The sequence below is a fragment of the Solanum stenotomum genome, chromosome 9, assembly GCF_019186545.1.
Source record: "Solanum stenotomum isolate F172 chromosome 9, ASM1918654v1, whole genome shotgun sequence".
In the NCBI taxonomy this organism is placed as follows: domain Eukaryota; kingdom Viridiplantae; phylum Streptophyta; class Magnoliopsida; order Solanales; family Solanaceae; genus Solanum; species Solanum stenotomum.
The window spans coordinates 11,251,103-11,395,281 of NC_064290.1; the positions used below are offsets into that span (position 1 = coordinate 11,251,103).

Below are 144,179 nucleotides of genomic sequence, written 5' to 3' on the forward strand. Positions count from 1 at the left end.
ACGAAATGCATGTATCATATTAGAAAATATAAACATTTGATAAAGTTGAACCTAAAATATTGCTAGTAAGTAGTAACTTTCTTTTCGAAAGTTATGATAAAAAATAGTCTAACTAATACTCACGAACAAAATATCATTTATAAGTTTTTTTTTTCAAGATAATATGTATATTTAACTCAATTATAACTAATTAATTATATTATATGATTTTTTATGTAACTATATCAAACGATTGACTAAAGATAGTTATTTCTGCTTACTTTCAAAAGTAGGAGGTCTATACATGAAATGAAGTACGATAATATGATGGATTTAACTTAATTTAATATTGTTGATACATAAGATTCAACCGTTCAACTTTTTTCAAGATAATATCTATATTTAATTTGCATAATTTTTATTTTTTTTTAAATTTTATACTCAATCAAATATCTTCACATAAATTAAAAGGAAAAAATAATTAATTTAATATACTTCCTCTATCTCAATTTATGTGATTTACTTTCTTTTTTAGTCAGTCCAAAAAAGAATGACACATTTTTATATTAAGTAGCAATTTAACTATAAAATATATATATATTACCTTTAATTGAATGATTTACAGCCACACAAATTTCTATCATTCATTTTGGATTATAAATTTTAAAAGTCTTCATTTTTTCTTAAACTCCGTGCTAAGTCAAACTACCTCACATAAAATGGGACGAAGGGAGTATGATTTTAATTTTAAATTCGTCTCAGAATAGAATAATTGCAACTCAATTGATGACCGACGGAAGGAAGTGTGATTAGGGAAAGTATGTGGTGTAATGTTAATTTAAGGAGGTAGTCAGAGGACAATTAGTGCAAAAGTTGTTGCTTTTGTAAAGCAAATCCGCTGTGTTCATGTGGTGCTAATGCTTTGACAAGAAAACATCGTAGAAAGATGAATAATACTTTTATAAACTATTGATAAAAAAATAATAATTTTAAGAACAAAGGAGAACTTTGATTGAAGTGAGAATTAACGTGAGAGAGCCTTCAAATTTAATGGAGTTAAATTGGAAATGGATGACTATTTAATTGATAATTTTTCGGTCTCAGAATATTTATCAAATTTATTACTTGCTCTTCTGTCTCTAATTATCTGTCCACTTTTTCTTTTATAGTTGTCCCTAATTACTTGTCCATTTTGACAAATCAAGAAAGAACAATTTTTTTTACCTATTATACCCTCAATTAAATGACTAATTACTTTGAAAACATAGAACTTTTCATCCACTTCATAATTAATAGGGATAAAATGATAAACTCATTATGTCATTAATTGATTTCTTAATAAATGTGTCAATTCAAAAGTGGACAAATAATTAGGAACAGAGGGAGTACTAATTATTAATATAACAAATATTTCTAAGAACAAAGAATTTGATTAAAGTGAGAACTGATGAGTAACGTGAGAGAGCCTCGAATTTAATGGAGTAAAATTGAAAATTTGGTTTCAACTTAATCGAACTTTCTTCCGTCTCAAAATACTTGTTATTTTTGTTTAAAATATTTATCTCAATATATTTGCCATTTTAGAAATTCAAGATTCATCTTTATTACTAATAATAACTACTCCATTTGTTTATTTTTAGTTGTTTTGTTGCATTTTTTGAGAGTCAATTTAATTAATTTTTAAAATTAAATTAGATTAGATTAATTTGATATTTTGAAATAAGAATTTAAGATACTAAAAAACTATACAAAAAGTATTATAAATTGTATTTATATCAATATGATGAAAAATACATCTCAAAAAATATTAATCAAAGTTCATAGTGTAGACTCTCAAAAACAAATTGTGACAACTAAAAATGACTGAAAAAAAAAGTATTTTTCTAAGATAACAAACACCATAATTATGAAAAAATAAATATTCAATAAATTAAATTATGTTTTAAAAATATAAATAAAATAGAATAATCAAAATTCGTTCTAGTTAATATTAATTATCTTTAAGACATGTTACAACAGAATACAACAAGTACTTTGAAACAAAGTAAAACTTGTAGACTTACGGGTGAAGCTAAGATGTTCTGAATTTTATAATAAATATTTTAAGTGATAAAAAATGATTTCAAATTTAATATTCCAATATATTTAATGATTTTCTTTAACATAAATATTCCCTTTGTCCGACAATAGTTATTTATTATTAACTAGACATACATCTTAAGAGACAATAAATAATACGATAATAATACTACATTACCGATTGAATATATTAAATTTAATGTTTTGAGAAATATATTAAATACAAGGGTAAAATAGATACAAAAAGAATAAATTATTTTTTAATTTTTCAAATTAGACAAATATTGTTGGAAAATTATTTTTAGTATAGTAGACAAGTAAAGATGGACGAAGAGAGTACTACATTATTTGAAAGGAAAAAAATTACTTCATCCGTCCTTATTTATGTCGTCCTTACTAAAAAGAGATGTTTTTTAATACTTGTCATTTCACAAAATCAATACATAAATAATATTATTCATCTTATTTTACCTTTGACAGTTATTAGCCTTAAAAGTATGAACTTGATCAACATAATAAAATTAAATGATTATTCCTGTTCATTAATCAATTTAATTAATTTATGTTCATTTATTGAAAATTTAATCTTAAAAAAATTTATAAAACGTAATAAATTTACATAGTTTCTTAAAAGACGTAAATCTAAAAGGGAAAAAAGATAAATATACCTCAAAACTATTGTAAATGGTATGCATATACCATTCATCATACTTTTGGGACATTGATGCCCCTACCGTCTAAAAACTAGAGCATATATGTCTTTCACTCTAACGTAAGACTAAATAGGGACACGTGGCACAATCACATCCATCGATAAATGTCGAATCGGTGAACAAGATTATGAACGTGTATGTCTGTTAGTATAAAGGGTATATATACTCTAATTTTTGGATGACAGAGACACCAATATCACAAAAGTATGACGAAAAATATTTACATACTATTTACGATAGTTGAAAGATATATTATTTTACGAAGGACGCATTAATTAGACAAACTCGCATACAGACCAGTAATTCCGCCGCCCTGCTCGTAGAATTAAAGCAAGGGAAGAAGCTACTGACAGGGCCGTACCTGAATTTATTTTGAGCAAATAAGTTGGTTGCACATGGCCGTTCATTATGTCATTTGCACACACCTCTATTGTCTGTTGTAGGAATTACTTCCTCCGTCACTAATTACATGTTCATTTTTTAATTGACTTATCTATTAAGAAAATAATATTTTTTTCGTTTCATAAAAAATAATTTAATTTGACTTGACATGGAGTTTAAGAAAATAAGGAAGATTTTTTAATCTTGTGGTCCTAAATTAAAGTTATGTCAAATGTACAAAACTGTCATTTAATCTTATAGCCTTAAACATGCCACGTGAAAAAATTGAAATTGAAAAACAGAAGAAGTAATTAACATAGTGAGTTTATTATTTTATCCCTATTAATTATAAAGTTGATGAATTAAAAATTTAAGATCTTCAAGAAATTTTACATTTTTTAAAGTAATTAATTGAGGATATAATAGTTTTAAAAATTATCTTTTTTTATTTGTCAAAATTGACAAATAATTAGGAACAACTAAAAATGAAAAAATTGACAAATAATTAGAGACAGGTGGAGTAATTAATAAGCGCAACTCCGCACCGTTTAAATTTGTCATTTTAGGTGCTGGATCTAGAAGGAGAAGCTTCTCTATCTTTGAATTGTTCGCTCCCTATCCGAAAAAATCAATAATTGACTAGTCTCTTATTTATTTTTATTTTTATTAATAATTGAACATTTCAATTTTATTAATTATGATTGAATGAAATCACTATTTTTTGTTCAAATCTTATGTATTTATGAAGTTTATTAAATTATGTATAAATATTTAATTGTGAACTTGATGAATACTTCTTTTATTTCAATATAAAGAAATTTTTTACACTTGTTTTGTTGTTTAAAATGAATAATTTTTTCAAATGTTTTTTTCAAAATTATTGAGTTTTCATTTATTATTTCTAATTTTAAGGAAAAAAATGATTAAAAGAAAAGCAAATGAATGATATTATTAAATTATCTTTAATTAATACTTTTAATTAATTTTTTGAAAGAGAAAGTTACATAAAAATGGTAAGTTTCGTGACAAATTTAAAATTCATAAATTTAGAAAATGATTTTACATGTGTTTAGGATATTTCATGCTATTCAACGTGTGCTATTTCACTCACCATTAATGTTGAAAGTGACATGACTTAAGTTGTTAGTCATTGATTAGTAGCTTAACTAAACAACATAATTTAAAAATTGGTTATATCTATTTTTAAGTTATTTTTAGTTTTTAAGAGTGTTTGACAAAATTAAAAAAATAACTTAAAATAAGTTTAAAATGACTTTAAAAAATTAAAAATCAAAATAGGACTCCTCTACTTTTTATTTTTAGGAAATTTATGCGGTTATCCAAACTTATTCTATTTAATTAGTCATCATAGTTATAGTTTGTTATAATTACCACTCACGACTGACATTAGCCATTAATTACGTGATCTGGATTCAAGTTTGTATAATTCGTAACTAACAATTTTTTGTTTGATTTATATTTGTATACGATGGTTTGTATTTGTGTATGACGATAATTTCCTTTGGGTTTTCAGTTTTATCATCATATACATTCTATTTTTTTTTTGTATAACTTTTTAAAGTTTCTATAAACGTGTAGTTTCCGAATTTTATATAATATAATTTGTATAACTGTTTAAAGTTTGTATATTTATGTTTGTATCAATTCGTTATTTCGAGTTTGATCATATTTGTATAATTTCAGACTTTGTATTACTCAATTATACAAAAACACGTGAATTATACAAATGTACTCGCGAATTATACAAACGAGATGTGAATTATACAAATTATTGCCTTTTCTCGCTCGTCTCTCTCCTCCCTCTCCCAATATCGCTCGTCAGATATACAAATACATGTGTATACCAGTTACATATATATAATTATTTTGACATATATACATATACAATTCACATCTCTCCACTCTCCGCCCTCTCTCGCTCGCCTCTCTCCTCCCTCTTCCATTCTCGCTCGCTACTCTCATCTCTATAACATGTAGCTACGAATCGTAATTATCAAACTATAGTTATGGAGCATAATTAAGCTACTTTTGAGTGGCTATATGTGAAACTTCCCTTTCATTTTTTGACTTAAATATAATTTAAGTTTGACTTTTTTTTTTTTTTTTGAGAAAAGGGTCAAATGCCCCCTCAAGTTTTAGTCATATTTTCAACTACACACTTAACCTTTGCGGGGGTCTTATTAACCCCTTGAACTTTTTTTTTTATATTAGTTCACCTCAGACGCTGATGTGTCCACATACGTGAACTCACCTCCGTGAGGCGCGTAAGAACATAATAAAATGTCCATGTGGAGTCCAAATAAGCCTCCCAACGGTAACTTTACTCTTTATTTAACCATACATTTATTTTTTATTCTTTCCCAAAATGTCTTGAACAAAAGCTCTCTTCTTTGTTCTTCATCCACCATTTTCAAAGTTTGAATTTAGTTGTTGTATCTTCTCCAACTAAGATTGAATTTAGGGTTTGCAATTTTCTCAAATTTCATATTGAACAATCGAAATCTTTCTCAATTCAACAGCTTGATTTTTTTTTTCACTTTGTGTTATTAGGGTTAGTAATGTCAAACACAAAATTGAATAAGCTATGTATGGAAGAATCAGACCCAATGTTCAAAACCATAGTACGATGCAAACATGGAAGTTTGTTGCATATGCAGACTTCTTGGTTGAAGTCGAATTTCGGAAGACGATTTTGGTCTTCCCCTTACTATGGTGTATGTGACTTTTCTTCAGTTGTTTGATTTTGTTGGGTTTAACTGTTGTGAATGTTAATAACGTTAATATATTATTTTTATTTTTTCAGTCGAACAATTGTAATTTTTTTTCGATGGAGAGACAGAGAAGAAATTGATCCAAGATCTCAATTTATCCTCCCAAAATTGGTGAACAAAATCAAAGAGTTGGAAGATGAAGTTTGGAGGAGACATATTCAAATCAATGAGCAACAAGTTCTGATTGATAATTTGACAGTAGAGAAGAGGTTCAAACGAAGAAAGTTGAAATGGTGTATGTTTGATAGGAAGGTCATTTTGTGTATTTTGATTTGTGTTGTTGCCTTGTTCATCATCAACCTATTTCAAAGTAGGGTTCATTCAAGTATTGAACTAATTAAATTGCCATAACGTATGTGAGTAGTGAGTAGTGAACGGAGTTGAAACTCTTTTTTGGTTGTCATATGTAATATGAGAAAATTTGTATATCAATATCATGAATCTTTTCGGATAAAGTAGTTGATATAGTAGTGTCTATATTACAACAAATAAGAGAGACATTGAATAAACATAACACCATTTGTAAAATAGAAGGCCTTTAATAGACATAATCGATTGTAAAACAGGCCTCACATTAGGTCAAACTACAATCAAAAACCAAAAACCAAAAACATAATTTGATGTTCAATACTAAAACATCATCATTCAAAATGGGAAATGTTTTCATGCCTACTTAAAACAGTACTGCAATATTATTACTTCCAAGATTGGATTGTTTGAACTACTTCCTCTTGATATTTTTCTTTGTTCCTCTCTCATTTCTTGAAGTTTTCTTGTTGAGATTGTTGTTTTTCCATTCCATTTCAATTTAGGTGCAGTACTTAGTTTGTAATCAATATCACCAGTAATATCAACAGATTTTGTCACCTTTGTTGTACCAGTAGAGAAGATCTTACAACTTGACATCCCAAGCTGTATTCAAATTATGAAATAATTAGTGAGTGAGTTTGTAGTTAAACATAAAAAAATAGTATAATTAAATCAATAGAAAACACTTACATTAAGAGCTTTGAATCCATTTTCTAGCTTGAAACACACCCATTCCAATGACTGCTTGCCTTTTGTATGAGGTTGTGCTTCCCCTACCCTTTTTTATTCCTTTGTTACTATTAGTTAATTGGTAATCAGCATGTGTAGAAGATCCAACATGGTAATTAGCAGGTGATGGACATGTAGGAGGTGCACTAGCTGCTGCAGGTAGTCTTCCTCTTGCACTCTTTGCAGGTGTTGCAGATGTATTAGGTGTTGTAGGTGCAATAGGTGGCCTTCCTCTTGCACCTTTTGTAGGTGATGCAGATGCACTAGGTGCTACATGTGGTCTTTCTTTTGACCTCTTTGCAGGTCCTGGAGATGCACTAGGTGCTATAGTTGGTCTTCATCTTGACCTCTTTGCAGGTCCTGGAGATGCACTAGGTGCTGCAGGTGGTCTTCATCTTGACCTCTTTGTAGAATGCTCACCTTCTGTTTGTGCTTTCTATAAATATAGTTAAAAATAATTGTAGTTATTACATATGAGATCTCTATCACATACCAAATTAAAGTTAAAGATGTTACCTTTGGTCTTCCTAAACCTGAAGTTTTTCCCCTTCCCTTGTTTGTATTTGATGGTTCTTCCCTTGTTGATGACTCAACCCTTTGTGGACATCCTCTCTTGTTGTGGCCTCTAACATTACAGTTACTACATATCATGGCAAGTCCTGTTCTAGGTAGCTTTCCAGATTTTTTACTCTCACCAGCTTCCTTCTTTCTAAGTTTACCTGGTTTGCCAGACATGCCTTTTATTTCTGGTGGTGCAACTGTGGGGTTAGTAGATACATGCCACATCTTCATGTTTGTGATAGGTTGAAGGACATTGGCATAAGTCCTCAAGTAAGTTGCCTTACTATAGCAGTTGTCAATATAGTCAAGGGGTTCACATTTCTTAAAGTAAATGGCAGCCACAACATGTGCACATGGTATGCCTTTTAACTGCCATACCCTACAACTGCAAGTCCACCTACCAAGATCCACACTGTGTTGATATGGTCCTTCTCTCACTTCAAACCCATCATCTCCATTAAATTCAATATTACAATTCATTGACCTATCAATATTCTCCTGTAGTACCTTCAAAGACATTGGAGAAAAATCACACATCTAAGTATTTGTGAACTCTCTTAACTTGGCTATTTTTGTCATCATTTTTACTCTTATCTCTTCAAGCATAGTAATAATTGTCTTGTGTCTAGCTGCCAAGATCCCTGCATTAAAGCACTCAGACATATTGTTGTCTACAGAATCACATTTTACTTGAGTATTAAAGTAAACCTTACACCAGTACTCTATGTTATAGTACATAAGATCATCCATCATTTTTTCTGGGCCAAGCAACTTCATCTTGGCAACATTTTTCCTCAATTGAGATTCAAATGTACTCTTTGTAATAGACCAAAACTGTTGTCTTCTTTGGAGACCTCTCCAGTCCTTAGTCCAGTTAGCTAAGATGTGTCTAGCACACATTCTATGTTCAACAACAGGTAAAATAGTTAGAATTGCTCCTATTAATCCATGTAATAGATCTAGATATGTTATAATAACAAATACATGAAAATTGATAAAGACAAATTCAAAATAAAATAGTACACATACCTTTTGCATATCTGTAATCAGGGTGAGATCTTCACCATCTCTTAGTCCTAGATCTTCCTTCAACAGTTTGATAAACCATGTCTATGTCTCTTTCTTTTCATACTCAACTACTGCCCAAGAAAGTGGCAACATCTGGTTATTACCATCTTTGGCCACAACAACTAACAATTGTCCTCTACAAACTCCTTTAAGAAAACAACCATCTAAACCTATGCACTTTCTACAATTTTGGAATGCCTTCTTCAATGGATAAAAACATATTTAAAAGCTTTGAAATACTGGCCTACCAAGAGCATCAGGTTCACCAAGTTTAACAACACAAATGCTCCCTGGATTGGTCCTCAACAGTTCATCATTATAGTCAAGAATTTTGCCAACTTCCACAATATGATCACCCATGATATCTTTCAACACTTTAGCTCTTGCCCTCCTAACAGTAGTCTTGCCAACAGGAATTTTAAATTTTTTCCTTATCAACTCTTGCAACTTGAAAACTCTTATATTTGGCTGCTCATTAATCCTTTTTTTAAAGTGTGTAGATATGAACTTTGCATTACACAAATAATTTCTAGTTGTGTTGTTATAACTATGCTTTGGATTGTAAGTCTTTATCATGAAATCATTTGTTGTTTTGTCAAGACATGCAAATTAAAGCCATGGACAACCTTCCTTGCACCTACATCTAGCTCTTTTTGGCTCATTCACACACTTCTCTATTTGAACTCTTTTCTGGACAACATATTTACTAATTGCTCTTCTAAATTCATTCACATCTGCAAAAACCATACCCAACTGACATACAACTTTCTTGGCAGTAGGATCATGTATAATTTTCTAATTATTTGGCCTCTTCCTTCTTGATAAATTTACAGTTCTTGGTAAATTTACTCTTTCAGATTCAACACATTCATCACTAAATTCATCTTCATCTATTTCAAAACTTCCATCATCAGAACTTGCAAAATAAGGCTCATCACCTTCTAATCTTCCTTCAATACTTATTTTACTTGTTTAAGTTTCATCAAAACCTAAATCTACTCCAGCTTCACCTATTGGTACCTCTTCAGTATCAACTGGTACTCTCTGTTTTCTTTTTCTTCTTTGAAAATATCTCTTTTCAGTCCTCAACTCCCTAACCTCTTCATGTACATCACTATAATAGTCCTTATCACAATCTCCTACCAATCCACATTCAGACTCAACACTATCTTTAGTTGAGTAATCGGAACCCTCTTCTTCTAAGAAATCAGATTCAACGGGGCCTGAAACTAGATCATCAACATCTTCAGTATTAGGATTTGCAGCAGTGACAAGAGTTGTAGTGGAAGGAGATCTAGGAGCAACAGTTGTAGTGGGTGGAGTTTTTAGTGGAAGGAGATCCATGAGCAACAGTTGTAGTGGGAAGAGTTGTAGTGGAATGAGTTGTTGTAGTGGAATGAGTTGTAGTAGTGGAAGGAGATCTAGGAGCAGAGTTGTAGTGAGAGGAGTTGGGGTAGAAGCATATCTAGTATCAAAGGTAGTAAAAGGGTCTTCACCTACCCCACTTTGTTCATTTACTTTATTAATAGTTGAACCAGATTCCTCTATATCCCCATGAGGAACATTTTCTAATAAAATAAGGGTGGGGTCCACAATTGCATCATCAATCAAGTTCTTTACATATATCTTCACAATATCTCCATCTTCCAAAGAACAGCTTAAGTCTAAAATATCCATATCATTATGAATATCTTCCAAAATGCCACTGTTAGGAGGTTTAATACTAAATGTGCAAGTTGTTGTGTATCCTAATTCTTTAATGTAGCCTCAAAATTCAAAATAGGACAGTTTATCCATATCAACATCCAAAAACTCTGTAATTTGCCCACCACTGTAAATTGGTTGTCCACTACTCAAATCTAATACTCCACCCTGATACCATCTTAAAGTAACCAAAGTAAATACACTCATCTCCTACCTGAACAGAGGTAACACTAGTAAGGAATGAGAAACTCTACTTTCTGAGGTTGTACTTGTAAACTACAAGACTGTATAAATTCACGAAAACAAGTAAATAACTATTTGGTTGCTTTAAAGATTCTGAAGTAGCAGAACTAGGGAGAAAAAGAAAAAACAGAAAATCCCTAATCGAACACTATTGTTTGAACTGAATAAGCTTCAATTAGAACTAACCCTAATCAACATTGAAAATCCCTAATAAACTATATACTGTGACACACATATCAAAATAGCATTTGAATGCCCAGTGCAACAAAACCTAATCAAACACTACCATCAAAACTAAAATCAAATATCAACATAACATTCAGTTGGTAAAGAATAACCTTCAATTAGAACTAACCTTAATAAATATTAAAAGGCCCTAATAAACTCCACACTACAACAAACCGGTCAAAATAACATTTGAATAGGCAGTAAAAATAAAACCCTAATCAAACACTACATCAAAATAGTATTCAGCTAGTAAAGATCTAACCTTTTCTCAGAAGAAATAGTAAGTAAGTTTTCCGAGCAACGTCAGTAATGGAAGATCGTAGAGAAAAGGAAGAAGAACTAGAGATTAGATTAGGAAGAAAATCGTAGAGATTAGATTAGGAAGAAGAATGAGGGTCAATTAGGTTCATTAAAGGTAAAGGTAAAGTTTTTGTGACACGTGTCAATTTGTGAATCGTGTCAAGTCATGGGGTCCACGAATATATCGTGGACAGCGTGTGTATACAAATATTTTTTATAAATCTGGTTTATGTGGACACATCATCGTCTGAGGGTGCACTAATATAAAAAAAAAAGTTTAGGGGGGTAATAGGACCCCCGCAAAAGTTAAGTGTGTAGTTGGAAATATGGCTAAAGCTTAAGGGGCATTTGACCCTTTGCTCTTTATTTTTTCTTAAAAGTTACTCCCTCCATTTCAAATTAATTGAATTATTTAGACATTTTTCTTCATTTTTCAAATTAACTTAATTGTTCCATCTTTAAGACTACTTTTAGAATATTTTCCCAATTTTATTTTCATTAGTTAGTATTGGAATTAGTTATTATAATTAATGTTTAGTTATTTAATCATAAATTTGACAATTAATAAGGGTAAAAATGGAAAGCTATGTTTAATTTATGTCTTAATCTTCTTTTCTTAAAGGACGTGAAACACCTCAACAATTCAATTAATTTGAAATGGAGGGAGTACTTTTTTAGCCAATTCAAACTAGGGGTGGGCATAAATACCGAAAAACTGAAAAATCAAATCGAATCGAACTAATTCTATTCTTCGATTTTTTGATTCGGTGTCGATGTTATTTTTTTGAATGTTCGATTATTCGATTCGGCGTTCGATTTAAGGGTCTCAGAACTTCGGTGCACTGAAGAACCGAATTTATATTTCAAAAAATAAGAAAAAATTAAAAATAAAATTATATACATATATAGGCATGCTCTTGACTAAACATAAAAAGTCAACTAACAATTAAATTATTCATGAACAAATCAAAGTAGCAACAAATGTACAAATCAATAGTTAACTTCAAATATTAGTTTTCACAAGGAACCAAAAGATATTTTTATCAATGTACGTTATGTAAAGGAATTTGTCTTCGTCCTTGTTTTTTTCAAGAAGTAGTTGGAGACACAATGTTCTTGATAAAGTTAAATATAGTCTTTTAGTTAGCACAATAAGTGTTTTATGGCGAGACACATCATTTCTTAACATACTTTTAAATTTTAAGTATCTTATACTTTGATTTTGTCCTCATTTTATTTTTCGTTAGGACCAAAAAATCATTTTAAAAACACCGAATTAAACCGAATCGAAGTAGAAAAATCGAACCGAACCGAATTAGTTTGATTTGGTGTACGGTGCACACTTTTGTAAAATCGAAGAACCGAATCGAAGTTTGATAAAAATCGAACTGAAGAACCGAACGTCCACCCCTAATTCAAACAGGCTCGTAGTGTGTTGGGTAATTTATACTCCCTCTATTTACTTTTACGTGTCACAGTTTGACTTGACACACCATAAAGAAAATAATTAATGATATATGTATTTACCAAACTAGCCCATATTAAATGAGGTCTTAGAAAATGATTTGAAAAATAAGTATTTAATGATGAGGGTAAAATATGATATGTCAAAAATGACAAGTAAAAATAAAAATATATTTTAGTAATAAATGACAAATAAAACTGAACGAAGGGAGTATTATTTTTTGGGGAAATTGTATGAAATAACAAACTATTTCATTCAATTAGCCATAATTTATTTTATTTGTAATTCGCAGCAAACATCTCATTTTTTTGCCATTTGGTTCGGTATACAATTAGCCATTTTCGGTATACAATTACCCATTTGGTATACAAATATATAAAATGTATTTGTGTTTGTATAAAGCGAGAGAAAGGTGTATATACAAATACAAATACATATATTTCCGTCCTATACACTTATAATTATACAAATATAGATCTTATTATACAAATTACAATGGAGAAAATGATCAAAATGATCCTTGATATACAGGGGTTGAACATTTTTGGTCCTTTATATATATCACATTATTGAAAAAGTCCTTAATGTATAGAAAAATATGTTCATTTTGATCTTTAGCCCTAAAACTAACTATACATGTGAAAATTTCTGTTAAACATAACGGTGGGTCCCATAAAAATTGACACCTCACAGATTCTTTCTCCCTCAATCTTCTTTCTTTCACCATTAGAGGTGATGCTCCATTTTCAGACCACCCATGACCCACCTGTCTTATAAAAAAATACATATTACACTTATTTCTAAATTTTTATCTAAAACAATAGTTTCTAGCAACGCCGATTCTTATACATACGAAGAAAAGAAACGAGTATATTAAAACAAATATGCCATAAGTAAATTAGATTTTTAAAAAAAAAACTACATTCCTTCTCCTAAGAGATCTCCATAAGCCAACCATTTTTCAAGTTTTAAACTAACTATTCCCTTTTGTCGAAAAAATCTATGCGAAGAATATAGATTATTAATTTATGCCCTTTTTAAGACTAAATTTTTTATGTATTTCTTTTTCGTTCTGATGTTAACAATAAAGGGTGAAAATAGGATGGATAAAGGTGGAAAATATAATCTTAAACTATGATTTGAAATTTGAATAGATTTCTGTGTGTCAATTTTTTTTTTGGTAAATTTGATTTAAAAGTGATCGAAGAAGAAGGTAATGGAGAGAAGAATAAATCAATTGAAAAATGCAGCAAAAGAAAGAAGATTGATGGAGAAGGGGTCTGCCATGTGGCAATTTGTGGAACCCACAGTTAAATTTAACAAAATATTCACTTGCCTAGTTAGTTTTATAAACATTAAGGACTAGTTAAATTTACCAAAATGATCCTCTTTTTATAAACATTAAGGACTATTTCAATAAGGTAATATATATAAAGGACCAAGAAAGTTCAAACCCTATACATCTAGGATCATTTTGGTCATTTTCTCAATTACAATATATAAATATATAAATGAATTTATACAAAACTGAACAATTTGTATAATTTGGATGTATCTATCGAATTATACAAATCAAAAGCTTCATAGCAAACATAAAATTTGTTATGGAGCGCAATTATGTAAACTATAGCTATAACATATAAATATGATATTTATGTTTGCTATATGTGAAAGTTGCTCTAATCTTTTTTTCTCTATTTATGATATTTGACTTACTTTGAAATTTTTAAGGATCAAAGCTGCTCAAAATACGTTTAAAATTATTCTCTGTATTCCTATTTACTTGTTAAATTTTTTTAATTTAATTTCTCTTTTTTACTTGTCATTTTTGATAAATCAAGAAAGAGACAAAATATTTTTTTCTATTATACTTTTAATTTATTAATATTGAGTTAATTATTTTTAAAAATATAGTGACTAAATATATTTAGGATCCTATCAATTAGTAGCGTTAAAATAGTAAACTTGTTATTTCTAGGCTGAACCCATCGGTAGCTCTTAAAGTTGGCACCAACTTTCACTTAGACACCTTAACTAAGTTTTGTTCATTTTAGACACCTCATGTCATGGTCCATTGTGACATTTTGACACTTTTTTTAATTATTAGTCAAATATATAAAGTGTTTGTAATACACTCACCGATGACGTGTCAAAATGACGAATTAAATAAAGACACGTGGCATATATATAAAAATAATTCTCAAATAATGATTTTTAGTACAAAAAAGAAGTGGCCAATGAGTGAATGACACGTGAAATTTTTTCCCAAAAGACTTTAAACATAAAAAAATCAAACCCCTCCCAGATCATCTTCTCCACTCCACCCACCCCGACCCTTGCGTTTTCTCCACTCTTCCCCCACCCACCCAACATCTTCTCCACCTCTACCCACCCTAACCCCAACCCCTTCCCCACCCACATGATCTTCTCGAGTAGAATAACAAACCCAGACATACCACTACTCAAATCTAATTTGAGATTATTCATGAATTCATGACTTTCCATTTTTCTTCTTCTTTATGAGAGCAGGGGTCTTCACATTGTTTTCTTTAAATTTTTATTATATCATTATATTATAAGTCCATGCATTCAAATTCATTTTTTTTTTGTCTGTAGCATTAACAAATTTATTTCTCCATAAAAGGAGTTTTAAGTTTTGGGAGATGATGGTTGAAAAATGAGGAAGAAAATGAAAAAAAAAAGAGATTAAATAAGCCTTTCACGCGCTGGTAATGAGTGTATTACACTCTCTATGACATGTCAGCAAAAAGTGTCAAAATGACATAGCGGGATATGACATAAGGTGTCTAAAATGAACAAAACTGAGTTGAGGTGTCTAAGTGAAAATTGATGGCAACTTAAGGGGGCATGGGTTCGCCCTTATATCTATCATTATTTTCATAATATACATGGGTGAATATTATTTTGGACTCAAAAGCATTTTCTCTAATTCACATTTGTACGGTTCCAGACATACTAGAATATATAAATATGTTTCAAATCATATATTTATATAAAAGAGAACCCTAGGCCCGCTTACGTGGCGCCACCACAAGCAATAATTTCTTTTTAAATTTATTTATTTCCAAAAATACCATTCCTTTTTCATGAAAAGATGTGACTTTTATGAAAAGTTGTCCTTTTTATGAACAATTGCGACTTTTATGAAAAATTGTGACTTTTATGAAAGGTTGTGACCTTCCTAAAGGGTTGTAACTTTTTCAAAGAGTTGTGACATTTCCGATAAGGCACAATAATCATTTGTTCACACTACCCTTTTTGTCTATAAATAAAGAAATTTCCTCTCATTTTAAAACAAAGAAAATTCTATACTTCTTTTTCATCTTTTGCACAATTAAATATTCGTGTATTTTGCTCCTGTTGAGTGTCTCATTGACACCATTGTTTTTGTGTCAATACACTTGTGAATAAAATCGTTCTATCCTGAAAGGATCTATTCCTTTAAACCTCGGGTACTAGAGGGAATAGTTTCTTTAAGGGGGCATTGTGCATTCAGTGGGCTCAATTTTTTCTTTTCCGTTTCATTCTATTGTTGTAGATCCTGGTATATTTTTTACAGTCATTAATTTATGCTTATGATATTAATTGTTGTTTTTGAGTACATGTTTTAAACTTTATTGGTTATGTTTTTGTAAAGTTATTGTTATAACTTATAAGTATTTGTTAGTACAGATAAAAATTATTTATTTATTAGAAAATTTAATATCTCATGTTGATGCTCATCTAATTTCCCAAAAATATCAAATAGGTGTGTAACTTAGCACACCGTGCCAAGTTTGGGCTTCTTATCCAACTATACACTGGCAACAAAAAAAAATTCAACAAACTTAATGTATTGATATTGTATAAATAATATATAATTGTACATATATATATATATATATATATATATATATATATATATATATATTTCTATTATATAGAAATGTGAAGTGGAGGACGACCAGTGGCAAAATTGTAAATATATGTTCATTTAAAGGGCAAATTGTTCAAGCATACCACAAGGTGGCCGTTCTTTTCATTCAAGATATTTTGTCCTTTTTTAATTACGTGGCTGCCTCATATCCACAAATTAGAAAAAACCTGTTACTCCTGACCAATGGCACTTCAGCAAATTTGACTTTATATAAGGGCAAAAAGGTAATTACGTCATGAGATTAAAGTGGACTCTGGAAGTATCGATTTCTCTCTAGAAGTATCAGTTTCTCTTTCTTCTCCCAAGAGAACAAATAAACAGACGCCAATAACTTGTAGAACTCGACGAATGACGACAAACAACAATTTTCTCTTCGTCTTCTCTTCATCCCTGTGACTCCAGGTATGCTTTCCATTCAAAATTTGCTCAAATTTATTTTTGTTTTCTTACGTCTTCCAATTTTATTCGTCAACCTTTGTTAATCGCTCTCTTTATTCTCTTTACAAACACAACTGCCTCAATAAAGATATTAGCAGACATTGGAGTTTGGGCATCACATTTTTCTACAGGAAAGAGTATTTAAGCTTCAATAGTATTCTTCCAATAATGTGAGTGAACCTATACAAAAATCATATGTAAATAGTCTTAACCTGTTAATGGAACAAATCTCAGAAGGAATATTCCCTGTCAAGTTATTTCCGCCAAGGCTTAAGGATGTAAGACCGGTCATGTGAACTGAATATATCATATCCTATTGTATATTATGCTCCGTGGAAGTGTTATTATGATACACTTATTTTTGTGTTTTACGAGATGAGTTAGCATGTTTATTCTCTCAAAATTTCTCCCCTTCTTTGCCCGACCCCTTTTTGAGGTGAGGGCAAAGGGGTGATAGAAACCATTTCTTCTGAGGGTAGATTAGATTAGCAATTTATCTCTTTCTGGTCTTGAGTAGCCTTTATGTTCTAGCAAAGTCTATGGTTTGCTATCAGCTATGATATACAGATAACATACCGGTTTAATGACTGCAGTTTGTGGTGGTGGGTATGGGGTTGGGAGGTAAGTGGTTGGGCTAGATAGATAAATCGTACGACATAAAATGATCTTTAGATTTTCTTGAATTTAGTCGTTAGTTTTCTCTCTCCACCCACTTACATTGTCGAGGGTGGCTCTTCCAACCCCAACCTATAATTGCTATTTATATAAGCATTCTGCATATGAATATACAAGCACAATGAATGCTTCTTTCTTCTCATGCTACAAATATGGGGAAGTTCATTGTTGGTGAAAAAGTTGTATATCAAGGAAGAGTTTAGCACTAATATTTTTCACTTTAGCTCGAAAAGAGTGTAGTGTTTTTTCTGGAAGTTTAGGCAAGGCGTTGGTTCTTAGTTTCTAATTCACATCGTCTGGTATCTTGACATAGGTTAGATAGCTGAATGAGTTGTAAGTTGTTTTCTTATTGCCTGATATAGGGCTTGAATCCAAGCGAACTTTTAAAAGAGTTGAGTTAATACTTGATAGTATGGTGAACTTACAGAAATGTCAATGACAACATACATTGTTAATGTATGCTATGGGAGAATAGAAATCAAATTCTTGGAGCATAAACCTGAAAGGATACTTAATAACCTGATTTCAGTATGAGCTTTAGAAATATGATCAACATGCTTCATAGTAAAGAAATAGTGATTCATCAAGGGTATAATTGTCATTCTGCTTTGATATTTAATTTATTTTTTATGTATAAAATATAATAGTTTACTTGTCTATTAAATCCCTTCCACGTGGCTGAATATTGAACACACAATTACAAAATATCTTGTATCTAGAAATTTCCATCATACCTTTAAATAATTCATCTTCTCTTCTCACAGATAGTTCATCTTCCTGGTATATCAAGTGTGTTTAGTCTTCTGACCTTCCAATTTTAGGTAAGTTCTACATCAATTTTTTGGTCCTTCTCTCATATATGTATCTTTTTCTTTTTTTTCTTACTCATATAGCTACTAAAATTTAAATGAGGAAACAACTTAACTATTTTTTCTTTTACTAATGAAGAGTAAAAAATTGACATACTACTTCAACATTTCTACCGCAACATATTATTATCCATCATTTGTAGATTACATCTCAGTCTGAAAATCTATGGAGACACCCTAACACACCAACACAGCAAGGAGATAACAACAATTATGCCCAAGTCTCAAACATGTAAGGTCGGCTATATGAATCCTCATTAACCACGTTAGAAAATAACAATATTATGGTGTGCTGAAAGCTATGTTGCATAGGCTCTTCACTTTGAATGTCGCACACATGTCGGAAGTGCGTTTTACCAACTAGTGTTAAAAAAAAATTAAAAAAAAATAGAGTGCATAATCAGAAAGTATAATTGTTATGTTGATTACAGAAAAACATGATGATACTGAAATAGCCAGAAACCATTGAAACAAGCTCTTTATAGACTAATGTCATTGAGACCTCATCATGTGAAGCAAGTATAAACTTTGTATTAGCATTCTAAATTATTAATAAACAACTAAAGTTTAAATGAGGAAACAACTTAACTAGTTTTTCTTTTAATAATGAAGAGTAAAAAATTGATATACTACTTCAACATTTTTGCCGCAACATATTATTATCCATCATTTGTAGACGACATTTCACTCTGAAAATCTATGGAGACACCCTAACACACCAATACAGCAGGGAGATAACAACAATTATGCCCAAGTCTCAAACATGTAAGGTCGGCTATATGAATCCTCATTAACCACATTAGAAAATAACAATATTACGATGTGTTGAAAGCTATGTTGCATAGGCTCTTCACTTTGAATGTCGCACACATGTCGGATTTTACAAAAATATACTACATTTGGAGAATTTGACATGCGCCCACCGACATTTTTAAAGAGTTCAATCAACATAGTTTGAAAGTACATTGTTGCAAAATGCGCACTTTCTTTTTTTCTTAATGTCATAGAAACCTTGCAACTTTGTTCTTTTGTTCCAATACATGGATTTCACAATAGTTCTTGTTTGCTATTCTCTAATTATCAATTATTTAGACTTAAATGAAACAAAAGAACTATGTGTTGTTTGTTACTATTCTAATTCCATATTCTCTACTGCATTACTATTTAAATCAGCCTTACATTTTTAGCATTTTTAAATTTTGTTTTTCCTATTATACATGTCTATTATATTAGATCTAATTTAATATATGGTTTGAAATTTTAACTTTACAGAATTTCCACCTGTGTTTCACTTTTCTCTCAGTGTGTGGTAAGTATTACTCAACTAATTCCTTATTTAAAATTATTACTATTATTTACCAGATAATTATTTTGTCTAATATTATTTTGATCCCAAAGATGTTAAGTAATATAAACCATAAAAATGTGCATGCTTTTCAAAAATCAAATGCGGATAGAAATGCTAGGAGACGTGAACTATACAGATTGATGCCACCTGAGAAAAAAGAGATTCTTCTAGCTCGCTGTCGAGCAAAGAGAGCTGAAATGAGAAAACATAACTTATCTAAAAGTTCAATGAATAATAATTTGGCGACTGAATCATCTTCTAATTCCACCATGGTTTCTGTTGCACAAAGTTCTAATCTTATGAGAGAACCCATGTTGCTCCTATCATAAATAGATAGTACTATGCCATCAAAAACTAATTATATCAAATGAAAAGAAGTATCAAATTGTCAATTTGGTAAAGCCATAAGATTTGAATATGAACCGCCTGCATTTTGTTGTAGCAATGGTTCTGTTCAATTAACTTCACATGAGATTCCAATAGAATTAAAAAACCTTTATTTGGAAAATACAGAGCTATCAAAACATTTTAGAACTTATATTAGAACGTACAATAATATATTTGCTTTCACATCTCTTGGGGTAACTTATGACAAAGAACTAGCAAAAAAAAATGGTATTTATACTTTTCGGGTTCAAGGTCAGATGTATCATTTCATCGATGACTTGATTCCTACCGATAAAAAAGGAAAAAATCTTCAATTATATTTCCTTGATAGTGAAAATGAATTAAGAAATCGAATGGCATGTTCAAATAAATTAAATGAGTATGTTGTGAGAACTCTAATGGAAATATTAAAAATTAATCCATACTCTATGTTTTTAAAATCTTTAGTAGATGTTCCACAACTATCTGATTTTTATATTGCACTTAAGTGTGATTCTGGCTTAGATCAGCGTATATATAACTTACCAATAGTATCAGAAGTTGCAGGAATATGGGTAGAACAAGATATTACTAATTCTATTCCTACACCACATATTCAAATATATACAAAAAGTGATACAAGTCAATTGGCAAATTATTATTACGGTTGTTATGATCCATTGCAATATCCATTGCTATTTCCATATGGTCAAGGTGGATGGCATTGTGGTATTAAGAAAATTAAGTGTTCTTCAAAAACGTCAACACAAGTATATTGCGAACAAGAACAACTACCAAGTATAAAAAATATGTGTTCAATAGATGGACTGCTTAACATGGAAGCCAAAGTTATGCTAAAAGAAAAGCACAAACAAGGCACTATTTCTTGTCGTGAATATTATTGGTACAAACTTCAAATAAGAGATGATGAAAATATAGTCTTACATGCTAGAAGATTATTCCAACAATATGTAGTAGATGAATGGATAAAAATTGAAAGCCAGCGATTAGACTTTGCTTCTTTTAATCACAATTTAATTAGAACTGATGTATTAGATGGAATTTTGGATGTTTTACGTAAGGGGGAAAGAGAAGCTTCACATATAGGAAAACAACGCATACTTCTACTTAGCTTTACTGGAGGTCCAAGAGATATGCGTAGACGATATATGGATGCTATTGCATTAGTGCAACGTTTTGGAAAACCTGATATATTTTTGACTATAACTTGTAATCCTTCTTGGCCTGAAATAGAAGAAAAACTTATATCAACTGATGAGGTACAAAATAGGCCTGATCTGGTTAGTAGAGTGTTTAGAGCAAAAGTAGAAGAATTAAAAAATGATATAATGAAAAGGCATATATTTGGTAAAGTTGCAGCATTTATGTATACAATAGAATTTCAAAAACGAGGACTTCCCCATGCTTATTTTCTTATTATACTAAATGATAATTACAAATTACTAACTCCAGAAGCATATGATCGATTTGTATGTGCTGAAATACCAGATGAAAATATATATCCCTATTTATACTCACTTGTTACACAACACATGATGCATGGTCCTTGTGGTAATTTGAATCCAACAAATTCTTGTATGAAGAAAAAAGGACGTTGTAAAAATAAGTATCCTAAAGAGTTTGTAGAACAAACAACTAAAGGAAAAAATTCATACCCAATTTATAGAAGGCGAAATATAGGAAAAAGTGTGAAAATTAGAGGACACTTTCTTGATAACTCATGGGTTGTTCCTTACAATCCATATTTACTTTGTAAATTCAACTGCCATATAAATGTAGAGATTTGTTCGGATATAAAAGTTGTTAAGTACATTTATAAATACATTTGTAAAGGACATGATAAAATAACATTTCATATACAGACTAATGATGTAAACCTAGAGATAGATGAAATAAAAGAATATCAATCTACTAGGTAGGTATCACCACCTGAAGCTGCATGGAGAATATTCGCTTTTCCTCTTAGCGAAATGAGTCCAAGTGTATATCATCTACAACTACATCTTGATGGACAACAACTTGTTTCCTTCAAAAGTACCGACAACATTAGTAAAATTGCAAGTAATCCCATGATAAGAAAAACAATGTTAACTGAATTTTTTTTAATGAATAAATCAAACAAAGAAGCTATAGACCTAAATTTACTATATCGTGAATTTCCAGAACATTTTGTATGGTCAACAACAAATAAAATGTGGACACGTCGTAAACGAGGTTATGTTATTGGACGTGTAGTGACATGCCATCCAATCGAAGGAGAAAGATACTATCTTAGACTTCTTTTAATGAACGTAAGAGGGCCAAAATCATATAAAGATCTGCGAACTGTAAATGGAGTACAATATAATTCATTTAGAGAAGCTGCAGAAAAAAGAGAACTATTACTTTGTGATAATAATTTGGTAGAATGCATGTCTGAAGCTGCAAGTTATCAAATGCCATCCAGTTTAAGACAATTATTTGCTATGTTATTGATTTATTATAATCCAACAAATCCTAGAGAATTATGGGAAAGATTTGAAAATTCAATGTCTGAAGATTTCAAAAAAAGTTCAAACTTAAATGTAAGAGAAATACGTTATAAAGTATTAAATTACTTTAATGATGTTCTTCATTCAATGGGTCGTGACATTAATGAATTTGAACTAATATCAGAATATATCAAACCTTCATCAATAGCAAGAGAAGCTAAAGAAGTTCATTACAAAAGAAATATCATTGTTAGTGAGGAAGATTTATTATTAAAAAATAAATTAAACACTGAACAGAGAATGGCTTACAATATTATTCTTGATAGAGTATTGTCAAATAAATTTGGGGCATTCTTTATTGATGGTCCTGGTGGAACTGGTAAAAGTTTTTTATATCGTGCTTTATTAGCTACAGTAAGACACAAGGGATTTATAGCTTTAGCAACTGCAAGTTCTGGTGTTGCAGCTTCACTTCTTCCCGGAGATCGAACTGCTCATTCTCGATTTAAAATTCCTATTGATGTCAATGAAAATTTTACTTGCAATATTAGTAAACAAAGTTCACTAACATCTTTAATACGAGATGCATGATTAATTGTGTTAGATGAAATTTCAATGGCAAAAAAGAAAATGGTTGAAGCATTTGACTTGCTTTTAAGAGATCTAATGGAAACAAATACGTTATTTGGTGGTAAAATAGTTATTTTTAGTGGTGATTTCAGACAAACTCTTCTTGTTGTTCGTAGTGGAGAAAAAGAAGATTTTATTCGTGAAAGTTTATTGTGTTCTGAAATTTGGAATCAACTTGAAAAATTACAGTTATCGAAGAATATGCGTGCAACTAAAGATCCTGAATTTTGTGAATATTTAATGAGAATTGGTGATGGAAAAGAAAAAACAAATGACCATGGAAAAATTGAAATTCCTCATTCCCTCATTATTCCTTTTACTTCTGAAAAAGAATCTCTAAATCTTCTCTTTAGAAATACTTATCTTGATTTATACACATGTTGTACAAAAACTTCGTTTATTACTTCTCGTGCTATTCTAACAACTAAAAATGATTTTGTTGATGAAATAAATGACATGTTGATCTCTCAATTTCCAAACACTGAAAAAGTGTATATTGCTATAGATGAAACTATTGATCCAAAGGATCAAAGTGAATATGAAGATTTCTTACACACTTTAAATCCTACTGGTTTACCTCCATACAAATTAACTTTGAAGAAAAATTGTCCAATTATGTTATTAAAAAATTTAAATCCTTCTGAAGGTTTATGCAATGGGACGCTGTTAATATGTAATGATTTTAAACCTCATGTTATTAGTGCAACAATATTTAGCGGTGATTTTAAAAATACACATGTATTTATTCCACGAATACCACTCATGACTTCAGAAGATGAAAATTGCCTCTTCCTTTTAAGAGAACACAATTTCCTGTACGATTATGTTTTGCCATGACTATAAATGAAGCTCAAGGACAGACATTAGATTTTGTTGGTATATATTTACGAGAACCTGTCTTCTCTCATGGACAATTGTATGTTGCTTTATCAAGAGCAACAAGTTCTCACAATGTTAAAGTATTAATTAGACCACCTATAATTGATGAAAATGATGATCATTCAACATATAATGTTGTCTATAATGAAATTATTGAAAAGGCCTTTTCTTGAACTTTGTGCTTTAATTTGCAATGGTAAATCTCATATATATTTTTTATTTTTTTGTTTATGTATATTATAATATTGCTTTCATTATACATTTACCTTTAACTTATCCTCTTATAATGTATTTTAATTGCAGATATTTCAACATGGCACAAAGATATACCATCAATATGATCACTCCCGATACTAAAGATTGGACCTGTAAAGTCCAAGTTGTTGATAAAAGTCGACCAAGGGACAACAAAGATAAAACCACAAAATACCAAGTCTTAGTTTTGCAAGATGAAGAGGTATTTATTTTTATTAATATATTATTGATTTTAAAAACCTAACTTTAATTGCATTAACTAAATAATCCATCATTTTATAATTTTACTTTAATAACATGAAAATAATAAGATAACTTTTAAATTTTACACAACTAATCAAACTTTCTACAAATTCTTTTATAGGAGAATCAAGTTCAAGCCACTATTTTCAGTACCGATATAACATATTTTGAAAAAGAATTTGCTCCTTTCAAGACTTACTTGGTATCTGTTGCACATGTGAAATTACCACCTCTTGGATACGAAAATCCACTTAACAAATTCATTTGGACACTCGATAAAAACACCATTGTTGAACCAGTTGAAGAGGTCAAGCCTCCAGAGGATCCATTACCACCACCAACATGACTAACTCTTACCACATTTTACACTTTTGAGTATCAATCCAAAGAATTTGAATTTGGTATTTATAAATTTATTTAATTATTATTATTCAAATAAAATCTAATTGTTAATATAATAGAATATTTCTCATGATCTAATTATTCTTTCTTTATTTTTGTTTAATGCAAGATGTACTTGCCATTGTCATTAATGGTAGTCCTTCAACAAAGACTGCAACTGGAAAACGAATTCAAGAGTTTATTGTCATGGACAAGCTGTAAGTATATATATATCTATAGAATATCGCTCTTGTCATTTATTTTCATATCTAATTACTTGTTTTCGGTCTNTCCTTTCCTGCATCTTTCTTTCTATCCATAGGTCGGCTTCGCGCAGATAGATCTTTGCCGGGGGAGATTGGTGCCCCTTGAGGTATGCCCTTCCGGTGGGTTGTTCCTTTATCTGTCTTTTCCATCCAGTGCCCGCACTGCGTCAGAAAATCTTCGTCTTCGATCTCTCTTCGCAACGCATTTTAAGGGCTAAGACTTTCTCTCGACATCTTTCTTTTATTTAAGTCATTGATCTCATATCTATAAGCAGGGGGGTCTGCGTTCACTATTAAGCCTACGCCCGTCCATTCCTTTCAAGCTTGATCCTTCCCTTAGACTCGTTACCTTGTTCGACTGAACTCGTTGGTTCCGCGTTGGTCGTAACCCGGTTCGAGAACCTTCTCTCATAGATTCCCTTCACCAAGTCATCGCCAGCAATCAGCTCTTATCCCTTGGTGTCAAAGGGCGAGTTCCTTTCTTGTCTTGCCCAAAAACTTTCTTTATTCTCATTGGAGAAAGACTCTCCCGCGGCAAGGTTTTACACATAGGGCCAGCTGCTTTCTTTATCTCGCTTGCCCTTAGTCCGTTTAGCGCCTTTCGGTTGGGGTCCGCCCTGGGGGTTAGGTTAGACCGCTTGGGTCTTTTTTCGTCTATCGAAGGCAGTCAACGTGTCAGCCATTCTTCCCCCATTAGACTTGTCAATCCTTTGCTCTTTTTCCTTCTCTCTTCCAGTTCTCCCCCTCTACTTTATTTGACAGAGGCGGAGAATACCACTTTATCAATAACAAGAAAAAAGTAGCAATTCCGTTTCAAATTGCTTAATAATAGAATTTTAAATGCAGAAAATAAAATATATATTGTTACTATTTGTATTTTTTTGGAATGCACAAAGAGATCTGTTTATAGTAGTAATATATATATATATATATATATATATATATATATATATCATGACCAAAATATTCAACCAACAAGCTGACAATGAGATTATATATAAGTGAGAAAAGATTCTCCAATTGATGACCGAATTGAATGGTATCTATAGAAAAATCACATATTGTCAAACATGTAAACGTTATATGTTTAGCATTTATTTACCTCCTCTTGGTTGTAAACCTGTTTGTGACCCGTACATGTAAACCTGCTTGTATACGAAATTTGCCGTGTGATGAATAAATTGTTTATGTCTTGTGAGTCTATGACGAATACACTGTCTGTATATTTGTTATTCATGCTTTAACAAGTTATTTTAGCGCATATTCTCAGACAAAGCTGGCCATGATGGCCTAATAGATTATGTTAGAAAAATATCAATGACTTCAAAGAATGTCCCTCAAACATATAGTTTTATGTCATCATCTACGTGAATACTTAAATATAACAAATATAATGAACCCCTAAACAAGGATAATGAGACAAAAGTATAATAAAAAGAAAGAAGCAGGAATAGAAGTACATTATTACTGCTCTTACACTAAAGAACATTAAGCTGACTATGAGATTATATATAAGTGAGAAAAGATTCTCCAATTGATCACCAAATTGAATGGTAACTATAGAAAAGTCACATATTGTCAAACATGTAAACTTTATATGTTTACCATTTATTTACCTCTTCTTGGTTGTAAACCTGCTTGTGACCCATACATGTATAGACCATCATACACCAACTCCATAATTGTTGAAAACTATATTAGTGCACCACTTGTGGTTTCTTTGGCCATATGTTTGAATTTTGATCTTCACCATTGTATCTCCAAAGTCATTTCATCAGTATGTCAGTAAATGCAGTCCATCATGCTCTCTGCTTAGTTAAGAAGTTTTTCAATTAACAAGATGATATTTTTTGCCTTCTTTAGTACCCTTCCATAAGTAGTCTCAACGTTGTGTGCTCCTCTGACTCCTTACCTTTTTCAGCAATCGTTAGCAATTCTGTATGCATAGCATATACATCATTAGCTTTCTGTTCTACCACCATTTTTGGTTCATCAGGATCACTTTGCGACTGAAGGCAATACTCAAGATTCCATAGCACTGAAACCATTGAAGGATGATCAGTTCTGTGATCAGACAAACAACTGACTGTTGTATTGATGAATTGCTTCAAACATTCTTTTATAATCTCATTTTTAATACATGCATCCATAAGTTTGTTGGTAATATTTTTCCTATGACAGTGTAAAGCCCAATCTGCTAGACTGACTAGTTCCTTTGGCAAAAGGTAATGACCATAGCCATCCTGCATCCAATAAAACTCTTGGACAAGATTTCACCATAGGACTTGTGCTCAACAAAGTACCAATTCCTCCACATAGTAACAATCACAAGCTCATTGCAGCCACATTCACAGCCAGCCTTAGCTTGTAATTTGGTATAAATGCAGCATTAAAAATGGGCACAATGATACCCAACGAAAATGAAATAGCCGACGCTACTGCTGCCTGGAAGGAATTTGGCAAATGTTCCTCCTTATCTTTTTCATGTTCTTGGTTCTGTCCTCAAGTTTCTTTGTCTATCTTCATTTGATTTTGTTGTATGTCTAATTGAGAGTACACTGAGACAAACTCTAGGCCATTCTTGGTATTTGTTACTAATAATCTGACTTGAATTTTATTATTTATAATGTTTTTACAATATCACATATCTTCTGTGACTTTATTTTAATATTTGAAAATATCCTTCAAATCATATGCAGGAAAAAACCAATAAAACTGACACTTTGGGAGGATTTCATTGATCATGAGGGAGTTAAACTTTTCAACCAACTTCATGATTACCCGATCATTCTTGCTAGGAGAATTGGGAAATCATCTTCAGGTAAAAGTGCAAATAAATTTATTTTTTTCTTTTTGAAAAATATATGACATGATGAAACTAAAATTACATATTCAAATGCACGTAGGAATGTCAAATAGATTTGTTGGTTTGACAAGCAAATTCAATACAACAATTGAAATCAATCCTCCATATCCACAGGCTGCCGAATTAAGGACGTGGTAATATACATTTTTATTTAATGCATCGAAATTCTAAAATATTTTGAGATATAAAACACATCTTTAATCTTATTACAATCACAAAGTTTTAAAATTTCACTTTTATTTCTTTTTTCCTAATCTTTCTTCAAGACATTTTCATAATTTTACTTGGTTATAGGATCAAAACAATTGAAACAAAGCTTGTTGCTTATAAGATGAAAAGTACAACTCCAATAGGCTCTATTATGTTGATTCCATTTGAGGATGAGGTTATATCTGTGGCTAACATCCAAGCACAACCTCCGGTAACAACAACAAGTATATTATTCTATTTTTTAAAATTTTTTTATTTTACAGTAAAAAAAAAATATTTGGTATATTGAATTTGAAGGGACAAGTATTTAATGTTGAGGCTGAATTGTCCCTTGCAAGTAAGGATCAACGCTTTAGTGTGTTGGCATGCTCAAATTGTAAGCAATTGATCACGAGATATAACGTCCGAAGGGAAATCTACTGCACAAGTTGTCACCAATCCACACACCTTATTCCTAGGTATATTTGCTCTTCTTCAAAATTAATAATAACTAATTAAAAAGATTTATTTTCTATTTTCAAAGAAATAAATGTCTTAACTAACCATTATTTTTTTAATTCTTTCATTGATTATCAAAACATATGTCAATTTGAAGTTACTATTAAGGACAACAACGGTTTTGCAACAGCTATTGTTTTGGATGAAATTGCAGAGAAAATGTTGCACCTCACTTCAGAAGAGATTTATGAAATTTGCTTCATCAAGGTACATATCACTATTTTATCACAAAATACTCACAAAGAACTTGTTGTGATTTTGTATTTTCATTGTTTCTTATTTCTACTCTTGAACACAAGGTTCAACTCTCCCTCAATATCTCCTATAAAGTCTGCCCATTGGCTTATAACAGTTAAGCGAAACTAATTATCAATTACTTATTTTAACATTACTAACCCAAAGAAATTCACGTACTATGTTATTCTCTAAAGGATCACTATGTAACCATAAATAAAGACGACAATTACATACAAAAGTTTTCACTTTAACCATTAAATTGGGAAGATATAACACAAAACAATAATGACATCAACTTTAGACATAAAAAAGAACAACTAGAAATTTGAGAAAAAAAGCAAAAGACATTGTAGATTGAGAGTGATTTTAATATAAAAACAAGTGAACTCACAGATGAATAAAACTTCCATCTTTTTACAAAAGAGTTTCATTAGCAATTATTACTTATGAGCTACTTGCATCCTACTTCTTGAACATATGACTTCCTTAACTTGAAAAGGATACTATAACTCTATAAGCTTAGAACTCTAGCATGAAAGAATTTGTAATAAAGATCTATTTTTATGTATCATGTAAGTTGTAAAAACTTTTATAGTAGGAACATGTGATTCTAGGTCATGCCTTAACTCTAAAAGAGGTTTTAACTTTACATACTTTGGGTGTATCTCTTACATTATGTCGTCAACGTCTCCTTCTGTAAAGTGTTCTTTGTACTCTTTTCAATCAAAATTTCATATCTTATGTTCGTGTTTCTTTTCTCTAGCACCTAACTTATACTTTTTCTTATCTGTTTATAGTCAACTTTCTTTATAAAAATAGGAAAAATGCATAAGTACCCCCCCAGCCTATGCCCGGAATTCCAAAGACACACCTAACCTTTACTAAGGTCCTATTACCCCCCCCCCCAAACTTATTTTATATGTAATATTCTACCCCTTTTTTGCCTACATGGCACTATCTGGTGGGCCCAGCGCATGTTGACAAAATTTTCAAGGATAGTGCCACGTAGGCTGAAAAGGGGTAGAATGTTATAGATAAATTAAGTTCGGGGGGGGGGGGTAATAGGACCTTAGTAAAGGTTAGGTGTGTCTCTGGGATTTTGGGTATAGGCTGGGGGGGTACTTGTGCATTTTCCCATAAAAATATTATCATTGTATATATTTTTTTGACTTTTATCCATCTCACATGGTTACCCATTGGCTGAGTGTTTTGTACATAAACTGTCATGCATATCTACCACAATAGGTGTGCCGTTTTAGAACTGTTGCATGTTAACTCCGATTGGTTGAAAGACCTTTAATATTGAATTTCAGTTCAGATGTAAATACATAAACATAGAGATATTGATTTTCCTTTAAAAACAACTTTAATATTAATTGTTGTTCATCATCTTTTTTTATGCTAAAAATATTCAATCTCTTTCTATTTGTCTGTTCACTTTATTTTCTTATTATTATACATATAAAATATAAAATATTAATGATTTTGTTATTATTAATCAAATTTTTTTCATCTTTTTCAGAAAGAAACATTATCGCTCCAAAATGTGGAAGATCAATTGAACGACAAGATATTCAACATTCAAATGAAAAGGCTATTTACAAAAAAAATGGATGCAACACAAAAATTATTCATTTTGTCTTACCTGGAGAAACAAGATGTAATTCATAAACCAATGACATCTACGACTGTCAATGTTACAGATGCGAAAAAGCGCACAATTGAACATCTTAGTTCAGGGAAAAAAGAATATCCAAGCATGGCAAATAAATATAATCCTTCCACCCACAAACATAGCATGGAAATGAAAAATCCTCCCATGAAAACGAATTAAAAGGTATTTAAATTATTTTGTACATCGTTTATAATTTCATCTTTGCAATTGACTAATATAAATAAGATTTACTTATCTTTGAATTTTTTTTCTTTGAATTCGATTTAGTCTCTAGACACATTATCTTTTATTATTTTGAATTGCAGTTGGAACACTTTTGTTGTGGTTCTCGAAACGGTCATTTTTTGCACTCTTTTGCTGCTGCCATTGAATGCCGTGTTTTGCAAGCTTCTGATGTTGCTATGTGGATGCCTTGTGTTCCTCTTCTTTTGTGGAAATTGAAAATATTATCTCCTGTGATAGCAGGTTAGTTAAAAGTTATCTTTTTACAACTACTTCTTTTACTTAAATGAAAATATATTCTTTCTGGTATTATAATGATTGTTATGCTGATGGCTTACATTAAAAATATGGGAACGCTTTTCGATTCTGCCTTTTTATCATTTTTACCTTCTGGCAGATAAAGTTTGTGTAATTGTTTCTTCACATGCAATTGCACAACCACTTTTTCATCACTGCTCAGGTATATAAATTTCCAACATATACCTAACATGCCCACACTGGTTGGAGGTGTAACCCTGTCCTAAGTCCCAACGTTAAAATTGTCAAAAGAATCTTACAAGACCTTGTTAACTTTGAATAAAAATACGGTTTGTCAAAAAATTAAAACATACAAACACCAGAGGTTTGTTCACTTCTTCACGCGATGAGAAAATGGTTACAAAATTTTAGTTACATTTCCAACTCCTCATGTTTCTACAATTTCTTGTCATAAATCTTCTTAAGAAATGGCCTTTGCACCGAAGGCCATGCTACTTTTAAGATGCTAATTTGTTTATTGCTTTTAAAAATGCCCAGTTTGCATTCACTGCGGTCAGAGCGAAGCAGCTGCTTCATGTTTATTATTTAATGTGCTTGCATATCAATAGGATTTTTGAAGAATCATTGGTTTGGAAAGTTCACACATGATGTGGTTCTTCAAAGGAAGGGGTGAATGTCACACAGTTATTCCTTCCAATGCTAGCTTTCAATTCTGTTTGCTTTCCTTTAACAAGAAATATGAACTCCCCATCAGTGCTTAGCAGTTGCTTCCTCACATTCCTATAGAATCTTTTTTGTTAGCTTGGAGCCTTGGACTATAAACATGTCAATGAGTCTGCTAGAAGCCTGCTTAATCAGAAATAAAATGTTGCAAGTCGAAGATCTTGAAAATTTTAAGCGACAGAGGTACCACCTGCCCCCCATCTCCGGGTTCAAAAAATCTTGCTATAACCTTTTGTTATAAAATTCCTATCCACACCAGGCCCCACCTGTGAAATTGCACTGGGTATGTTGTTGTTGAGAAGGAAAAAATATGTAAGTTTGTTGAAAGTTAAATGGCTTGGCCATACGATTTATAGTGCTTCTATTATTAGAGTTACATGGTTTGCTGCTGTGTTTAGTGCCTATTGTAAAGTTAGATTGTATTATTTATAGATCCTAGACTTGCTAACAGATATATCATGTGTTGTATAACTTAATGTGATTCTGTGCTGACATTTAATCCCTCATTTTGAATGTAACAGGTGATTTTGATCAAAGATGGTCCAGAAGATCGAAGCATGAAAAATGCATATATTTTTGTCTAATTTAAAATATTATGTAAATCTATGTAATTAGCACTCCCACATATGGAAATGTTAAACTATGTAAGTATCTCAGTTCAACAATCAGTAGTATGACATTTACATGAATATGTAATGAACAAATTTGGCAGCTATAATGTGTTTAAATTAGTAATTTTCTCATTGCAATATAATTTAAGTCCATTATAAATTATACGTTGCAACCATGCGGTTACTCCATCCATTACTGCCACTACTTTTCTAAATTTCATATGCTATTGTTTTAAATCGAATGTGCAGGGAAAGTAGCCACAATGTCTTTTCGCTAACATGTATTTGTATGTATGATTGGTATTAACAATTGAAGAGTATTTAATGAATACCTGTCTGTAGTAAAGTTGTTTGTGGAATGGGAGAAATTAGTTGTATTATTGCACTTTAAAGTTCATGTGTTTTATTCGGGATATGAAGATTGGTAAATCGAGGAACTTATCAGATGGGTTCCGAGTTATGTTTGTTATAACTATTGCAACGGGGATATATGCTGTGATCACTAGCTTAAAGCCTGCAATTTCGAAGTTATTGCCAAGTTTGTTGAGTTTAATTGAAATGGTGATTTTTTTGTTGTTACCAATCGTCGTCCCGTTGTTTGAGAGTATGAAAGAACATTGGCATAGAAAATGTTGGATAAGGAGAGATCCAAGGATATGTGATTTGAGTAAATTAGAGGAAGATATTAAAACACCAGAAGAGGTAATTCATTGTGGGGTTAAAGAGGATAAATATGGCCACATGTATATAGTACATATATATTGCTATGAAAATCAAAGTTAATTATAGCAAATTGTTTTAAATAGTACTTTTTTATTCATTTAATTTTTAAAGAATAACAACGAACTGTGCTTTACAAGTAGATTTTCTGTCGTGCATTTAATATCTATGTAATAATAATCGATCACCTTCTTATAATATATATATTCATAAACTTTGCACAAGGATACTAAATTATGAATGTTTGCCCAACTTAATATATATTGAACTAATTGTTGAAACTTGAAAGAAAAATAATAGTGTCTCTCGCTTATATATTATTCCATGTGAATTCTTTTATTGTGCAGACTAAGAAATATGATTCGTTTATTAAATAATGGACATTGTGTTTTTTGAAATTAAGGTTATTTAAAAATATTTTTCACTGCGTTCAATTTCAAATATATTTCATAGTAAATCAAACAGAAGTAAAATTATGATAACATTTTAAACGTTGGGCCCGTGCTTAGCACAGGCAACACTCATCTAGTATATATATATAAGAGAACCCCAGGCCCGTCTACGTGGCGCCATCACAAGCAATAATTTTCTTTTAAATTTATTTATTTTCAAAAATACCCTTTCTTTTTCATGAAAAGATGTAACTTTTATGAAAAATTGTGTTTTTTATGAACAGTTGCAACTTTTATGAAAAATTGTGACTTTTATGAAATGTTGTGACCTTTCTGAAGGGTTGTAACTTTTCCAAAGAGTTGTGACATTTTTCGATAAGGCATAATAATCATTTGTTCACACTACCCTTTTTGTCTATAAATAAAGAAATTTCCTCTCATTTTAAAACAACGAAAATTCTATACTTCTTTTTCTTCTTTTGCACAATTAAATATTCGTGTATTTTGCTCCTGTTGAGTGTCTCACTGACACCATTGTTTTTGTGTCAATACACTTGTGAATAGAATCGTTCTATCCTGGGAGGATTTATTCTTTTAAATCTCGGGTACTAAGAGGGAATAATTTTCTTAAGGGGACATTGTGCATTCAGTGGACTTAATTTTTTCCTTTCTGTTTCATTCTATTGTTATAGATCATGGTATATTTTTTACAGTCATTAATTTATGCTTATGATATTAATTGTTATTTTTGAGTACATGTTTTAAACTTTGTTGGTTATGTTTTTGTAAAGTTATAGTTATAACTTATAAGTATTTGTTAGTACAGATAAAGATTATTTATTTATTAGAAAATTTAATATCTCATGTTGATGTTCATCTAATTTTCCAAAAATATTAAATAGTAACACTTCTCGGAGGCAAAAGGATAAATTATAAAATTAAATTAAAGATGACTGATTGAAGGATAAATGATAAGATGTTATAATTATCATTTTTCTTTATATTATTAATGTTCGTTATTACGTAACCTTATATGTAAAATAACATAGTGTTTTAATTTAATGACCGATAGATTTTAAATATTATTTTATAAATTTTGTGATATCAAATTCTGGCGCTTCGTAATTTTACTAGTACAAATGAAATGAAAATCTGTTTAATTGCAGTTGTACAGTTTCGGCAATCACAAAACCCTAAACCCTCATTTCAAATTCTCCAAATTCTCTCTTCTTCTCAATTATCAATGCACTATCTACGATACCAGTTGATAATTGATTCAATTTCTCAGTGAATCATGATGGGTATTCGCAAATTTTGTAGACAAGTTCACACATTGTCTCGTGAATTTGGCCCTAGCGAGACGTTGAAGAGGAAGGTTGCTGAATTGAAGGTGAAGAAGAAACGGAAGGATCCTCGGAAGAATCAGTTATTTGTTCAGGTTCCTGATTCAAGATCATTCCTTGATACTGCTACTATGCCCATGATACTCACTGTTGTTGGGACCGCACTTTTCGCAAAGCTCCTTATGATGGTATGATGCTCCATTGCAGTTTATGTAAAGTCCTATTTTAGTATTTGGATGAAATTTGAATGATTTTAAAATTGGACAAACCCCTAATATATATATTCATTTGTTGGTTGTGATTTTGGTGGATTGTAATGGTAAGTAGAAGAGAAGCTTGGGGAAATTGATACTTGACATTTGACAAGGTTTAAATGTTGCTTCATAGGTGTACTACATGATGGTTTCATTAATATTCATAATCTTTATAGGAGAACTACTTTAGTGTTGTAATGTACCAAAGAAATGGTATCTCGATATAGAACTGCTTATAGACCGTAGAATATCTTCGTTTTTCTTGGTTTGAATAAATGGCACTTATTTCTATTTACATTCATTATAATGTTAAAGGAACTTAAGTTGAATCTTGTTGATATTGCGGAGGTTGATGGAATTTAGTTGACTTAATTCACAAACCCCAAAGTCTCCATCATAGGTACTTTTTAAATTTTTTTTTTTGGTAATTAGGATTTTATCAATCACCAAAGTAGATACTTACAAAGCTAAACCAGTCCTACTCAACTGGTTATCACAATATCTGCAGTCTGCTTACAAACTTAGAGAATTAAAACCTGGCTCGGGCAGTAGCTCTAACACAACAAACACAAGCAATTCTACGAGCAATATCCTCCATTGTAGTCTCTGTCTTCTCAAAAACTCTATTGTTCCTCTCCTTCCAGATGGCATGAATAAATTATGTGTATACTAGTTGTAGTAGTTGGGCCTGGTGGCTTTTCCCCTTAGTCTTCTGGATGATCCACTGTTGCATTGCATTCCAAGTAATGGTTGGAGGATGGCTGATAGTAGTCCATTGGAGTAATCTCCTCCATAAGGAGTTGGCAAATGCACACTCAAAAAATAAGTTGTCTCTTGTTTCATCTTCCTGCTTACACATAACACATTTAGGATTGCATTATCCATTTCAGCAACCTATCTGTTGTAAGGAGTCTGTTCTGGATTTGCAGCCATAAGATAAAAATGGCTTTAGGTCTTGCTAAATTGCAACATATGAGACCTCTCCAATCAACCTTTGGGTAGTCACCTAGCATTTGATTATAGGCTTGCCTTATCTTGCTTCTCTTGCCATCAATAGCATGATGTAGCAAATGTAGGTGATCCTTTGCTCCAAGAACTTTTCTAACCATCCAACAAGCTTGAGCAGGAACCTGAGAGCTTCTATATGTTGGCCTTTGACGTAATAACTGTGTATCCATTTGATCCAAAGTCTATCCTGCTTCTTCTCTATATCCCAACACATCTTTAGAACTGCTGCTTTGTTCCATACCTTTAAATTCACCAAGTTTAATCCTCCAGCCACCTTGGTGTACACATCTTCTCCCAAGAGACTGGGTCCTTCTTAGTTATGCTGTTGAGTCCAGACCATATAAAACTCCTATAGTAAGCTTGGATTGCTTTCATCGCCTTAGTTGGTATCACAAAAAGTTGTGTCCAGTATGCTTGAATCCCAAAAATCACTGTCTTAACTCTTAACAAGCTGAACTCTCCCTGCACAGGATAGTTTTTTAGCTGTCCGGGAAGATATTTTTGCTACTATTTGATCAGTAATGGCTTCCACTGAATAAGATTGAGTTTCTTAGTGAACAAAGGTATACCAAGGTATCGAAAAGGTAAGGCCCCATGACTGTATCCCAGAGTTTGTTGGATGTGAGACATTACAGTACCAAATACTCCTCCAAAATATATAGCACTTTTAGACAAGTCAGCTTTCAATCCGGAAGCTGCTGTGAACACAGTGAACTTGTCGTGGAGTAGTTGAACTGATATTTGGTCACCTCTTGCAAACATGAGGAGGCCATCTGCAAAGCTTAAATATGTGATCTTAAGCCTACTGCACATAGGGTGGTATTGAATATCTTGTGATTGGATAAGTCATTCAGGTTCCTACTTAGATATTCCATGACCATAGCAAACAAAAAGGGGGACATTGGATGCCCTTTTCTGTAGTCCTCGAGCTGCCTCAAAAGGTTTTGTTAGTTCCCCATTGATCAAGAAAGAATAGGAGACAGTAGTTACACATTGCATCACGCAGCCTATGAACTTGAGAGGAAACCCCAATGTTGACATTATTTGTTCTAAATATTTTCAATCAATAGTATCATAAGCTTTTTGGATCTCCACCTTTATCATACATCTGGGTGAGATATTCTTCCTGTTATAGGCCTTGACTAGTTCATGTGCAAGAATAATGTTATCTGCCACTTTTCTCCTGGGTACAAATCCAGCTTGCATTCTGAGATCACAGTTGCTATCACCTGGTAGATTCTATTTGCCAACACTTTTGCTATGAGTTTGTATAGGACTGTACAACATGATATGGGCCTAGACTCCCTTATATTGGAGGGATTGGGAACTTTTGGTAACAGTGTAACTGCAGTACAATTCACTGCTTTGTGTAACTTTCCAGTAAGAAAGAACTCCTTAACTGCTGCATAAACATCCTGTTTAATCACTGGCCAGGCTTTTTTGAACAACATAACATTGTAGCCATCAACTCCGGAGCCTTATCATCACCAATAGAACATAGTCTATCATAAATTTCCATCTCAGTAACCTCTACACACAAGGCCATTTGTTGAGAGTGATTCAGTGTTGGCCCCTGCTTCATAATACTCTTACTGACTGCCGTTGTGCTTACTTGAGCAGTTCCCATTAAAGACTTGTAAAATGTTATAATCTCATTTTGAATTGCATCCGGATCCACAATTTTTTCTCCATCCGCTGAAGTAAGCTCGACCATCTGTTTCTTGTGTTGTCTTTCTTTCAATATTGTTGTAAAATACTTAGTATTTGAGTCCCCCAATTTAATCCACATAGCTTTGGATTATTTTTTTTGGATGCTCTCCTCTATATTTCCCCATTTCTCTAGTTGGATCAAAAGATCCTTTTCTTCCAGTGCTATAGCATCGGTATACTGTGAAGAAAGTTTCAGCTGTGTGAGTTGTAATGTATTCCTGAGGTGATGGATCTTCTCTGTAACTCCTTTGTAATTTGTATTGTTCAACTGGGTAAGATGAGGTTCAACTCCTTCAACTTTTGGCAAACGCATCTAAGTTTGCTATTGGAACCTGTGAGAAATATAGGAAAATAATATTATTGAATTGTTGTTGTTGTGTCTACATTATTACATTGAGACCCTATTTATAGACACTAGAATACAATCCTTTATCAAGTAGGATACTATTTACTATTCCTATTTCTATTTGTATTCCTATTCCTATTCTAAATAGGATTGTACAAACCTATTCCTATTCTAATAGGATTGTACAAACCTATTCCTATTCTAATAGGATTGTATAAACCTATTTCTATTCTAATAGAATTGTATAAACCTATTCATGTTCTAACACTCCCCTCAAGCTAGTGCATACAATTCATATACCTAGCTTGTTACAACTGTAATTAATACGAGGACCGATGAGGGGCTTGGTGAGATATCTGCAAGTTGATCAGTCGACTTCACAAAATTGACAGTCAATCTCAATGTGTTTGTCTTCTCATTAAATACTACATTTGGTGCATAATGTCAGTCAATCTCAATGTGCTTAATCTTCTCATGAAATAATGAATTTGATGCATAATGCCGATAAAACACAGAGTGATAAAATTACAATGTTGAACTTCCCAAACCAAACTTGCAAAGACTGTTTCAGACATAGAAGTGCTCAAAATCTAGTATAAAGTATATGGATCAGGTTGGAATCAATAGATGAGTCAATATTAAACAAGAAAGTCACTGAAAAAATTGGTCGGAACATGCTCATATGCCGGAGTATTAGATTTGATGGTTGAAAGTGTTCACAATCTAAGAAATAAAATTATATGGGTTGGGTCGGAATGATGGCACGACCCAACTAGAAAATAGAAATTATATAGGAAATGTCGGATTGATGGCACGACCCTATTGAAGAAGAGAAATAATATGGTAGGGTCGGAATGATGGCACAACCCTACTGAAAAAGAGAAATTATATGGGTAGGGTCGGAATGATGACACAACCCTACACAAATCAAATTTGAGATGTCACCGGAAAGACGAATGGAACTACGGAAATCAAATCTGAGGAGTCACTGAAAAGACACACGGTGATATGCAACTCAGATATGAAAAAGTAGTTCAGAAAAATCCATGATACTACACAAATTAAATATGAAATGTAGTTCGGAGAGATGCACGATGCTATGCAAATCAGATATGCAAAAATAGTTAGTCACCGAAAGGATGGCATGGTGCTACACAAATTAAATATGAAAAAAAAGTAGTCACTGGAAAGATCGCACGGTGCTACAAAAATTAAATATGAAAAAGTAGTCACCGGAGTGATGGTACGGTGCTACACAAATCATATATGAAAAAGTAGTCACCGGAAAGATGACACGGTGCTACACAAATTGAATATGAAAAAGTAGTCACCAGAAAGATAGCACAGTGCTACACAAATACCGACGGATATGGGGTTGACACAAAACAATCCTAGAAAGTCGTCGGAAATTGACGCACGATAACTTGTTTGACTGAGCTTTCTTCCCTGAATATGGGGTTCATGTATATATCATTGATGTCACTTTTGTTAACATAATTATTGGCCAGACGAGCGGGATATATGAGTAATAGCCACCCGCCGGCTCCAGAAACTCTTTGATTTTCTACCAAGATCATAGAGGCTTTGATATCACGTGAGAAATATAGGAAAAAAATATTATTAAATTGTTGTTGTTGTGTCTACATTATTACATTGAGACCCTATTTATAGACACTAGAATACAATCCTTTACCAAGTAGGATACTATTTACTATTCCTATTTCTGTTTGTATTCCTATTCCTATTCTAAATAGGATTGTACAAACCTATTCCTATTCTAATAGAATTGTATAAACCTATTCCTATTCTAATAGAATTGTATAAACCTATTCATGTTCTAACAGAACCTACCAGTCCAGCTTCTTTGCACTATTGGAAGAAATGTCTCATGTTGTGTCCACACATTAAAGAACCTGAATGGAGCTTTAATGCTGAGTGTAGTCATTTTCATCTCCAGGACCATAGGTGTGATCTGAAATGTGTGGCAATCTGTAGTCCAGCACCAGTTGGCCATACTGTAGCATCCATTCATCATTCCCTATTGCCCTGTCCAGTCTACTAAATATTCTGGCTGATCCAAGTTGTCTGTTTGACCATGAATAAAATTCTCCTTTCCACATCACCTCATTTAATAATAGGTCTTGAACACATTCAGCAAAGTCCCTGGTTTCAACCCTTGTTACTGGGGCACCATACAATCTATCTTGACTTTGTAGAAGAGCGTTGAAGTCTCCCCATACAAGCCAAGGTTTATTGCATTGGTTGCTACTTTTAAAAGTTTATTCTACAGGTAGGGATGTGTTGGACTTGAGGTGAACACTAAGGTATTTTCAATTCTTCGGTGTAGTAAACTTGCTTGTATGTTTTACAATCTATAAATCAGCTGAGTAGCTTATAAGTTACAGTTGTGTTTGCATGCAGTATGATGACTCAAAGTCGCAAGATATGATTGAGCGAAAAATAAAGAATGCGCCTGCTGGTCAAGGAACAGTTAGGATGCTTACCCGCGAGGAATGGGAATCAGTTCAGGAAGTGCGACCAAGAACTCCATTTGAATCTAAACTAGCCCGTCCAAATGCAAAGCTTAGGACAGGGGAGCCTTTGAAGATGGTAAATGCATTACTTCTTTAACCTTTCATTCATCTGGTAATAGGTATTTTTCCTGCTAACATTCTAGAGAACAAACAAAGTGGGTTAGAAAGCTTCCTATAGTTGTAAGACATTCAAGCTACTAGTGGGAATGCTTTTTAGCAGAATATCAATAATGACTAAAATGATGTTGTAGAGTCTAGAGGTTTATTAGTATGGTCACATTGTTTGCCTGTTAGCCTAGAACTAGGCATGCCAACCTTAGTGCAAAATGAAGGTGTTAGATAGCTAGTAAAGTTTCTATACTAGTGATATTCTAGTTTTCGAATGGGTTAGATACAAGATCTTTTGCTTTTCACCTAAAGTAAGTGTGTATTGTATTAATTATTGTAAAGTAGTTAATACATATTTTCTCTCCTCTTAGTTCCTCACATGCTATCAGAATCTTCTATGATCTTAGTAGAATCTAAATTGCCCTCATTCCAATGGGCATCACTCTTATTTACCGTACCCGTTTCGTAATATCATGCCTAATATCAGTGATTGTTGTGATGGCACCGTGCCTATTCTTGGTGATCGTTATGTAGCATTGAGCGTGTTTCTGGAAACCTTTTCAGTGACACCTCACATTTTTTCCGTGGCTTTTTTGGTGGTTCTGCGCATCTTTCCAGCAACGCCACACGCCTTTTTGGTGACCATTCCTGCAGTTACCTGCATTTATTTTCTTCAGCAGTTATTCTGGCAGCACGAGTGTTTGTCCACTGTTCCTGCAACTACAATGATAATCTCCTAGCAGTCAGAACTAATCTTTTCCCATGACTTTTTGGGTGCTGTACAACAAATTTAATCCATCTCTTCTTTTCATTTGCTGCAGACCTATCATTTAAGTTATTGTTTCAAGAAAATGAAATCTAGCACTTTTTGGTATAAGCTAGTCCTTGGCCTTCAATATCAGAGATGCCTACACTAGTTGGAGCTCTATAGAAGTTAGAAAATCTATCAGGAAAATCTGGATCATGATTCATGACCCCAGCTTGTATTTTTTGGCCTTCAATATCAGAGATGCCTACACTAGTCGGAGCTCTATGGAAGTTAAAAAATCTATCAGGAAATCTGGATCATGATTCATGACTTTCAGCTTGTATTTTTTGGGTTATTTGGAATGGAAGAAACAATAGATTTTTCGATGGAGTTTTAACTCCAATTTGTAAGCTTAAGGCTAGTTGTTTGGTTAACCTTTTTAGTTGGCCCAACTTTTCCCCTGTAAATAACTTAGATCACTACCTGGATTTTGTCAGCTCCTTAGCTCTGCAAGTTTTTTGTTCTTACTGAGCTGACAGAACAANCCCCCCCCCCCCCCCCTCTTTTGTATCTTTACATCTACTGGATGCTTTAATGAAATCTCACTTCATAAAATATAAAAAATAAAATGAAATCTTGTGATTCATTGGAGTGTAATCCCATCATTGGAGTCAAGGGAAGGTAGAGTTTGCGCAAACCTTACCCCTACCTAAGAGGTAGTGAGGTTGCTTCCGATAGACCCTTGACTCAAGGAAAAACAGTCCAAAAAAGAAGTAATGGAAGTACAAATAGTAACAGAAATCAAAGGACAAGAAACTATAGGAGCAGTACTATGACTACTAACTAGTATGGACGGATATTGAGACGACACACTCTATTATAAGATTCTTGTTTCACTTTATGTTTTATTCCCATATTCGCCTCTATATTCCTGTTAATTGTATACCTTCCATTTATTATTTGCACTACCTTTTAGGATCCTATCAGTACTTCTCCTCCATCTCCTTCTGCAAACAGCTTACTCTTGACTAGTCATAGTCGTTACTGACGCAACATTTTCAATGGTTCATGCCTCTGCACCAAATCCTTCTTTTATCGTGGTATCTGCTTCCTCCCGATATTTCCTCGTGGCTTTCCATAGAGGGGTTCTCTCAATTTTACTCCAACCCATCTAGACCTTATCCTTGTTTGGCGTAACCCCATTATTCCTTTCTGTTGCCCTGTTATTTGCTTCTATCAGTGAATTTAGAGGTGAAGCCCTTTGTCACTGTTATTGTGAATGTGCACTTACACTGGTATTTATGACGAGATCAAAATCTGAAACTGTGTTAGTGCTTTTGTAAGGTCTCTTGCTAATTGTAATAGAGCTATCATAAGGTCTTTTGCATAGATAGATCCGAGGGATCCAGATAAAATTTTAACTAAATCCTCGAGTCCTCTTGTAGTTTATAGTTGGTACGAGGAGAGGTAGGCCGAAGATGTATTGGGGACAGGTGATTAGACAGAACATGACACAACTTCAGGTTACCAAAGACATGACCTTAGATAGGAGGGTGTGGAGGCAGTGGCGCATGCAAGAATTTTTCTAAGTGTCTCCATTAAAAGGACAAGAATGGCTCAAGAGGAAAATCAATGAAGCTTTTGCTTTAGACCTCCAAAAATTTGAGGCCCCATAAATAGTGAACTTTATGAAAAAATATTTTAGTGATAATCGAAATTAACTGAAACGATAATTGATAAAAATTCTCATATTTTCATAAAGAAGGATTGACCATCGACAAATTGTGTTAAAAATGGTTAAACATGTGTAAAAAATGTACTTTGTGCTATTCAACAAATAAGAAGCCTAAAAGTAATAACTTTGAAAAATATTAGTTCAAAATTGGGTGTCAACAATCATCCACACGTAGTATCATGCATTTAACATGAAATCAAGCACAAGTCAAGTTTGAACTTATTCAAAATTGAACTTCTTGGTATTTGACATCCCATTTCCTTTGAAAGTGGAAAAAAGAAAAATTGGAGTTCTTGGTATTTGCATCCCATTCCTTGGGTGCGAAGGGCATGACTTAGTGTCAACGAAGTGGTTGAGAACCATGAGGTCTCACGTTTAATTCCTAGTGGAGGCAAAAAAACACACCAGGTGGTTTCTTCACATCTGTCCAACCCTTGGTGGATAGAGTTACCCGTTGCTTGTGTTGGTGGGAGGTAGTAGGTACCTCGTGGAATTATTGAGGTGTGACCAAATAGGTCCGGACACTACAGTTATCAAAAAAAGAAATTGCCTTTTTTGTGAATTTTGTATTCTTATTCTCATGGACCGACATGAGGAAACTTTGTCTTGAGTTTTCTTTGTAAATTGAACTTGCCTTGTTCATTTCGATGCCCTAATTTTTTTTCCTTTTCCTTCTCTCCAGTTAAGAATGTCAATATTATGAAATACTAAATATTGCAAGAATAGGTACCTTGTAATAGGGGAAAGATTTGTAGTCCATGTAATTGTGTAATTAGGAGAAAATTCCACCGAAACTTAAAGGTAAGTTCTACAGAGTGGTAGTTAGACCGGCCTTGTTGTATGGAGCGGAGTGTTGGCCAGTTAAGAACGCACATGTTCATAAAATGCATGTTGCGGAGATGAGGATGTTGAGATGGATGTGTGGGCACACTAGGAGCGACAAGATTAGGAATGAGGTTATCCGGGAGAAGGTGGGAGTGGCCTCTGTGGTGGACAAGTTGAGGGAAGCGAGACTGAGATGGTTTGGACATGTGAAGAGACGGAGTGCAGACGCCCCAGTGAGGAGGTGCGAGGTAATGGTGGTAGAGGGTACGCCGAGGGGTAGAGGTAGACCCAAGAAGTATTGGGAAGAGGTGATTAGACAAGACTTGGCTATGCTTCACATCACCGAGGACATGACTCTAGATAGGAAGGAGTGGAGGTCGCGAATTAAGGTTGAAGGTTAGTAGGGTTAGCGGGTTGTCTTCCCTTGCGAGGGTTTGGGTTGTTAGCGTTTGGAGCAGTCTTAGCCTTTTGTTGTTTACTGCGTTTCACTCCCTATATCTTTCTTGTTATTGTCTCATTGGTTGACTATACACTATCTTTTGTATTGGCTGTTATGTTTGCATATATCTCTCCTGCCACTTAGATTTGATGTTCTTGAGCTGAGGGTCTCTTGGAAACAGCCTCTCTACCTCCACGAGGTAGTGGCAAGGTCTGCGTACTATTTACCCTCCCCAGACCCCACCTAGTGGGATTTCACTGGGTTGTTGTTGTTGTTGTTGTTGTAATTGTGTAATTAGGAACAGGAAATAGTTTCTTTTCCTTTTCTGTATTACTTGTAAATGCTTATTTAAATCTCAACATGCTTGAGGAATCAAGAAATTCATTCTCCTTTCCTTTACATGATGTCGGAGCTGAGGGTTCGGGTCCCCGGACTGTTAAAAAGTTATTCCCTATTTTGTTCCCAAAAAGAAAGAGAGTGAGAAAGAAAGGAAGTTGCAAATCTGGTTCATTGACAGGAGAGTACCTGACAAGTTTCAAGTCTCACGTCCCTCTTAGAAAGGCTTCCCAGTCTCCAGCAACCCCAACCCCAAAACCCTGGCACTGGAAGCCATGAGTTTGCGTCTTACGTGTGCCATCCATCATCTTCGGCAGAGTTTCATCCACAGGCTCATGGGCCTTTTTCCCGCAACCTTCCTGCCACGATCACTCTATCAAGGTCAACCAAGTCCCCTGCTTCATCTTCTCTTTCACTTTCTATTGGATTCGATTTTCATTCCCAAACCACTTTACTGTTGTTGACCCGACCTTGAGTTTTTTCTCCCATATGATGAATTGCGTCTTTCCTTTCTAACTTCTTATCCTCGCTGTTCAGATCTTCCTTCTAGTTTGTCATATTCACAATTTCCTAATATTGACACGTTTAATGTCTCCAACTCTCGCATAATATGTGATTGGAATGGTTTAAGTCCAGCTCTTCTCAATTTTAGGCGAGAAGTAGTAAAAATGATGAATATCTATGTTGGAAGTAGTCACACATCTAAAGACAACCAGCTATTAAGGCCATTAAAGTGATGAGGGCCAATGAGGAACTCGTAGCTATATATTTTTAAATGGGAAGTTTCAATGCCTGGTGAAATGTTACAAATTAGTTTCAAAGAAAATGTCTATCCAAATAGTGGATGAAGCCTGTAGAAAATGGTACTATGTGAGTACGACATAGTCTTGGAACTTTCTCTACTTTGGTTTTGGTGTCAGGATTCTGTTGGGTTAGGACCAGTGCATTCTTTTGGTATGTTTTATTTGGAAACCAGTTCCTGAGATCATGCAATATCATCGTGTCTTAAACGTCTTAGTTATCTTATAAAGTGGTAATGTACCATTTATGCTTATCTTCTTCTGATACCTTAACTATTACCCTCAATATTCTTCCTGGTTCAGCTGCATTACAAAATTTGAATGACTATGTTGTTTCATCTGATTGTTTATATGCAGGAAGATGTCAAGGATTGGACAATAGATGTTATAACTGACGCACTTACACGAGCTGAAGAATGTGCTAAACGAGGATCAAACTAAGCTTTTAAGTCGATAATAGTGGTAAGCTAGTTTAACAACAACTGCTTCTTATGTACCAGAAAGGCTCTACAACCTCAGTTGCCCATTACAACATACAATCCTTCTGCTATCAGAAGTGGAGAAATGCTGCCTTTACAATGAATTAGAGTGTGTGTGTATATATATATATATATATATATACACTTTAATTCACAAAAATAATATTTTCATTGAAATTAGAGACTGTATGGGATGGATTTTTCAATAAAAAAAGAGAGAATTTTTATGGTAAACTTTCTTCTTTAAAATGTGCTTGATAAACTCTTGAGTTATCGTTATCTCGATTTGTGCTTCAGCACGTGAGTCTTTAATTTGTACTAAAAAGATAGTGTTAAAAAGAATATGATCAATAGTTTGAAAAATAAGCAAGTCTTGAAAACTAACGTCTTTCATTTTTTTGAGTATTTGTCTTCACCTAATTAATTGAGTAATAATTTAGGCATTTTAGACTTCTAAATTAAGATTAACTAAAAATTAATGAGAGTTTCTTTCTTTTAAAAAGAAAAAGAAAAAAAATCAGTGTTTTTGGCCAAAAGCGATGTCACATAGCTTGTATATTGAAATAGTTCAATTGATTAATAGATTCAAAAATTATATTATAAGAAAAATATACTTCGCAGAAGTAGATGATAAACATTTTATTTTATTAAAATGACTTTAATATCCTTAAAGTATTTTTACACAAAAAAAAAGGATTAATAAGTAGTAAAAAAGTAGAGATAATTAAAGATTACTATGTCATAAGAAAAGTATTTCAAAGATTATAAAAATATTAAGGACATAATTATAAAAAGTTTGGTTAAATTGAAAATATTTTTATAAGTTGTAATTCATAAATTGGGGTCAATTTATGGCTTTCGACTAATTTTGACTTATAAATTTTATATGAAATTTTTTTAGAGTGACTAAAAATGATACTTTGCAAACACTTATAGCCATTTTTTCGATAAGAGTGGAGTTCCTTCGTGAACTATTATCGAAAAAATGGCTATAAGTGTTTGCAAAGTATCATTTTTAGTCACTCTAAAAAAATTTCATATAAAATTTAAATTCTAAAAAGAAAATAAAATAAAAGATAAAAAGATTTTTTTTAGTAGATGAATATAAAAATGTTGTGACCAATTATATATCATATGATGTGACATTAATTTTTCTAACGTGGATATGATGTGTAATTCATGTCAGAGCATGTGAGGAACACACAATATTAGAAATGCTTAAAATTCTTATTTTAAATGAATTCAAGTATCACCCATATCATTCCACTTGTTTTTTTAAAACGTATGTATTCAGTAATTGTAAATTTTATATATGTCATATATTATAGTAATATTTTCAACCTATAGCAATGGATTTAGACTTTCAAGTTATAACATTAAAAATTTCAGGTTCTAACAAATAATTTTTTTAAAAAAACTGTTTTCAATAATTGAAAAAAGTTGTTTAAATAAAATAAAGAGATAAAAGAAAAATGAAAAAAATATATTTTTTAATGAAAACAGGTAATAAACTGAAATTGTGGTGTTACTTTAATTTGAATTTATTATAGATAATTAACAAATAGCACGAATTAAGGGATTTAAACTAATTAAGATTATTTAGTATCCTTAATTCACTCAAATCAGTTAAAATCAAATAAAAATTCAGATTTTATCTTCTTCTTTTTTTCAATGTTCTCTCTCTTCAATTTGCAACAAAAAAAATTCAACGTTTCTCTCTTCAATTTTCAACAAAAAAAAAATCCCACATTCGAGTAATTGAAGTTTTTTTCATCTTTGAAAATTCTTGATTTTGTTGTGATGGACAACTAGGTATCAATTTTAATCAAACATGGTGAAAGATGGGATCCTTCGGGTTAGTATTTATTATTGTTTAACGTTTGTTTTAGAATGATAACGAAATGAAACAAAAATGATCAAACTGTCGATTAATTGAAGGTGGAGTCATATTTTGTTAACTGTTGATATCATATTATGTTTATGTCGTGAAATGTAAAAAAATTTAGTGTTTTTTTTTTGTTTATTTTGTATACGGTTGTTGTTTTGTGAAATTATAAATTTAATGTGATTTTATGAATAAATTTGATAGAATAAATTAAATGAAATTTGTATGAAAGTGTGCTAATTATTCTGTAAAAATAATTTAATTATAATGTTGATGAATTTATGAAAATTTATTTTATTTGATAATGAATTTGATAGTATAAGTCCAATGAATTATGTATGAAAAGTGTGTTAAGAAATATGTAAAAAAAAATTGAAATTCTTGACGAAGTGTATTACAAGTGTTTTAAATTGGTATTAAATGTGAAATTGTTGAGTTTATATTAGTTTTGTTATTTCTGTACAAAGTTGGGTGACAATAATTAATTATTTGGGACGAGAAATGTATATAGTTTGAATGAATAATCGTTTTGTATGAAATGTGTATTAAATGAGTATGAAAATGTATAAATTTGGTATGAATGATGATTGTTGTATGAAATGTATATTAAGTGAGTATTAAATGTGAAATATTATGTTTTGTATGAAATTTGTTTTGTAATGTACTGTCTGAATGATGTTTGTATGAAAAAATAATGACGAGTGTGTATAATTTTGTTGTTATTATAATGATTTTTATGGATGAAATTTGTATTGTCTTTGGAATGAAAAGTTAATATTATTTAACATATTTCTAATTGATTTGTATAATGTTAGACTAATTTTATTTTTTTTAATGAAACAAAGAATTATGTTAATTTTCAAATGAAATGAATTATATATAAAAGAGGGTTGTTGATGTGAAATTCAAAAGGTCCAAAGTTACTTGTAATAGATGGTGTCAAGTTGGCCACAACATGAAGTATGTTCAATTTATCCTGTGCAAAACTAATGATTGTTTATTTGTTTAGACTATATATAAGTTTTATTTTATTTTGTCGTTTAGATTAATGTTTTGTTTTGATATGAAACATAATTGGTTTGAAGTGCATTATAAACTTAGTGTTTAATATACCATTCATTCTTTATACACGGTTCATTCATTAATCATACAGATTGCATACTGTTAAAAATAAAATTTATTCCAGCTTAATACATAAGATAGTGTAAATATTAGTGATAATTATAAAAGGTAATTATGGTATCCTGAGTATTTAATTTAATATAAGTTTACATGAATATTAATTTGGTTTTCAACTGGTGTCCTACTATAAATAAATTTAAAACAAATTGCAGTTAGTGTTTCATTCCACACTAACTTCAGTTTGTGTCATACACATATTAATCAAAATTTCATACATGTTTTATCCAAACAACATGTATAAAAATTGATAAATTCATATAATCACACAATTTATACCATTTGTATATCAATATTATATCACAATCCATGCAATATCCAATAATAAAATATTAAACTCATAGGCATACACGTATTAATCAGATTTCATACACGTTTCATCCAAAAACATGTTTAGAATATAAAGTAAGCATAATGTGATTTTGTTTTAGAAAAAATCAGTAGTTTGACAAATCATATCATTTTCATACCAATTTAATAATTTATACCATAAACACAGTTAATAGACAATCACACACCAATGTTAAAATGCAATTCATACCATTTGTACACCATTATTATATCACAATTCATAAAATTTTCAAAATCAAAACATTAAAGCGTAGTCATACACATATTAATCAGATTTCATACAGGTTTCATCCAATAAATGTACAGTTTGAAAACACACTAATATTTTCAAAATAGTATCTTGAAATTGTAATAGGCAATCAGTAATTCATATGTAAACGGTATTAAAGTACTTAAACACAAAAAAATTGTCTAAAAGTTTAAAAAAAAACAACTTTTTGTTGTTCTTCTTGTTGATGGTTTTGAAGATGCTCCAACTTCTACATTTGTTTTTTTTTTTCTTTTTGATTTCAGTAACAAGATCAAAATCGAAATCAGAAGGGGTTTCAACAATTCTTCCCTTCCTCTTCTTCCCCTTTTGATTTGCTAGGGTGACCTTTTTTTTTCTTCATTTTTTCTCACTTTGTCGCTCCTTCAACTTAGATGAACCATCCGTCGCCGGATTTTCAACAATTTTAGGCGTGGGGTTGAGTTATATATTAAAATTTGAAACATGAACATCATCATTAGATGTTCCTTCACCCAATCTGGGACTCTTTTGAGGCGTTTCAATGGGTTTCTTAGAGATAATTTTGTTGGAAAAAAAATTTGACGAAAGATTGAATATTGGTGTAGTTGGCTGATGAGAAAAATGGGAGAGAAGAAGGTGAAAGTGGGGTGATAGCGTGTATAGTTGGATAGATGTGGGGGAAGGGTGGTGGATTGATTAATGGGAGGTTATGAGTATAACATTAAATAAGGAAGTATAATCAATGTAAAATCCCTATAATTGTGTAAGAGATAATTATGGAGTATTCTTTATTTAAATAATTTAATAATAATATAAAATTATAAAAAATTACTTATTTAATAAAGTAAAATTTAATTAATTTATAAATAATTAGTGATATGTTATAATCCGTAATTAAACTCTTATAAACAAGAATTTTTTAAAAGTAGATTTAAAACCTGTAATATTGACTTTTAAATATGTATATGAGGTGATTTTTCCAATCAAGAGGTCTCAAAATTGAGTTCTTTTAGGTAAGAAATCGTCTTTATTAGGAAGTGTTTTATCTCTAATTTAAAAAGCGAATCTAAATTTAATCGGACTGCGATATTACTATTGGTTGGGTTTCATTTTACTGGTAAGCAGATGAGAGATTCGGAGTAGTTGAGTACCATACTCTCTCCTTATGTAGCTAAGTTTACTCACACTTCCAGCCTCTACAGTCTACACAACCGTTGAGCAAATATCCTTTTCCACTCTTCTTTAGCTCTCCTCTCTCTCTCTCTCTTTCTGTTCCCTGTTTCTTTTTCTGCTGATGGAAAAACTCTACTGTCATCTCAGTTAACGACCAAGACTTCATTTTTATTAACTTTCTGTATTCGGGTGGCAAGCTATTCTGGATCTGTTCTTGACCCTTTTTGTTTAAGCTGATTTTAGTGGCTAGAAGGTATATATTCGAGGTAAACAAATCTGGGTCGACGTGTTCTTGAAGTTTCATCTCATGGTTTGACTGCTTTTTTTTTGCTCCAGTAAGTCATTTGGTGAGTACCCATATATCAGTTTCTTGGTATTTCCCACTGTGTCTTTTGGATTTTATAAGAGTTGTTGAATTTGTGGTGATTTCTGTTCTAATCTTTTGGATCTAATTTCTCTTCTGTTAGCTTGGATTTGCATGTTTGTGTTAATGTTCAATGAGATCTCCTTTGTGACTGTAAAGTGATTCGTTTAACTCAAATCTTTCTAAAAGAGTGTAAAGGGTGTCTTGCTTTCTTGATTTTGCTTCTGATGGGGATGTAGGGTACTGTTACTTGTTAATTAGCAGTATATGTCTTTCAGTGAGTCTTCAGTTTACAAATGGAGGATATGTTTACCAGATGTAGAAATTGAGGCTTCTGTGGCTTTGTTTGCAATAGTTTAGATTTTGATTCAGACTCTTGAATTAGTAGGACTGACGACCTTCGTTCCTTTGCTCTCTCTCCAGATCTTCGCAGGATGATAAAGAACCCCTTTTGAATTGTTTTTATATCTTTTTGTGCTTAGGAATGGGGATTTGATCTTCTCGTGTTCGTGGTTGTATGAACAAGATTGATGTTAAAGGTTGCGCTTTTGGGTTTTGAATTGGGTACTATTATATTTGACTTTGTTATCTTACAGTCTTACAATTGCAGATTCCAGTAGAATATTGAAAATCAACACAACATGTGAGTGTTCCCATTTGGGACTTCCTTTTGGACATGAATTTGTACCTCTTATCCCCAATTAACCCGTCTGTAAGCGGTTTTGGCTTGTTACTACAAAAATGCTTGAAAGAGAAGTTGCTGCAACCGTGCAAGCAAATTCATGCATTAATGTTAACATCACACACTGACATGACTGCTTTGTCGTTGAATTCAAAGCTCATTGGTGCCTATGCAAGTTGTGGGGATCTAGGTTCTGCTGAGCTTGTGTTCCAAAGAACAACAAACCTGAATATTTTTGCGTTCAATTGGATGATTTCAGCTTTAGCATTCCATGGCTACCCTGAGAAATCCATTGAATACTTCGCTCTTCTTCAACAATCAAGAACTATTCCAAACAAGTACACATTTGCTGTTGTGTTAAAAGTGTGTGTTGGTCTAATGGATCTGAACAAAGGAAAGGAAGTGCAAAGTATGATATATAGAATGGGATTTGAGTCAGAGCTATCGGTTGCCAATGCCTTGATTGATATGTATGGTAAATGTGGCAATACAGAATATGCTCGTTTAGTTTTTAAGGTAATGGTCGAGAGAGATATTGTATCCTGGACATCAATGATATATTCATATGCTAACGTGGGGAAAATTGAAGAATCCTTTATTTTGTTTGAAAAAATGAGGTTAGAAGGCATAAAGCCTAATGATTTTACATGGAATGTAATGATCGCTGGATATGCTAGGAGAGGAGACTGTGACACAGCTTTTATGTTACTCTCTAAAATGAGTGAAGAGGGGTTGACTCCAGATTTGGTTACCTGGAATGCAATGGTCTCAGGGTATGTTCAGAGCCACAGATCAACTGAAGCTCTAGCATTATTGCAGGATATGTTGGATGCTGGAGTGAAGCCTAATGAAGTCACGCTCACTGGGCTTCTTCCCGTCTGTGGGTTGATTGACTCCGCGTATACAGGGAAAGAAATTCATGGCTTAGCATATAGATTAGAGCTTTTTGCTAATGTCTTTGTTGCTAGTGCTCTCATTGACATGTACAGTAGATGTGGGAGTGTAGAAGATGCTTGGAATGTTTTCAGTTCTGTTCCTTTCAAGAATGTTGCATCATGGAATGCTATGATAGGTTGTTATGGGAAGCATGGCAGAGTAGAAAATGCAATCAAACTTTTTGAGAAGATGCAGTATGAAGGAGTGCTGCCAAATGAAGTAACCTTAACTTCTCTTCTTTCTGCATGTAGTCATGGTGGTTTAGTTGAGAAGGGTTTGAAGATCTTTTGGTCCATGGAGGAGTCTTATGGCATTAGAGCAAGGAAAGAGCATTATGCTTGTGTTATTGATCTTTTGTGTCGTGTCGGGAGGCTGGAGGAGGCTTACTATATAGTCAAAGATATGGCAATAGAAGTTACAGATTCAATTATTGGTGCTTTCTTCAGTGGCTGTAAGGTCTATGCAAGGAGAGATCTTGCTGAAAAGATGGCTAAGGATATATTGCAGATGGATCTGAAGAAGCCTGAAGGTCTTGTAGCCCTTTCAAACATTTATGCTGCTGAGGGAGCATGGGAGAATGTTGAGAATGTGAGGAACATGATGAAGCACAAGGGATTCAATAAGATGCCTGGTTCCAGTTGGTTGTAGAGGATAGGAATAGCATGATACACAGAAATAGATCTAGGAATGTGAAGCAACATTTGCTTTTAAACTATTAGATAATGGTAAGAACGTATAAGATATACTTGCTTTGCTTTTTGCAATAGTGTTGAAACTGATTAATCAAGGTCTCACTTCCTTTTCAAAAGAACCTAGGTTTTGGGAATGAGAAATGTCGTTTACATGATATAAATATACTTCTGCACTTACCTAAATGATCTGAGTTCTCTGCGTTGTGCCTTTACCCTTCACAAGTTGGAAATCTTGCTTATCTTGATGGTAGTTTCAGCTGCATTGAGTGCAAATCTGAGAATTCTTCATCCATGCCCAAATAAAATAGAGAACCTTTGTTTTTAAAAACAAGTGGATTGGTGCAGTCGTACTTGAATTTCTTCCTTATTTTGTGCTCCTTGGGTCATATTGCCTGAAAAAAGAAATTCTTTGAAAAGTGTACTCTTTCACTTTGAAGTGGCCTTTTAGTTTGGTCACCTTAAGTTATGATATTACACTATGAAGTCCAATTTTCGGGATTGAGTTTAGTTTGACCGATTGACTCTGTGAAGTCCACAACTCAATAAGTTAGTATTTTACTGGTTGTTAGGTTTGGTTGTTTCTTTGTTTCATTTTTCTCTCTTTCTTTTCTTGGATGCAATCTTGTCCTCAGAACTAGCTGTACATGTTATTGTAGTAGTTGTGGAATAAGCTTATACTGTTGAAGTATGTCTCATCTATAAGCTAAAAGCTAAGTTGTTAGAGAAGGCATACTTTTAATTATTTTATTATATCATATCTCAATACGCCCCCTTACGTGCAGGCCTGATTATTTTTCTTGTTCTTGGGCTAAATACGTGAAAATTCCTTACACTATGTTGAAATGTGTGACTATCTCACTGTTAGACTGAGCACATTTTTAATTATTTGATCATATTATATCTCAATAAATACACTTGAGCAGTTTATTTCAGTGTGTTACTAATTTCGGTTGGAGCCACAAACTGATTAGGACTCTTAAAAGCTAATTGGTGTTCGAAATACTTTTGTTGCAAAGTCCAATTCAACTGTCTAACCTTTTATTGTTTTCTCTCAACCTTGTCCTAGTATCTGTTTTGGGAGCTGGATTATTCATATGTTTTTCACCCTTGACCAGCGAGTCTTGTTACCCCAGTCCCCAAGAGGTTCGACTTTTTTATACTGATAAAAAAAATAATGTCAAACAACTTTCTTGTCTTCTCTTTCCAAGATAATGCTATTCTGGAATGGACACAAGGATTGTTATAATAGTAGTTTTGGTTGAACTGTGTTGTTTCCTAGAAAGGATGTGGGAGGCTGAAGAGAGTTTGATTGGATTACTTTCTCTAGGTGATGTATTAATACTTACAAACAGTTACATTAAAATACTTGCATCCAGTTGCTTAGTACAAGTTAAATGAAAGTAAAGCTATTGTACTTCCTCCTCTCTGTATTGAAAAATCTGAATTGGAGGACTTGGATTCCTCTGTCACTTCCTTAAAAATGAGGGTTACAATCTGTACATTCCCCTTTTACTTCCACTCGTGCACCTCCTCCTTTCACCCCCCATCAAACATTCCTCCACTTGCCTTGTGAACCTGTCCGTGTGTAGATTAAATATGTTTAACATGGAATGTAAAGTAGCACTAAGTTGATTTCTACACAATGTTATGGCCTGTAATATTGGTTATCATAGTTTCTTAAATTTATGCACAAGTAAGGGCCTTGCATATTTGCATTTGCCTACTTTTAAAGCCTTCTGATGATATGATTCTACTGTTGTTTTTATATTCACCTACTTGAGAGTAACTATAGCTGATCTTTTACATAGGGAATTCAGCTATTTTTTCTGAGTAATACTGGTGGAGGCTGCAGGATAGCTGAAATATACTGACTGAAGCTAGACATAGTTGATAGTGCTAAAGAAAAAATACACTACTTTTCACGGCCTGTGCCTGCAAAAGGATTCTGCTGAAATTACATATCTGCATGCATCTTTATCTGGATTAGGTTTCGACATATCAAATCCTGTTTTTCTTTGTTCCAAATATGGGTTTTGGTAGGTGTGAATTAGTAAAAAAAGAGTGGACAGTTTGTTTCTATACTAAAAAGAGTAGGAACAGGAGGTAATTCTAACTTACCAATCATATAGCAACTTCAAACTTTAGCTCATATCAATCAGAGTTACCTGGTAATGGAGGTCTTGACTTCCTTGCGTTGTCACATAATTTATGTTCTCTGGGTAGTACATCTTGTTACTTAGACAATTAATGTACGTTTTCTAGCTATGAAAAGAAAAACCATGTGAACTTTTTCTTTGTATCACAGTGGTACCTTTGTGTCTTCTCTGTGGACAGCCAGTTCTCACCTCCCATTCCCATGCTTGTAATCCCCTGCAAATACTTAAAAAGGATAAGAGAGAGATTGTATGATTGTTGATGTGCCCATGATTAGTAAGTGTTGTGTGCACTTTTCTATATATGACCTGAACATCCGTCTGTGTAATTGTCATTTTGAATCTTTCCATTGGAAAACATAGTTGATTCATGTCTCCTGATGTTTTATTTAGCAGGTGTTTCTGCTGCTATTTTGCTAAACTCTGGGGTTTTCAAGGCAATGGGTCGAGGTAGAGGAAAGGGTAAGAAGTTGACTGTACTTGACCCTGATGATCCAGGAAGTGATGAGGAAGAAAAGATCCCCACACAGAAGAGGAGAGGAAGGCCACAAAAATCACTCAAAGATGACATTGATGAAGAAGCAGTTGAGATGATTGAAGAAGAAGATTCTGAGAGTGAAAAACTTGGAATTCAAAACTTGGAGATAAAAGGTTCTGCAACAGAAAATGGGAAGAAGAGGAGACGGAATACTCGGGTGAAAGAAAAGCATGATTCAGTAAAAGAGGAAAATGGTAATGGAACAAGATCAAGCACTGATGAATCTGCTAGGTCCAATAATGTTTTCCGTCATAGGCGGAAAAACAAGCCTTGCCGTGCTGCAGAAGCTGGTGTTAAGTGCAACTGACGTTTTGGTTCTGCCTATGTGGACTTTGTTCCTGTTACACTGTAAATCGCACACCTTAATTTCTGTCTTTCCTTTCTTTATGCTCATTTTGGTACTTGCATACATTGGCCTTTTCTTAACCTTTTTGAGAAAGGTCCTGAGCTGGTCATACCTCTTGTTATCTTCAATACACTAGTAATTTTGTAATCTTTGACCATTTCTTCTTGAGATCTCCAAAGCTAAAACTTGTGATGATTGCTTGTTCATGTGCAGATCACATTTCATTTCATATGCAAACTGTTATTCTCTGACTATACATGTTTCTCCTATGTTGCTTTTGATTGTTCTTGTCTAGCGACAGGTGAAGATTTTAAGCATAGTCCTTGCCCCGAAAGAAAATGAATTTTGCTCTTTTGGGCACTCCCGTGGTTCGTGAGAAGAAAAAAGGATGTTGCATCTATCTGTTCATGATGAACAACAGATTGACGGATGTCTTGGCATTGCTTTGTTTTCTCTCCATTCCTATCAGCAAGTTCCGACCTTTTTGTTCCAGAATCAAATCCTCCCGATATATCAACCATGGCCAAAAGTCCCTTCAATGGTTAGGGAAAGCTTTCATCATATAATGCCTTTGTTCGTACATCTGTAACCTTGAATTAGTGAGGAGACTTTCAATTTTATGACTCATACATGTTGAATTTCCTTCTTCAACTTTTTTTGTATTTCGACTTCCTTTAGCAAAAACATTCTTAGAGCTCAAATATGATGCCTAAGAATAACAAGTTAATTGATTTAATACTTGTTGTTGTCTCTGTCATGTGGACATAAGTTTTCCTTTTTCTTTTATTTATTATTTTATGTTTATGAAGATCGCAATAGAATGAATTGAACATAAAATAAACTTGTGAACCATAAGAAATAATGTGCATCGTGTTTTCTCCAACGGTAAAAAAGACTAACAAGAAAAATGTTCTACAAGAAATAATATTGCCTGTGTTTTATTCACTGTAATAAAAACAGAAACTACATGGCAAACATAGCCAATGTAAATTCTAAATCATCGACACCCAACTTTACATCGGAAAAAGAGACTGACTACATTCATTTTTTCGGCATATCCTTCCATTTCTCTGCTGATCTTCTCCTCTTCATAAATTGCACACTTTCAAAATAAAAATAAACACATCCTCCAACAACGAAAAAGAGTAAAAGAAAATACAGGTCCTATTTCGTATTTTTTTTCTTTAAAAAGAAGTTTCACCAAAAATTGAATTTTCACAGAGTAAAATTTGTGTGACAAGCTCACAGGCCGCTGGTATTAGGGTTTCTGTGATTGGATTGTTCAACAGTTGAGTCCCGACTTAATTCACTACTTTCCTACTTCATTGTCTTAATAAAGTATACGTCAAAACTCGAGAAGAAAGCTTAAATTTTAGTCATATCGTTATGCTTAGTTTTGGTACAGCTAGTTTAATTTTAGTCATAATATGTTTAAAACCATAAATTTAAATACATTTCACATATCTATAATATAAAACCCATAAGAATAAAGATTCAAGGTATCTTCTTTACTTTCTTGAGTGGGGAAGGGGGTCCAATGTTGCCCAGCCGATGCACCATGTCCGATGCGTGCAGGCCTTGGCTGATGCTGCCAGTTGTGCGCACAGGCCATTACACCTTCAACAACCCGTTTCTTAAATGGGACATCACTGAAAATAGTAACTTTCAGTAAATTTTAAGAGGTTATTAAAACACCAATTCTCCCTCTTTTCCATTTAAACATACTTGATCCTCTTAGTGCGCAAACTAAAAGTAAAAAATTCTTGGAAATTGATCACACCAACTAATTAACTTGCAATTCCATCAAACACCTAATATCAGTGATGATAAAACAGCTACCATGCTAATTAGCCCCAGATTGTATTTGGGATTTTAAAAGGTAAAAAGTACTTGCAAAAACAAATCAACGCAATTTAAATACATGTTAACATTTTAAATGATAATATAAAGAACATAAGCTGAATTACAGCTACATCATCAATATATTCAACACAAATTAAGATATGAATTACAGCCATTCACAATTGAGTATGTACACAGACAAAAGGCACTAACCTGAGATTATAAACAAATTAGATCTTGATTACCAAAACAAAACATTTTAAGTGACGGAGTAAAGATTAAAAAAAATACAAAAAGAAAGCAAGCACACTATAGGACTGTTGTTCCTGCACAAACCAGTAAGCTGTAGGCACCCCCCTCCACTACCACTTTTAATAAAGAAAAGAAGATGCAAGCACCCTAAGCTATGTATGGTCGAAACGAGACATGCAGATCCTTTCAAAACTAAAAGCCTGATTGGATTGCTTTTCATTTTTTACTTATAAGCCAAAAGTCACAAGTAAGAAATTCTAACTTGTGGCTTTTCATATATTTTTAGCATTTTAACTTAAACCAAGTACTTATAAGCTATGTTGCTTGGACTCTCCAAAATTCTTGCCGCACCCGTGTCAAATTCTACAAAATGCACTACTTTTGGAGTATCTAACACGTACATGTAGACATTTTTGAAGAGTCCGTGCAACATAGCTTAGAAGCACTTCTTAAATTTACTTAAGAAGTACTTGAGAGCTAGCTTAAGAGCACTTAAAATAAATCAATATGAACCGGTTCTAAAACAAAGTAACGGTCAGACCAACAATCTACTGTTTTAGGTATAAATGGCTTCATCAAATTCTTTCAGGGATCTGGCTCAGCACACATTTCTGATAAACTTAAGTGGCACAAAGGAAAATAACTTAAAATATCCACAACTATGATTGAGCATGACCAAGCTAAGCCAACTAAACCACACAAAGTGATAACTAGACACCAGCAGACACCATAGATCTCTTAAAAGTAAAAAGCTCGTGAACTTATCATAGAGTGATACCTGAGAAGTAGAGTACTTACTAAGCATAGAACAATACGAGCCTGCATCATATGTATCTATGAAACCAAACATACAATACACACAAAAATACTCCGAAAGAAGGTTCTAGCTAATCCATAGTTCATAAACAGAGAAAATGTCTAAACTAAGACAAAGCACAAGCTATATCATATCTATCTAGACTAGATATGGTTCTCTGGTCGCACAGTCATAATAAGAAGTAGCAAACTAGGGCTCTCCAAATCTTCTAGGTGGTGTCTCCTTGCTAGTGATCCAAGATATCTACTCGACCCTTGCCTGAAGATGCAGTAACCAAGATACCTGAATGCAACTCCTATAAAGCTTAGGAAAATCTACCTGGAGTAAGGATGGTAACGGCCACTGCCACTATACCCTCCCCTACTTCCATATAAACCTCCTGATCCACCATAACCAGCACCAGTGCCAGATTCGTAAGCAGCACCAGGGCCAGATTCATAACCAGCACCAGGGCCAGCTCCCCCATAGCCACCATAACCACCTCCACGGCCATATGCTCCTAGCCCACTGCTACTGTATCCCCCACCATAACCACCAGCATACGAGCCAAAACGACTGGAATAACCAAGTGAGGGGTCTCCACGGTAACCACCAAATTCACTACTGCCAAAGTCTCCATATCTACCACCATATCCATAGTCACCATACCAAGATCCAAATGACCTATAAGAAGCAGGGCCAAAACCTCCACTGTCATAACCGTTATATGAATCGGCAAATCCTCCATAACTATCACCATATCCACGCCCCCTAGAATTACTACCATATGCAGGAGCAGAAGCTGGGTTTGAGGGTTTCTTTGGTTCTGCCTTCTTGATCTCAACCTACAACAAAGAAGCAAGTTAACCTAGAAGTTCCACCTGCATAATAGCCTGACAGCTGAGCACTAAAAGATGCATACTCAATGGAGAAACCTACAAACCTATACTCCTTGCATTACGTTAAACTACCACATATGTAGCAGCTCCTTATGGCATATAGGTATATGTTAAAAGGAGAAAACTAGGCTGGGGTATGCTATGAAAGCACAATCCTGAGGATCCACTATGTACGCACGACAGTCATGTCCCAGAACATTTGAGATCATGAAGAAATATCCTACAAAACTTACCTGAGTACCCATCATGTCCATCCTATTTCCCTCAGCCAGCAAACTATCAACTACTTCTTCATTGTCAAACACAATAAATCCAAAGCCTCTAGAACGCTTGGACACGTGATCTCGTATGATCTCATACTCTGTTACTTTCCCAAACTTAGAGAAAAAGTTCTTGAATTCATCTGACAATTAATGTACAAGAGACAACAATTTAAATACTTCAAGCTTAAAGAATACTACTGCAACTGTCAGACAACAGAACTAGTTAGTATAGAACAAATTGGCACAATGTTACCTTCGGTCATGGTAGTTGGAATGCCACCAACAAAAATCTTCCTTGTTTTAAAATCCTTTGAATCAGCAGATCCTTTTGGGATGGTTCTTTTAATCTCAACCTGGAAAAAGAGAACACCACAATTTGCAAGCCACAATCTTTCAAGGACTTATAATAAGATGATTTTCAGCTGAAGCTAAAGAAAACATGTAATACTCAAAACTCTAATAAATAAATGAGACCCACCAACCAAGCTCACAGTCTCACAAGTATATGACTAACTGTGCATATTGCAAGTAATCAATAATGTTTCAATTCAATTCAAATAAATTAAGCTGGAAAAATCAATACCACAATTTGAAGGTTCTTATAATAAATATGATTTTTAGCTAAAAGCTTAGAAAATACTCTGATAAATAAATGAAACCCGTCAACCAAGCTCACGAACTCACAACTCACAAACATATGAAGTAGTCAACAAAATCTACCATAGTTCTCTAATATTTCAACTCAAATTCGACTACAATTGAACATCAAGGAGCTACATAAAGCCATATAAAACTGAAGCAAAACTACTCACTTGTTTGTCATTGATAATATGGTTTTCAGCTATAACAGTGTCTACAACTGTTGGATCAGCAAAAGTGATGAACCCAAAACCTCTGGGTCTACCTGTTTGCCTATCTTTCATAATCACCGAGTCTATTATCTCCCCATACTTCTCAAAGTACTTCACAAATTGTTCTACGCAATTTTCATTAACACCCTCGTCAGCAAATCAAAACCCCACTAGCAAGAAACAGTTAATACATCAAAACAAGTGTTCAAAAACACTAACCTCGCGTCGTCTCTTTCGCTAGACCTCCAATAAAGATTTTTCTGTTCAAAGAAAAAACAAAACAACAAAAATCCCTAATCAATACACATCAAACTTCGTATGTAAAACAATAATTTGGGCAATTCACCTACATCTTTTCCTAAAGAGTTCATTATTTATCCAACAAAAAGAGAAAAAAAAAAAACGAACCCAGGACTAGCGCCATCGCCGAAATCGTTCTTCCTGGAACCCATGGCTAAGATAGGGTATTGCGGATTGGTCAGATCTGAGAGAGTAAACAGAAAGCTAGGGTTCGTGGCTGTGTTTTAATATCAGTTGGAACAACAATTGAAGATTGGTGCTTTATGGTGCTTTATATACAAAGGCTTTGGGAGCTTCTAGAAACTTTCTTGCTTTCAATTTTGTTTTGGTTTTCCATGAGTTGTCGGATTAATTTGAATTCATATCAGGCCTATTGAGCTTATCCCTTTGATTAGAGCTTTCAAAAAGGGTCGGCCCAAGCCTCACGGGCCAAGAAATTTGAAGGGCTAGGACGGGTCAATCCTTCATTTGAAGGGCCTGGAAATGTTCAACTCAATTTAATCCTCGAAGGGCAGAGGGTTGGGGAGGGTTAGCCATTCTTTTTTTCTTTTTTTTTTCTTTTTAAACTTATAATTCTATAACATCAAGGAAAATTGGAAGATTTTTAAATTAAATATGACAAACAATGGTGTTGTTTCAATAACACTAGCAAAAGATCTAGTGTAATTAGCATGTATCTCGTACACCAGATACGTGAGCGAGATAAGAGAATGACAAGCAAGATGGGAGGAAGGCGAAGGCGCGATATTTGTTTATGTATCCCAGATACATGCGAATCTACTTGAATAGAGTTATCTAGAACAAATTAATCTAATTTTGAGTCTATATATTCCGAGATACATGTATCTGGACATACCAAAATTTGGTAAGATTCATAATATTACAACATAGTGTGTACTTAGGGGTCATTTGGTTACTGTATAAGATACATCTTATTCGTGTATAAAAAGTTACATTAGCTTTACTATGTTTGAGAGAAGTTTTGTAATTTGTATTAGGTATAAAAGTCAACATAACTTATACCATGTTTGGTTGGTAAGAATTTAAATGTTGTATAAAAGTTATTCATGTATTAATTTATACGGTGTTTGGTTGCATTTTTTGTAGTCCTACATAATTAATACCAACATAACTTATGAGGGAACCTATGTATACAGTTATGCAAGGTAGAAGGTGGAATAAGTTATGTGGATATTAGTTATAAATGTATTAAAATGATAAATTACATGTTTACCCTATTAATTTTATTTTTTTTAATTGGAAACTTTACTGTTTTCCTATCTACATTTGTTATTTTTATTTCTTTTAATATATAGACCATTTTCATTTCTTTTTATATAGGGAAAAAGGTCTAAAATATATCCAAACTTTTATCGAAATTGCTGTAACAATATCGAACTTTGGAAATGACCTTTTACCCCCTGCACTATTTAATAGTGTATTTTAAAGGTATATATGAGAAATGACCAGGAAGTCTGCTATAAATGCAGAAAATATAAGCAACCCTTTCCAAACTTAAAACCCTCATAACTCTCTCATCTCAACCGAATTAGGTGATTTGAAGTGCAGGAGCTTCGTATTTTTTGTGGCTTCGCTGTAGAGTATTCGGAAGTTATCGGGTGCATGTAGTTCGAGGTAATTTCACGATAAACCTGACTGTTGTACCCTTTTTCGAGCTTTTGTTTTTGGCATTCTTGTTTTGGTCATATCTCACTCATTTTAGCTCGGTTTTGGGTGATTCGAAGTTTCATATGTTGGGAATTGTCGTGGCTTTGTCGTAGAGTGTTCAAGGAGTGCTGGGCACTTTTTGATTCTCGTTAATTTTGAGTTTAGATTGTTGTTGTTTTCTTTTAAGTTGATTAAAGTGTGGTTTTCTTGCTTATTGGTTTTTGTTGTGTTTTGAGCCTCAAATTGTGTTTCATTTTGGAACACAAGTTCGGGGTACTGTTTTGGGTCTCTTGACGGAGTCAAATTCAAATAATTCGGTGCGGGTTCCACGATTCATGTTGTGACTCCAAAATTTACTCGTCTCCGTTTGTTGTGATTTTAGTGTCTAAACGACCGTACTAACGTTATGATCCTATATTCAATAGAGTGGCAGCGTTCAAGGGTCGTTCGGGAAGGAAAAACTCTGGCAAAGTGATTTGGAGCTCACGGTTGGCCTTAAGGTAGGCTACAGCTTCCTTTCTTTCAGATTGAGCTTAATTGTGCAAAAGCATGTTGATTAGAGTGAATTGGGGGTGGGTACCAGTTTCCTACTTTACTTTGATTAGATACCATATGTTAGGATCGATTGGCTATATTTCGGATGTAGTATCATGTTAATCGATTTAGTAGAGTTGCATGCTTATGTGCTAAATACTATTGTATGCTTGTATGCTATGTGTTTTATGCCTTGTTTACCCTTAACCGTAAGCATGATGTCCTTAGTCTAGGTTAGGCTAGCATTGCCTTAGACTTATGACCCGTGTGGGCTGGATAGCCTTGACTTTCTGCCGACGTCGTTCGGATGACTTAGCTCCTTGTAGACTGGAGTAGCAGACTTGAGTAGCAGACTTGAGTCTGATAGTTTGAGCCTTAGATTAGGCGTTATCGCTGCTTGCTGCACTTCTGTATCTTCTCCCTCTAGTTCCGATGTGTTCTCGAAGGTTTGGTGCATCACTAAAGGTGTGGGATTGAGATAGTATAGGCTTGGAGCCTTTTCTGTGATTTCTTAGAGTGGACGGCGTTCCATGGTGGCTGTTGTTGGATTGGATCCTATTAGATATACCATCACCCCCGAGATCGTTCTTTCTAGCTGGGTCTGGGAGCGTATCGCTAGCTGGGTAGACTCGGTGATATCGGCGATCACCCCCGTGCTTCTCTTTTTAGTTGGGCTGAGAGTGTGCTGCTGGCTGGGTGTCCCTAGGTCGCTCTTTCTAGCTGGGCTGAGAGCTGACTGCATGGTAGGACGACTCGCGATATCTACCTCACTCACGGGTCCCTCTTTCTAGCTGGGCTGGGAGTGGACTTTTTGGTTGGGTGCGCCCTGGGGTCACTCTTTCTAGCTGGGCTGGGAGTGCACTGCTGGATGGGTGGAGTCTGATGGATTATCTTGGTTACTTGGGGCTAGGAACCCGGTTTTCTTTTTTCTCATTAGACTTAGTTATTCTATGTACTTGTCAGGCTTATGGAGGTCCGTTCAGGTTTTATTTAAACTTGCGCATGAGTGTACCTTTTAGGCTTATGAGGGTCTAGTTAGGTTTAGTTTAGTTGTACTTAGTTTATTCCTGGTATACTCGTGTGCATTCTTTTCATATCCGCTTTGAGCATTCTGTGTCTGGATTCTATCTTTTCTTATTGTTTTTACCCTTTTTGCTCAGTCGGCCTGTGATGCCTACTGAGTACCTATTGTTTTAGTACTCATGTTATACTCTGCATCTACTTCGTGATGCATGTCCCAGTACCAGTTACCAGCGGTGATTAGTTCCAGCCTTCTTTTGCAGCTGTGATTCGGAGACGAGGGCGAGCACTTGGCGTTTTGGGTTTGTCTTGTCTCCTTCTTTTGTTTTAGCTAGTCTTGTTACCTTTGAGACACACTTTGTTATGGTCCACTTTTGGGACTTGTACTCTTTATTAGATAACTCTGTACTAGTGACTTCCAGGTTCTGGGAGAAATTTATGTACATATTTATTTTGGTTTGCTTCCGCCTTGTTGTCCTTGTTTAGATTATTGTTTTCGTTAGTTTCTGCTCTTTCGCTCATTGCTTGATGTTCTGGGTTACGAGTTGGCTTACCTACTGGTAGGGCATAGTAGGTGTCATCATGATTCGAGAAATCGAATCGTGACAATATGTGCTCATGTGGACATCATAAATATTGCATCATTATAAACAGTAATGTGTCCACGTGGGCACATATATACCTTTAAAATACACTATTAAATAGTGCATGAGGGTAAAAGGTCCTCCATAAAGTTTGGTATCGTTACAGCAATTTTGGCCAAAGTTGGAGTATTTTTCAGACTTTTTTCCCTTTTATATACTTAGAGTTTTTATTTATTTATGCAAATATAAATATTTTTTTAATATTAGAAATTTGATTGTATATTTTTTGACGGTACATATGCTAATCAAATATTAGCATTATATATTATTCAATACATTCCGCATTCTATTAGCATGTATTATTTTGTAAATAATATATTAATAATTTACAACAAGTTTAATATTCAGTAGTTAATAATTCATGCATTGTAATCTCTAAATAACTAAATAATACCTACATAACTAATATCTCCATTGCTAATACCCGCATAACTAAACTCTGCATAACTAAATCATGCATAACTAATACCTTAATAACTCTAACCAATAACCAAACGACCGTTTAAGTAATTAGAGTATATATTAGTGAGATTATTGTAAGTTATCCTTAAATAAAAAAAAATTGTCCAATGGGCCGACCCCGGCCTGGCCCTGATCAAGCCTCAAGGACAAAGGGCTTATATGGGTCAGACTTATAAGTCCTAGTTTAAATGGGCTTGAAAAATCTTATCTCAACTCTATCCCAATAACGGTTTGGATTGGGTCAGCCCCATGGGCTAAAGTCCGTTTTGATGGCTCTACTTTTGATTAAGAATTTTTTCATATTTAGGGCTCGATATCAATTTAAATTTTTCCTGATTGGTTTGAAATCAAATTTTCTGATTAATGAACGAGAAGACACATTCACTGTGCTACATATTTTAGTGGTTTCATTTAATTTTTATTATGGTGTCAATGATTTTTTATTTTTTTAAAAATGATTGAACTAAGAGCCCGTTTGAATTGGCTTTAAAAGTAGTTTTTTTAAGTCAAAAATAAAAAGTAGGGGGAGATCTATTTTTAGTTTTTGACTTATTCTAAGTTATTTTAAACGTCATTTTTTACGTTGACAAACACTTCCTAATTTATTTTAAGTCATTTTTTTACTTATTTTAAGTTATTTCTTATGTTTACCAAACACTTTCAGAAGTAAAAAACTGATTTAAAAGTAGGTTGGACCAACTTTTAAGACAATCCTAACACCTTCTAAATCGATTTTTATATTTTTAAAAATAAAATTGAAGGTTACAATATAAATTTAAATAATTAAGATGAACAATTTATTTTATAGAAATATCAAAAAATTCTTGAACCGAGTATATATATATATATATATATATATATACTTTGTCCTTGAGGTGAATTTTATTTAAACGAAATTTAAAATTCAACATTGACAACATAACTACTCAACACTGATTTAGTTTTTATGATTATCTAAACTTTACGTTTTAGCATAGCAGCAAAAGTCATGTTCAATTCATAGTGTTAGTTGTAGACTACTTGAAATCTCTATGCTGAATTACATGAAATAAAACACTAGCTTGATAGAATGGTGATCATATACAACTAGAACAAACTATCTTGTTATCAAAGGATGCTAAAATAGACAAACTTACTTAATCAACAAACTCAATTAAAGATTTCAATTTAAATCTAATACAATTTTAGCAGCCTTTTCATAATAACACCTAGTAAATCATGTGATTATAATAAAAATAATAGGCATATTTCATTTGATATTATAAATCCAAAAAAAAATATTTTATGTTATTGAGATTTTTGGATATGTAGTTGTATCAAACTTTACCGATTGTGACGGACGTTAGATGACGTTTTAAAAAATAAAAAATAATCAAACTATATAGAAATCGGGGAAAAAATTCTCCTTCTCTCATTGCCTTTTTTCGTTTTTTCATATATTTTGCTTTGTGTGTTTCTAACAATTGTATATTTACTCTATCTTTTTTGCTCTCCTTTCTCTATACATAGTTTTTTTTGTATTTTTTGTGTGTTTGTATTAATGGTATATTTTTCTTTCTCTCCTTTTTCTTCTCACTTTCTTCTATTTGTAGTTTTTTCATATATTTTGCTTTGTTTGTTGGAATGTACCAAGTATCAACTATATATTTGTTCTCTTTTTTTCTCTTTCTATAGCCTTTTTTCTTGTATTTTATTTTGTGTGTTTGTCTCAATTATATATCTTTGCTCTCTTTTCCCCTCTCTCTCTAGCCTTTTTTCTTGTATTTAGTTTTGTATATTTATATCAATTGTATATTCTCTCTCTCCATCTCTTTATGTTGCCCTTTTTCTTATATTCTGCACTGTGTGATTATATATTTTCTCCCTTTTAAGTCTTTTTTTTACTTCGTCTTTTGATACACATTTTTAATATAAGAATAAATGAACACAAGTGATACAAGAGCGAGTGATTACAAATTATACAAGAACGAAAATATATAAGTGGTACAAAAAAATTGAATACAAGTGATACTAAAGAGATTGAATACAAATGATACAAGAGTGAATGAATACAAGTGATATATACAAGAGGGAGAGAGGTGGAAGCATAGTATATGCACGCATGAATACAACAAATACATTCACATGATTCCTAAAAAATAGGTAAACACAAAGAGGGTAAAAATACAAAATACATAAAGAAAGGGAGGTGAAAATATAAAATACAATAAAGAAGAGAGGTAAAAATACAAAATACATAGAGGATTGATAAAAATATAAAGAGGGAGATAGGGAAAAATACAAAATACAATGAGGGAGATAAAGGGAGGTGGGTTGTGGCTCCAGCAGGGTAGCCTCCATGAATCTCATGACTGCAGCCAAGTCATCCACCGAGCAACCGCCATTGATCGGTGGCTCACCATAATCATTTTACACTCTACTTAGCTCATTTTCCTCCACTTCTTCCCTTTAGAGCCAACCATCTTCACCCGGAGAGAGGATTTAAAAGGGGGCATCTATGTCAATCTCCAAGTGGGTACCCCAACTCGCCCGCATAGTGTCGACACCATACCCGGGAGAAAAAGGATTTTTTTGTTGCTCTAATAGAAGTCCGTTCACTCCGACTCGTTAATGCCTCATATGGTGTAAGATACCACCAAAGATCGAGGGTAGGTCACATCACTGAGGTTTTCCAATGGATGGATCCTCCAAGACACCGAGTTCATCCACCTCCTAGCATAGAAAATATGAAGTAAGTGCTAGTAATGCCCTCAGTACTGAAATCGACTAGTGAACTCTTCCTCGATCAGTGTGTCCCTCAACCACTTCATGAGCATCTATTCTCCCTCTTTTCCATTTAAAGACACTTGATCCTCCTAGTGCGCCAAACTAAAAGTAAAAAAAAATAATTGGAAATTGAAATAAATTACTCCACTATTATACAATTTGAGCGGAAGATGGAATCGTTTTTACCAGTATTCTTGGGCGAAAAAAGACTCACCTACATAGATCACACCAACTAATTAACTTGTAATTCCATCAAACACCTAATATCAGTGATGATAAAAGACAATCTAAAACAGCTACAATGCTAATTAGCCCCAGATTGTATTTGAGACTTTGAAAGGTAAAAGTACTTGCAAAACAAATCAACGCAATTTAAATACATCTTCACATTTTAAATGATAATATAAAGAACATAAGCTGAATTACAGGTACATCATCAACATATCCAACACAAATTAAAATATGAATTACAGCCATTTACAAAGATCATAAAAAAAATTAGATCTTGATTACCAAAAAGTGACGGAATAAAGATGAAGAAAATACAAAAAGAAAGTAAGTACTATAGGACTGTTGTTCCTGCACAAACCAGTAAGCTGTAGGCGCACCCCTCCACTCCCACTTCTAATAAGATATAAGATGCATCCACCCTAAGCTATGAATGGTTGAAACAAGACATGCAGATCCTTTCAAAACTAAGCCTGATTGGATTGCTTTTCGTTTATTACTTTTAAGCCAAAAGTCATAAGAAATTCTGACTTATGGCTTTTCATTATTTTTAGCATTTTAGCTTAAACCAAGTGCTTATGCTATGTTGCTTGGACTCTCCAAAATTCTTGCCGCACCCGTGTCAGATTCAACAAAATGCACTAAGAAGAAAAAAGCCCTATGCCCCCTGATCATGCCTCGAAGAAGGCAATTCACGAGGAAAGTGGATATCTCCTTAGTATCTGACACGTACATGTTGACATTTTTGAAGAGTCCGTGCAACCTAGCTTATAAGCACTTCTTAAATTTACTTGAGAAGTACTTGAGAGCTAGCTTAAGAGCCTTAAAATAAATCAATATAAACAGGTCCTAAAACAAAGTAACAGTCAGACCAACAATCTACTGTTTTAGGTAAATGGCTTCATCAAATTCTTTCAGGGATCTCGCTCAGCACACATTTCTTATAAACTTAAGTGGCACAAAGGAAAATAACTTGAAATATCCACAACTATGATTGAGCATGACCAAGCTAAGCCAACTAAACCACACAAAGTGATAACTAGACACCAGCAGACACAATAGATCTCTTAAAAGTAAAAAGCTCGTGAACTTATCATAGAGTGATACCTGAGAAGTAGAGTACTTACTAAGTATAGAACAATACGAGCCTGCATCATATGTATCTATGAAACCAAACTTACAAGAAACACAAAAGAACTCCAAAAGAAGGTTCTAGCTAATCCATAGTTCATAAAGAGAGAAAAAATCTAAACTAAGACAAAGCACAAGCTATATCATATCTATCTAGATATGGTTCTCTGGTCGCACAGTCGTAATAAGAAGTAGCAAACTAGGGCTCTCCAAATCTTCTAGGTGGTGTCTCCTTTGCTAGTGATCCAAGATATCTACTCGACCCTTGCCTGAGGATGCAGTAACCAAGATACCTGAATGCAACTCCTACAAAGCTTAGGAAAATCTACCTGGAGTAAGGATGGTAACGGCCACTGCCACTATACCCTCCCCTACTTCCATATAAACCTCCTGATCCACCATAACCAGCACCAGTGCCAGATTCGTAAGCAGCACCAGGGCCAGATTCATAACCAGCACCAGGGCCAGATTCATAACCAGCACCAGGGCCAGCTCCCCCATAACCACCTCCACGGCCATATGCTCCTAGCCCACTGCTACTGTATCCCCCACCATAACCACCAGCATACGAGCCAAAACGACTGGAATAACCAAGAGAGGGGTCTCCACGGTAACCACCAAATTCACTACTGCCAAAGTCTCCATATCTACCACCGTATCCATAGTCACCATACCTAGATCCAAATGACCTATAGGAAGCAGGGCCAAAAGCTCCACTGTCAAAACTGTTATATGAATCGGCAAATCCTCCATAACTATCACCATATCCACGCCCCCTAGAATTACTACCATATGCAGGAGCAGAAGCTGGGTTTGAGGGTTTCTTTGGTTCTGCCTTCTTGATCTCAACCTACAACAAAGAAGCAAGTTAACCTAGAAGTTCCACCTGCATAATAGCCCGACAGCTGAGCACTAAAAGATGCATACTCAATGGAGAAACCTACAAACTTATACTCCTTGCATTAAATTATACTACCACATATGCAGCAGCAACTTAAGGCATATAGGTATATGTTAAAAGGAGAAAATTAGGCTGGGGGATGCTATGAAAGCGCAATCCTGAGGATCCACTATGTACACACGACAGCCATGTCCCAGAACATTTGAGATCATGAAGAAATATCCTACAAAACTTACCTGAGTGCCCATCATGTCCATCCTATTTCCATCAGCCAGCAAATTATCAACAACTTCTTCATTGTCAAACACAATAAATCCAAAGCCTCTAGAACGCTTGGACACGTGATCTCGTATGATCTCATACTCTGTTACTTTCCCAAACTTGGAGAAAAAGTTCTTGAATTCATCTGACAATTAATGTACAAGAGACAACAGTTTAAATACTTCAAGCTTAAAGAATACTACTGCAACTGTCAGACAGCAGAACCTGTTAGTATAGAACAAAATGGCACAATGTTACCTTCAATCATGGTAGTTGGAATGCCACCAACAAAAATCTTCCTTGTTTTAAAATCCTTTGAATCAGCAGATCCTTTTGGGATGGTTCTTTTAATCTCAACCTGGAAAAAATAAAATACCACAATTTGTAAGCCACAATCTTTCAAGTACTTCTAATAAGATGATTTTCAGCTGAAGCTAAAGAAAACATGTAATACTCAGAACTCTAATAAATAAATGAGACCCACCAACCAAGCTCATAGTCTCACAAGCATATGCTGTGTGCATATTGCAAGGAATCAATAATGTTTCAATTCAATTCAAATAAATTAAGCTGAAAAAATCAATACCACAATTTGCAGGTGCTTATAATAAATATGATTTTCAGCTAAAGCTTAGAAAATCAGTAAAACTTAGAAATCTGATAAATAAATGAAACCCCTCAACCAAGCTCACGAACTCACAACTCACAAGCATATGTCTACTAACTACAGTACTTTTACATATTGCAAGTAGTCAACAAAATTCACCTTAGTTCTCTAATATTTCAACTCAAATTCGACTACAATTGGACATCAAGAAGGAGCTACATAAAGAACTGAAGCTAAACTACTCACTTGTATAACTAATTAGTACTTATATAACAAAATTAGCAGAATAAGATCAAAAGTTCGATTTCAAAGTATAAAACTGAAGCTAAACTACTCACTTGTTTGTCATTGATAATATGGTTTTCAGCTATAACAGTGTCTACAACTGTTGGATCAGCAAAAGTGATGAACCCAAAACCTCTGGGTCTACCTGTTTGCCTATCTTTCATAATCACCGAGTCTATTATCTCCCCATACTTCTCAAAGTACTTCACAAATTGTTCTACGCAAATTTCATTAACACCCTCGTCAGCAAATCAAAACCCCACTAGCAAGAAACAGTTAATACATCAAAACAAATGTTCAAAAACACTAACCTCGCGTTGTCTCTTTCGCTAGACCTCCAATAAAGATTTTTCTGTTCAAGAAAAAACAAAAATCCCTAATCAATACACATCAAACTTCGTATGTAAAACAATAATTTGGGCAATTCATCTACATCTTTTCCTAAAGAGTTCATTATTTATCCAACCAAAAGAGAAAGAAAAAAAAAACGAACCCAGGACTAGCGCCATCGCCGAAATCGTTCTTCCTGGAACCCATGGAAGAGATTGGGTATTGCAGAATGGTCAGATCTGAGAAAAAATGTAAACGTAAAGCTAGGGTTCGTGGCTGTGTATTTAATATCAGTTGGAATGACAATGGAAGATTGGGGCTTTATGGTGCAATATATACAAAGGCTAGGGTAGGGAGCTTCTAGAAACTTTCTTGCTTTCAATTTTGTAGTTTGGTTTCCCATGTATGATATCCACTTTAGAATCGAATTAATTTGAATTCATATCATATTGGTTAGGCCTATTTGAGGTTAAATACTTCTGATTTAAAAAAAATCATATTTAGGGCCGATATCAATTTAAATTTTGTGTGATTGTTATGAAATTGAAATTTATGATTAATGAACGAGAAGACACATTCACTTCATTACATATTTTAATGGTTTCATTTAATTTTTATTATGGTGTCAATGATTTTTTATTAACAAAAATGATTGAACTAAATCAATTTTTATATTTTAAAAAATAAAATTGAAGGTTACAATATAAATTTATAAATATGCTAAATAATTAAGATGAACAATTTATTTTATAGAAATATCAAAAAATTCTTGAACCGAATTTATATATATATATATATTAGCCTTGAGGTGAATTTTGTTTAAACGAAATTTAATATCAAATTCAACGTTGACAACATAAATACTCAACACTAATTTATTTTTTATGATTATCTAAACATTAAGTTTTAGCATAGCTGCAAAAGTCATATTCAATTCATAATGTTAGTTGTAGATTACTTGAAATCTCTATAATGAACTACATGAAATGAAACACTTGCTTGATAGAATAGTGATCACATACAACTATAACAAACTCTCTTGTTATGAAAGGATGCTAAAATAGACAAACTTACTTAATCAACAAACTCAATTATAGATTTCAATTTAAATCTAATACAATTTTAGTAGCCTTTTCATAATAACGCCTAGTACATCATATGATTATGATGAAAATAATAGGCATATTGCATTTGATATTATAAATCAATAAAAAATATTTTATCTTATTGAGATTTTTGGATATTTAGTTATATTAAATTTTATCGATTGTGATGGAGATGACGTTTTAAAAAATAATAAATAATCAAGGAAAAAAAATCTACTTCTCTCATTGCCTTTTTTTTGTATTTTTTTGTGTTTTTGTATTAACTAGTGTACTTATTTGTGCTTCGCGTGAAATTAAATATATATTTTTAAATAATTGATGTCATTCATTGACTATTTTCAATAAGAAGTGTATAAAAAATAATACAAATCAAGTCATGGTATTGATGTTGTCTATTCAGAAAAAATTGCTAAAAAGATATTTTCAAACTTTACTTTCCGCTTAACATTGTCGATAAAAAGAAGAAAAACATAAAAAGTATCTTAAGAAAAAAAATTAAATTGATTATATAACATTATATCAGAGGTTATACTTTGCAATAGAAAATAAAAAAATTGAAATACATAATATAAAATAAAATATATATTTATAAGAAGTCATGATGTCATTAGTAATTTGATGTGTTACTTATCTACTCGGTTATATAAAAATTATAATAGAGTGATAAAAAAATAATAATTTAGAGTACATGAAGTGTGAAGTTGTAGAAAGGTCTACCAAGGGTTTGATCAATGTTTGTCCCTAACATATGCTCTCCCTTTCTCTATACATAGCTTTTCTTTTGTATTTTTTGTGTATTTGTATTAACTAGTGTACTTATCCGCGCTTCGCGCAAAATTAAATATATATTTTTAAATAATTGATATCGTTCATTGACTATTTTCAATAAGAAGTGTATAAAAAATAATACAAATCAAGTCATGGTCTTGATGTTGTCTATACAGAAAATTGTACTTTAATTTCTGCTTAACATTACCGATAAAAAGAAGAAAAACATAAAAAGTATCTTAAGAAAAAAAAGTTGATTATATAACATTACATTAGAGGTTATACTTTGCAATAGAAAATAAAAGAATTGAAACACATAATATAAAATAAAATGTATATTTATAAGAAGTCATGATGTCATTAGTAATTTGATGTGTTACTTATCTACTCGATTATATAAAAATTATCATAGAGTGATAAAATATTAATTTTTTTAGAGTACATGAAGTGTGAAGTTGTAGAAAGGTATACCAAGAGTTGGATCAATGTTTGTCTCTAGCATATGTAGAGGAGTGGAAGAGTTTTATAGCATTAATCTAATTATTATTGTAGTCATCACTAAAAAAAAAATAATATATGATAATAACTATTCAAAAGATAACTCCTTATGTGAAAAATTAAGATAGATAATGTCACGACCCAGACCATTGTGATTGGCACCCACACTAATCCTCCGGTGGGAGAACCATTACTACAACCCAACTAACAACTTAACTAAAAACTAGGGAATTTAAAGATACGGAAGCATGTTTAAATGACAATATAAATGGAGTCCCCATAAACTCCAAAAGGTTTAAACAATTAACTAACCAAACTAATGCGGAAATTCAACCCCTAGAACCNNGAAAAATTAAGATAGATAATGTCACGACCCAGACCATTGTGATTGGCACCCACACTAATCCTCCGGTGGGAGAACCATTACTACAACCCAACTAACAACTTAACTAAAAACTAGGGAATTTAAAGATACGGAAGCATGTTTAAATAACAATATAAATGGAGTCCCTATAAACTCCAAAGGTTTAAACAATTAACTAACCAAACTAATGCGAAAATTCAACCCCTAGAACCTGAAAGTCATCGTACAAAAACTCTACTAACGACAAGTCTAAGAATATGGGGTACAACCCCAAAACTAAACAACACCTTAAACAAGTAGTCTGAGTCTGAAAAGAGTGGACTTAAACAAGAAAGATCCATGGCAGCCTGAAAGAACTGGTTCACCCTTGAATTCGGTCACGTTCAATAGTCACCTAGCTAAGGTTTATCAATAGCCGCCTAAAGATGTCCTATACTCAACAAAGAACAAGCAAGTGTAGTATCAGTACACAACCACAATGTATTGATAGGATCACGCGGCTATCCCAATAAGCGAAACACATGCAAGTAACTAGGGGTGTACATAGTTCGGTTTAATGAAAAACCAAACCAATTATATCGGTTTATTAAATCTAAAAACCAAATCAAACCACATAAAATCAGTTTTTTCGGTTTTTTTATTTTTATTTTTTTGGTTTTTTACAACTATATGGTGTTTGAAAAAGAGATCAAATACATTTTTACTTACCTGTGTGATAAGATAAACTTAAAATATGTTAAATGAATAGAAATTTTTGAAAAGACGGTAAAATTCACATGAGTACAAAATATATTTTTTGAAATATCAACGTTCATTATGTTAAATTAATAAGATTAAAGATTACATGCAAACTGAATACAAAACAAAATATTTACAAAGTAAATTGTTAACTTTGAATTTGAAAAACTATAACAATATAATTGTAACTTCGGATCTTAATACAAAATAAAAAATTTACAAATTTCACAAGCCCAAATTTGAAGTAAAATATAAACATTGAAAACTATAAACTAACTAAAAATATATTAACAAAGTAGATTATAAATAATATTTTTTATCTATAAATATAGAAACTTTCGCGTATAGCCACTCAAAAATAGCTTAATTACGCTCCATAGCTATAGTTTGCTAATTATGATTCGTAGCTAGGCAAATTGTATATGTATATTTGTCGAATTATATATGTATATTTGTCAAATAATTGTATATATGCAACTAATATACATATGTATTTGTATATCTGGCGAGCGAGATTAGGAGAGGGAGGAGAGAGGCGAGCGAGAGAGGGCAGGGAGTGGAGAGAGACGAATTGTATATGTATATATGTTAGATAATTGTATTTATATATAACTGATATACATATGTATTTGTATATATGGCGAGAGAGATTGGGAGAGGGAGGAGAGAGGCTAGCGAGATTGGGAGAGAGAGGCGAGCGAGATTGGGAGAGAAAGGATAAAGGCGAGTGAGAAAGGTCAGAAAGTGGAGAGAGGCTAATTATATTCGTATATATGTCATATAATTGTATATATGTGTATAATTTGTATTTGTATATGTATAAAAGAGGACAAGTGACGTAATTAAAGCTAAAATTAAGCTGCAAGCCGTAATTAATTCAAACTATAACTATATTAGTTAATTAACTAGTATATGTTTACTTTTCCGCGTAATTTTCCCTAAAAAATATTTACAAAATTTTCCAAGCCCAGATTTGAAATAAAATATATAAACATTGAAAACTATAAACTAACTAAAAATATATTAACAAAGTAGATTATAAATAATATTTTTTATCTATGAATAAAAATAAATAAATAAATATATATATATATATATATTATGTCAGTTTGGTTTGACTTTTTTTCTTTTAATACCAAACCAAGAGTGGTCGTTTTTTTTTTTCAACCGCCAAACCAACCAAACCAAACCACAAATTGGTTTTTTCTTTCGGTTTGACTTGTACACCCCTACAAGTAACCACAACATTATAAACAGGCGTATACCGAACATATACAATATTAGTCATTTTTTCAGGATCAATGTAGCATTCCACATTCTCAATAATACACATAATTATCATTTTAGAGCAACAAACAATCTTTCAACCTCAATCACCATTAGATATGAACTAATCATCACAAGTAGATACACAACACAATTCAATGGTCCTCTCATGAAACTCAATTCAATGGTTCTCTCATGGAACCCAAACTCAAACTGTTAGTGTACCGGTTCGTGGTACCCGATCCAACGTTTATGCCGGAACGTGGAAACTGATCCCATATTTATGCCGAAACGTGGCAACCAATCTAAGTTAGTGTGTCGGAACGTAACACCCGATCCATTCAGCAAACCACAATCACAATCACAATGTATATTCTCAAAATCATACAACAAGAGATGATTTATGACTTACAATTATTCAATTATCCTCATTTACAATTAGGGTGATCAATAATGCAACATTTGCATACATACATGCATTATAATGAGCAATTACAAACATATATCATAACCATCATCTACCTCGAATCCAAGCTTGAATCCCCTAAGACACTTGAATCTTCTATTTCCGGATTCTTTCCGCTTGTTCGTGGTCTAAAAACATACAATTAACGCAAGAATCAATAAACGAGGCCCAATTACCCAGATTATAATCAACATTATCAATCCTAGGCCAAACCCTTGATTCCCATACCCAGGTTAGGGTTTCTTCCACCATAAATCACATATCAAAATCCTCCCCATCGATAATAATCCAAGGAACTAGGTTCTACGGATCGAAAAATGGATTCGGGGAGTGAAAACCTTACCTTTAGCCTTAAAAATGGTGGAAAACTGTCAAGAAGACTCCTGGGTTCATTCCTTAGCTCTCAAGTTCGAAAATTGCAGAATAAAATATTTTTGGGGTTTATTTCCGACTTTAAGTCGCGTCTGTCCCGCCACAACGGTCTCACCCCGCTACAGCGGCCCCGCCCTGGCGCCAGAAATCCCTCTATAGGGGCTTGCATGGAACAATGAGCAATTTAATAATTCCAATACCCCTATTTCATGACACACCTTCATCCCACGACACTTAGAAAATACTCATTCACGCTAATATCAATTCTGGGAGTTCTATTCACCCAAATTCAATTCCGTAAAGTCGTACTGGTTCCTTAACGTCTTAGCTATTTACTCATGTGATCAAAATCATAATTAGATCTCCCATTTGTTACCAGATTTCCCTATACCTCACTGACTCCGATTTTGTCCACATTTGGAATAGGTTGGGAAATTTCAAGATACTACCAAAAAAAATTCCGACACAAAATTTTTCCCCGTTGGCTTTTCCATAACGACGGAATCAGGTCGTTACAGATAACTTTTGCTTTAAATAATTATAAGTTAAATACATATTAATCACAAATGCACATTTATCATAGCATAACTATAAAATAATTTTTTGTTAAATATGTACACATAAATGAGTTTTTTTTCTTCATTCTTTTCATTAAATAATTTATTTATTAATTAAAAATACTAAAAAGATGGTTTATTTGTTTATTTTGTGATTGATTTCCAATATAATAGACAATATCATATATTTTTAGGGGCATCAATATTTAATATCTATGAGAAATGTACCATAGGTAATATTATACCTTCCAACAATGACAAAAAATTAGAATATTAATTAGAAATTGACAAACAAATATACACAAAAACAAAAATGTGATACTTTTCATCTTCAATCATTTGCATAATACAATAATAATAATAATAATAATAATAAAAAGAAGAACAACAAAGTTAATTAACAAAAAATGCTAATTAAACTTTCTAATATGTTGGTTAGTAGAGTTTCATAATTTAATTTTGTTGAATAAAAGGAAATTTATATATCTGATCAAAATAAAATAAAAAGAATAAATTAATATTAATTGAAATCAAATTAATACATTAATGAATATTCAAAATATTTGAAAACTATTCGAACTTTTATACTAATATGATCATCTCTTTTGATGAATCTTCCAAGAAAATTAAGTTTTCTTCTTCATTTTGATGAACTTGTACAAAACTAATGTGAACATCTCTATGATGAATCTTTGAAGAATATATATATGACATTTATTAAAGTGAAGATCATATCATGACATTATTAAGTACATGAAAGATGAAAGATGAAAGAGAAAAAAAAGGAGGAAAAAACTATACTAATAAAGAGAAAGAATGAAAAAATGAAAATGAACATTAAACATCTCTATATATCATTGTTATTTATAGATTGGGTAAACCATAACAATAGTTAGAAAGAAGTTGAAGAGACATGTTATTTAAGTGGAGAAGATAAATAGATAGAAGTTCTTTTGTAACTTACTAGACATAATTAGAATAGTAAATATGATTGAATATTTAAATTAATAAACAAATTATTTATTGAGAAAATGAAAGATAAAAAGAACCAAAAAAAGGAGAAAAAAGATAAATAGGAATGAAGGTCATAGTGAGGTGTCACATCACATTTTCTATGTTTCTCATTTATATAGCTATATATAGATTGTATATTTTTTTTCTCTCACTGTCTTTCTTCTTTTTGTAGCTTCTTTTCATATATCTTGCTTTGTTTGTTTGTACCAAGTACCAACTATATATTTGTTCTCTTTTTATCTCTTTCTATAGCGTTTTTTCTTGTATTTTATTTTATGTGTTTGTATCAATTATATATCTTTGCTCTCTCGTTTCCTGTCTCTCTACCCTTTTTTTTTTCTTGTATTTAGTTTTGTATATCTATATCAATTGCATATTCTCTTTCTCTCTCCATCGCTTTATGTTGCCCTTTTTCTTATATTTTGCACTTTGTGATTATATATTTTCTCCCTTTTTAGTCTTTTTTTTTCTTTTGTCTTTTTGATACACATTATTTAATACAAGAATAAATGAATACAAGTGATACAATAGTGAATGACTACAAATATTACAAGAACTAATAAATATAAGTGGTTAAGAAAAATTGAATACAAATGATACTAAATATATTGAATACAAATGATGCACGAGTGAATCAATACAAGTGATATATACAAGAGGGAGAGAGGTGGAAGCATAGTATACAACCTAAATGCAAGCATGAATACATCAAATACATTCGCATGATATTTTCAAAAAATATGTAAATACAAAAAGAGGTAAAAATATAAAATACAAAAAGGAAGAGAAGTGAAAATACAAAATACAAAAAGAAAGAGAGGTGAAAATACAAAATACAATGAAGAAGACAGGTAAAAATAGAAAATAAAAAAAGGAGATAAAAATATAAATTACAAAATATAAAGAGGGAGAGGAAAAAAAATACAAAATACAATGAGGAAGTTAGAGGGAGAGGAGTTGTTGCTCCGACAGGGGTAGCCTCCATGAATCTCATGACTATAGCCAAGTCATCCTCCAAGCGACTGCCAGTGATCGGTGTCTGGGAGTGGAAAGGGGGCAGGGTCATCATCATAACCATCTAACTCCTTTGCAACCTAGCTACTTCGCCCATTTTACTCAACTTCTTCCCTTTAGAGCAAACCATCTTCACTGGAGAGGATTAAAAGGGGAATCTATGCCAAGCTCCAAGTTGGTATCCTTCGTGAGTACCCCAACTCGCCGGCATAGTTACGACACCAGATCCGGGAGAAAAAGGGTTTTTTTTGTTACTCCAATAGAAATCCTTTCACTCTGACTCGACCTGAGTCTCCACATTTAGCTTAATGCCCCGTATGGTGTTGGACACCACCAAAGATCGAGGGTAGGTCATATCACTAGGGTTTTTCGATGGATGGATCCTCCAAGACACCGAGTTCATCCACCTCTTAGCATCGAATGTGAAGTAAGTGCTAGTAATGCCCTTAATGTGTCCCTCAACCACTTCATGATCATCCCTCGGAATTTGGTCTCATATGCATCATTTGAAACATCAAGCACTTCTAACACCTCATTGTTAGTCTGAACATTGGATGTTCACTCATCTAATATAAACAGTGGAGTTGGGGCCATCCCAATGCACGATAGAAAGTACGGTATATAACTCTCTCATCTAACCTAAACTCCCAGCAGGGGGAGCCTTCACTAATGGGCCCAGGCGAACTCTTCGATTTGAGCATGGAGTCCTTAGATTTCTTCGTCACATCCGCATACAGAAGGCCCTCTCATAGCAGAAACTTGTCCATCGATAGTCCTCATATCTCTCCCCACTAGCGTCATGGAGAAACCTCACGAATGGTACGTCTTGTTCTCCAATGATAGTCATCGAATTGTAGAATCTGTAAATTTTATAAATGGATGGATTAGCTCAGACGATAAACAATAATAATAATACAATCTAATTCAAATTTCAAACTTTGACTAACAATATTTATAAGAAATAAATTACAAAAATAAAAAATAAAAGTAAACCAAATACAATAAACACATATAACACAATCAATAGCAAAAAAAGAAAAAAAGTTTCTCCTTTTTGTTACTATATATTAATTGATTAGGATATACGTGCAAGAAATAAACACTTAAAAGTAAATATAATTTTAAAAAAGTAAATCTTAATATCTTTGTCTATCATAAAATTTCTCCATGTCAACTAACAAATTTATCCTTCCCAAAATGCTTTTACATTCAACTATATTAAAAATATATATATCATTTTATTGATATATTAAGTAGACAATTTATTAACTCAGAAACGACAAACAATAATAATGTTACGATCTAATTCAAATATCAATCTTTGACTAACAATAAATAAAAAAAATGACAAACGACAATAATGATATGATCTAATTCAAATTTCTTTCTTTGACTAACAATAAATAAAATAAATAAATTACAAAAAAAAAATCAAATACAAAAAATACCTTTAACGCGACCAATAAAAAAGTAATAAAATATTCTTTTCTAAATTAATAAAGTAAAATAAAAAAAATAACTATAAACTAATGTGTAAATAAAACATATAAATTTTCCTTTTTATTACTGTATATTAATTTAGTTGAATATACGTGCAAAAAGTAAAAATATAAAAATAAATCAAATACAATAAATACATGATCAATAGCAAAAAGAAAAAGATTTTTTTTAAATTATTACTATATATTAATTTATTTGAATATACGTGCAAAAAATACACACTTATAAATTGATATATTCTTTAAAAATAAATCTTATATCTTTATTTAGCATAAAAAATGCTATACCATATCGATTATTTCTTCAATTCTCATTATTAATCAACAATATAATCTCTTCATATCAACTAAGAAATTCATCGTTCCATAAAATGCTTTTAAATTCAGTAAATTTGAAAAAATTTATCGTTTTACTTGTATACTTATTAACTTAGAAGTAAAAGTGACAAACATGAATAATGATACAATCTAAATCGGTTTTCAAACTTGGACTAACAATAAATATTAAAAAAAATTAAAAAAGTCAATTAAATACAAAGAATACCTTTAAAACAACCAATAACAAATTTCTTAATCATAAATATTGTACAAAATTATTTCAAGAACTCTTTCCTTTGAATGTTATATTTCCCCAAAATTTATAATTTTACTTATATACAAAGTAAATAGTTTATTAACTCATAAACGACAAACAATAATAATGATATGATTTAATTCAAATTTCAAAATAATAAATTTTTTAATCATAAATATTGTATAAAAATATTCAAGAACTCTTTCCTTTGAATGTTAAATTTCACCAAAATTTATCATTTTACTTATGTACAAAGTAAACAGTTTATTAACTCAGAAACGGCAAATGATAATAATGATATGATCTAATTCAAATTTCAAAGTTTGACTAATAATAAATATAATTTAGTTTTTTTACAAAAAGAAAATTAATTCAAATACAAAAAATAATACGACTAATAGCAATAAAATAAAATAAATTCCTTAAAATAAAAACTAAAATAAAATGAATTCCTTAAAATAAAAACTAAAATAAAAGTAAATTATATACAAAAAATTCCTTTAAAACGATCAATGAGAAAATATATAATCTTAAATATTGCATATAAAATATTCAATAACCCTTTCCATTGAGTTTTATATTTTACCAAAATATATTATTTTATTTATATACTAAATAAATAATTTATTAACTCAAAAACAACAAATAATATTTATGATATGATCAAATTCAAATATAAATATTTGACTAACAATAAATAAAAATAAATAAATTACAAAAAAAAAAAAACCTTTTAACAAGACCAATGAAAAAAAAGTTCAATTTCTTTTTCTTTCTAAATTAATAAAGTAAAGTAAGAAAATAACTATAAAATAATGAGAGTAAATCAACATATAAATTTCCCTTTTTATTACTGTATATTAATTTATTTGAATATACGTGCAAAAAGTAGAAAAAATAAAAGTAAATCAAATACAATAAGAAAAAATAAAAGTGAATCAAATACAATAAATACATATAACACGATCAATAGCAAAAAAAAAGAAAAAAGAAGAAAAAGGTTTTCCTTTTTAATACTATATATTAATTGATTTGAATATACGTGCAAAAAATAGACACTTAGAAATTGATATATTCCTTAAAAATAAATCTTAATCTTTATTTAGTATAAAAAACTCTATATCATATCGATTATTTCTTCAGTTCTCATTATTAATTAGCAATAAAGTCTTGTCATATCAACTAAGAAATTCATTGTTCCGTAAAATGCTTTGGAATTAATAAATTCATTTTTTTTTATCGTTTTACTTCTATAGTAAGTAAACAAATCATTAACTCAAAGGCAGAAGCGACAAACAACAGTAATGATACAATTTAGGGAAAAGGGTCTGATATACCCCTCAACTTTGTCATTTGGAGCTGATATGCCCCTCATTATGAAAGTGACTCATATATACCCTTACCGTTATACAAATGGCTCACATATACCCCTACCGTTACAAAATGAGCTCACATATACCCTTAATTTAACGGAAGTTAAAAAAATAGTTTTAAATTTATGTTTTTGACTTTTAATTTTTTTTAAAAATCATGTAGGGGTATATATGATCCTTCTAGCGAATTTCAAGGTATATTTTAATCTCTTTTATACATAAATTATTTTTGACATCTTTGATTATCATTTTTTGAGTTTCTTATTCTTATATTTTTTTTTCTTTCGTTCGTTAGTGTAAAGAGAAAATTTTAAGACTATTTTTTGTGTGGCTATATTATAATTTAAAACTATTTTTTCGACTATATTGTTATTTAGTTTTTGTATTGAAAAAAAATTGGGTTATCTATAATAAAGTTTACAAGAAAATTAGTGAAACATAAATAAATTTGACCATCAAAATAATAACTTTAAATTAGTCGTTGAAACAGAAAAAGTCAAAAAAAATTATGTGTGAGGAGAATTAAATATACCCATATGGGATTATATATTTTTTTAAATAATAATAATTAAAATTAATTTTTTCACTTCCGTTAGAGAAAAAGGGTATATGTGAGCCATTTGTATAGCAATAGGAGCATATATAAGCCACTTTCATAATGAGGATATATCAGCTCTAAATAATAAAGTTGAGGGGTATATCAGACCCTTTTCCCTACAATTTAATTTGGTTTTCAAACTCTGACTAACAATAAATATTAAAAATTTAAATTACAAAAATAAAATAATAAAGTAAATTAAATACAAAAAATACCTTTAAAACAACCAATAACAATTTTTTTTAATCATAAATATTGCATACAAAATATTCAAGAATTCTTTCCATTGAGTCTTATATTTCACCAAAATATATCATTTTATTTATATACAAAGTAAATAATTTATCAACTCAGTAACGATAAACAACAATAATGATACGATCTAATTCAAATTACAAAGTTTGACTAACAAAAAATATAATATACTTTTTTTATAAAAATAAAAAATTAAAGTAAATCAAATACAAGAAAATACATTTAACAAGACTAATAGCAATAAAATAAAATAAATTCCTTAAAATAAAAGTAAATCAAATACAAATAAAATACCTTTAAAACGATCAATAACAAAAAATAAAATAAATCAAAAGTATTGCATACAAAATATTCAAGAACCCTTCCCCTTGAGTTTTTATATTTCACCAAAATAAAAGTAAATAGTTTACTAACTCAGAAACGACAAACTATAATAATGATACAATCTAATTCAAATTTCAATCTTTGATTAACAATAAATAAAAAGAAATAAATTAGTAAAATTAAAAAAATAATTTAAATTAAATACGAAAAAAACCTTTAACACGACCAATAAAAAAAGTAAAAAAATAAAAAGAATTCTAAATTAATAAAGTAAAATAAATATATAACTATAAATATATATTGCATACAAAATACTCAAGAACTCTATCCCTTGAGTATTATATTTCACTAAAAAACATGACACTCTCTTTTCTCCCAGTGGCTTTCTTGCTTTGATTCGGTGATACATATACATACAAAAAATACACACTTAAAAATTGTTACATTCTTTAAAAAGAAATCTTAATATCTTTATTCTGCATAAAAAACTCTATATCTTATCGATTATTTCTTCACTTTTCATTACTAATCAACAATTTTTTTTTATAAAAGGTATTAATCAACAATACACTCTATTCATATCAACTAAGAAATTCATCATTCCATAAAATGCTTTTAAATTAATAAATTCAATATTTTTTTTATCGTTTTACTTATATACTAAGTAAACAATTTATTAACTCAAAAGCAGAAGCGACAAACAACAGTAATGATACAATCTAATTCAATTTTCAAACTTTGACTAACAATAAATATAAGAAACTAATTTACAAAAATAAAATAAAAAAGTAAATTAAATACAAAAAATACATTTAAAACAACCAATAACAATTTTTTTAATCATAAATATTGCATACAAAATATTCAAGAACTCTTTCCCTCGAGTCTTATATTTCACCAAAATATATCATTTTATTTATATATGACGTAAACATTTATTAACTTAATAAAGACAAACGATGATAATGACACGATCTAATTCAAATTTCAAAGTTTTGACTAGCAATAAATATAATTTACTTTTAAAAAAAATAAAAATAAAAAATAAAAGTAAATCAAATAGAAAAAAATACATTTAACAAGACTAATAACAATAAAATAAAATAAATTCCTTAAAATATTAAAATAAAAGTAAATGAAATACAAAAAATACCTTTAAAATGATCAATAACAATAAAATAAAATAAATTATTGCATACAAAATATTCAAAAACCCTTCCCCTTGAGTCTTTATATTTCACCAAAATATTTCATTTTATTTATATAGTAAGTAAATAATTTATTAAGTGAAAAACGACAAACGATAATAATGATATGATCTAATTCTTATTTCATACTTTGCTAACAATAAATAAAAACTAATAAATTACAAAAATAAAAATAAAAGCAATTCAAATAGGAAAAATACATTTAACACAATTTATAAAAATAAAATAAATATTTTTTAAAAATTAATAAAGCAAAATAAAAAATAACTATAAATACTACATACAAAATATTCAAGAACCCTTTCCCTTGAGTCTTATATTTCACCAAAATATACCATTTTATTTATATTCTAATTAATTAATTTATTAACTCAGAAACGACAAACAATAATAATGATACGATCTAATTCAATTTCAATTTTTGACTAACAATACATAAAAAACGACAAACGACAATAATGGTATGGTCTAATTGAAATTTCAATTTTTGACTAACAATAAATAAAAAAAATGAATTACAAAAATAAAAAAATAAAAGTAAATCAAATACGAAAATACCTTTAACACGACCAATAATAATAATAAATAAATAATTTTATTTCTAAATCAATAAATTAAATTAAAAAATATATCTATAAATATTGCATACAAAATACTCAAGAACCCTTTCCCTTGAGTCTTTATATTTCATCAAAATCTATCATTTTATTACATTCTATATAAACAATTTATTAACTCAGAAACGACAAACGATAATAATGATATGATCTAATTCAATTTTCATTCTTTGACTAACAATAAATAAAAATAAATGAATTACAAAAATAAAAAATAAAAGTAAATTAAATACAAAAAAAAATACATTTAACACGACCAATAAAAATAAATAAATATATTTATCTAAATTAATAAAGTAAAATTAAAAAACAACTATAGATATTGCATCCAAAACATTGAAAAACCCTTTACCTTGAGTCTTCTATTTCACCAAATTATACCATTTTATTTATATTCTAAGTAAACAGTTTATTAACTCAAAAACGACAAATAATAATAATGATACGATCTAATTCAATTATCAATCTTTGACTAACGATAAATAAAAAAATGACAAACGACAATAAAGATACGATCTAATTCAATTTTCTATCTTTGACTACAATAAATAAAAACAAATAAATAACAAAAATAAAAAAAATAAAAACAAATCAAATACGAAAAATACCTTTAACGCGACCAATAAAAAAAGTAAAATAAATAAATATTATTTTCTAAAGTAATAAAGTAAAATAAAAAATAACTATAAAATAATGTGTAAATTAAACATATAAATTTCCCTTTTTATTACTGTATATTAATTTATTTGAATATACGTGTAAAAAGTAAAGAAAAATTAAATCAAATACAATAAATACATGATCAATAGCAAAAAGAAAAAGAAAAAAAGGTTTTCCTTTTTATTACTATATATTAATTGATTTGAATATATGTGCAAAAAATATACACTTATAAGTTGATATATTCTTTAAAAATAAATCCTAATATCTTTATTTAGCATAAAAAACTCTATATCATATCGATTATTTCTTCACTTCTCATTATTAATCAACAATATAATCTCTTCATATCAACTAAGAAATACATCGTTCTATAAAATTCTTTTAAATTAATAAATTTGATTTTTTATATCATTTTACTTATATGCTAAGTAAACAATTTATTAACTCATAAGCAGAAGCGACAAACAACAGTAATGATACCATTTAATTTGGTTTTCAAACTCTGACTAACAATAAATATTAAAAATTTAAATTACAAAAATAAGAAAATAAAAGTAAATCAAATACGAAAAATACCTTTAAAACAACTGATACCATTTTTTTAATCATAAATATTGCATACAAAATACTTAAGAACTCTTTCCCTTGAGTCTCATATTTCACCAAAATATGTCATTTTATTTATATACAAAGTATACAGTTTATTAACTCAGTAACGACAAATGATAATAATGACACGATCTAATTCAAATTTCAAAGTTTGACTAACAATTAACTTAATTTACCTTTTTAATAAAATAAAAAGTAAAAGTAAATCAAATACAAAAAATACATTTAACATGACTAATGAAAATAGAATAAATTAAATTCCTTAAAATAAAAATAAAAATAAAAGTAAATCAAATACAAAAATATTCTTTAAAACTATCAATAACAAAAAAAAAATATTTCAAGAACCCGTCCCCTTGAGTCTTTACATTTCACCATAATATATCATTTTATTTTTATATACAAGTAAACATTTTATTAACTCAAAAACGACAAACGATAATAATGATAAGATCTAATTCAAATTTCAATCTTTGACTAACAATAAATAAAAACAAATAAATTACAAAAAATAAAAAATAAAAGTAAATCAAATACGAAAAATACCTTAAACACCACAAATAACAATAAAATAATATAAAATATTTTTTTTCTAAATTAATAAAGTACATAAAAAAAAATAACTATAAATATTCATACAAAATATTGAACCCTTTGCTCTTATATTTCACCAAAATTATATCACTCTCTTTTCTCCCTCTCCCTTTCTCTCTGTAGATTCAGTGATACATATATACAGAGAGAGATATAGTTGGGGTATATACTAAAGTAGAGAATATTGGTGTTGTTGCAGTCTTTGGGGTGGTGAAGATGAGCAACAGTGGTATAGTTGGGGGATTAGCTAGGGTTTCAATCCCTTCTGGTATGCGAAAGACGATCCAAAACATCAAAGAGATCACTGGAAATCATGGTGAAGATGAGATATATGCAATGCTCAAGGAATGTTCTATGGATCCCAATGAGACTACTCAGAAGCTTCTTTCACAGGGTTCATTTTTATCTCTCTCCCTTTTTTTTTTTTTTTAAATGTAGTTCTATGTGTATGTACTTAGCTGTCACTTTACTGAATGAGATGGGTTTGATCTTGATTTTTTTTGTGATCTGTTTATGGGTTTGATTATTTGATAGAATGAGTTTTTTTGGAGAGACCCTTTTCTTCAATTTTGATTTTTCCCCCTTTTCTCTTTTTTGGTTGGTCTTCTGCATGTGCCTTGTACTCAATTGAATGCCCCTTGGTTTTCTCACCTTTTCTTCTTCTTACCTTTTTTGTTCCTTTTCTTTCTGGTGTTTTGAATTTGGGGTTGGGGGCAGAATTCAATTTTGGGTTTATTAATGGTGCACTTGTATATGTGTAAAAGGGTTGTCTTTAGTTTGTTATGGTGTTTGAGAAAAAAACCTTCTGATAGATGCAGTCACCCTTCCTCCTCTCTGCAAAAAGGAGGGGGTGGGGGGCTATGTTGGTCGAACTCTTCACAACTGGGGGGGGGGGGGGGTGACAATCTGCTTTTGGTTCAAGATCAGATTTTGCAGCAAATTATATATGGTTTTGGGTTAAAAATTACATTTTTGCAGCTATGATTTAACGTACAACAGGTTGATGGTTGGTCCAAATGTGCCATTCACAGTTTTTGATAATGTGCCATTCACATTAGGAACCTAAAGGGTCTTTTGTTCTCTTTTTTTTTTCTTCGGTACCCTTTGTGTTTGTGACATAACTAGGTTTCTTTACTAAACTCACGTAAGCTTTGTTTGCAGATACATTCCATGAAGTTAAAAGTAAGCGTGATCGGAGAAAAGAGGTATGCCTAGGAACTGATTTGCTTATCTACAATCGCTTTTTATAATATGAAAAAATGATGAACTTACTAATTTGCCTGTAAACGTCTTATGGGAGTGGCATAGGCATGAGCTGTATTTTCTCCGTTATTTTGGGTGAGAAATTGTAAAATAATGTAGTCATCTGTTTTAGGTGCCTGAAGAGGTTGTTGTAGTGCACACTCTTGGTCTGTGGCTGAAATACTGGTTGATAAGTGCTCATTGGTGTAGGTTCTAGAGTCTGTGTGGAATGGGCGAGTGATTTATTGCCTGAAACAGATAACAAATTCTATAGCATATCTATAAACCTGTCGCTATCACGTAGCTATTCAGCATTTGCGAGTGCCATCTGGTGTTCAACTGCTGTAATCATAGTTGCACCTTATCTTGCTGTTCTGCTGAAGAAAATTACATAGTAGTACTGATTAATGCTTGGTTTATCAGAAAAAAGTCCTGATCTAATAGCTATGCATTAGTACCTTAGCAGAATTCATTCATCTTTTGGCTCTCAAGGACCTAGTGAATATCAAATGGGTTACTTTGTTGGGGGACTTAGGGATTAATCCGATTTGGTATAAGCATCTTGCTTGGATTGTGTTGTTGATTCTTTTAACGCCTAATAAATGAAGAACTGTTTTGGGTTACTGTAGACCTTTCATCTTCTCTTTCTCATTTTTGGCCTCAGAATTCAATTAAGGAGTCTGCTGAACCAAAGTGGAAAACAGGCATACAGGGCAGAGGTAACAAAGGGATTCGTGGAAATTTGACTTCTCGTCATGCTTCACATGGTAAACAACATGTTTTTAATCTTCCTGCATTTTGGTAGTCTCTTGTGATATTGCAGAGCCCTGGTTCCTCATTTTGTGTTCTTCTGAATCTTAATTTACGAGCCCAACTTTTCTAACATACTCAAGCTACTTCCTTTTCCATCTATTCTGATGTGCCCTTCTTGCTAAATGACTAAAGGCTCTGATTTCTGAGGTTTAATGTCTAATCTACAGTATGTCACTTTATTTACACATTTCATCTGTTATTTCAAATGCATCTTAACCGATTTTGACCTCTTATTCAGGCATTCCTACCACTATCAGGCTTTAAAAAATTGATTTCACACTTGAGGCCTTTTCATTTCGCTCATAGAAAGAGCCTTTATATCTCTTTTAGATTGATCTTATGTTCCTCTCATTCCTTATCCACTCATACTATCATGTGTATGTTTTATCAGATGTAGGTGGTGGAAAGAACGGTCAAAACAATATTGCCAATCAAATTCTTGACAAGAGTGTCGACCTATCTACTGTGGCTGATGTTGAAGCTAAGAATATTTCAAGGTGGTATTTGATGTTCACAGTTTTTTTTGCTTTATTGGCAATTGTTGCATATGCATGATACCTTGATTGCCAGGGTATTGCCAGGCATAGTTGATTACAAAAAAAAGCCCTCTGATGACTTCGGTTGCCTAAATTATCTGGTCTTATTTTGAAGGACTAATTTTCATTATTGTTTTCAGCTCATCAAGTGCTGCAGTAAATGGGCCTAGCGATCTAGCTTCGGGGAGCAACAGTATCGTACAAAATGCTCATGCACCCCCAAGAAGAGGAGTTAAACAATTTGAAGCAAATACAGGCATGCAGACAACTTTTGCTGATTCCACCAAAAACCCAAAATCAGCTACAGGAAACAGGGATGTTCATGGTCAGCGGATGCCAAACACCGACAGTTCTTCAAGAACGCTATCTTCACCATCTCCAACAGGAGCTGATCTCTCAGCTTCAGATCCCGTGCTCTTGCCATCTCAAGATTCACGTCCTGCTGGTGTAGTAGGCACAGTTAGAAGGGAAGTTGAGGCCCAGCATTCTCCGGTTGAACATGTTTCTTCTAAATCTAATGGGAGCAAAAAGACTACTGGTAAAAGCTTTGAAGACTTAATAATATGAAACTGTTATTATTTGATATAATAGGTGTTAAGATTTATATAATTATATATTTTACTATCCCCTTTTTGTTTTTTAAGAAGACGGACTTGTTACTGCTCAATTTATGAAGCTTATATATTTCTTTCCCCTCACATCCTAGTAGCAGTTTCTACTGCTGGAAGCTCAAATAGCCAAGTAAAGACGCCAAGCAAATTTCAGGGGCCTGGAAAGAATCAACTTCCGGAGTACTCGCAAACTGCTTCTTCAATCCATAGTGGTTCTTCCGCTAGTAGGCCGTCATCTAATTACAACAATCGGTCACACACAGTTGGTCCACAAAAAGGTACAGTAATTTAACTTGATATGTATGTTGTAATATTGTTTGAAGCCCTAACTTCTCAAATGATGTACTAAACTGATTTTGTTACTATTGCTACATAGTTTGATAATGTAGTTCTTGGATTTTGCCTCATAATTACCTGCATAATGTTCTTCTTCCTTTCCTTTTTGTGCTTGGGTAAGGGAAGATTGAATCATAATTTAATCAACTCTCAGAAAGGGCCCAATCAAGAAAAATGCAGAGAAATCTTTTTCTGTTTCATCTATCCAGAATTTTTTTTCACAATTACAGCCTATATTTTAACTTCAGAAAAACTATAGATTTTGTGAAATTTGCAGTGATGGAAGTGGTATGGTGTACTTTGATAGAGTAGAATACCGGAAATCGTTTTTTCACAAAGAAAACTACTAGAAATCTTCAAGACTATTTATTCACATGTACCACATCTAGTATCAGATAGAGTTGGTGCCCTTTTTTTGGGGGTGGGGGGAAGCCGTAAAGTAGACTGCCAGAAATAAAAAAAAAGTTTATGGTTAGTTATATAGGCGCCGTAAGTATGTAGTTCAAAACTTGTGGCTTGGTTCAAGTGGCTAGGACTTGTGACTTTGGTCACAGGTTCGAGCCGCACACGATGCGATCTAAGCATGGTATTTAAGTGGAGAAGAGTAGAGGGGCGAGTCTATTTTCCCTGAGTTCCAAAGGCTGCGTCCTAAGGGTTGGCCACGGATGGATTTCTCCGTCATGAAAAACTTATGAAGTTCAAAACTTTTGTGTTTATAGTTATATTATGAGTTTATTTTTGAAAAATAGTTATTTTGAATGTTCTGGGTTGTCTGTTTATATTTCGAAGGCAGCAGTTGATACTGATGCTTTAGAACCTTCCATGCCACTGTCATGTTGCAGAAACAAATGAATTGATCTGCAAAGTCCTAGTAGGGTGGTCTGTTGTAGAGATGAGAAATGAATAATATTATTTTTTAATCAAGAGACGAGAATGAAAATAAAGCTATTATTCCAGTTCATGCATCCCGCGTAAGAAGTTCTTTGATTACGTAATGCAATTTATCAAGAAACAGTAAAACCATTTCCCACAAGAACACTTGCTTGTGGTTAAGATTGCACATTATCAAATCACAAATTTATGACGAAGAACATTGCAGAAGAATGAGTATAGCATTTCTGCTTGAGATGCTTTTGTGAAATTAAAAAAAAACTTTTGCATGTCGCAACAATGAATAGAGAGTAAAACTTTTGGAACAGTGATGGAGATACAACTTTGATCTTCTCTTCATAAAAGAATATAGAAAGGGGTGCTTTTCATGCTACAAGAATTTTGAATTCTTGTTGATTTGGTCATATGAGCTGAAATTGAGATCAGCATAGCTTAAATGAGTTGAACTAGTGGAAACTTAAGTTTTGTTTGCTTATCTTTGTTAACAATACATCATTATGAGCATCATTATAAAATGTTTGCGCGAAGGTCCCTGGTTCTCGAGCCCATTTCATATTGTACATACTCGGATTTTTTTCTTCTAAAATGCTCATATACGACTTTTAGAATTGTTCAGTGTTCACAAATAAAAAAATAGTCTCATCTGGAACTTAGCTCAAGTTTGAGTTTCCCAAATCAAAATGTTGCATCAGAAATGTTTAAGTGCAACATGTTCATGTTCTCAAAATAGAATATTGGCCGTTGACTCGTTACAAGTCATTTGGTCCTTGCATAAGTGAAGTTTGCTGGATACTGCCTGGTAAAGGTTTGAAAGTATTGATCTTTTTTTAGATACTTGTTTGTTTTTACTTTCGAAATGTTGTATAGTGTCTTGAGTTTTTGTGTTTAGTGTGCTTGCAACTCTGTCACTAGATGACTAGAGTGTTCCCAAAATTTGAACCTTAGTTCTGTAAGTCTCCTTGCTTGTTTGTTGGTTTGAGTTCACTTGTTAGATTGGAAAAGATAAAGAATGCAGTTTAGCAAATAGAGTTTGTCTTCCTCATCTGTCCAGTAATTCACGCTGGAAGCATAACACTGTCTTCTATGTTTTTCTCCACCAGGTCCTTGTAAGGAATGGAAGCCAAAGCCTGTAAACAGTAATCTAGCTCAGGGGTCTGCTCTTGCTGCTGCTGCTTCTTCATCTGGCGTTTCTACGGTTTCTGTTGAAGTCAATACTATGTCGCAGCCTCCTGCTTCTGTTCCTGAAACAAAAGAAGTCACTGAGGATCCGCAGAAGAAGTTAGAGGAATCACACATTTCAGATGTTGAAAATGTTATTATCCCTAATCACCTTCACGTTCCTGAGTCTGAAAAACTTGGGTTCTGTTTTGGAAGCTTTGACTCTGGCTTTAGTTTGGGCACAAGCACAAATATTGCTCCTGAGCATGATGGAAGTCCACCACTTTCTGAATCTTCTGAGAGCATGGAAGAAGCTGCAAGTGCACAACTTCCAAGGTCTCTCTCTCTCTCTGCTGCTCCCCCTATTGATATGACAGAAGTTTTTTTGCAGTAATTTCTATTATCAACCAAGAATAAATAACTTATATTGAATCTTTAAGAAGTCTTTTGGTTTCAAATTACAGTTTCAACAGTAGTAATAACGGGTTAACTCAAAACATGCTATCAGTAGATGATTTAGATACACCCTCTGCTCCCTTTGTCCCACTCCTGCTGTCACAGTTCAACTATTCTACTTTGGGTTGTGCCAGGTTTTCCCAAAGTTGGGTCCACCTAGTTGAGAAAAATAGGTATCTTTGGACCCAATTTTCCCATAAAAATAAAATTCTTCAAATGTTTATTCTTCTCTCCATATTTTTGATGACTGAGAAATCTGGGGCCAACTCTTAGGACCAACTACAACTTTTGAGACTTAGGATAATGGGCCTTCCCCTCAACCCTTCTCCACTTAAATATCATGCTTAGTTCACATGGCACAGGGCTCGAACATGTGACCCAAGTCACAAATCTCTCAATCTTTGCCACTTGAACTGAGCTCTTGGGGGATTCTTTTCTCCCTTTTGGACCGATATATATTGTGTATTGATAACTGAGAAATCCCCAAGGGCTGTAGTGCAAGTTGGAAATTTCGTGGATAATGAGTTCGCCCCTCTACCTTTTCCACTTAAATATAAGAGGCTTTCTCTGTTGTAGGGTTCAAACCCTGCCTTGCGTCTAACCTACACATCATGCTCTGCACTCTCGCCTCCAGATTAAATCCTGGGTGACGACCTACTTGTATATTCCAACAAAAAACTTCAAGTCTCAACTTAAAACAATGTCTAGTGAAACTAGGACACTTTAACTGGATAAAGGGAGTAACTTAGACTTAACTTGACTACCTGACATTCAGTGCTTGAAGTATCAAGTGACACAAGCTTCAGTTTTTTTAGTTTCAGGGCTCAATCTTTAACATTATAATACAACTTCTTAGTCAGGTCTTATCCTTGCACTCAACTTGTTTTCTTATTTTCTGGTGCTATTCTTTAGAAAAGATCTTCGTGGACACAGATATTCGAAGGCTTGTGTGAATTTGTTTTGGTTAGGGGTGTGGTGGTGGGGTGGGATGGGGGCATTCTTGCTGTAGCTTTGAGAAAGATCCCCCATTTTTTCAGTTATTTGGTGCGCATGAGCATGTTTGCCTCTTAGTTTTTTATTCTGGACTTGCTGACGTCTTTCATTTCCAAATCAAAATTGGATTCTGATGCATGAATAGATTTGCACGTCCTCCAGTTCTAACATTTCACATCTGACATTTTTATTCTGTATGAATGCATGCAGTAATCAAAATGCATCAGCTGCTGCAGAGGAAACAGATTATCCTGATCAGCCTCCATTTTCACATGGACAGGAGAGTTTGCCTGCAGAAGGAGATGGTGATATCTCATCCTCTGCTCCAGAGTGCAGTGAACCGAAGCAAGAGACTCTGCCAGCGGGCCAACAATATTCAGTTGTTCATACATCCCCCAACTATAATTTTGGATTTGCGCCACCAATGTTGAGCAATCAGCTCCCACCCTTTGAAAACTCTGAATCTCAACCTCGAGATGTTTCTCGTCTTCCAAATTTTCTTGTAGGTCTTCATTCTATGATTTTTTAGCTACCTATTTTGTCATTATAATGCTTTCTGAAGCCTCAAGTTGTTATTGGTATAACAAACTTACATATTGGTGCTTTAAACATCACAGCAGTTTGATTGAACACTTTACTCAGTGTGTACTGGTTTTACCTCAATACGTGTCAGGGACCTAGGATATTCATATGTTTGTTCAGTTGTGCTTGGTTTCATAGTGATGGCTGTAGGAACTATATAACAACAATTGCTTCTCCGAAAAAGATTTGACATGTTAGAAATTTTGTGTCAAGGATAATCAATACATGTTGAAGCATTTGTGTGGTTAAGCTCAGAAAATATACTTATATACTTCAGAAGTTTTACATCTATTCATTTGTTCAGGTCCAGCATCCCATTGACCCAAGCTACTATCCCCACTTCTACCGTTCAAGTGCTGATAGTGATGGCCGCATTTCACCCTTTCATTCAGCAGGTGTTTCTACCCAGTACAATGTTGCAGTTGTGCCTCCACACACTTCTCAATCTCCTCAAGAGGTTAGAATCCAACTCGGCTGAGTTCTGGTTTATATTTTGTCTCTAATTGTTTTCTAATTTTGCGGGGAGAAAGATAAGCAGAAGGGGAAGGGAAGAAAAGTGTGTGCTAAGGGTTAGGGTTCTGGTGTTTGGCTAAAGACCTAGAAAACCCCTCTTGACCCTGTATGCTTGGGTCATAATTAGTGCCTAGTTGATTCTTTAGTTTTATTATGCTTGCACAGAAGGCAATTCTCTACAATCTGAAATGCAGCTATGGATAGGCAGCGTACTGAAATTCAGAAAAGATTAATATATTTCTGGATTATAATGAAAATTCTCTAACCTCTTGTAGACATAATTCCAGATGATAAACATGAATCATATTCAACCAAATGTTTTCTGAATAACCATGGAAGAGCTATTAAAGCAGATTCTATGCTGTTTAAATTATGAGGGCACCAAATTTCCTTTTGCTAGAACATGCTTTCCTGATTAATATTGTAGGAGTTCTCAATATGCCGCTGAGTAAAGAGTAAATATATTTATAACCCTCAGGGGTTGGCCTGCTGGCAATTGACTTGAGCCTTGGGGTTTGCTCCCTTTCAAGGTCTCAAGTTCGAAACCCACTAGGTGCAAACAATTTCTGAGGGCCATCGGACTGGGTAAAACCTGAATTAACCGTGGTGCACTTGCGGGAAACTCCTTGCCGAGGGCCTGTGCACCCCCGGGATTAGTCGGGGCTCAAAGAGACTCGGACACCCGGTGCAAATCAAAAAAAAAAAAGAGTAAATATATTTATTACTTCTCTATATGCACTAAAATCATTGGTTTGGATGCCCTTATGTTCTTTTTAATAGATCAGTCTTGATTTAACTTCTTATGGTGATGTTCAAGTAGTTTCATGGGAAGTCTGCTTAATAAAGAATGCAGAGAGAACAATTAGTTTAGGGATATCTCACTTTTACTGTGATGCTTTGATGTGCTGGCTTCAGTTGACCCACTCCTAGGAGTGTGCTTGTATTTATTTATTTGATTGTTCTGCAGGGTGGGAATAGTCCTGCTTTATCTGCAGCAGCTCCAACACCACTTGTGACTCAAGCTGCTGGGCTTATGCAGAGTTCTATAGCTGTACCTCAGCAACCTATCCCCGTATTTCGACAGGCTACAGGGATGCATCTGCCTCATTATCCTCCGAATTACATTCCATACGGTCACTACTTTTCACCACTTTATGTTCCACCAGGAGCCATCCATCAATTATTAAGCAATGGTGCATTTTCCCAGCAGCCTCAGGCTGGCGGTATATATCCACCTCCACCATCAGCTGTTCCCAGATACTCACTTTCGCAATATAGACCAGGAGCTAATGTGGGAAATCCAGCTCACATGGGAGTGCCTGGCACTTATGCGCCATATGGATCCTCCCCTGTCAACTATAACCCTAGTTCAGCTACAACGACTGGAAACCCTTCCAATGAGGATCTTTCTGCATCTCAGTTCCAGGAGAGTAATGCCTATTTGAGTGGACAACAGGTTGGCCTTATTATCTGCTCTTAGCAATGTTGGTGATTCTTTATGCTCCATTGAAATATTTCCTGAGAATGTGTGCACCATTATTGCTGAAAATAGTGAAAACTGTGGTATTTAGAGCTTGAAATGCTTTGAGCGGTAGTGGTTAGGCTGGTAAGAATTAAAGCCAAAAACTGATTAGTCTAATCTAATTGGAGTACATTATATCAGTTGGGCCTCTAGGGAAGTTGAGAACCCCATCAGGAATATCTGGACTATGGTCCCTGCTTGCATATTTTGGTGTATTTGGTGTGAAAGGAATAGGAGATGTTTGATGGGGGTATCAACTCAAATATAGTTGTTTGGTTAGCCTATTTAGCTGGCTAACTTTTCTCCAGTAAATAGTATGGACTCGTTCATGGATTTTATCAGTTCCTTACTGCTTTAGCCTTTAAGATTTTTTTATTTTTTTTTTGTAATCTGGACTGACATTTCCTCTTTTGCTGCAACTATTGCATCCAGTGGAAGCTCTTTCTAATGAAATCCTACTTCATCAAAAGAAAATTGGAGTACATTAATTTGTCAAATTGAGTTTGATCTTAGTTTTGTTTATTACTGTAATACATCCATTAAACTATATGTACTTTATGTGTTACCAGTTGTCCATTTCCTAGCAAAGTGTATGCTAATAGAGGCTTTGGCTTATCCCATGTCTGCATTCTAGTTGAGGGAAGAATTCTGTATTTCTGAAACAGAGATAACAATTAGAATTTCTGAATGTGATTTGTTGTTGCCTCCAGAATAAGTTGGCATACTGGTTTGCTTAGACTTCAACTTATCTTCCCTACTCTGATTAAATATCTTGTACCATTGCCTCAATGCCCTATTCCCCTGTGAAATAGCATTGTCAAGGAGGTCCCTGAGCTAATTGATTTCCTTCCACCACTTCATAAATATTTATCATATGTGTGAATGTTTGAAGAATGTGATTGATTGTAGATGCGACATCTTTTTTTTGCAGAGTGAAAGCTCAGGTGTGTGGATTAATGCGCACAATAGAGATTTATCTAGCTTGCAAGCAAGTTCCTTTTATAATCTTCCTCAGGGTCAAGTGGCTCTAGCACCCACTCAACCAGGTCATGGAGCTTTTGCTGGTGTTTATCACCCAGCTCAACCAGTTACAGCAGCAACTGTTCATCCACTTCTGCAGCAGTCTCAAACAATAGCTGGTCCAGTTGATATGGTTGGACCAACCGGCAATGTCTATCAACGGCCTCAGCATGCACAGATGAACTGGCCAAGTAGTTATTGAGGAGCTATTCTTTTGTTCGCAAAGCATAAAACAAGAAATGAATATTGTCATTGGAGTTTTTAGAGTTGCAACATGTTTTGGTGTGGAGGAATGGTTCCATCAAATGTTGGAAAGAAGTGTGCAGGCTGACTGTAAATTAAGAAGGGTGTGTCAAAGAAGAGAACTTCACCAAAGGGTCTCTTTCTTTGCTTGGACTGAGGATTTAAATGGTGAATCCTCCTGTAACTGATAGTGGCAGATTTTAGTTGAGGCAGGTATATGCCGATTGGTTTTGTTTACAACTTTATAGCCTTCTATAGTTTTGAACATTTTGGTAGAATAACCATCAGAGGTTAAACTTTTTTCTTCCCTATATATTTCTTCCTTTTGATAGGATTTTAGGACTCTCGAAAGCAATGAGGTTTCTCGGTTTTTTTTTCATACATCCTGCTTTCATTCGTATCTTTGTACCTGTAAATTGATTTTGAGGAACTGTTGTAATTGGTGCAAAGAAAAATGCGGCATTATTCGCAGTAAATTGTGTGGTGAATTTATACTGCTTGAGTTTGTTGGTGATCTCGCGTGCAATTCACTGTTAGTCTTGGCACTCTGGGAATGCACTTGATATTGCAGTGCCAAATTTGCCAGAAAGGGACTGCAGAAGCCAGAAAATATGAATTGTCTTCCTCTTTGCAGTGTTTTCTTATAATGAAATGTTTGTTTGTCATGTATATATCCTGCCATAAATTGGTGAGATGATGAATGCCTGGATTTGTTTAAGAAATGCTTGAATTTGAAGAGAAACAATGTGTAAGTTACTACTGGTACTTCACATTGAATCTGTACCCGTGGCGGAATGCATCGACAACCTCTTAAACTTGTCAATAATTTTTATTTCGACATTTATTTATGTCTTATTCTGAGCATTTGAACACATGATTAAATGTTTTTGCTAGTATTCTCAACCGTCTTATATGGATATGTTAACTACAGAATATGTTACCTTCTTTAATTACACATTACATCAACCTCAATTGGAACAAGCTCGAGATGTTATGGCTTATTGAAGTTAATGTACATGTATAATTAGAGGAGTTGGTATATTTTAAGTAGTTAACTTATGAGCACTTGAGAATATATGGAGAAACTTTTCTCAAGTTTGACCCGGTAAGTATCTAATGAGAATATTTTATCATGTATTTAAGTGTTCAATCGATAAATGCTCTAGTGCGAGTGTTTAAATGAAATTTTCTATGTATTGTGCCAAAAAAGTATGTCTCGAAAGTGTTGATTTTCGTCTTTGTCCTATAATTTGGCTCATAGTTTGTTGATTTTCGTTTTTGCTAGACATCCAAACAAGTGCAAGACAACAACAAACTATGAGCCAAATTATAGGACAAAGTGCCAAGAATATCAGACATGTCATAAGAATTGTACATTTATAATTCCATACAAAATACAAACATTAGCTTCCAAATCACTTGGGTCCATTGGACCTTGGATACTCAAAACTATACCTAGAATTAAGAGTATTTCGTCGAAATATAATTTAGAACTGTCATAAGTTTGTCAATAAGCAAAACAAGCTTTTAACGAAGCTTTGACAAGGGAGAGGGGATGCCTTCTCATACCCGCCCTTATAAAAGCCTACCAGAGAAAAGACTATGCCAAATAGGGGAAGAACGCGATAAAAGATCTCTCCAATCTAATTATTTATATTGGAATTAAAATTTCAACCAAATGCCAAAAGACTAATTCTACATATACACATAGAGACATATTCTACTGGCCAAAACATGAATCTTATTAAAGGAATTAAAAAAAGAAAACTTTATGTTTTAGAGATTTAATGACTTATTACTATAATAATTCTCCGACGAAAGTAATTATTCCTGTTTAGTAAATATGGCCGCCATCAATTTAAAAAAACTATTCTTAGTTGGTTGAGATTGACCAAATTAATAATAGTATATTACTAGGTATAATTGGTAGGTAACCAAACCATTTACCAACATATGAAGTGTCCAAAGTAACTTTAGGTTTGGAAATCCTTAATATATAATTGTTGGGAAAAGTGTAATGGATATATGGTATATTCTTGCCAAGTTCAAGGAGTTGCTAGTTTAATACTTCTTCCTCCGTTTCGATTTATTTGTCTTAATTTAACATGATAAAGTTTAAAAAAATAAAAAAAAACGTTTAAATTTTATTGTCTTAAATTAACGATGTGTGTAATGTATCAACATGCCCTTTTAATCTTATCATTTTAAATCACGTTACAAATAGAGAATATGATTTAACACATTTTTTTAAAAAGTAAGATAAACAAATTAAAATAAGAATATCTTGTTTTATATAGACTAATGACTTTTAACTATTAGCTTATGATCTTTGTGATACAAACCTATGGAAAAGAGTCTTGCTATTGATGTATGTAATTCAAATTTAATTTAGAAGGGACTATTAAGGATGTATTATTATATATATAGATTAATATGAGGAGTCCACAAAGAGATCCAATCATATACTTTTTGAAACTTCGTTTGGTGACTACTTTTCTTGTATATTAGTATTACCCTCTCTAATAATTTCATCATAATTAAGTAATTTGAAAAAGGCATTTTCTAATTACTCTAATAAATCAATAGTACATCACAAATAGAGTATAGAACAATATATTTCCATATTATGATCAACACTAAGCTTAGCCCATATGTGACATTTCTCCGATTTTTATTTAGTGTCCAATATTTATTTGAGAGCAATATTAATATGAATTTATGTTGTTTTCCTTATTTGTATCATTAGAATAACTTTTCTTTGATGTCTTGATGATAAAATAATGTAAATATTGTGTTATCGCCTGATTTGTCCTACCTATAAAATATTGTATTTTAATTCATTTTTACCAAAAAGAATATATTTAGAGAGAAAGAAAAAAAAACTTTCACTGATAGGCTAAAATATAAGACAATCAATCAAATAGACTTTTAAATTCTCATATAATGATTACTTGTCTCATCATTTATCTTAATTATACTTATAATTATAGATAATTTTAGACTTAATAGGATCAAATTCTTTCACACTATTCATATGTAAATTAAAATTATATATTTTTCATAATTCAACTTTACGTGAACTTCTTTATACACGTCTCAATATCTAACCTTCAATAATTCATTTCAATCAATCATATCACCCTACTCTCCCCACCTTCTTCACACGATCATTAATTAGACTCATATAAAAAATAAACTATATTACTTGATTAGCATTTTTTAATTGCATTAGGACCATTATTTTATAATTAAATCCAGACTAGGCCACATCAAGAAGAACACCTTTAGCTTTTATAATTTTAGTATTATTTTCACCATTGATGAATCATTCCTCTTCATATCAAAATGATTAAAAGATATTGTATGTTAATTAATGCATGCATTATTGAACTAACTATGACGACAATATCGTGATTAATTGAAATTAGACTACGTAAATCACATGATCTCAATCTTTAAAACTCCTTTATATATAGGATAAATGATGCTTAAGTTTATCCTAATTTCTAAATACACTTTACTTAAATAACTTGCATAGTACTACTAAGCATAATTATTTCTTATTCTTAATCAACACCTTCACCTTTTCTTCTTTTCACTTTACTAGTTCAAGAAAATAATCAAAATAAAAATTGAAATGCATCATTTAAATAGTTAAAAAAACTTCCCTCTCCCTTGACGTAATAATTTTTTTTTTATTGTTTTATCGACCTCTGATTTAATAGTTGTACATACTAAAAATTATCTTCGTATCTTAATACTCCTATTTTATTTTTCGAAAAAGAACTTATTTCCTATAAATTATCTCTATTTTTCTTAGTTGAGAATTGAGATAAATAATATAGTTTTTTTTTTTTGGATTGAAAGGGGTGTTACTTCCTAAGTAAAAGGTAGTTAATGTATATTTCCTTAAACTTAAGGGGGTGTAAATGTAAAATTAGTAAATTACCATAAAATACGCAAAGACTGAAGAGTGTACAACCTCTAAATAGAAAAGTACAACAGTTGAATCTTAAATAAAGTTGTTCTTCATCTGTAAAAAAAATCAACAGAATCGCCATTGTTGAATACACCCTCTGAAAGAGAGCTCAAAAGGGTGTCAGAAAAATGGTAAAAGAGGAGATATTGATGGAAGAAGAAGAAGAAGAAGGAAAAGGCAATCTTGAAGAGGAAGAAGAAGAGGAGGAGCAGATGCAGACGAAGAACAGAAAATGCAAGAGTGTGATAGAGGAGATAGCAGAGAAGTTGAAGAGTGCAGTGGAAGAGGTAGAAAAAATTGAAGCAGCTAAGGAAATTAGGAAATTAGTGAGGAAATCTTCGTTTTCCGGTAAGACTCGTTCACGGTTTGCCGCCGCCGGCGTTATTCCGCCGTTGGTTGATATGCTACAGCCGTGTTCTTATTCTCTACTTGCTCGTGAAGCTGCTTTATTAGCCCTCCTTAATCTTGCCTCTCGTAATGAAAGGTTCGTACTATTAAACTCTTTTTTTTTTTTGAGAAATATATATTTGTGGATATTTGTTATATATATTTGAAAATGGTGTTTTCTTGGTCTAGATGATTTAGATGGTAAGGATTGTGATTTTTTTCCCGGTAAAGTTGAAAATTTTGGATGTTGAGTTTGGGAATATTTATTACTGTGTAAATGAGAAGAAAAGGTGCTATTAGATGAAAATGGTGGATTTAATGTAAGTCATCCAAATTCCACTTTGACAAACAACTATGATTTTTACTGTAGGTAGCTCTAAATTAAGGCTTTGGTGTAATGGAATGGGTCTTGTACATAAGAAGATGCTCAAATATAGAAACCAGCTATACAAGTCCCCGCGGTGGACATCAGCTTCATACAGAAAGAGCTATTTGGAACAATGAGTAGTAGTTATCAGAGAACAACCAGAGCTAATTTGCAGGAATTTTATGTTAAAGTATAATTTCTTTACTTAGTTATGAGTTGTTGTCACCTAGATGTCATGATGACATTCACGATTTAGTTTTACTTGCACAATAGGGATAAAGAGTTGGCCACTGGACTGGGATGGGGGGATGTAGTTTTTTTGTATATGAATTATGCTATCCATGCTGACGCTAATACTTTATATATGAAGAAAGATGATATAGAACAAGATTAGGGACTGTTAGGCCAAAAGGATATTCCAGTTCCCCCAGATCGAGATACATCATCACTCATTGAGTTTTTATCTTTAGAAGCACATTTCAATGTGGCATCTTCTCATTGGTGTTTTAAAAGGTCTAAATGAAGTGTGGTGCAACTGTGAAATTCACTTGAAAGGCTTGGGGAAGCAATGAGGTGAACATGCCCTAACTGATAGTTCATGAGCCCAGGAGCGTCCCACAAGCAATACTTGGGTCCAACAATGGGGAGGTTGATGGGGGGTTTCTTAGTTGCACCCTGAGGGGGAGGGTTCTGGGAGCTATGGGAAGAAAAGGAACAAGACAGTTATACAGGGTTAGCAGATAACAAGAACCATACCAGATAATATTTAAATCATATCAGTGACCTTGAGTTCATGCGCCAAGGAAGAAGTGGCCTTGGCTACCACTGCCACCTCCAGTGCATGACTCAGGTCACCATTTAGTAGTAGTGCATCTCAATTGTAGGCTGTGAACCAAGGGCCTTGTCTCTCTGGCAAAGCAGCAATGTAAAATTGTAAAATACTCGTAGAAGAACATAAACCTAGAAGCTTCTCTGACAACTGAGCTATTGGGCCGAGCTGAGACCCTAAATTGGCCTTTAGAAGTTGTGTTTCGCGCACCCAAAAAGATTTCTTACCAAAAAATTGCATTTAAAAGTCGTATTTAGTGCTAAACCTTTGCTCGTCAATACCTGTTTGGAGCCAGAAAAGAAGTTTTACATTTAATGTGCAACAACTACAATTTCAAGGATTCGTAAACTGTGTTCTGGAATCTGATTGAGATTTTGAAAGGTCAAAAAGTTGTGAACTTTGGGCTACTTGCCGTGATAGTGAAGTTCTTGCACCTTTGCATCTCACTAGAAGATGTCATCCTGTTTCTGTAATATCTTACTTTTGGTCAGGGCAGAATACATCTTTCCATTTTCGTGTTTTATTTGAAAGAGGAAAAAAATCACCCTTGTTAGGCATGTAAATGAACTTCTCATAGGCTGTAACTGTACAATATGTCCATGGCTCAATCATCTTTATACGCATCATCTCCTGATCTATCTACTGACACAAGGGAGGGAAGCTTTTCTCTCTCTCCAGGTTGTGAAATGGCTAGATAATGGTATCATTTGTTTGGCATATAATTTGTTTTTTTTTTCTGTCCTCCCCTAGTTTCTGTCTTCCCTTTTTTCTGAAGTTCTTTGGGTGTGTTCGGTATGGAGGAAAACATTTGCCAGAAAATGTTTTTCAATTTTCTATCTTTGGTTGGCCAAATTTTTTAGAAAATATTCTCTAGGAAAACAAGTTCCAAATGGGGAAAATGACTTTGCTAGTTGAAGTAGGGAAAAAAATTCTACAACATTTCACATTGATTGTGTTTTCCCCCCGATCCAACACACCTCATCTTCACCCCCACCCCAGTAGCCCAATCCCCACCACCCACCCTACACCCTCACCCCCACCTCCCATAGTATTTGTCTTAGATTATATACAAATGCTTCTAGGATAATATTTCTTGCTTACGTACTTAACACAAGAAAACAAGTAAGAAACCTTGGAAAACATTTTCCATGAAAAACATTCCTTCGTAGCGAACCAGGCGAACACGCCCTTTTTGTCTTGTTTTTCTAAATTTTGTGTTCTCTTGGTGTACTTCCAGATCTTTCTTCACCTTGCTTGTTAGGTGATTGGTGCCTTATTTCCTTGAGAGTTTCCTTGTTATTGGAACAATTAAGATGTCAATGCTCGAGACATGCTGTGGTTATAGTTATACCCCCAAAGAATGGCCAAACGTAGCCATGATCTGAAGCTTGATCGTCTGGTTTCATAATTACAGTACCTTTTCTTACATTTAGATGTGGTTAAATTGTTTGTTTTCTGTTAATTTGGCATTGGAGATTCTCAATAAATTCGGGAGTAAAGATGGATGATTATACAGAATAGAGGATAATTGATGTGCTCACATGGTCATATTTTCCTCTTTCCTTTGCTCATGTAAGCAAGAGTTCTTCGTTTCAGCTTAGGATGGTTTCTGCATACTTGCCAACAACATCCCCTGTTTAGGAATAGCATATAATGAGAATGTCCAAGTTCTCTCTCTCTCTCTCCTGACCTTTCCGTAGGTTTAGTTTAACAGTTTCTTTGGTATTCTCTCTCTCTCTCCTGACCTTTCCGTAGGTTTATTTTAACAGCTTCTTTGATATTCTCTCTCTCTCCTGACCTTTCCGTTGGTTTATTTTAACAGCTTCTTTGGTATCCTTGGACATATATGATATATCGTCATTCTTCTTTTTGAAATCCCCTTATTTTGTAATAATTGCTTGATTCAAGGATAATCAACTTATCTCCTTATATTTCTTTTCAAACTTATCAGAAACAAAATAAGGATCGTTGCATCTGGTGCCATTCCTCCTCTTGTGGAGCTCCTCAAGTTCCAAAATGGCAATTTGAAAGAACTAGCAGCTGCTGCTATTTTGACATTATCAGCTGCTGCAGCCAATAAACCAACAATAGCTGCATCCGGAGTTGGACCTCTTCTGGTGCAGATCCTTAGTTCAGGAACTGTTCAAGGAAGGGTTGATTCCGTCACATCCCTCCACAATCTCTCCACAAGCAAAGAAGATCCCAAGTTGGTTCTTGATGCTAGAGCAGTTTATCCACTAATGAATCTCCTCAAAGACTGCAAGAAATATTCCAAGTTTGCCGAGAAAACCACAACGCTACTGGAAATCCTCTCTAATTCTGAGGAGGGAAGAGATGCAATCACAAATGCAGATGGTGGAATACTTACTCTAGTCGAAACTGTTGAGGATGGGTCACTCGTCAGCACAGAACACGCTGTTGGGGCTTTGCTGTCATTGTGTCAAAGTAGCCGAGACAAGTACAGGGAACTCATTCTCAAAGAAGGCGCCATTCCAGGCCTTTTACGGTTAACTGCAGAGGGCACACCTCTAGCTCAGGAAAGAGCTAGAACACTTTTGGACTTGCTTCGAGACTCTCCTCCTGAAAATAGATTCTCATCCTCCACATTGGAGAGAATAGTATACGACTTCGCTGCACAAGTTGATGGAACAGATAAAGCAGCTGACACAGCCAAGAGATTGTTGCAAGACATGGTTCACAGAAGTGTGGAGCTGAGCATGAGTCGTTTACAGTTAAGGGCTTCATCGTGTACCCCTTCAAAGGTGCAGTCTTCATGAACAATTAGATAGTTTCAGGTTTTCACATAGACCAGTATACAGCTAAGAAAACAGCAGCTATGTAAATGATGGACTATATTAGCTCTTCTTCCTCTGCCCGATTTTATGTGGAAAGACGCGGAGTTGCAAAGGCCATATGACTGGAAACTAGTAGCTAGTACATGCTGGTGGTAAAACCAGTGGTCCTGCATAGGTGATTTTCTTGACCTTAATGAGCATTGTACATTTCTAATTCAATCACACATTTGTAAAGTTTGCAAGTACTTGCACATTGCCATTTTTCATGATGTTATATCTACCATTTTGTTAGAAAAGGTTCCTCTGCAGAAGAAAATTCACTGAATAAGGTCTATGACATTTGGCCATATGCAGTTTCTTCCTTTAATCTAGACTTCCTTGCTTTGTATGTATAAACAATTTATTTAGAATTCAGTTAGCTTTTCTTTTTGTTTCCCACCCAGTATCCAGTACTCCTATTGGAGCCCGACTAAATCCGAATTTGCGCTAGGAAGTCCCACAGTTAGTTTTAACTTGCTTCTTTAAAAAATCAGAATTCACAAACTCAAAATTTTAGTTTTTCTATCTTCTGATTGAATCGCCTGCCTTCGTTTACGCCCTACTTGAAAGGCTTGCTTTCTTACAAATTAGTTATGGTTTGAGATGAGAAAAAGCCAGGCCAAACACAATGAATAAGAAATTGAGAGAACAGATAGAATAATTCTTGTTCGATCGAGTTCTAGCTAGAGCAACGTCCTTTCCTAAATGAGGACCATGAGCCGATAACTTACACAAAAAGATCTTTAAATTATACACGAAAAATTTATGATGCTTATTAAGTTCGAAATCCATGAATTATTTATTGAGTTTGAACTCATTTTTTTTTCTTTCTTTTGAGTTTCTCGATCTACAATTAGGATTCTATCCGTAACCGTCCTAAACAAAAACAATACATTTACTTTGATTTTTATATTTTGAACACTTTTTAATCCTTTTCCATATTTATTAGAGTAAAAGCTAAGGTCAATTTTTTTAATTTTAAAATTCTTTTTTAATTTTTAAAAATGACAAGTATTGTTTTTTTTAAAAGATAAAATGCATAGTAGATCATTCTCGACCTTCTTTATTTTCGATAAAAGAAAAATGTCATGATTTAGATCAATAATTTTTAATAATCATTGCAAGTAGAATAGATCGGAGGAAGTAATGATCTTCGGTCTCTAATTATTTTATACTAATAAAGTTCCTATTTTTGTTTGCTAAAGGCGTAAAGGTAGTAAGTCGGGGCCGGCCATAACATAAGGCTATTACTTTCAGACCCCTCTCGTTCTCCGAGAGAGTAATTCGCTGCGTGAACAACTCGATTATGCCTTGTATGTGCTCTACAGGTTGCACATAATCTTTCTTCCCAATGAACCCTTTTTTTAAATTCAAAACACAGACATTACGTTCGATTCGAAAGGCATGATTTTCAGTATCTCTTCGAATAGGACCCACACTAGTCCGACTACTATGTCTCTGGATAGGGCCCCCACTAGTCCGGCTAGCTAGTCAAAGGATAATTTAGTCAATAAGAAAACCTAGGGGGGGTGACACTACAAATTTTCGAAACACGCATAATGCTTATATTGTTCCGTGATTTAGGCCTCACTCTATTCGCTAATCACATTTCGACCCCCGATGTTTTTGTCGGTGTACATAATAAGTAAATTAGCTTTACTTAACTAATTACTCTCCACACACAGAGAGAATGAAAGAAAAGTACTGAAATCTATGTTCAATCACCAAGCTGGATGAGGTAAAAAAGTAATCTTTATACTGTATAAAGTCGTTTGAAAGCATAATTTCAGCTTTAACATAGTCAATTCTTGTTTGTACTTACCCAGATCTATGAATTCTTGGTTTTACTTTGTCAAATTTCATGTTTCTTGAATACCCTTTTAGTCATTTTGTTGAGTGGTGGTAGTAGTCTAATTATATGTTTTGCATATTTTACAGATTTAGTTCTTGTTGTGTTTGAAGCTTAAATGCTATAGTGAGAAAAAGTGGGGAAAAAATGTTGGGTCGGCCGTCACTTTTGCTGTCTAGGAGTGGAAGTTTTAGGCCAGAAAATTTGGGTCAAAATGCAATGGCTATGATTGGGAATCTTTGTTTCACTATATTTGTAGTTGGGGTTTTGGTTTTCACTATAATTGCTGCAACTTATCAGCCTGAAGACCCATTGTTCCACCCTTCAGCAAAAATCACTAATTTCCTTACTTCCAAATCTAATGCTACATTTAGAGCTGATGATAGTGTTGTGAGGACTGGTGAGGACTTTCTTGGTGTTAATCAGACAGCGTTTACGACGTTCATTAACCTCAATGATGTTGATGTACCGGAGAATGCTGATGGTGGGGGTGTCACTGAGAATAATTTGGACTGTAGTGGCAAGATTGATGATCCTGTTGATTGCACCGATCCGGATGTGTTTCATTTGTTGATGAGAGCTGCCATTGAGAAGTTTAAGGACATACATTTTTACCGGTTTGGGAAGCCAGTCAGGGGGTCTAATGATAGTTCCTGCCATATGGCGTGGCGGTTTAGGCCTAAGGAAGGGAAGACTGCTGCCTTTTATAAGGATTACCGGTCTTTTGTGGTTTCTAGGTCGGAGAACTGTACCCTTGATGTGGTCAGTATAGGTGATTATCATTCTGGTGGAAATGCCCGCAAGAGGAAGAGAAAGAACAGGGCAGGGTCTGATAGAACTCTTGGTAAGCTAGATGAGGGATTCGAGAAGGTAACTCCTAAGACAGAGGGTGAACCTATTGCTCTGCCTGTGGTTGGGGAAGCTGTAAATGACTCACTTCCTGTGGTGGAATCGGAGAGTTCATTTGGTAATGGTAAGTATTTGATTTATTCTGGAGGTGGGGATAGGTGCAAGAGCATGAGCCATTACCTTTGGAGTTTCATGTGTGCATTGGGCGAGGCTCAATATCTGAACAGGACCTTGATAATGGACTTAAGTATTTGTTTATCCAAGATTTACACTTCATCTGGTGTAGATGAGGAAGGAAAGGATTTCAGGTTTTACTTCGATTTTGAGCACTTAAAGGATTCAGCGTCAGTCCTCGATCAGGTCCAGTTTTGGTCAGATTGGGACCAATGGCATAAGAAAGACAGATTAAGTCTTCATCTTGTGGAGGATTTTAGGATTACACCGATGAAGTTATCCGGAGTGCAGGATACTTTAATCACGAGGAAATTTGGTTCTGTGGAGCCAGATAATTACTGGTACAGGGTATGTGAGGGTGAAACAGAATCAGTTGTTCAACGACCATGGCATCTGGTATGGAAATCAAGACGATTGATGGACATCGTCTTAGCTATTTCATCGAGGTTAAATTGGGATTATGACTCAGTTCATGTTGTAAGGGGTGAGAAGGCAAGGAATCGTGAAATGTGGCCACATTTGGCAGAAGATACTTCTCCCGAGGCTCTACTATCTAGCTTGCAGGACAAGATCGACGACGGTCGGAACCTGTATATTGCAACTAATGAACCAGATACATCCTTTTTTGACCCTTTAAAAGACAAGTATTCCACCCATTTCCTTCACGAATATAAAGATCTTTGGGATGATAAAAGTGAGTGGTATGCAGAGACAGCAAAACTTAATAACGGGAATCCAGTTGAATTTGATGGGTACATGAGGGCTTCAGTTGATACGGAAGTTTTCTTTAGGGGTAAAAAGCAGGTTGAGACATTTAATGATCTCACCAGAGACTGCAAGGATGGGATCAATACATGCACATCGTCCAGCTAATTTCTGACTGGCGTTTGAAGCTTTACTCTTGCAGTTTTTGGGTAAATCTATACCATACTGTTGTTTTAGGTAAGCTTGTTCCTAAGTATCTATTTTGAATAGCAATCACAGATTATTTCTTTAGTTGTACCTCTTTATCGTGTAGTTACATTGTATTCGGTGTCTGCTTCCAGCTTGTATCCTTTCATTTGGTAAGTAATAAGAATCTCATTTGTGTTTCTGACTCAAATTGCTGTTGCATTAATCGTGAAATTGTTGTTTGATCTCATTTTGTGCTTATGCAAATCAAAATGCTTCTCTCAAGCTTTGATTCCGGAAAAATGTGAATAATCTTTATAGCCAAAATCGGTAGTTAATGTGCATTCTAGCATATTTCCTTATCCTCCACAAGTAGAACTTGACAGATATGGAATAACTCGATGCATCCTTTATTGCATCGTTGGCTTGTTGAAGATAGAATCATGCTTTTCCTGTGTCATCGGAAATAGGTAGATTGATAACTGAGTCGCGTATTTTCAGTTCCTACAAAATCTCTTGCTTCCAAGTAAGTAGCGAAACTTGGTCATAATGAAATTCTTATGCCCATCGAATCCTTTTGAAAATGAAGAGAACATAAAGTTTCAACTTACTGCTACGATTATACATCCTTCTACTTATAGAGTCAGCTTTCTAATTGAATTTGTGAGATTGTATTGCCAGCATTTTTACTATGATTTTGCAATTTACATCTGAATTTTAAGATTTCTGAGAGCTTATCCCTGTCTTTACAACTCCCCAACACCACTTTTTTTTTGTTTAATCGTTGCACTTGAGCCAAGGGTCCTTCAAAAACAACTTCTTTACCTTCACGAGGTAGAGGTAAAGTCTGTGTACATTCTACCCTTCCCAGGCCTCATTGTTGTTGTTGTACCAAAGATTGTGGGAGTCTAGATGACTTGTTTTTGGCTACATGTTTTATATGAGAAAAAAGCCTTAATTTTTCTCCCAATATATTTTAATATAATAATAAAAAGTAAAAAAAGGAAAAAAAAATAGTGGTGTGAAAAACAGAAATGACAAGAGCCTCAGGAAAAGGCAAAGCATAAACATGAGGGAGAAACTAAGAATTATTCCTGGAGAGGAATTGTTTTTTTCTTTTGGGAGGAATTCTCCTTGGAATCCTTCTCCTTTTCCTTCTTCTCATATTTCTTATTTCATTACAAACCTTTCAACAATTCCCCCAATCAGATTTTTCCAGGTATTAAATGTTATGTTACTATCTTCATATGATTTTTTTTTTTTTTTTTTATACTTTTAATGTAAATGCTTTTTTTTTTTTTGAATCTTTAATAATGAAAAAATGGATGTTAATTTTGATCATGGTACCATAATGTTGACGTATGGTGGGAAACAAAGTACATAATGTTGACATACAATCATGCATTTTTATTTGAATTCAAAGGAAGAAAAAAAACCCAATTTCATTTGGAAAAGTGAAGAGAGAAATTAAAAAGANTTTTTTTTTTTTTTTTTTATACTCTTTAATGTAAATGCCTTTTTTTTTTGAATCTTTAATAATGAAAAATTGGATGTTAATTTTGATCATGGTAACATAATGTTGACATATGGTGGGAAACAAAGTACATAATGTTGACATACAATCATACATTTTTATTTGAATTCAAGGAAGAAAAAAAACCCAATTTCATTTGGAAAAGTGAAGAGAGAAATTAAAAAGAAATGGTAATTTAAACCTTCATTTTTAACGGTTTTCACCAATTCTATAAATGTGCATCGATCAAAATTTCTTTCATAATATGAAACTATGTCTAGTTCAAGAATCAAGATTCTCTTATGGCATGCAATATAATTCATGACAAATAATACCAACCAGTACCCTCTCCTCGTCATCTGGCTCTAGACGGGTTTTAGCCCCTATACATGGTCTTACGACTTTGCAAGGATCATACAAAAGACTATTGTTCTAAAAATGGCTCTCTTTTGCAGAGTCCACTCAAGAAATGGCTAAACAATCAAGTGTGAGTGAACATACAATTGAGATTGGAAGACCTAAGAAGAAGTTGATTGTGCCAAGCAGTGTCTTGGAGGGCATGAAGCATATGGCATCTTCAATGCCATCCTCACCTTCAGGCCAACCAAAGAGCGCAAAGTATAACTGCTTGTGCTCACCAACCACACACACCGGTTCTTTCAGATGCAGATACCACAGGAGTGCTAGCCTGACTCGAAATAGCATGTCCGTTGGCTCGAAACTCTCTGAACTGGCTGCTGAAAAATGACTCAAATTCTGATGCATAGGATGGATGCTGAAAAATTACTCAAAAGTAATGTTTCATATCTAGGGTAATTCTTACTGTCCTCCTATGACATTTCATCTGTAATTAAACATGTAATAAGGACTATAAGTTTTCTGTCTCTGATTAGTTGTGAAATCATGAAGAATGCTTGGTTGTACGTTATATTATTTATTGGTTGATTCTGAGTTCAATCATTGCACATGCTTTTGCCTAACCCCTCCACCCCACCCAAAAAATGTTGTCTGGTGCTTTGTCAAATCGTTCAAAAGTAGTGCCTTTTTAGAGGATCCAAAACAGGTAGGTCAACATTTTTTAAGAATCCAAACAACATAGCTTCCCGGACACTGAAAATAACCTCTCAGAAAACACATAACTAAGCAAGCAGAAAGAGACCATTCATGATGGAAAACATCATAGCAAAATCTTCCATATATTATGTACGTGAATGTATGAATTCTTGGTCGCAGTAAAGAGACCCGTCACTCTGAGAGGACGCCAAGCATTACAAACACGAAAAGCTACAGAACTACCCAATGTCAAAGATCAACCATTGCATGTACTCAGCCTGTACACTACTAAGCTGTACACCAGGACATCCTCAAGATGTATAGTAGTGTTATAGCCTCGATAAACTTCTAACCTCACATAGGACAAGTATCTTCTTCGCCTTCTTGAGACATCATGTAATTCCTGCAAAGTGGACAAGTTACATTCCAGTACTTGAGCCACTTCTCTAAACAATGCTTGTGGAAAACATGGCCACATGAGAGATGGTTTATCTCTGCATCAGGCTCAAAATCTGTCAGGCAGACGGAGCACTCTTTCTCAGCATGGTTAGAGATACAGATTGAATCATAACGAATTGCAGGGGTATGGCTTCTGAATTCCTCCATATATGACTCTGATGGGCTTCTGCGACATTCAAACGAGTCCAAGGAGCCTTCGATGGAATAATCGTCCCATGATGCAATATGGATGCCAATCACATGAAGGATCGATCGGACCATCTCCTTGACAATGGAGATGGATATGGCTGTGTTCACTAGAATAACACAGAGCACTCCTGCATCCGCTGGAGTTGGATACTGTGAGAGGCCCATACTGGATTGGAATCTAGTCATAAAATGAAACATCAACCGTTAGTCTTGTTGAATTTCAGGCAAAACTATAAACTGACCAATGAAAAAAGTGCATTATAGTTTCTCAAACAAGAACAGCAACACCACAAGCTTCATATTCTTTTAGCTAAAAAAATCTGTCAAAATACATCTTACAGCCAAGTTACATAAACTCATTTAGCTAAAAATATCTTCCCAAAATTGCTCTCCAAATATTCCTAGTAGACTGGAATAAACAGTCTGCTCAGAGGGGAGGGTAGACACCTACCCCTACCTTGGCAGGTAGAGAGACTGTTTCCGATAAACTCTCGACTCAAGGAAAGCAAAAAACACAACATTTATGAAGACATATGCAGTAACAACAACAGGATAGTAAGAAAATAGAGGCATAAGGAGACAACAAGACTAATAATTGCTTCTAGTTATGCAATATTAAGGTCAAGATGATCCAAACAAAAAGAGGCCATCCAGAACAGAACTTCTGAAAAAAGGAGTTTTTACCTAGGCTGAAACTAAGAGATTTTCTACTAGCAACAACTTCTGGAATAGCTGAGTGAACTGGACCTGCATAGAAACAAGAATCAATAAGTCAATTATGAGGAAAAGTTAAAACAACCTACAGGCCACAGCAGTAAGACAATTATAAATGGAACAACTCCTCCAATAAAAGCAGAAACCCAATCAAGAAATGAAAATTGGAGCTATGTTACACATCTCAAACAAGAAATGGAAACCCCATTAATTGGAAAGTCCTTCTCTTCCTTTAAAAGTTGAGTTTTGTTCCATTGAAAAAATAAATCTTTATGAACATGGATCCAAGAACCAGAGAAACTTCTGCTAAAAAACTGTAATAATTTCATTTTCCTGATACCAAATGTAAATAGACAAAGGAAAAAAAACAACCCCTTTTCAGGATAACAAGGAAATCTCAGACCACAAATTGCAAATCATGTAATAAAACACCCAAACACAGAACTTTTCAATATTGAATAAAATGTGAAGATCCCAAGGTAAATCATCATCCATCATCAAGAAAGACTAAAATATGAGTAAAACTCAAATCAAATGAAAAAAAATCACTTCAAAGAGACAGAAGCAGGAAATACAAAACAATTCTTGAACAATAAGATCTAATTACAGATCAAGACTCACATATTACCATCAAGAACTGCATAAAAAAATAGTCTTTTTTTCTTTTCAATACTATATAAATGGTAAAGATGCTTGTGAACCAAATAAATAAAAGGATAAAAGAACACAAAATTATGAAGAGATAAAGATACTAGTACTAGTAATAGATAAAAAGGGTACTAGTTAGTACTACTTACTTTATATTATAGCCAATAGGTGTAGTAGGAGCTAGAAGAAGTTAGAGATTTCTTTGAAATTTGAAAATTTAAGAAAATTGGGAGAGAAATTTATTGTTGCTAGGGTATAAGGGTAGGGTTGTAGATTCATAGGATATATCAAGAGAGGACAATGTTGATAATGGTTGATGATATAGCCTCCTTCTATCAACCCTCAAAGACCCTTCTATTTATAATAGTAATAATAATAATAAATAATTGAGTAATAATAATAATAATACAAGCAAATTATATTGGGACCCAATATAAATTGTCCCTTTGCTTCATTCCATGTTCACATTATAATGTAATTAATCACCCCCTTGGACCATTTGGTACTTGCCCCAACTCTCATATTCAACTATGGTTTATCTTTATTCATTGGTGTTTTTGCATGAATTGCAAATTATAGTGATGAACTGGATGAACTGTTTTTTCTTTAATAAGAGATTTTGATTTCGAACTTTGGAGGTACGAGAGGTTGGTTATGATTTCGAGCTTGTACGAGAGGTTGGTTTATAGTAGGTATGAGGAGTGGTAAAGGTAGATCAAAGAAGTATTGGTGATAGGTGATTGGACATGACAGACTCAACTTCAATAAAGGTAACTTAGGACATAACCTTAGGTAGAAAGGTGTGGATGACGCGTACAAGGGTAGAAGACTAGTATGTAGTGGAGTGTTGTCTTGCTTGCCGATAGTTTAAGCTTGGTGGTGTTTTGTGTTGTACTAGTTGTATTATTGTAGTTCTTGATTATGATACCTATCATTGTCTGTTGTTTATTGTATTTCGATTATCGCACTATAGTGTTGTTCTTGGTCCTTTCTTTTAGGATTTGCACTGCCCCTTGTTAGTTGCTATATTTTTTTTCTCTCTTTTCTTTTTTCTTGTACTTGAATTTGGTGTACTTGAGCCTAAGATTTTTTTAAAACAGCCTCTCTAGTAATGATAATGTTTGCATACACTCAATCCTCCCAAGAGACCTAGACTCCGCTTGTGGTATATTACACGGGATGTGTTCTTATTATTATTATTGATTTCAAGCTTTGAATATGAAAAAATCTTTAATAAGAAGCACTATCTTTAAATACGCAATATCCCACACAAATTCAAATTAATTTAACTTTAATAATAGATATCCAACAATTAATGGAAAATCAAAAAAGAAGAAAGGTTTAATTCTGGTAGGAGTTGGAAACCAAAAAAGAAAAAAAGGTTTCATTCTGGTAGAAGTTGGAAATTTATGTTCATGCATGTAAAAGAATGTCATGTTAAATTGTGACTGATTTTTGATGATTTTGCTATGAATTTATCATTATGACGAAATTTATGACGAATCAGTCCGAATGTTTATCTTGAATTTTTTGTTTATATCAATATAAATAAATAGAAAGAAGATGAAGACGATTCAATGCCATATGTACAGATGAAATGAATTACTTAATATTTTGTTTTGTCTATCTAAACTTTAAATGTGCGATCTCAAAATTCTCAACCACGACCACACCATTAGATGCAACATAATGCATAATTTGCGTGATACAAATGCCTTTTTCTACCCCATTATTATTTAAATAATGCAGCAATTTGCTTCTAAAAAGCATTATAGGATTACTTATAACTTTAACCAATTATTATTCTGATGAGTAAAGTATTACTAATAACTATATTTCAATCTCAATTTATTTAAGTTGGGATTACGAATCCTTAATTACTTTTCCACTTAAATTCATTTCATGTCATTACAAATAAAAGTAACAACAATATGAATATTCCAAATTTTGATTATTTGGAAAAGACTTATGATTTATGACCAATGTCTTCATAATTTCCTTTTATGGAGTAATATATTATTATAATATATAGAAGCAAAATACAAAAAATATAAATAATGCTTTAACTTTTTTTTTCCCTTTCCATTCAACTATTTTTCTTTATTTTAATGTTCAGTTGTGCTTGTTATGTAAGTTGACCACATGATCCCTCACATGGACGGTTAATAATTAATGCTAATAATTGTACTTATGAACTGATTAAAAGATTTGGTTATTAACGGGAAGAAACATTTTATATTTAATAATAAATTAATTAATTATAGTATTTCGATAAATCCAATAAAGGTATAGATTTTAACCTCTAACAGAAGCTACAAAATAAACTAAGTACGTCTTTCGAATTTAATACGAAGGAGTAATTAAAAAGTATTTAATTTGGGTTTAATTTATCATATTTTCTTGTGCTTGTTCAAATGACTAGCTAACTTGAACTTTGAATACACATTGTTTATTTAAAGTGAACATAAATCATTGACTAAATAGTTTATGCTTAGTTAATTATCTTTTAAACAATTTTTTTTAAAAAAGTTTGTCTTGTTATAAATTTACAATTTGTTATGGATGCTAATAAGACTTAGGGTATGAGTAACTCGTAAAATTAACATGTGTTGTGGTGCAGTGGTGGTACTGCTCCACCATTAATCAGAGGTTTTCGGTTCGAGCATTGAATATGAAGAAAATTTTGTTGGGACCTCTCCCGAGTGACCCTGCAGTGCGCGATTCGGATTTAGTCAAAGCTTCAATACAAGCTTTGAACACTGGATGAGAAATTAAAAAAAAACTCGTAAAAAAGAGTTAGTCGTCTAATCAAATATCATGAATCGATGATAAAATAATTGAATTCTCTCCATCTTTAATCATATGTATTAAATTTAAGTTATGTGAACAGTGTATTTCTTGCTTAGGCCATCATTCAATGTTATATTATATTTTAATTTCTGCTTTTGAGGTAGTATATATACATTTTATTTTGAGACCCGTTGTGTATAGCCTTGATATGATTCTTGTACAACTTCTCATTTGATGATTGATATAAAAATTTAGTTACAAAGAAATAATTTATAGACAAAAACGGGTCTAATCAGAAAAAAAAAATTCTGCACAAATTGACTAAAAGAAAAGATTTATAAAGTAATTGTTAACCATATATATTGTATGTGGCGAAGTGTTGGCCCTTCAAATAATTCGTACGTCCTAAAGATAAAAGTATTAACGAAAATGAAGATGTTGAAATGAATGTGTGCGTGCGTATATTAGGAGAGATAGAACTAGAAATGATGATATTCAAGATAAGGTGAGAGTGATCTCAGTGGTGGACACGATGAGAGAGGTAAGACTGATGATTCAGACATGTGAAGAGGAGATGCTCAGATATCTCAATGGAGAGGTGTGAGGAGTTGACTATTATATATGGATGTGGGGAGAGGTAGAAGTAGGTCGAAGAAATATTGAGTAGAGGTTATTAGACAAGATACGATATGCTTGATGTTTACGAAGACATGACCCTATATAGGAGGATGCATAGGTCGAGAATACTAGGTAATCGATCGAGTGTTGTTTAGTTTCTCTTATTAATATTATTACTCCCATATATACTATATCTAAGTCTTCAATCTTATTATTACCTATTGTTTCACTTTGGTCCATATTATTTATTGTTGCTATTGTTTTCTTTCTCCTTTATTTTTAACATGATTTTTTTATTTTTGTATTTTCTTTCCATATTGATATGCTTTATCTGAGGGTGAAAACAACATATTTACCTTCACAAAATAGAAATAAAATTGCACACACCATCCTCCTTAAATTCTGCTTATGAAATTATATTAAATATATTATTATTTTTATTGTTATAATTTCTCTTCTTAAAATTAAGTTCCAACTATATATATAACAACAAATTGTCGAGTGGACAAATGACAGAGCTTTACCAACTAAAGTGTTAGCAATTTCAATAATAATGCATACTCGTTCTCTCTTTATTTCATCCAAATTATTAAGACATATTTATTTTGTAACGAATTAACGATTTAACTTTATCTAAATATTATAAAAACAATTAAATAATTGTCTTTCAATAAAAGAATCACTTAATTTTGCCAAAACTTCACATGGAGACACAATCTTTTTGTGAAAAATACTCGATAGTGACTAAAAATCTCAAAATTTAAATCATAAATGTTTAATTATTTTTGTTCTAATTTTTCCATTAGTGCACCTATTAGGAATGGCAAGTGGTGCGGGACAGAATAGTTATTGAACAAATTCTTTTTCAACTCATGAAAGCTTTAACCCATTCCACCCCACACAACATAATTTGATATTTTCAACGTGCCCCACCCAAAATTATTATATCTTTTACCTTTAGTTGCTCATAAAAATAAAAATAATTATAGAGATAATAGCTTTCATGTAATAATTAAGTTATTTAAAGTTCAAACTCGATAATTAAAACAACTCAATAAATATTAGTGTTGGACATGTGATATTCAATTTGATATATATTTTCAAAATTTTGTTTTGATAATTTGGTAATTGGTACTTCAATTTCCACATAATATAATAAGTATTTATTCTTAACCACAACAACATAATTTTTATTTTTTTTAAAAATTATGTCTATTTCGCTTTGTGTAAATTTAAACTAGCACCTGCCTCACAATAGCTTAAATCCACCCCACATCTTATTTGCACCGTTCTATTGTCATTCCTACTATCCATTATTAATTTATTATATCCTGAGATTGGGTGTGCAGTCTTTGTGTATTTCTTATTTTTTAAAGTTGTGAAACATAAATATGTATGTTTGGTAAACAATAATTGAGGCTGAAGCCCCCATTAGTTTTAGTGTGGGCCCTTTTTTGCTTTATGTGATGATAATATGTAGGTAGATTTGAGTGACTTTTTTTTAATTTAAGAAAGTGATAATTAACTTTTGTGACATCAGTAAAATTAAATAATTTTTTATTATAAATACTTTAACAATATTAATTGTCTTCATACTATTTAATCGGTTTAGTATCTCTTTGGTGATCAGTAACTGGTCTTGACTTGCAGTGCTTTATGTACAATATATAGATTTTGAATTTTCTAAATATATGATTAGAAGTTGACTCAGTGTTCTTAGGAAATTCAAAATTCACCGTCCTGTGCACACCTTCATCATAAAAATAAATGGTGGAGGTTAAATGTTAACTATAATTATAAATGTATATATAATTTTGCACACCCTTAACACAACTCATGAAAAGTAAATTTGCACGCATTTGCCAAATTTTTGACTTTGCCACTAAATTCCTATAGATTACTAAAATGTGCTAGGGCGACCTTCATTACTCTGGATATGGAGTCAAGATTTTCTTTGCAAAAAAAAAAATTAAATCAATATTTCACGAATAATACAAACAACAATAATGAGGTTAAATATCTTTTTTTTTATCTACAAATTTCTATCCAAAAATCCGATTTTAGAAGTTTTGGGCGAAGCAAATTATAAATAGTGCATAGTAAAAATATTTAAAAAGGAAAAATGAAAATGAACTTGTTACGATACACATAATATGGATAATGAGATTTTGGCACCATTTAATACTTTTTACAATTCACACAAAATGGATAAGGAGATTTTGGCACTATTTAAGTTCGATATATCATTGATGAGATCATATATATATATATATAGATGGTAATGTCAAGATCCTGTCTAAGATAAGGTCGATGAGAGGGCTAGAGTGGTCTTGATCGGAATCACATGATTGAACGATGTTTATTTTGTAAACTAGTTAAGAAATAAAATTGTACATTTGTTGTCAGCTATAATTTTTGAAATATTGATAAGCAACATGTTGCATGAGGCAGATGTTGAAAGGGAAAATATTGGGTAATATCAACATCTTTTCTATGACAAAACCGATGAAGATGGCATAGGTTAGAATCATGCATCAAACATGACACTTGTTTAATTTAATGAACTTAATTAAAAAATAAAATTACGTCATTACTAAACTTTTGACACGATGATAGATAATGATATTGAATCTATCAATATTTGTATGTTACTTATTGTTATCTATTACTTATGTTTTTTTTGCAAGGCTACATTTGTCACTTATCATCTTGCTGGTACAATGAATTGCCTTAGAGAAGTCCCATCTTCATTGGGAGATATCGAAGGAAAAACTAGACAACTAATTGTTACGTGCTCACCAATGACACATGTAAAATATCGATTTCAATTGAATTCAGTATTTTCAACGCAAAATTTAAATGTAAACATAAAAAATATATTAAAATTTCATTAATTATTAGAGTATGAAATCTCAATTTTAAAAATATAAAAAATTAAGTGAATATTAAACTCAAAAAATTCAAAATTTTAAATCCGACTCTACCTGCCTCACTCCATAGTCCATAGTCCATACTCCAATTAATAATGTGTATGTTTCTTCGTGTGCATGTGTGAGGGTACAACATGTGTGTTACTTGGTGACAATACATTACAAATTTATACTACATGTTATGTCCATTTAGTCACCAAGTATCCTTAGTATTTAAGTCATGTGGACCCTTTTTTTTAGTTTTCCACTTGGTGTTCGGAGTCCATATTAAAGCTTTGACAAAATCTAGATCACGCACTGCAGGGTCCATTTGGGTGATGCTCCCAACAAGATTTTTTTCATATCCAGGGTTCGAACCCGAAACCTCTGATTAAAGGTGAAGCTGTTTCATCACTACACTATGACCCATATTGGTTATGGGGACCCTTTTAATTTCCTCTTGTTTCTATCCTCTCGTGCAAAAGCAAAACACACTACGTGTCTAGTTTTTGAAAGGAACATTTTCACATTCCATGTTTATGGTAGGGTGTCTTTTCACCAGGAGGACCCCTTTAATCACCATCATTTTGTCCAAGTGGTTACTTAGAATAATAATATATTTATTGCTTCTTCTTTAATTCATTCAAAACTTGTGGTTTTTATGTATACACACACACGTACGTACACTATATGTCTCTATCACTTCTATTTGGGTTCATAGATATGTGTTGGTGATATGAGATTGATGATTTAACGTTTGAATTATGATTTAGGTCTAATTAAGTCAAGTAGCTAGCACATAGATTGAAGTCCGACATCAAGAGTAAAAATATGGATAGGAGAGTTTTGAGGTTAAAGTCACGTCCTTAGTCTTAAGCTAAGTGTATGTGTGTCACTTGATAACTTATTCACGAACTTGCTATGTTAAGTCAATTTGAGTTATACACTCAAGATCGCTGAGTGAATGACAGATAAGGAAGACAGGAAGATCATTTTGCTAAGAAAGCTTTTGCGTGCATTAGAGGAGACTGTATGCTTAGACATTATAGATCAAAAGGAACCGTCACTCATTTGTTTGTCACAGTTCGCCTACAAATGGGAGAAGTGTCCATTTAGGTCTCTGTTTTTAGATAGGGTCTTCCTTTTAATTTTTAGTGTTCAAAAAGTATCATTTTGTGGCCGTACTTGACAAATAAGTTACCCCTATTTATACTAGTCATTTATGGGCTAATATATAAATATTAATTGCTACACAAGTTTCTCAATATTTACAAGTCCCACGCCTCTTAGAACTGTACAACATTAAAAGGTTTCAAGGACTTTCTTAGAAATTTCATAAGAATCTAAGGTCTTTCAAGAAAAATCTCCATAATTTTCTAAAATCTTTCCACAAGAGCTTATCTCCCTCTTTTGTAAGCATTAATCTACATGGAAAAAATGTGTGCCAACTAGCACCTAAGTGATATGATGATGTGGTGGATCATCACATTAAAATTATATATCTACAAATAGCACCTAAGATATATATATATAGTACGTACTATATGTCTCTATCTCTTTTATTTGGGTTCATATATATGTTGATGATATGGGATGAATGATTTAACGTTTGAATTATGATCTAGGTCTAATTAAGTCAAGTAGCTAGCACATGGATTAAAGTCCGACATCAAGAGAGAAAAGATGCACCAACTAGGAGAAAGTTTGAGGTTATAAATATATATCACGTTCTTCTTAAACTAAAGTGCATGTATAATACCTGATAACTTTTTCACAAATTTTCTATATTAAGTCAATCTAAATTAAACACTCAAGATCGCTAAATGAATGGTAGATACGGAAGACAAGAAAGTTTTCCTAAGAAAACTTTTGTATTAGAGGAGACTTGACCGATTTTTGCTTGATTATTTGTAAATGAGTGACCCCTATTTATACTAGTCATCTAGGGCTAATGTATAAATATTAATTGATACATAAGTTTCTCAATATTTATAAGTTTCCTCTCTAGAATTGTCTACAACATTAGAAGGTTCTAAGGACTTTCTTAGAAATTTCATAATTTCTAAGGCCTTCCAAGAAAAATCTCCATAGTTTTCTAGATTTTTTCCACAAGAACTAATCTCCCTCTGATATAAGTATATAATATTCTATGTGGAAAAGATATGTGCCAAGTGACACCTAGATGGCATGATGATATGGTGAATCATCACGTTAAACTAATATGTGTGTAAATAGGTCCAATTAAATTAAAGAGATTGATGACCTAGGTTGTCGTTCAAGAAACGATTGATCACTATGAGTTGCCTCAACTTGGTTCATCGTTTTAATTTATGTGTGTCACATAATAATTTAAGTATTCATTATTATGATCAATTTTTAAGATTTAGTTTCCTCAATTGACAATTCTTCACTATATATAACTCGAAGAATCAATGAAATATTGCTAGTTACTTTCGAAAGCATTTAGATCTTTTTTTTTCCATTCCAATAAAAATTGGCAATAAGATAATGTTTTATATTTGTTCCAAAAGATGCTTAATTTGTACTCTATCTGTATAACATACATGTGAATCTTAGCTCATGATCCCACTAAGTATTTTTATAACACAAAATAGACTAGGGAGAAAAAGTACCTTATGGTCATGTGGATCTTGAAAGACCAAAATCTACTTAGTGATTGATAAAAAAAAATTGGTTGCATTATTAGGTATATATATATATATATCTTTTTTCGATTATTTATATAGTTTTCTTATATAAGAAGTAACATTAGTTGATTTCTAATAAGTAGTGGTAATTTACTAAAGGTAAATTATATCTTGTATTTTGTTCTTTAAATGGACAGTAAATGAGCTTTAAGATGATGCTTATTTTGGGATGAAAGAAATAAGAGTGTGTTGCTCTTTTTAAGTTACTTATAAACTAAGTTGACGTACTCAACTTTTGATTGTTAGCTTGTTTTTATACTATTTCATCCTAAAACAAAGTGTCTTTCTAAAATACCTCTAAATATTTTAAAAATTACAACTTAAAAATCAAAAGCTATTTATAATAAGTCAATTAAATTTTAAACACACTTTTATTAATAATGTAATTTGATTGAGATTGTTGTTTAATTAAGGGGGTCAACCATCAACAGCCTCACAATATTGCTAACCCTATTGGTTGTAATTGTCTAATAATATATATGTGCTGCAATTCAATCTCTTGTTGCCAGCAAAACGCGGGTTTGATTATAATATCAAAATCTAAATAATCTTTCAATCTTCTATGATTTTTTAAGAAAATTATATCAATAATACATTCAGCATAATCATATAAAGTGGTTATAGAATACTCCGCTTGTACTCCACTTCACTCTATACAAAAATCTCAGTGTAATCACAACTTTATAGAACTTGTCTTTAAGTTTTGGTGGTTCCTTCCTATCACATAGACTCCAGAAGCGAATTAGCCTCCATTTTATCCACCCTGAACCAATATGATGTGTGACATCATCGTCAATTAATCTTTCTGTTACCTTGGATAACAAACCTAAGATACTTGAAACTTCCTCTCTTTTGGATTGCCTGAGTATCAAGCCTTCCACTCCATCCTCCTACAATATCACGTTACTAAACCTGCACTCCAAGTATTCAGTCTTGGTCCTACTCAATTTGACCCTTTAGACTCCTAAGTTTGCCTTCAAACCTTCAGCTTATCATTTACTCCACGGTGACTCTCGTAGATCAGGACTATATTATCAGCAAATAACATATACCATAACACCTCATCTTGAATAGTTGGCTCATTTCATCCATCAATAAGGCCAATAAATATGGACTTAGAATTAATCCTTGATGCAATTCCATCACTACTGGAAAGTGCTTCAAATCTCCTCCTACTGTCCCTATCTGGATTTCTAAGAAAAGAAGATAGTCAAGAATACTACTTTTTTTTTTAGAGGAATTGTATAGGGTGGAAATTAATTTGAACTCAATAAATAAATGAGTCAGAAAGTGATAGATGACAAATCAAATCAATAATTTTTTAGATCAATAATTAAAGTTTTTTCAGCCAAGGCTCGAGCTTTGACAAATCAAAAAGAGCTTTGTTTAAAAACATAGCCATTGATCAATATTGTACGTACAAATTCACTTTCAAATTGTTAAAAAAATATAACTGTATTGATTATGAACTAAAAATAAAAAATGTAAAAAACTTATCAACATCACAATGTCGTATAGCAAGTTGTTCTCTCAAAAGCAATTTTGATTTAACTATGATGCATTTCGACTTTCGTTTCAATCAATTGCCCCTCAAGATAGCATAACACTTTCAAACAAGTGCACTCGTGACTAAAAATTTGGATATTGCACGCCCGAAAATTGATTACTTCACAAAAACAACTCCTTTATAGGCAAAATGTTGGAGCTATCACAAGAAGGGGCATTAATGGGAGTTACAAAAATTAATGGGTTACGTTGTTAATTATTAGTGGCGGAGCCAGAATTTTCACTAAGGGGTTCAAAATATAAAGAAATAAACGCAGGATAAAAAATTAAAATAATCATGTATAAATAGTATAATTTTCTGCCGAAAAAGGTTCGGAAGAACCCCGCCCCTTGTTACATGATGTATACAAAAAAAAATTGGGAAAATCGTAATCTAACAACTGTGTATCCTTTATATTTAGTAAATCATAGGCTTGCCGATAGAGACCGCGCGGTTTAAAATTGGGCCAAGTTCTATGAACAAAGTTTTGATTAGTACATATTCACGTGCACAAAAGAATAAAAGATAAAATCCCACGTTATTTTCACGTGTATAAACATTAAAAAATTATTGCTCAAATCCTCCTACTATGTCCAGGGGCAGAGCCAACATATTGTTACGGGGTTCATCCAAATCCTTTTCGACAGAAAATATTAGTATTTATAGATGGTTAAAATCATTTTATATATATATATAGTAGATGTTTAACTCCCTTTGATTAGTTCATGTGTTGATCACTTATTCAGATTTTGAACCCCTTATTGAAAATATCAGCTCCGTCATTGACTATGTCCAAAAAATAAGTGGTGAAAGAATAATAAAAGAAAGAGATCGACTACAACATAACGCGATATCATCGATATACAACAATCAAGTTGGTGTTTTCCTCTTATTGAAAACGAGACTTAATTGTTATCGAATATTTATATATATATATGGAAGGAAGAATCGATCAAAGAACTAAAAAAATTATAAGAAGAAAAAAATGTACGATCATATATATACATATAATTCAACTTCAAAGTATCAAACCTTAGTAATAATATTTTTAGATGAAATGTGTTTCTTATATTAAGTTTGAATTTATAATTAATCACTAACCATATTTTTTCCTTATTAGATATTGCATGAGGACCTCTTTGCCTTTGCTTCTCTCTGTCATGCACCACAATGTAACTTTTTTAAGGGTTTATATAGTAAACAAAAAATTCTTTCTTTTTAATTCCCATTAATTAATCAGGTGAAATTTTTATTTTTCTAATGAGGAATACCTAATTTTTTACTTTTAGCCTTTTTTAAAAAAAAAACTTTTTCAGCCTAAAAAAAGTGGTTAAAGGCAGTTTTTATTTTTTCCAAACACCTCTTTTAAAAAAAAAAAGTTTATAAGTCAAAAGTTATATAAAATAAATCAATTCAATCACTCTCTGAGCCACAAAAAAAATTGGAAAAATTATTTAGATGGGTACCTTTTAATAAATAATTACTAATTTTAGCGATACTTTTTATTTATTACCATTTACACCAATACATAACAATACTATGTTAAATCTGCAATATGTATTAAAAGTGAATTATTTATGCAATATATATATATATATATATATATATATATATATTATAACTGTTTTTTAAAATTATATGATGTTTTTTGGTAAGAAACTAACACATTATATATAAGTGTATTAAAATGTGTGATAAATGTATTATCCATCAATAAAACTTGTATTATATGTGAATAATAAATTATTCTTTGTAATATGTATTAAAACTGTATTATAAATATATTAAAAGTGATCAAGTAAAAAAAATATTATTACTATAAATGGTAAATATTTTTTATTATAGTATATTTATGTGAGTTTCCCAAATTAATATTAAATTGCCAAGGCACAAATTATATTCTTAAGGCGTAAGTTCAATGTACCAACTTCTTAAGATATAATGCTCTAAAACAAAACTTATGTCTTATTAGGCATAATCTATGTCTATGAATGTTTTCGCCTTGCAATTTTATTACCTAATGTATTAAAAAATAAAAATTAAAAATCATCCCGAAATAGAGATATTCATGTGAATAACCCACGGGAAAAATGACCATAGCCAACAGCCCAACATGCAAGTGGATCTTGGCCCAACAACCATTTTTCTATTAATGGGCCTCTTTTCTTAAATTACAATCTTTAGATGGGCTAGTCCAACAACTAGACAACATGCAAATTTATTACTCCCTCCGTCCCTATTTAGTTGTCCACTTTAGAAATGACACACAGATTAAGGCAACAATGATTAATATAGTGAAATTACAATTTTACCCTTATAGTATAATTTACAAGTCCAAAATAAATTAACTCAAGATAACTAATCAATGTTGGAAAGTTCATAAGTTTATTTACTTTATTTATGACAACTCTATTTAAATAAGGGTATAATAGGAAAAAAATTGTTGTCCTTTCTTGATTTGTCAAAATGGACAATTAAATAGGGACAACTAAAAGAGGAAATATGGACAACTAAATAGAGACGGAGGGAGTAGGATTTTGTGGCAGTTATTGTTGACATTAATGTGGAAGGGGAGGAAATACATAATGCTAGAATGATAATTGAATTTTAGACATGGACCACTTAAAAACTTAATTATTCTTGATATTGACAACCTCATTTAACAGTAGTAGGGTATACTTGGAGCCAATTGAAAAGTGTGGTATGGTGAGATTTGAAATTTTAATTCGATAATTTTGATTTTTTTTTTTTTTTACAATATTACGTATAGCATTATTATATCAAACTAATTTGATATGCAGGGCCGTCTCAACCATAAGGCCACTAAAGCAATCGCTTGGGGCCTCAATTTTTTTGGGTCCCAATTTTCTCTCAAAGATGTGTGTGTGCGCGTGTGTGTGTATATATATATATATATATATATATATATATATATTGTTAAAAAATTTTCATGTATTGATAACTTTGAAAATAATTTTTTGTATAGAAAATATAATTGAGAAATTGAATATTGTTTAGTTGATTGTAGTGTCTTTTCTAGATTCTCATGTGGCTAGTTAATTGTTGTATCATTTCTACTTTCGCATGTGACTATCTATTTTGTTGTCTAACTCATTTATATTTTGACGATTATCATGAACCAACAATATTGTGTTCTTATACTTACTTTTCATTATTGAATATTCTTAAGTCTGTCAAACGTTTAAACATTCTACATTATGTGATATCTATTGTTGTGTGTTTATAAAAAGACAAAATTGTTTTTGGTGTCTTATTCATATTTCAAGCACTAAAATTAATCAACACTATTTTAATATTATTTATTGACTTGTCAAATTCATCGCTACACTATTTTAATATCATCATATTTTTAAAATTTTGAGTCATGTTTTATTATTCCAACTTTATATTATATAATTTTCATTGAAAATTTACATTATTTGCATTCTTGCTTCATAATGTCTACATATATCCTGCCTCTTCAGACCTCATTTGTAGGATTACACTTCTATATTATAATTATTTAATTTGTATTTATCAACTAAAAAAAAAGGGCCTCTTTATAATGTTTGGCTTTAGGCACCCAAACTTGTTGAGACGGCCCTGTTGATATGGTTCGATATTTTTAAGTTCGAGTTTGATATTTTATGAAATGTTAAATCGTAATCATTGTCTTCAACTTACATGCACTCATATAACAGAGAATAATGACTGATGAAACGTAGGGTGTAGCATTTCAATCACAATAGAACAGTCAAAATGTATTTCAAAGTCTAAACACTATTTATTTTGAAAAGAAGAGTAGTATTAATATAATATATGTGGATTGTATATGTAATTATAAACTTTGATATTTCGATATTTTTTCCTTTATAAATATTGAATACCATGCCAGTACTAAAAAAATTTAATGCATTCCAATACCATACCATATATCGTAATATCAAAACCACAGTATCAAATATTTCAATTTCGATATGGTACTTCAATATCTACCGTACTATGCCCACCCGTAGCCAATTTGCAAGTTCTAGAGCAATTTCAGGGGCCAACTACACAACAAGATGATATATTGCATCTACCTTTTTTCCCTCCTTATGCATTTCTTTGATTCAAAGATCTTGAAATGAGACTTTAAACTCTTTAAAAATTTCAACTGTAGTGAAAAATTGAGAAACAAGCTGTGATGTTCAGAATATGTTTTCTATCATATGCTTAACACATTTTATAGGACAATAAATGAAAAAATTACAAACTAAGGTGCATCTGTCATCTGTACAAAGTGGCCATAATATACATAGTAGACAAGGAATCTCAATCCTTAAACATAAAGGACAGATAAATACTTAGAATGTGTTGCTCATTTTATTTCTTAACTTGTAAACACTGCCTATAATATACATAACAGTAAGGGCAGGTGAATTTGTATGGGGACTTAAATAGTGTTAAATCCACCTAGTAAGAGTTGTGTAACACCAGAAGCAAGCTAGACGAAACCCAGTGTTGTCGATATGCAACATAAATACAATTGAGAAAGCAAATGTTGATTGATTTCTGGAGAGAACGCCCATCGTGTTGTCTACAGATGACCAAGTTCTTTCTCTGCAGCACTCTTAATTTGATTGACATAAGGAGGGCACATCTATTTGTCACTCTGCGTTCTAGATCAAGCTTTAAATGATTGGAGACATTGTATTCACTGAGAAACAACCTACTCTTTGTCACTGCAACAATAGATACCATTCATTTGCTTGAAACCTCAACCAATTGTCTCTATTAAACGGATTGCTTCTCTCCTAATGTGTACGAGGAAATGTTTTACGCTCAATAGCTTCTGGTTTGGTGCAGTGGATCATAGTCATAAGCATCACCATCCTTGACAAATCGTCATTTCACGTCTTCTTACTTCTGCTCTTGCCTTGCGAGAAACATATCTCACTCGTTTGTCAAATCTATGAAAAGTAAAGTAATAAAAAAATAAGAAAAAGGTGAAAAGAGAACAAGTACAAAGCCTACAGCTCAAGAAATCTACTTGAACCATGGTCTACATAGGCTACATGGCCAAGACAACTCTAACATAAGTGTATCAAATCATGGAGTGCAGAATCACTAACTAGCCCTTTTTTTATGTGCTTATAAAAGAAAACTTACTGACGTGTCTTCTTCTTTTCCTTGTAGCGCAATACAACATCACTCCTGCTAGTTGATGGTATTGAACTTTCAGGACATGGCGGACGCCAGGATGGCTCTCCCATGCTAAGCATTGAGAAGGCTCCACAGTCTTGATAATCTCCAGCATTGCTCTCTCCCGTGAGGTTTGAAAATGAGAAACTGGATTGTTGCATTGCAAAGCAAAAGGTAGGAGGTTCTGTCTTGCAACTCATCATTGATTTTGTCGATGCTGCATTGCTACAAGCTGACTTCACCGTGTTTACCTTTCCCACTGCTGACCCCTAGTAAACAAAGATAGATTTGTGTTCATCCATGCTTTGAAGCAATTACATAAACTTTCACCATAATATCCCGCAGATTCTCTACTTTTTTGTATTCCTCTCTTATGCAGGAGCTTTTCCATTATCTACGATAACCTTGACTTTCACCATAAAAGACAGAGTATAATCAAACAAGAATATGTAGTAATAGAAGACAAGAAAACAATCACACAGATATAAAACACTCACAAGAAGAGAGGTCATGCGGAGTTATAAAGAAAGAATTTATATTCTGAAATATATGAAATCCCACTTATTTATTTTTCGAAATCTTTTATTAGACCTTAAGTGCCGAACGGAACAGTTTATACCATCAGCAAACAAGAAGGATATTATCCAGCAATAAATAAATGAAATAGCTATGTTTTAAAGGCACTTGTCACAATTAATTAGAATCACACTCAAAACTTTCTATAGAACAGCAATCCAGACAACATTAGGACATAACAGAGCCACTTAATGAAGTTTAGATGAAAAATGCAAAAATGAATATCACTGTCAAGAAGTGAATATGCCCTAAAAATTGATGTCTCTGTCGATCTGAACATAAAGCTAGAAAATATTTCATACAAAAAATTAACATGCGGATATCTTCGCTTAGGAAGTTGATCCTTTTAACTTTTAAGAAAGCCCTGACTAATTGATTATGTTCATGATGGATAACTCAATGTGAACCTAAAAGTTAATATCTTCATACTCCACATAAATATCAAACAAGGGCAGACCTAGACAAGCTTGTTGTTCCATAATTAATTGATACCAACTATAGCATACATGGAAATTTTTAAAAAAACAAGGAAAAGACTTGGAATCATATTCAAACTCACTTTAACTGAGAAGAGAGAAATATTTTTTGAACATCTGAAGACTAAAATAAGGTTGATGTGCCACAAAATTTCTGTCACTGTCAGCTTTGGTAATCACTTGGAAGCTTACAAATAAAATGTCAGAAATCGATTAAGAATCAGTTACTCTCCTAGAGAAAAATCATGATTGCATGTGAACATATATTTAGTCAGTTCAACACCCAATTATGAAAGTGAAAACTATTATAATCATCTCAAGAAGACAATCTTAGTAGATATTAGATTTGAGATAACCGATTTGACACATATCAAAGATCCAAAGTTAACTGATTTAAGATGTTCCTGTACATATGAATCCTTTAGAGAGTAGTGAACTTACTATTGCTTCCAACCCCAGCCCACCCTATCTCAGCCAATATATATGTACATGTACAAGCAAAACATACATCTACACAAGCATACATAAACATAGACATGTGTATAAACAAGGATATCAACTCTTATCCACGATAATAAATTATAATCATGTAAAACATACAATCTTATTTGACATCAGGTTTGAGATAATTGTATTCTATCAAAGACCCAAAGTTAACAGATTTAAGATGTTCATGTACATATAAATCCTTTCAATGAACCTTTAAGAAGTAGTGAATTTTTCTATTGCTTGATAAGTTAGCTTTCAACCCCTACCCACCCTACCCCAGCCAGTATATATTTTTATATATACAAGCAAACATACACATACACACACATACATATACAAACATGTTTATAAACAAGGATATAAACAAAAAAAGATATTTCACAGTTCACAAGTTGTATGATGGCTCAAAATATTTATGCAAGTGTATTCTATCAACTCATATCCAAGATAATAAATTCCATCTCTGAAAGGAGGTGGAATGTAGGGGCAAGAGTTAGTATAAACAACATAAGAGAGTCTTTGCATACAAAGTGCACCAGCCAAGACCAATTACAACCTTTAGAAGATTAACTATTTAAAATATGCTAATAAATTTGTTAACAAAAATTTCAAAAGATGGACTTGTATCATGTATTTGATATTCTTAGTTACATTAAAAAGAAAAGAAAAATGTGATACAAAGTTTGCAAGATCAAAGCGCATGAATCAAATTGTCTATGTGTCGACCTACAAAATTGTTAACCTACCATAATGAAAGGTCCAACAGATTGGTATTATGTAAAAATGTCTTAGTCATAATACATAGTTACACTAGATAAATACATTCAACCCTCAAAACCTGAAATCAGCTTTTGAACCATCAATCATCAATTTGTAGGAGGTAACATCATTGCTTATACATCATAATCTATATTCGAGCATTTTAACCAGATGATATTTTTATTGGTAGCAGCCATAGATCTGCAGTATTAACATTTACAGAAACCATTCTGATGCTATTCATCTGTTATACCATTGTTATATCTACTAGGTTTTCTGAGGCAATAACATATCCACATGCATTAGATAGTTCAACAATGGCTATGAAATTGAAAAGATCCCTCCATCATTTGTAATGGTACTAGTGATCTCCGAAAATCACATGGGTCCAATTGGATGATTCATTTTATGTTGCAAATACCTCATTAAGTAACAAGTGGCAGATGTAGGAGTAGGAAATAAAAACTCAAAAGGATCTATCTAATTCTATCTTTATTTGTGTGTATGTTTTTTTACTTTTCCAACTAAGATTTAGCATGTCTAAGTCTGCCAACCCACAATATATAATTTACGTAAATATTGTGTTGCATTAGAAATTATTCAGTATTTATTCTTCTTTGTAATCATGATTCAATCAAAATTTCTAGAGTTCTTATGATTTGTAGCTTTACCGAAATAAGAATATCAAACTAGAAACCTACTCCGAAATCTCTATGAAACATTCAGTAAGCATCAAACGTGTCTATTCTATTTCAAGGTAACTAGACCTTGCTAAAAGAATATTGCAACATTGAAAAAGACAGAAATTCTCACACCAATCTATTTCTCGAAGCAGATAAAAATTGATGCTTCTCCATATTAAGACTGGACTGAAAACCCATATTAAAGCAACTTAAAAGGAGACTAACAAATTTAGAGGAATAATAGAATTTCGGCAATTAGAATCAAGTTTAGAGAAAAGGACACTGGGAAGGCGTCAGAAAATATCATAGAAGAACATTACATTCATTTGATGTGCATCTCTGACTTATCAAAAATATAAAAACAAAATCATGCTTCAACAAATAAAATGGTGGATGCACTATCTAGTTCATCACTAAAGGTAAGGAAAACATCAAGAACATACAATTTTATTTGAATTTGGACAAACTAATAGTAATAATGATGGTTGGTGTTTTTAAAGGTGGGGGCGTGAGGCAAGACGTTTTATGTAGTACGGGGCGAGACGTAAGCCTCGAGACATGAAGCGTAAGTCTTATGGATCTACGGGGAGTAGTCTCATATATATTCAATTGTATAATTTTATTACTAAGAAAATAGCAAAAGTTAAACTTTCAATTATTTTACAAATAAATTTTAATAAATAACCTATAATATATAGAAAAAAATATTATGATTTTTATTTGAGAAAGGTATTAATAAAAATAATGAAGAAAAAAAGAATTACAATTATTGAGAAATATCATAATACCAATTATAAAAAATATAATTTAAACAAAAAAGGTTCAAAAACCAAAAAACAAAATTAACGCATAGGGCGTACATTTTTACACACAGGGCTTACATTTTTATGCTTGGAGCTTACGCTTCAAATTCTAGGACTTACGCCCTATGGTCTACATCTTCAATTTGCGCCCTGGAGCATTTTTAGTATGCCTCGCCCCGAGACTCACCTCAAAAAATATTTTTGAAAACACTTGTGATGGCTTTCCTCATTTTTCAAAGAACTAATAGTTCGCAAAGTTATTTGGGGGTTGATGAATGATGAATAAACAAAAGCAGATAGTGTTTGCAGAATGCAGTAATGCTATAAAGTATGAACCACCTCGACATCATTGACACCCTGGAAGCTAGACTCAGCAGTTAACATGTCCTTTGTCCCAAAGAAGTCATCAATGTCTTCATTCTTAAACAGTCGATCACGACTATCAATAGAAACACCAAATAGCTCTTCATAATTTTCAATACTTAAGTCCACTTCATCCATATTGAAATCATCATAAAAAGGATCATCGTAGCCTTTTGTGCCAGAATTTCTCACCTGAATGTATATACAAAAATGACGTAAAGAAAACTCTCAACAAGTGAGAAAAAAAGAAACATCCATACTTGAACCAAATAAAAGAAATCTTTTTGAGAAGAATTCAATCTCTACTAGCCAACCCTCCTATCCCCCCCCCCCCCCCCCCCCCCCCCCCCCCCCCCCCCCCCCCCAAATTCGTTGGAAGTGAAAAAATAAGCAATATATGCTAAAGTTGCTTGATCTGAAAAATGATATATCAACTATCAAGGGAACAAAAAAATTGTAAGAAACAATTCCTAGAAGCTATCATTAAGTAGGAATATTTAAATAAAAGAAGTTATCATCAGCGGGAATAGTTCTAGATGGCAAATATCAAATGAAACAGGGAAAAACATGTTCGAGAGAGAGGAATGCACTAAATTTGAGGTGCAAATTCTTCACAACTATAACCTTCTCAGTTAGTTATGAAATCAACAAGATATAGAGGGTTAATAAATCTTGAGAATTCATGGAAGAACAAAATCATCCTTCACCAATTTATGGGGATGCAACATGTAATAACATTTCAATGCTAAATTAAAATGTGGAATCGTTGTCTAAAGACAGATGGAAATATCAAATACTATACACCCTCCGTCCCATTTTACATGATGTTGTTTGACTAGCCACGAAATTTAACAAAGAAAGACATACTTTTGAAATTTATAGTCTAAAACAAGCTATAGATATTAGTGTGGCAACAAATCGTCTCACTAAGGATAAAATGAAAGGTTTAAAGTCAAATTCTTTCTACTATATATAAATGAATAATTCTTCTTGGATTAGACTAAAAAGAAAGTACAACAATATACCCAGTAAAATCCTACACGTGGGCGTGGGGTATGAGGAGGGTAGAGTGTATGTAAAAGGAAAGTGCATCACAAAAAATGGGATAAAGAGAGTAAATTGTATCTATACGATTTGGTATCTGAACCTCTTAGAACTCCGCTAATCTCCTATTTAGTATGATTAAAAATAAGGATTTATGGCACTGAAAAATCCAAAATCGAGTCTCCTGGTACATCCTAAGGAAAAATGAGGAGCAAGACAACCTTAGCTTCAACACCAGCAACAAAAGAGTAAGAAGAACAATGACTTACTCATTGGTAGTAAGTGCTATACATTACAAAACATGATAATAATACATTTGGGTGAGCAAAATTAGAAATGAAATTTCAGCGATATATCTATATTGCTTCCATTGTGAACAAAATGCATATCTAAGAACTTAGATTACCTTAGACCAAGTTAAATTTGTGGATCCAACAAGAAGTTCAACACTGTGAATCTCGTTATCAAGACTAGGCATAGACGATCCCATAAAAGGGGCAGACTTGACTAAATTATGCAAATTGTTTGCTTCATCAAGTGCAGAAGACATGTCTTAAGATTTTTCCTTTACTTGAGGATGTTGGCTATCCCCAGGTTGGCAATCAGTTATGCTCATTGAACTCATCCCTTGCTCACAAGTCGAATCACGAACTGAAGGGTCACCTAGAAGAAATGACCAGATAGTAGAAAGCTCCACCGCAGAAGGACACCCTGTATAACAACTAAGTGCTTGTCTCTTATGTGTTGAACATGTACTAGAACTAGCATGAGCCATCCAATCACAATTCTGGCATAGAGAGACCCTCTCCTCGATACATCTGAAAATAGCTGGTTGGGAATTACATCTTTCACATATAAGTGTTCTGGAATGACGTTGTGACAGGGCATTTGCAGAATGGATATTTCGATCACACGACAAGCACAAGCAAGCTGAATCAGACCGGGAATAGACAATTGATCGTTGCTCCCCACAATATTCACATATATAACCCATTACCTTCTTCTCCTTGTTTTTTCTAAGATAAAAAATAGTGTACAAATATTCAGGTCTCCGGTAGAAACTTATAGCTAAAATTTCTGAGCAATAGAAATTGCTCTCCCCAAAGCAGAAATGAATTTGTGCAACTAACTGTTACAAGGAAAAAGAATTTGCATCATTCAAGGTGACACCAAAAAACAGAAGCAAATTGAAATAAAATACAAACCTATCCTTCATATCTCGAATTCTCGATATGCCTAATCTAAACAAAAAAATAAAATAAATGTCACGCCCCAAACTCAAGGGGCACAACTGACTCCTAAAGCCAAAACTCAGGCCTGAGCCAACCTTGCTGAACCATTTGCTACTAGCGCATGGCAGTCACATGCAATTAAGAAAACAAACAAGTATATCTCGGCTTAAAACTAAGCCCTCGGCCGGCAAGGCCCCTGTCAACAGATCTACAAAAGAACCAGCTACTCCCAAGAGTTCATATAAAGAAATATCCAACTACCACAGAAATCCTGATTGGGCCGTCGAGGCCACCATGATATCTATACCAAAACCAAAAACAGGTAAATATCAGTACAATACATCAAACAGCTCACAAGCTTCAGCAAACCAACAACATAGGCCAGCATGGCCATAACGTAGCTATAAACCCCACACACTAGTCTGCAAGCCTCTAAGAGTAGTAAAGATTGGTGGGACAGGGCCCCAGCCTACCCATGAGAATATATACAACAAAAGGTAACAAACCTCCCAACTCTGGCAGCTCCGGAGGAAAGGGGCTGACCAATCGGATAAAAGTCAATCCTGCTGATATGGAGGTCTACTCGGTCATCTGTCAGGACCTGCATGCATGAATGCAGCGCCCCCAAGGCAATGGGGCGTCAGTACAAAATAATGTACAGAGTATGAAAGGCAATAGACTATGATGAGGTATCCTGATATACTGGAATAATCTGATAAATAAATTAAGGATAAGATAATTGTACTGACCTGCTTCTAAATCTAAATTTATCAAAAATAATAAAACAACAACCTAACCAAGCCCCCATAAGCTCGGTAGGTACAAACAGCACACAAGACCACCTACTCAGGCCCCCATAAGCCCGGAAGGTGCCAATCAGCCTGTATACCCCTATCGGTAGTCCCCTAGCCCCGCAGGCAGTCACATAGCCCTCTTAGGCATCAACATAGCTTATAGACATCTCATAGCCCTCTTAGGCAACAACATGGCCCTGTAGGAAGCACATAACCTTCTTAGGCGTCAATATATATCCCTGTAGGCAACTCATAGCCCTTCTAGGCATCAATATAGCCCCGTAGGCAACTCATAGCCCTTTTAGGCATCCATATAGCCCTGTAGGCAGAACATAACCCTGCTAGGCATAGATCACATTCCTGCAGCTAACAACAATAGCCCAAAGGCAACAATAACAATCCAACAGCTAAAAGTGAGCAATTTAGTTATAGGCAACCTATACAAATAGCCTCTAAGTCGTGTCCCACATACGAATGTTACTACTGAATAAGAATCCCGATAAGAGAGGATTATACGCACTTGAGCAGCCAACAATCAACAATAATGGCTATAAGTATAACAACGATAACAACTTAATTACATTGCTCCTAAGCTTTAAGGAAACATGCCATAGGAAGAGAATAGCCTTAACATACCTTTTTCGCTAAATTCACGTGGCCTAAAGACTTTAACTCATAACTCTCTCGATACTACAACAAGGTAGGACCATAATCAACACACAACATAAAAGATACCATGACAATACAATAAAACATATGTATTTTCGTCGCAAATTGCTATTTGCTGCTTATAAAAGCTAGAGTCGATGAAAGAAGGGTCTTACCTCGATCTTAGGTTCGTAATTCACCTCAAAACCTTCACATATACTCAAATCCCTGCTGTCCCAACACTAAAATATGATATGCTACGCAATCGATAAAACAAATTATGCCACGATGATGAGCCCAATGCGTAGAACAACTTTCGTCAAGGACTTACGTCGAGAAAATCTATATTTTACTTGAACCTAAAAATGGGTTTCTATGTTTTCTCTGTATATTTAGCTTAAAATGAAGAAAAAATTCGAAGAAGAAGATATATACAACTTTCCACCGACCTAGGGCCCCACCTCACGTGCCTGCTTGCGCAGTCCCACGAAAATGCGAATATCTCTCTATTCTGAAGTTGTATGAATGAACAGTTTGATGCATTGGAAACTAGACTCGTAGACCTTCGATTCAATAGTTTGTGGGGCCCATAACTCTTTATAGATTGGGAGAAAACCTCCAAGACATTTGACCCTAATTTCAAAGAAATCTTTAAGAAGGAACTTACGATAACTTCCGCCAACTTTTATTTTGCCACTTACCTAACTTCAAAACTTTAGATGCAATACCTGAACACTTAAAATAGGACATACCACATCATTCTTAATTTATTACGCACCCTCCTTGTCTTTCCACGAAGATACGAGTTAATTTAGACGTTTTGAAAAGTCGAGGTGTTACAATAAAAATTATCACATACCTAATGAACTAAACTTAATCATAGAAAAAAGAAAATTCTATTTTGAAATAATACACACAGTGGCACTTAAAAAGGTAAAGGCAAGGAATAAAAGATGTCAATCAAAAATGGGAAAAGGCGCTCCAAATAAATAGGGAATGAAGATTCCAAAAACAAAAAACTGAGAATTTTTCACAGAGCCACATTGGTCTATTTTTAAGCTTCATTATCTACAATCAAAATTATTTATTTTAGTTTATCATTACTAAATAGTTTGGGAACTTGATAAACCAAAACTAGAAGAAATTAATTGAACATTTCCAGCAAGCTAACCAAAAAAAGAGAGAATTTAAACAAACAAAACAGAATCAAATCAATTACACAATAACTTAGTCAGAGAGTTAAACCTCTAGCTGCAAACAAAGATAAAAAAAATTGCATTAAAAGAAGAAAAAAAAGTTCAAAGCATAATTTTACAACTGATAAACGGACAAAATTCTCACATGTAAATATTTTCCTAATTATGAGGAATCCACAAAAAACAGATGATGAAAGAAGAGAAACAGAGCAACTCCATTTCATTTCAAAGGTTAAAAAGCCAAGAAAATCAAGAAAGTAACTAACTTTTTACCTAAATTAACTGAAGAGGTGGCAGAAAAGAATTTACACAGTACACAGGAAACCAAGTATACAAATAGATAAACCCCTTTATTTTGCAGCTCCCATAAACCCTAAAACTTGATAAAGTTGAGACCTTTCCAGTCCAATCTCTCTCTATCTCTGTTTTTAGAGTGCTGGTTTTGGAGGTTTTTATATATATTTTCCCATATTTCTATAAGAATTGTGAAGTTGCTGAATGCTGATAATAATTAAATATAGTGGGTTGTCAAAAAGTGCAGGAGAGAGAAGAAGGTTGTAATGTGGGACCCTGTCACTTTCTTCAAAGGAAATATTAGCCCACAACCTCAGGGGGTTCTCATTACTATTTTCTCTTTTTTGATTTATTACTTCCTTCAATTTAATTTGTTTATTTTATTTTATTTTAATTTGACAATTAATTTAAGAAAATTAAAAAAGAAAATAAATTTTATAATCTTATATTAAAGATAAAGATACATAGAAAGTATTACAATATTTTTAAAGTTTTTTTTGAAACATGATTGTTGGGTTTTAAATGTGCAGATTTGGACGAATTCGGAGTCAGTAAAGTGTAGGAAAATATGGTAGCAGATGAGAGATCTAATAATGAATGTGAATACATGAGTGGATATCTAAGACGTTAAGAAACACGTACGACTTTACGAAATTGAATTCGAGTGAGTAGAACTCCCAAAACTGATCTTAGCGTGAACGGGTAGTTTCTGAGTGTCATGGGAGGAAGGTATGCTGTGAAATGGGAGTTTGAGACTCTTAATTCGACTCACTAGTTCTGCGAAAGCCACCAGGGGGATTATTCCCACCAAGGCGGGGCCGCTGTGGTGGGATGGGGGCCGCCATAGTGGGCTAGTTGCGATTTAAGTCGGAAATAAATCTCAAAAATGGCATTATTCTGCAAACTTTGTTCTTAAGAGTTAGAAGAAGAACCAGGGCGACTTCTTGACAGTTTTTTACCATTCTTGAAGCTAAAGATAAGGTTTTTACTCCCCGAATCCATTTTTCGATCCGTAGAATGCAAATTCATGGGTAATTATTGTTTGGGAGGGTTTTGGAACTGATTTGGATGGTGGGAAAAATCTCTAGCTACATATTAAGATCATGGGTTTGACCTAAGGTTGATGATTTTGATTGTAATCCGGGTAATTATGCCTTGTTTATTGATTTGCACGTTAGATTGATTGTTTGTAGATCAAGAACAAGCGGAAAAAAATCTTGAAAGGGAAGAATCAAGTATCTTATGAGGGTTCAAGCTTTGTTCGAGGTAGGTGATGGTTGTGATTTCATGTTGGTGTGATGTATGTTAGTAATTACTTCATTTTAATGTATGTATGTATACAAATGTTGCATTATTGATCACACTAATCGTAAATGAGTATGAAGGGATGATTTTATGCCATGAATCAACACTTGATTGTATGATTATGAGAATGTACATTGTGATTGTGGCTTGCTGAATGGATCAGGTGTTACGTTCCAACACATCGGGTGCCACGTTCTGGCGTATATATGGGATAGGGTGTCACGTCCAGTACACTAACTTGGTTCGGGTACCACGTACCGGTACACTAACAGTTTGGGTGTGGGTTCCATGAGATGACCATTGACTTGTCATATAAATGCAATATTGAGAATGTGGAATTGTTCGTTGATCCTGATTTGATGACTGATATTGTATATGTTTGGTAGATGCCTGTTTTATTATGTTGTGGTTACTTGTATATGTTTCACTTATTGGAATAGCCGCATGATCCTACTAGTACATTGTAGTTGTGTACTGATACTACACTTGCTCTTTCTTTGTTGAGGACAGGGTATCTTCAGGCAGCTACTGACAGACCTCGTTAGAAGACCAGTGATCGATTCGAATTCAAGGGTGAGCCAGTTCTTTCAGACTACCATGAGTTCTCCTTTTGCTCAATCCATCTTATTCGGACTTAGATTAGTTCCTTAGAAATTCAT

General features: G+C 32.8%; 11 protein-coding genes, 2 long non-coding RNA genes and 2 pseudogenes across 18 annotated transcripts; 9 read left to right on the forward strand and 6 right to left on the reverse strand.

The window, feature by feature from the left end:
* Window positions 1-6,613: 6,613 nt before the first annotated feature.
* Window positions 6,614-7,774, reverse strand: LOC125877277 (uncharacterized; annotated as a pseudogene).
* Window positions 7,775-16,828: 9,054 nt separating this feature from the next.
* Window positions 16,829-28,904, forward strand: LOC125877278 (replication protein A 70 kDa DNA-binding subunit B-like). Its single transcript, XM_049558621.1, has 10 exons — window positions 16,829-16,890; window positions 18,366-18,422; window positions 19,743-19,779; window positions 24,489-24,642; window positions 24,805-25,084; window positions 25,195-25,282; window positions 28,030-28,151; window positions 28,237-28,330; window positions 28,491-28,617; window positions 28,704-28,904. Exons 6-10 carry the CDS (start codon window positions 25,272-25,274, stop codon window positions 28,902-28,904), a joined length of 555 nt encoding a protein of 184 aa, XP_049414578.1. The 5' UTR covers window positions 16,829-16,890; window positions 18,366-18,422; window positions 19,743-19,779; window positions 24,489-24,642; window positions 24,805-25,084; window positions 25,195-25,271.
* Window positions 28,905-28,996: 92 nt separating this feature from the next.
* Window positions 28,997-30,786, forward strand: LOC125877871 (uncharacterized). Its single transcript, XR_007447639.1, has 2 exons — window positions 28,997-29,111; window positions 30,664-30,786. It is a non-coding gene; the product is annotated as an uncharacterized LOC125877871 (long non-coding RNA).
* A 4,123-nt stretch (window positions 30,787-34,909) lies between these two features.
* Window positions 34,910-46,638, forward strand: LOC125877030 (uncharacterized). Its single transcript, XM_049558335.1, has 3 exons — window positions 34,910-35,273; window positions 40,825-41,013; window positions 46,286-46,638. Exons 1-3 carry the CDS (start codon window positions 35,037-35,039, stop codon window positions 46,367-46,369), a joined length of 510 nt encoding a protein of 169 aa, XP_049414292.1. The 5' UTR covers window positions 34,910-35,036; the 3' UTR covers window positions 46,370-46,638.
* A 4,541-nt stretch (window positions 46,639-51,179) lies between these two features.
* On the forward strand, window positions 51,180-57,089 carry LOC125876313 (pentatricopeptide repeat-containing protein At5g59600-like). Its single transcript, XM_049557464.1, has 3 exons — window positions 51,180-51,490; window positions 52,071-53,931; window positions 56,445-57,089. Exon 2 carries the CDS (start codon window positions 52,265-52,267, stop codon window positions 53,852-53,854), a length of 1,590 nt encoding a protein of 529 aa, XP_049413421.1. The 5' UTR covers window positions 51,180-51,490; window positions 52,071-52,264; the 3' UTR covers window positions 53,855-53,931; window positions 56,445-57,089.
* LOC125877279 (uncharacterized) lies at window positions 55,925-56,896 on the forward strand. Its single transcript, XM_049558622.1, has 2 exons — window positions 55,925-55,934; window positions 56,448-56,896. Exons 1-2 carry the CDS (start codon window positions 55,925-55,927, stop codon window positions 56,894-56,896), a joined length of 459 nt encoding a protein of 152 aa, XP_049414579.1.
* Window positions 57,090-58,853: 1,764 nt separating the features above from the next.
* LOC125875558 (heterogeneous nuclear ribonucleoprotein 1-like) lies at window positions 58,854-62,475 on the reverse strand. Its single transcript, XM_049556540.1, has 6 exons — window positions 62,247-62,475; window positions 62,058-62,098; window positions 61,800-61,963; window positions 61,241-61,340; window positions 60,958-61,127; window positions 58,854-60,670 (listed from the first exon to the last, which is right to left on the reverse strand). The coding sequence occupies exons 1-6, from the start codon at window positions 62,288-62,290 to the stop codon at window positions 60,161-60,163; spliced, it is 1,029 nt and encodes a 342-aa protein (XP_049412497.1). The 5' UTR covers window positions 62,291-62,475; the 3' UTR covers window positions 58,854-60,160.
* Window positions 59,670-73,284, reverse strand: LOC125875557 (heterogeneous nuclear ribonucleoprotein 1-like). Of its 2 annotated transcripts, XR_007447441.1 has the most exons (7): window positions 73,139-73,214; window positions 72,957-72,997; window positions 72,699-72,862; window positions 72,012-72,111; window positions 71,729-71,898; window positions 70,568-71,441; window positions 59,670-59,807 (listed from the first exon to the last, which is right to left on the reverse strand). XR_007447441.1 is itself a non-coding variant. In XM_049556539.1 (6 exons), the coding sequence occupies exons 1-6, from the start codon at window positions 73,180-73,182 to the stop codon at window positions 70,917-70,919; spliced, it is 1,044 nt and encodes a 347-aa protein (XP_049412496.1). In that variant the 5' UTR covers window positions 73,183-73,284; the 3' UTR covers window positions 70,526-70,916. The 2 variants fall into 2 exon arrangements, 1 of the variants encoding a protein (XP_049412496.1); XM_049556539.1 differs by lacking the exon at window positions 59,670-59,807 and having other exon boundaries at window positions 70,526-71,441; window positions 73,139-73,284.
* LOC125875559 (uncharacterized) lies at window positions 68,717-81,585 on the reverse strand. Its single transcript, XR_007447442.1, has 2 exons — window positions 81,546-81,585; window positions 68,717-69,175 (listed from the first exon to the last, which is right to left on the reverse strand). It is a non-coding gene; the product is annotated as an uncharacterized LOC125875559 (long non-coding RNA).
* A 7,935-nt stretch (window positions 81,586-89,520) lies between these two features.
* Window positions 89,521-100,813, forward strand: LOC125875939 (GBF-interacting protein 1-like). 3 transcript variants are annotated; one of them, XM_049557009.1, is made up of 11 exons: window positions 89,521-89,846; window positions 90,614-90,657; window positions 91,359-91,461; window positions 91,899-92,004; window positions 92,184-92,581; window positions 92,750-92,932; window positions 94,982-95,375; window positions 96,699-96,990; window positions 97,375-97,527; window positions 98,551-99,039; window positions 100,037-100,813. In XM_049557009.1, exons 1-11 carry the CDS (start codon window positions 89,669-89,671, stop codon window positions 100,325-100,327), a joined length of 2,631 nt encoding a protein of 876 aa, XP_049412966.1. In that variant the 5' UTR covers window positions 89,521-89,668; the 3' UTR covers window positions 100,328-100,813. The 3 variants fall into 3 exon arrangements, with proteins under 3 accessions (XP_049412966.1, XP_049412967.1, XP_049412968.1); XM_049557010.1 differs by having other exon boundaries at window positions 92,753-92,932; XM_049557011.1 differs by having other exon boundaries at window positions 92,756-92,932.
* Window positions 100,814-104,389: 3,576 nt separating this feature from the next.
* LOC125877083 (U-box domain-containing protein 15) lies at window positions 104,390-108,989 on the forward strand. Its single transcript, XM_049558398.1, has 2 exons — window positions 104,390-104,831; window positions 107,882-108,989. Exons 1-2 carry the CDS (start codon window positions 104,476-104,478, stop codon window positions 108,705-108,707), a joined length of 1,182 nt encoding a protein of 393 aa, XP_049414355.1. The 5' UTR covers window positions 104,390-104,475; the 3' UTR covers window positions 108,708-108,989.
* A 1,313-nt stretch (window positions 108,990-110,302) lies between these two features.
* Window positions 110,303-112,738, forward strand: LOC125875516 (uncharacterized). Of its 2 annotated transcripts, none has more exons than XM_049556497.1 (2): window positions 110,303-110,510; window positions 110,703-112,738. In XM_049556497.1, exon 2 carries the CDS (start codon window positions 110,761-110,763, stop codon window positions 112,507-112,509), a length of 1,749 nt encoding a protein of 582 aa, XP_049412454.1. In that variant the 5' UTR covers window positions 110,303-110,510; window positions 110,703-110,760; the 3' UTR covers window positions 112,510-112,738. The 2 variants fall into 2 exon arrangements, with proteins under 2 accessions (XP_049412454.1, XP_049412453.1); XM_049556496.1 differs by having other exon boundaries at window positions 110,305-110,502.
* A 904-nt stretch (window positions 112,739-113,642) lies between these two features.
* LOC125875518 (uncharacterized) lies at window positions 113,643-114,976 on the forward strand. The gene is made up of 2 exons (XM_049556500.1): window positions 113,643-113,746; window positions 114,496-114,976. The coding sequence occupies exon 2, from the start codon at window positions 114,510-114,512 to the stop codon at window positions 114,786-114,788; it is 279 nt and encodes a 92-aa protein (XP_049412457.1). The 5' UTR covers window positions 113,643-113,746; window positions 114,496-114,509; the 3' UTR covers window positions 114,789-114,976.
* A 229-nt stretch (window positions 114,977-115,205) lies between these two features.
* LOC125875517 (probable E3 ubiquitin-protein ligase XERICO) lies at window positions 115,206-115,906 on the reverse strand. The gene has a single exon (XM_049556499.1). It carries the CDS (start codon window positions 115,904-115,906, stop codon window positions 115,448-115,450), a length of 459 nt encoding a protein of 152 aa, XP_049412456.1. The 3' UTR covers window positions 115,206-115,447.
* Window positions 115,907-131,884: 15,978 nt separating this feature from the next.
* LOC125877002 (zinc finger protein CONSTANS-LIKE 10-like) lies at window positions 131,885-139,180 on the reverse strand (annotated as a pseudogene). Its single transcript, XR_007447566.1, has 4 exons — window positions 138,458-139,180; window positions 136,984-137,199; window positions 132,826-133,127; window positions 131,885-132,626 (listed from the first exon to the last, which is right to left on the reverse strand). The product of XR_007447566.1 is annotated as a zinc finger protein CONSTANS-LIKE 10-like (transcript).
* Window positions 139,181-144,179: the final 4,999 nt, after the last annotated feature.

Coding starts and splice junctions, on each gene's coding strand:
- LOC125875517 (XM_049556499.1), bottom strand. CDS start 115,906: ATGGGCCTCTCACAGTATCCAACTCCAGCGGATGCAGGAGTGCTCTGT.
- LOC125875557 (XM_049556539.1), bottom strand. CDS start 73,182: ATGGGTTCCAGGAAGAACGATTTCGGCGATGGCGCTAGTCCTGG. Junction 72,998..73,138: donor GGCGATGGCGCTAGTCCTGG/GTTCGTTTTTTT, acceptor TTTCTTGAACAG/AAAAATCTTTATTGGAGGTC. Junction 72,112..72,698: donor ATATTATCAATGACAAACAA/GTGAGTAGTTTA, acceptor TATTTTTTCCAG/GTTGAGATTAAAAGAACCAT.
- LOC125875518 (XM_049556500.1), top strand. CDS start 114,510: ATGGCTAAACAATCAAGTGTGAGTGAACATACAATTGAGATTGGAAGA.
- LOC125877083 (XM_049558398.1), top strand. CDS start 104,476: ATGGTAAAAGAGGAGATATTGATGGAAGAAGAAGAAGAAGAAGGAAAA. Junction 104,832..107,881: donor CTTGCCTCTCGTAATGAAAG/GTTCGTACTATT, acceptor CAAACTTATCAG/AAACAAAATAAGGATCGTTG.
- LOC125877030 (XM_049558335.1), top strand. CDS start 35,037: ATGATGGGTATTCGCAAATTTTGTAGACAAGTTCACACATTGTCTCGT. Junction 35,274..40,824: donor TCGCAAAGCTCCTTATGATG/GTATGATGCTCC, acceptor GTTTGCATGCAG/TATGATGACTCAAAGTCGCA. Junction 41,014..46,285: donor CAGGGGAGCCTTTGAAGATG/GTAAATGCATTA, acceptor GTTTATATGCAG/GAAGATGTCAAGGATTGGAC.
- LOC125875558 (XM_049556540.1), bottom strand. CDS start 62,290: ATGGGTTCCAGGAAGAACGATTTCGGCGATGGCGCTAGTCCTGG. Junction 61,341..61,799: donor ATATTATCAATGACAAACAA/GTGAGTAGTTTT, acceptor CTCTTTTTCCAG/GTTGAGATTAAAAGAACCAT. Junction 61,128..61,240: donor TCCAACTACCATGACCGAAG/GTAACATTGTGC, acceptor ATTAATTGTCAG/ATGAATTCAAGAACTTTTTC.
- LOC125875516 (XM_049556497.1), top strand. CDS start 110,761: ATGTTGGGTCGGCCGTCACTTTTGCTGTCTAGGAGTGGAAGTTTTAGG.
- LOC125875939 (XM_049557009.1), top strand. CDS start 89,669: ATGAGCAACAGTGGTATAGTTGGGGGATTAGCTAGGGTTTCAATCCCT. Junction 96,991..97,374: donor CTCGTCTTCCAAATTTTCTT/GTAGGTCTTCAT, acceptor TCATTTGTTCAG/GTCCAGCATCCCATTGACCC. Junction 99,040..100,036: donor CCTATTTGAGTGGACAACAG/GTTGGCCTTATT, acceptor TTTTTTTTGCAG/AGTGAAAGCTCAGGTGTGTG.
- LOC125876313 (XM_049557464.1), top strand. CDS start 52,265: ATGAATTTGTACCTCTTATCCCCAATTAACCCGTCTGTAAGCGGTTTT.
- LOC125877278 (XM_049558621.1), top strand. Junction 28,152..28,236: donor AATTGGGAAATCATCTTCAG/GTAAAAGTGCAA, acceptor AAATGCACGTAG/GAATGTCAAATAGATTTGTT. Junction 28,331..28,490: donor GCTGCCGAATTAAGGACGTG/GTAATATACATT, acceptor ACTTGGTTATAG/GATCAAAACAATTGAAACAA.